Source organism: Nelumbo lutea, chromosome 2 (genome assembly GCF_056320005.1).
Source record: "Nelumbo lutea isolate HS-2025 chromosome 2, American lotus-T2T, whole genome shotgun sequence".
NCBI classification, from domain to species: Eukaryota; Viridiplantae; Streptophyta; class Magnoliopsida; order Proteales; family Nelumbonaceae; genus Nelumbo; species Nelumbo lutea.
This window is the reverse complement of record NC_142685.1, coordinates 24412226-24522503: the sequence shown is the minus strand read 5'-3', so window position 1 is coordinate 24522503 and position 110278 is coordinate 24412226. Positions and strand designations below refer to the sequence as shown.

The 110278-nt window shown below is 35.7% G+C and overlaps 6 protein-coding genes, 2 long non-coding RNA genes and 1 pseudogene across 15 annotated transcripts; 4 read left to right on the top strand and 5 right to left on the bottom strand.

The window, feature by feature from the left end:
- Positions 1-8356: 8356 nt before the first annotated feature.
- On the bottom strand, positions 8357-10203 carry LOC148869261 (uncharacterized). Its single transcript, XR_016106527.1, has 2 exons — positions 9724-10203; positions 8357-9077 (listed from the first exon to the last, which is right to left on the bottom strand). It is a non-coding gene; the product is annotated as an uncharacterized LOC148869261 (long non-coding RNA).
- Positions 10204-14646: 4443 nt separating this feature from the next.
- LOC148869260 (cyclin-A2-4-like) lies at positions 14647-23389 on the top strand. 4 transcript variants are annotated; one of them, XM_088973626.1, is made up of 12 exons: positions 14647-14949; positions 17421-17769; positions 18061-18358; positions 18808-18941; positions 19601-19693; positions 20241-20374; positions 20521-20596; positions 21101-21177; positions 21274-21307; positions 21418-21567; positions 21648-21782; positions 22920-23389. In XM_088973626.1, the coding sequence occupies exons 2-12, from the start codon at positions 17479-17481 to the stop codon at positions 22974-22976; spliced, it is 1479 nt and encodes a 492-aa protein (XP_088829752.1). In that variant the 5' UTR covers positions 14647-14949; positions 17421-17478; the 3' UTR covers positions 22977-23389. The 4 variants fall into 4 exon arrangements, with proteins under 4 accessions (XP_088829752.1, XP_088829751.1, XP_088829754.1 ...); XM_088973625.1 differs by having other exon boundaries at positions 14647-14954; XM_088973628.1 differs by lacking the exon at positions 14647-14949 and adding an exon at positions 16427-16579.
- Positions 23390-39713: 16324 nt separating this feature from the next.
- Positions 39714-44324, top strand: LOC148869259 (P-loop containing nucleoside triphosphate hydrolases superfamily protein). 2 transcript variants are annotated; one of them, XM_088970300.1, is made up of 12 exons: positions 39714-40002; positions 41298-41698; positions 41883-41962; positions 42074-42131; positions 42222-42263; positions 42349-42427; positions 43110-43141; positions 43218-43286; positions 43381-43455; positions 43578-43694; positions 43794-43844; positions 43997-44324. In XM_088970300.1, the coding sequence occupies exons 1-12, from the start codon at positions 39849-39851 to the stop codon at positions 44138-44140; spliced, it is 1302 nt and encodes a 433-aa protein (XP_088826426.1). In that variant the 5' UTR covers positions 39714-39848; the 3' UTR covers positions 44141-44324. The 2 variants fall into 2 exon arrangements, with proteins under 2 accessions (XP_088826426.1, XP_088826425.1); XM_088970299.1 differs by having other exon boundaries at positions 39767-40086.
- Positions 44325-44809: 485 nt separating this feature from the next.
- LOC148869258 (protein PGR-like) lies at positions 44810-53261 on the top strand (annotated as a pseudogene).
- Positions 53262-53818: 557 nt separating this feature from the next.
- LOC148869257 (uncharacterized) lies at positions 53819-54845 on the bottom strand. The gene is made up of 2 exons (XR_016106875.1): positions 54591-54845; positions 53819-54177 (listed from the first exon to the last, which is right to left on the bottom strand). It is a non-coding gene; the product is annotated as an uncharacterized LOC148869257 (long non-coding RNA).
- A 17716-nt stretch (positions 54846-72561) lies between these two features.
- Positions 72562-83039, top strand: LOC148869256 (CASP-like protein 2A1). 3 transcript variants are annotated; one of them, XM_088970296.1, is made up of 5 exons: positions 72562-73362; positions 75485-75605; positions 75723-76028; positions 82594-82642; positions 82771-83039. In XM_088970296.1, exons 1-3 carry the CDS (start codon positions 73139-73141, stop codon positions 75993-75995), a joined length of 618 nt encoding a protein of 205 aa, XP_088826422.1. In that variant the 5' UTR covers positions 72562-73138; the 3' UTR covers positions 75996-76028; positions 82594-82642; positions 82771-83039. The 3 variants fall into 3 exon arrangements, with proteins under 3 accessions (XP_088826422.1, XP_088826424.1, XP_088826423.1); XM_088970298.1 differs by having other exon boundaries at positions 82761-83039; XM_088970297.1 differs by having other exon boundaries at positions 82731-83039.
- A 482-nt stretch (positions 83040-83521) lies between these two features.
- On the bottom strand, positions 83522-88894 carry LOC148869255 (serine/threonine protein phosphatase 2A 57 kDa regulatory subunit B' kappa isoform-like). Of its 2 annotated transcripts, XM_088970295.1 has the most exons (4): positions 88861-88894; positions 88361-88662; positions 86755-88032; positions 83522-84248 (listed from the first exon to the last, which is right to left on the bottom strand). In XM_088970295.1, exons 3-4 carry the CDS (start codon positions 87919-87921, stop codon positions 83892-83894), a joined length of 1524 nt encoding a protein of 507 aa, XP_088826421.1. In that variant the 5' UTR covers positions 87922-88032; positions 88361-88662; positions 88861-88894; the 3' UTR covers positions 83522-83891. The 2 variants fall into 2 exon arrangements, with proteins under 2 accessions (XP_088826421.1, XP_088826420.1); XM_088970294.1 differs by lacking the exon at positions 88861-88894 and having other exon boundaries at positions 88361-88713.
- Positions 88895-96983: 8089 nt separating this feature from the next.
- LOC148869254 (auxin-responsive protein IAA1-like) lies at positions 96984-98374 on the bottom strand. Its single transcript, XM_088970293.1, has 5 exons — positions 98032-98374; positions 97757-97938; positions 97548-97659; positions 97400-97461; positions 96984-97306 (listed from the first exon to the last, which is right to left on the bottom strand). Exons 1-5 carry the CDS (start codon positions 98277-98279, stop codon positions 97272-97274), a joined length of 639 nt encoding a protein of 212 aa, XP_088826419.1. The 5' UTR covers positions 98280-98374; the 3' UTR covers positions 96984-97271.
- A 9138-nt stretch (positions 98375-107512) lies between these two features.
- On the bottom strand, positions 107513-109676 carry LOC148869253 (auxin-induced protein AUX22-like). Its single transcript, XM_088970292.1, has 3 exons — positions 109002-109676; positions 108566-108659; positions 107513-107861 (listed from the first exon to the last, which is right to left on the bottom strand). The coding sequence occupies exons 1-3, from the start codon at positions 109345-109347 to the stop codon at positions 107759-107761; spliced, it is 543 nt and encodes a 180-aa protein (XP_088826418.1). The 5' UTR covers positions 109348-109676; the 3' UTR covers positions 107513-107758.
- Between the last annotated feature and the right edge of the window lie 602 nt (positions 109677-110278).

Sequence of the window (110278 nt, the reverse complement as noted above, 5' to 3'; positions counted from 1 at the left end):
ATATGATAGATCATGCATAGATCTAAAGCATATTAAGTCTTTATAGGCAGATAAAAAATACATTTTCTTTTTTTTGTTATTTTTTATTTTTCCGAAATCTCTTTATAAAATTTGTATAGCACTACTCATAACATCAAACATTTGTGATTTTCAATACAAAATATGTAGATCAAGATAGATTTAAAGATTTTCAAACATTAAAGTGAAAAAATCACAAGACATTATGAAAAAATTAAAAAAAAAATGTACCTATTTTTGCAATATTTTTCAAAACTTAAAATTTCTTCAAAAATCTTAATTATTTATGATTGTTCTTTTTTTTCTTTTGAAATAATGCTTATTTCATCGGAAAGAAGCCTTCTTTCTCCCTTTATTTTTTATTTTTTCGTTTTTGTTTATATCTTTTTCATAACATATCAACCAGTATGCTATTGATACACCCAATATTCCGATGATACACCACCCGTACACCCCAATACAATAGAAAAAAGATGATACCACTTATTTCCCATCCCGAATCGAGTTTCATCAAACATATTGTGTCAACATTTTTAACCTTGGGGTGTTCCTCAAAAACCCTACCCTTTCATCCTTTGGGTAAGGAGATCATCAAAAAATCAAATTAATTGAATCAAGAAAAATGAATGAAAAAGTCTGGTCAATCAAATTGATAGTTTATTTAGGGCAACAAATGGGTGGTCAGGTTAACGTCCATGTGTCCAAAGCTAGCTGCTTCAATGGGCTTATTACACATGCACACATTGCTCTAAGGGAATCAACATGATGACATTTTCGGAAAAGGAGATTGAGTTAGTACCGGTTAATATAATTAATATATTATCTATAAATAATATACAAATATATTAGGGAAGCAAACAAATTAAATCGGATTTGAGAAGAATTCATTGAATTTTCAAGAGTATGGTTTGAATTTAAAATATCTTATCAGATATTCGATTTGAATTGTAAAAAAAAAAATTGATGATATAGATATAAATAATACATTATATTAGTTTTATAATTTAATAATATAGTATAATATGGTATACTTATATAAAGAGTTAAATACTTAAACACCCCACGGTTTAGTAAATGAATAGAAACTTACCCTACTATTTAAGATCTTGGATATTTTTGATAATTAACAACCCCGTTAAATATGAGCATAAAAGGTAAAGATATTTTACTATCCTTCCGTTAAGTTAACATTTTACTTTTTGATGGTGCACAATTTGGTTGTTCCTAGCTACATTACAGTTTGGATATCGGTTTATTCAGGGAGCCAGTCAAACTGCAAGAGATCAAGATTAGAGGACTTGGGGTGGCTTATCTGGCGTGGGCACTCTATGCTTAAATTAGTAATTATTGTTTACAAGTTGAAGAGCTTTGTAAGCAAGAAAGCTTGTGAACAATAATTGCGCGTATCTTTTAATGTTGAGGTTGAAGTCCTTATATAGGTGAGTTGTCGTAGGTCTTACAAAATACCTCCGAGATCTTCGGCCCGCATTATCAGAAGTCTGTTTCGCACTCGGAGATAGACTTCGTGTGAGTTGATAAGCCTTATCAAGTTCGTCTGATCCAGACAGGATGAGGATGAGGCTTTGCAGACTCGCGTCGTGATCCCGGAAAGGTCGGAGACAGCTAACTAGCTTCTAAAAGTGGGCTACATGTCACCTCGGCAGGTTAGGCCATCACAAGCTGCTCAGACCTCGGTCTTAGCCAATATGCCGGAGATACCCGAGCTGACCTAGTTGGCTATAGTGACAAAAAATGCCGAATCATCGTCCCATCAACAAATCGTTCCACATGTCTACGTGCTAACAGGTCGGGCCAAATTACCCTTCATCACTTTTCACCACCAAATAGTAAACTATAAAAAAAGACAATGCCCGCTGCAAATCCCAACAAAAGGGTAAGTGGGTGAGTTCATTGTAGTTGGGCTAATACTGTTATTCTTGGGGTGAAGTATCGATTTCATGATCCATGAATATAAAGTTCCACATGTCTACGTGCTAACAGGTCGGGCCAAATTACCCTTCATCACTTTTCACCACCAAATAGTAAACTATAAAAAAAGACACTGCCCGCTGCAAATCCCAACAAAACAACAGGGTAAGTGGGTGAGTTCATTTGGGCTAATACTGTCATTCTTGGGGTGGAGTATCGATTTCATGATCCGTGAGTATAAATTTCTACAACTGGAGCTCTAAGCATCTCTATGGTGGAACTTGTAGTGAATTTTCAGAGGAGAACGGAGGAACCCTTGGGCCTTTGATTACAGCTACAATTAATGATGTCTCTGATGACTCATCCAGTTCGAGCTCTTCCGCATCCGATCTGCTGTTTCCACACCACAGCCCTTCGGGCTGATCGTAACTGCAGGCTCCATCTCTGTTCTCATCCCTAATCCCCATTTAACATGCCAATGTTCAACAAGATTTTGCTTATATCAGAGGGTTGCCCTGTGTATTGTGGGAATGCTAGAGAATCTGTGGAGGAGGTTTGTACCTTAGAAAGCTATGAATCCTGTAGAGTCCTTGCTAGACTTGGCAACTGGGCAAGTTAACCACACAGGTGTCCGAAAACACTTGGGGACGCTTCAAGGAACCCCTGAATTTGAGAGAGATGTGGTTAAAGTAAGTTCAGTTTCTATAGTATTTGGTTTTTCAATTCATTTCCATTTTTTGAGTTACAAAAGCAGCGAATAAAGGACATTTAAGTTGCTTATCTTGTGATGAGAATATTAATATATCAGTATGTACAATTGAAGTACAAAATCTAGATGAAACCTAAAGAAAAGGAAGAGAACCATGGCACTGCGAAAATACCATGGCACCTTCAAAAGATATCGGAGGCTACAATTGCCTTGAAAGATGAGGCAACGAAAGCTGTTGGGTTTTGTTTTGAAAATTTAAAGATCAATAAAGGGCAAAATCGATCGAAAGGGTAGTTTTGGATTTTTGAAAAAAGATATAAATCACGTGACATCACATGTGAACATATTGTAACGGTGTACTAAGGGTAGGGGAATATTTTGTTCATTGTCATAAATGTTAGGGATACTTTAACTACTTTCTTAAACAGTAGGGTAAGTTTGTGTCCATTTGTTAAACCATAGAGTGTTTAATTATTTAACCCTTATATAAACAATATATATAGAGAACATACATATATAATATATAATATTTGGATGACTTATTAAAAAACAGTCCTATAGTTTCACGTGTTTATTAAAACCTATCCTATAGTTTATGTTTTATTAAAGTTCCCTATAGTTTGCAACTGATCACTTCTATCAAGAAGCTTACGTTTAAAATGGTATATTGACTTATATGGAGTGGAGAATGTTTAAAGGCATGGGCCTATGGTATTTTATTTCGAAAGCACTCCTAGCATTTCTATTGAGCTTTTAAAATGAACCAATGTTTGATTTCAGTATCTACCATATAATGTTTGGTTTCAGAACAATGAAGAATAAGAGAGAACAGTGCATTCGAGGTTATTAGTTTGCAACAACATGTCATCTTTGTTCAAATAGAGAATAAAATTGATTGAAAAAGAGTTGTTGCCCATGTTTTATTAGAGGCAAGAATGACATTCATTTCTATTTTATATTTTATATAGATTAAATTCGTCCCAAAAGACACTAAGATCAAAATTGTTATTTATCACTTCAATCTAATGAAAGGTCAATTAAATAAATTGGTTGTGAATCATATGGAGTGTTTTAGTAAAATACAAAATATATGATAAATTTTAATAAATCCATTAAACTATAAGAAGTGTTTTAGTAAATAAGCCATAATATTTCATAACTGATCGAATCAGGTCATGGCAAATCAGATTGAGGAATTCAAATTCAATACATTAACTAGATGGATTGATTTTGCCAATTTGTTTGGATCCAACCGAATTTGACTCTTACCAGATTGAATTCAGATTTAAATCAGATGTCTTCCGACTTATTTGCAGCCCTAATATATATGCATTATATATATAGTATTTATAATACATATTGTAATATACTATTTATTATTTATAATATAGTATATTATATTTATTTAATATATTTGTATATAAATATAAAAAACTAAATAACCCAACTCATAACAAACTAAACCAGTAAACCAGTAAACTAGTTAACCAATTAATTCATCCTGTTTCGGTTTAGTTGGGTGAGTGGGAGGTCCTCAAAACGATACCTTACAAATGGAAAGTGTTTTTGGACGGTGAAAAGAAGTAATACTTCTAACAATGCAGATGACTCTTGAAGAAGCGCACTCAGAGAATTGTTTAACGGTTTGAACTCTAAAGGTTGCTCGTTTGATAGGCTTCAAGCCTAATGGCTAGAAAGATCCAGGAGTTGCAGAGATTTTTTCCATCGAAAGGTGTGCCAGGCCATTTCTTATGTTCGGGTCCCAATTGAGTCATTGACTGATCTACCGAAGATAAGGTGGTGTAGAGGTATACAACACATGGGCAGTGAGTGGAGGTCATCAACAAAGCCCATGCTCTGCATCTCATGGCGGAGTTGGACTGGTAATAAAAATTCGTTTTGGGGATGTAGTTTTTGCTAGGGTAATCAATTTTTTTCTGTTATTTTAGGGTTATCAATGGGTTGGGCCCGACCTGACGGGCACAGATTGATTAGGGCTGTCAATAGGTTGGGTCTGATTTCAGAAGCACAAAAATTTCAAATGAAGCTTTGGAATTTTGGGTTTCGGCTTTTGAAAACCCATCTAACTTGAGCCTATATCTGGGGTCTTCAGATATATAGGTGATATTGGGTACCGTGGCTGTTTTTATTTCAAATGCTTGCATTAATTGACCCGTAAAGCCTGAATTCTCCAACCTGGGCTCAGGACTCGGGTTGTATTGAAATTTGATGAATTGGGCTTGAGTTTGGGCCTGCGTCGGACTTGGGTTGGTCAGTCAGTCTATATTAAAATTTGATATAAATGTATGTATGCATATAATCATATCAATATGAGGTTATATATGTATATATATAACTTAGTTTGGAAGGAGTATAGATATAAATTTGTAACATGCAAAATACATTATTTTGTATATATTTGTATTATATATATATATTTATATTTGTACTACTTCCAAACTGAACTTATATATTTCTTTAAAGGGCATGTGTATATATATAATTAAAATCAGGCCAGATTTGAATTGGGATACAATAAGATTAGGCCGGGTTCAGGCTATTTAAGGTCTAGCCCAGGCCCAGCCCCCCCCAAAAAAAAACAGCCAAACTTTCGAGCTTATATCCTGTTTGCAGACCGAAAATCCAAATCTAACCCTTCTAAGATTGCAGACTGAGTTGATTAAGTATGTCAAATACACTTGCGTTGGCATTTTGACATGTATAATTGTTTTATGCAAAAACAGGAAGAATCTATTAATGCAGTTGCATTGGAAATATCAAAGGCAAAATTTCCCATCCAAATTAGCAGTATGCCAGTATACTTTTTCATTTTCCTAAAAATGGTGTTATTTAATTTATATTGCCTACCTTTCTTTTCTTTAAAATATCAACTGCCCCCTTTCTCTACATCTTTAATAGCGGATGGCCAATTTTATTCATTAGTGTATAAATTTTCAAAAAAAAAAAAAAGATACATACAAATTTGGATTTGTATAATCATATTTGGATTTTGCAATTTACATCTGATTAATAATAAAAAATATAAAAATAAAAAAGATACATACAAATTTATTGAAAATTTTGGATATATTATTAATATCATCATCATCATCTATAATTGCCACGTGCAAAGCACGTGCATGCTTACTAGTATATATAAAAGTGTGAATGTAATGTGAAACTTTTTTTGGACTAAAATTATTCTCTATTTATTTGTTTGAGAATGGGTATAAAAGTCATTTTATTATAACTTTAATGTCAAATTTAATGGCTGTTAAAATGCTCATATTTATGTATTTAGCTATTTAGACCATCTCTAATTGTAATGTTTGAAAATGTAACTTCAATTATTACTTTCCACCTTATTTAATCCCCTCTCATTAAGTCTTACACTTAAGATATTAAATCCCATTTTCTCTTATTAAATATTATATTTATGTTATTTTTCACTAATAAATGCTATTAATTAGATCTATCTTAATATTTTTAACAATATAAACTTATATATTTTAAAATTAACTAAAAAACAAAACCATTTTTTATCCAATTGGTGGCTAAGCAATTCAACAGTCTAAGTCAAATTGATCAACCTATGAAGTCATGGTTATGTAATATTTTTTTTAAATATAAATAAATATAGAAAACTTCAAAAATATAGAAAAAATAAGACATATATATATAATATCCCTCACCACATTCTAAATAATAACATTTAATTTTTTATTAATGTTTTAAAATATTAACGTTTAAGTTAAAACCTTTTAAAAAAGTAGTTTATGTTAAACTTTCAATATTGAAATAAGATGGATAAAAATATCTAAAATAATAATAGGAGAAAAAAGATAATATAATAAGAGAAATAATAAAAGCAAACCAATAAAATTAATAATTAATTTAAATTTTGATTATAATTATAAATAATATTCTAATGTTTATCATTATAACATCTATTTACCTCTCAATGGAATGTTTTAGGCCTCACACATCATTATTTGTATTGATGTTGAAATTTGGCAAACACGAAGATGGGTCAAGAAATATAAATGTTTTGTTACCAATTTGAATAAATCTTGATTGATTTAGTTGGTCTGCCAAATCAACTATATATATTTTTAAAAATATGTCTTGAAATAAATATTAGAACCACTACTGATTTCATTATGAACTAACATGTTTTGTTTAAATACGAATTTCACTATTAATTAAATTTTGAATAAAATATTTTTCTATTAGATTTTTAGTAAAAAGAAAATTATTAATTCATTAATTTTTTTCTATAGGTTATGTGAAAATTTCATCTATAATTTTCTAAAAATATTTGTGTGGACATGAATTGTCTGTCTTATGGACCCACTGTGGCAAACTTAAGTTTTGGAAGCCATTAAGTGGTAGATCAAATGAATTAAGTTGTTTCCCCAACTTAACAAATTTTCGGGTAGATGAAGAAAGTAGGAATAGAAGGAACCGAGTGCCCAAAAATCGCTACACATAAAAAAAAGATAGAGTTCATGTGTCAAGTTATTAGAATTCTTAAAAACCAGCTGACCTGCTAATTTCAATAACGGTTCATACTAATCTGGATCAATCTGGTTTAATAAGTTCGACCCAATTACACAAATTTGGACATAAAAAGAGCAAATAAGAGAAATTTCCATTAACAAATAATTTTACCAATTAGAAAATTAAAATATAAAATAAGGAAAGTTTTTTTGAAAAATCAAAATATAACAAAGAAATTAGAAATTAATTTTTCTAGTAAGTGGAGACTCATTAGTATATATATAACAAGAATTGATTAAGGTCATTTTTGAAACTGATGCTATTTTTCTAGAAAATAATGCAACATTTGTGCCACATGGGAGATTTGGTGTTAGGGAAAGCAACATGTAAACCTCTTAAACTATTCTTATTGTTTACTAAATTGACAAACTGTACTTTTATGTCTTGCCGTACCTTTAAGTTTTTTAAAAATTGACATGTTTTATCAAGATATTCTTCATTATTTATCAAGTTTTTAAAATAAAACCCAACCCATGAAAAACCCTGGTTTCCAATATTGTCGAACCTTTGCTTGACCCAATTTTGCCCTTCGTCCCTCTCTCTTTTTCACAATCCCTCTCCCCAGCGGCGGTCGGTGGTTGATCAATAATTGTTTTGCCCCCCTCCCATCAGTTGTCGACACCATCAACACAGCAGAAATCAGGGGTGGGTGTGACCTTTATCCCTCAATTCCAATCCAATTCACGCAGTAACAGCAAAGCTTCTCTCCTTCAAACCGGTTTTTAATCAAACAGGGGCTTTCACATTCCTGCTCTCTCACCCTCTCTCTCTCTCTCTCTCTCTCTCTCAACTAACGACGGCTTCGGAGTTGAGTGGTAGCGGGAGTGCCGAACACCCAACCCTCTACATCTAGAACAAGAATAAGAAATCGGAGAAACCTTCAAAGTAGTAGAAGAGGACGAAGTGGAACAAAACCCTAAGCCTCGGAAAAGTTCCACAAACAGAAGGCACGACCGAAAAACTCAACGAGCCCAACAAGAATGAAAAGAACAAGCCTTGAACACTCCGTAGTTCCTATCAGTAAAGCCACTCCTGTAATTGGGAACAAATAGTGCAGTCGATTGATAAAGAGCAAGAATTGGCTTCTTAACAACAAGAATAGTAACAAAAATGAAAACAGAAATCCTAATCCTTCGGAAGTCATTCGAAATCCAGATATGGCTTTATTGGAACTGATAAATTCCACTAACTTGGAGCAGGAATATTACCCACAGTACGATGATTTCAAAGTTCTCCCCTTCCTCGCAATCAACATAATCAACCCACACAATCATTTAACGAGCTAAATACACATATAAAATCTGTGCCAAATTAATCAAGAAAATTTGAGACCTGAGTTGCACACAGAAAAGCAAGACAGCGGCTCACATCTTTCTCAATAAGCTTCAAGAAGAAACGCAAGGGAGGTTCAAGGAGATCGGAGATGAAAAGAGGGAGGGCATCATGGCATCGTCGGCGATGAAAAGAGGGAGACGGAGAGGAGGGATCTCTGCAACAAAACATGCAACCCCTGCGTGAACAAACCTCTTCACCCCTGCAACCCCTGAACCCATGGCATGGTTCCGGTAGTGTGCCTGAGAGCCGAGGTCTGAACCTCAAATTCTCAATCAAAGCTGTGGCGGTGGGAGAGGATGGGTACTTTGCACAAAGCTGAGAGCTGAGGTCTGCACAAATTTTTGTACTCAATAACTGGTGTAGTGGTGTGGAAGAGCAGCAACGTCTCCTTCCTCCGTCTTCATATCTGTTAATCGTCTTCTAGAGGGTGAAAAAAAACTACCACCAGCGAAGGGTTTACTCATATGAACTGAATGCGCGGAGACTGAGAACTATCATTGTGGCAGGCAACCGCGGTCCGCGGCAACTGCAACTTCCGAACAATAAGGGTATTTTAATAATTCTAAAATAATTATCATTCACGTGTTTTAGACAATTATCAAAAAAAATTAGAGATATCATAAAATAATATAGTAAGGATACCGTTTGTCAACTTCACAAACATTAGTGTAATTTAAGATTTACCCTATTAGAAAATAACAATGGTTTTATGATGTAAAGGAAAAGGCATGGTTTGAAAAAACCTTCTTTTTTATAAACATTTTTCGTTTTTATATCATTTCCGATAACGGTTTCGTGATGTAGCATTGAAAATGACTAAGGGGCAGCAATGTTTCCCCACAAAAAAGATAACTATGGTAGGTTAAGCTATTAAGCCAAAACTAGTAATTAAAATCAGGGCAAATTTTGAAAAATATTCTTAAAGTTTAAAAAATTGATTAATTCTATCTTTACTATTTTAATATTATCTTAAAGTTATCCTTATGTCACCCTTCCCAATTCCCATTAACTCCCCATCTCCAACTGTTTAGATATGACTTCATGTTACCAAAAAATAAAGGTCACCAGAATAGGACCTCCCATTTACGTAAGGATTAAAATGCTATAAATTAGTGTTGCCACGAGCAAAATTAAACTGACCCATTGAATAGTGTCAAGGCACCGATCTTCACCTTCTTGTATTCTTCCGGAATGTCTTCCTGCAAAAAAGGGTCATCCTTGTCCTCGTTATCTGTTACCGTCTTCCCACCAACCCAATTTCAACTACCCAGCTGATTTCGCCACTCGCCTTATTTCCAATTTTGTTCCTCTGGTGGATCCAGTTGGTCCTTGTTGGCAACAGGCTCGAGTTGTGCCGAAACGATGCACTGGAAGTGCTTCTCAAAATCTCTCCTCTGCCATCAGCACTACTCAAATCCGCTAGATGACTGTATGTCTGTATTATTGTTGTTGTTTCTGTTCCTCTGTGTCGGACGAATCCTCGTAACGTCGTCGAATGGAATCAGGGGCAATCTCAACGCAAGGCTCTTGGAAGGACACCTTGTGATCCCTAAACGAAGCCTCCTGTTTACTCAGCCATTTCCAAGTCCATATCCCATAACATCTCTCCCGATTGCTTTTGTCTACTTGATCAGCTTTGACGGTGGATCGCCGACCCTTTGCAGTTGTTTCTAAAAGAAAAAAGCTATCAGCGCCGATGCCTGATGCACATAAGCTAACATTGCCCATGTTCTCGGCCACCATGCTTCCATCATTCCAGAACCCGTATCTCGATTCCCGCCATATCTTACTGATGACATTGGGCTCCACCACCTGTTGAATATTTCTGTTGTCGTTATTTCGAGAGTTTGTTTGTTTCCCGTTACCATTATTGTTGATCTTGATGACAACCTCTCTACGATTGGCCGAAGAGCCATATTTGGATATTTGGTCATCAATATCTACTAAGGGGATATGCTGCTCTTCGATCGTGATTCGGCTCTTTTCCATCGACCGAGATTTTGCGAATGTGCCTTGAGGAACCATGCACTTTCAAGGACCTTGTAAACGATTAAAAAAACAGAGGTTGTGGCTGATGCGCTTGCACCTTACAGGATGTCTGAGAGGTCGAAGAAGGAGGGTGGTCTCGTGAGTTTCAACCACTTGAACAGAGCCCTCGACATAGATTTATCTTGCTTCGTTTCTTTGATTCCGCACCTGAGAAAGAAAGAATGCAGACAGGAGAGAGAGGAGAAGAAGAAGAAAATACAAGAAGCACTCTTTGGATGCCGCGACCATGGTTTTCAAAACCGGACTGGACTGTCCGGTCGGGCCGAAAATTCGGGGTCCGGTGACCGGTTTCATTTTACCGCAGAATCGTTATTTTGACAAAAATCGTTAATTTGGTTAATAAATTATTAATTCGGGCGGTTGAACCGTTTAAACCATACAATAGTTTTGGTTGTTTTTTTTATTTGTTTTTACTTTTTTGTTAAAACGGTATATCTATTTGGTTCGAACAGTCAGACAGGAGGATGATAAATCTAATCCGTGCATTTCTCCCAAATACTTGAAGTCATGTCAAAACGGCATGTGAGAGAATTAATAGGAACGGAGCCGTGTGACAATTGTTAGATATAGCAAGGGTACGGGAAATCCATACAAATTTAAGGCTATTTTTTCCTTCAAACCAAAACCAGCCTAAGAAAATGAGGAAATAGTAAGGGTAAAATTAGTTAATTTTTTAAATATTAGAAATAGTTTAAAAAATGGAAAGTTGTTGATTAGTACCTTGTACTTTGGGCTTAAGTTCCACTTTCATCATTGAACTTTAAAATGTGACAATTTAGTATTGGAACTTTCAAAACATGTCAATTCTATACTTGTTGTTAATCAAATGTTAATCAGCAATTAAGTGGTATTTTAAAGAGACGCAAGTACCCTTCATGTATCATCTATTTTTCTTTATCAACCATCCAAAAATTGATAAAAATTTAATAAACCCCAACTTTCTTGAATAGAAGAAGTAAAGATTTGGGACTATTAATTTTTTATCAATATTTAGATGATTGATCAAGAAAATTAGATGACAGTTAAAAAATATTTATGTTTTTTTCAATTGTTACTTAAAGACTGATTAACAATGGATACTGAATTAACACATTTTTAAAAGTAATTATTGCATTTTAAAATTCAGAGACCAATGGAATGGATTTTTCCCTTTAAAAAATTGCCCTTAATAATAAATATCATTCAAAACAAATTGGGTATCACATTCTCGATTCATATTAGGGGGGGACCAAGGAGCGGGAGTTTCGATAAACCCAAAAAAGGTAATGCTGTATCAAAAGCGAGATGACAGGTCAGATTAAGATCCCAATCACAAAACCAGTAAATGGGCCCTACTTCCACTTCAATAAACTCATCGGCGCGTCAACTACTGAACGGTGAACCCCTTTAAAAATTTCTCCCAATTTCAAAACCCAATATCTTTTATTTATCTGCCAACGAAGACTGTAGGAACTCTTGAGTTTCGGAACCGTTCGATCACATTATAATTTGATTGATCACATTTTCAAGCTAGCTCCCATGGGCCCTACTAGCTACTACTTGCGTATAGAATGCCTGGCCCACATGCCCTAAACACGGCATTGAAAGCCACCTGCCCATTTCTACTTTACCGACACCTTAGTAGATCGACTTCGGTCAGTGCAAGCCCCGTGTTCGAACAGCCTTGCATCGGAAATATCTCGTACTTCTATGCTTTATGGAGATATTTCCTATGCTATAATGGCTGTTGGAACCGGTTCTGCACTGACTGAATTTTGTTTTTTACCGTAGGTAAGGATCTGTTCTCAAGACTCTCCCAACTCGTCACTGTAGTCACGTGGGTGTAGGGGTGAGCAAAAAATCGGAAAACCGAACGAACTGAAAAAGAAACCGACAGAAATTGAATCGAAGAAACGATTAATCGAACTGTTCGGTTCGATATCCTTAAAAAACCAAAAATTTCGGTTAAACTTGGTAAAAAACCGATGGTTAACGGTATAGGGCGAAGTGATAAAAAAGAACTCTGTTCGATATATTTTTTTAAATCGAATAAACTTGGTGCGCACCTGTCTGCCTTTTCTCCTTTCCTAGTTCCCCTTCTTCGAAACCTAAACTAGTAAACCCAATAGACTAACCTTTGGTTTCCTCACTCTCTCAGTATCTCTTGTCTCTTCGTTTTTCCCGATCCCCAATTTTTCCTCCGGCACCAATCATCCTTCGACCAACGACCTCTCACCCAGTCGTCAGTTTTCCCCTTGCGTCGGTGCTTCCCCGTGTCTCTTTCTCTCTCTGTTGCCTATTATCTCTATCTCTGTCTCTCCAACTATTAAGCAGACAAGCATGCAACAACACTGGTAGATGCCTCACTGGCAAGCACTAAGCTAGCTTAGCCAACCCTAGCTACAACAACCAACCAAGACATCAGTTGCCACCTCGACTCCACTAGGACTGCCACCTCCCAGGCTATGTCTTTGTCTCTCTCATCTCTCATCTCCGCGGCTTTGCCACCTCTCAGGCCTTCACTTCAGACAAAAAAACCACCAACCAATCCGGCATCGACAAATCATCAGCCACCACTTTGCCCTCATCAGCTTGCCCCTTTGCCATGCTTGTTTAGGTACTTTTTCCCTTTTTTTCTTAATTTTGAGTGCAAACAAAAAAAGAAATGCGGTAACCAGTCACATCGATTCCGATTCAACTCATATTATAAAAAAAATGATCAAGTTGATTAGGTTCAAACCCCCCCCCCCCGGTTTGGTTAACCGAAATGTGAGCACCTCTAGGGATGGGGAACATTTTATACTTGTTTGGCATCGATGTTGTTTTCCGAGAAAGTAGTGCCACATTATAAAAAGCGGTGCTTTAGAAACAGCCTCTTACTTGGTAATGTTTTTTCTAGGAAAAAAGAAAAAAACGTTGCTTCATACCACACTTTGGGAATTGAGAAAGTGTGGTCTTACTATATATTTGGCATCGATGCTACGGATTGCTGATGTGTGGGTTGGATGCACTATTTTCTTTTTTGAGAAAAATTGTGTTTTTTTTTATTTGAAAATGTTGTTGCCGGGTAGGATGTTTCCTAGAGCAACAACAACACTTTTTGTTTGGTACCAATGCTCCATGTATGTTTTCAGCACTGATACTCATTATAAGAAGTCCACATCATGCATTCATTGGTAGCAATGAGCTGTAATATGAGAAAACTCCAAAATTGGCATTGCTCCAAATCATGCCTTCTTGATTTTTAAGGCGTGGCTTGGAGTACATTTTTTTTTAATGAAAAAACAATTCAAAATAAATGGGCATTTCCTGGAGCACCATTTTTTCCGATGTGGTGCCAATGTGTCACCATTTTAAAGAGCAACGCCATCAATGCCAAATAGACACTTAAGCAACACCAAATTTGATGTTTTCTCATAAAACATTTTTGCTGCTGCCAACACCAACAGTGCAAATGATGTAGTATCAATGTGGCATCATTATAAACATTGAATAATATGACCAATGCTGAAAACAGTTATATAACACTGATATCAAACAAAACTACTGATGTTTTCCCAAACTGCTTCCAAAAAAAAAAAATTACAACTCACACATGCCCAACGCCATTTTTAAGAGAAAAATGGTGCAATACCAAACACCTACTCACTTGTTGGGAGCAGATCTCAGCTATTACCTACGGCTCAATCTCCTGCTCCAAATTTGCAGGTCACGTTTACTCCATCATTTCGACCTCCTCGACCACAAAAATCTGGTCATCATTCACCAATTGAAATTATATGGATTTTATTTTGTTTTATTTTTCAAATAAAACTCAAAAAACAGAAAAAGTTATTTATTGCTTAAGACAGAAGCATGTGGCGTAAAGTTGTTCGATCACATGCATTTATCCAAATGCCCGAAATCATTTCAAAAATTTCAAACCGGGGCTACACTCGTAATTTCGCCTGATACACGATGACTAAAATACCCTAATTCCGAGTTTTACGAAGCCATGCGAAAGGTAATTAAGGAAAAAACGAAGGCTAATTTTGGATTATAAATGTCATCAACTGCAATAGTCAATTGGATCGAATGTCAAGGACTCAGGGCCGTTGTTGTAAATTAATCCAAATTTTCGCTGGAAAATTTTCAACTGTTCCTGTTATTTTATTTTTATATCTATTTTATTTTAATTTTCATTTTAGAAGTTTGAACTGTAGGACGTCCCGCTCTCGCAGGACGCTCCACTTATTTTAAGGACAGTCCTTCTCTGTGTTTCCCTTTGCTCACTCTCGCTTGCTCTCTGCTCCACTCGCATGTTCGTCTGTACGAAAACCCTACTCTGTTCTCCGGGCTGCCATTGAAGGTCTGGGAGCTTGGATGGCAGAGTAAGGTCAGCTTTCATGGATTTTTTGTTGCTTTCTTTTCTTTTGATTTTCTGTTTTTCTTTTCTGGAGCTGTAGAGTGGCTTACTTTTCTTGGTTTCCTATCGGTTTGGGCTTTTGGTTCTGTTTGCTAAACTCAAAGAGTTTTGCAGGTTTAGAATAAAATCTGATAAACATATGTTTTTGCTATACACATTGTGTTAATTTGTAATGACTCTTTGACTCCATTTATTGGCCTATTTTTCTCTCTCTTCTCTATTTTTCTTTCTTTGATTTTCTCGACTTTTCGTGGGTTAGTTTTACAATTTGTGGTTGTGAGGTGGAGGCCTTCTTTTGGTTGTCTGTGAGAAGGGATTTTTGCTATATGCTTGAAAAGAGAGTTCGGTTCGGATTTCTTTTCTTAAGTGCGCTTAATTTGCCTTGGTTGATTTCTTTTTCTTTTTCTTTTTTTAATACTTTGGTTTTGTGCCATTAGTTTCTTTTATCGGGTTTCTATTTTTTTATTTAAATTCGTAGGTGTTGGATTTTTGTTCTTTTATTTTAATTTTTTTTTCTGGTTTGTTCTAATTTTGGTGATGGCATTTTAGTTTTTGACGATTAAGTCCTTTTGATTGATCTATACGTGTTACTATACATTCATTGCTAAAGATTCATTTGTGGATGTAATTTGACATTTTTAAATCTTTGGCCCATAGATTGTTGCTCTAATTTTATTGAAGAAACTTTGTTATGGTTGTTTCTGTGAAAATTTGGTTTACATTCAATGCGTGTTATTTCTTTGATGTGTTGATATGTCGTGATCAATCTTCAGGGTTTAAGAACTATGATTAGAATGTCTCTGCTGTTGCTGCCCTCCTTTTTCTTGCATAATTGTTGCCTCCTTTGGTGCTCCTTTGCTATTATGCTGGTGGCTACATATAGAAGAAATTTTGAGGCTTTCAATTTGATTTGGAAAAGCATAGCTATTTTAGCAGTTTTGATTTTTAAGTTAATATGCGTCTTATCATCTTAGGGCAATAGCTCTTCCATTACTCCATGAACCAATGGAAAGCAGGGTATGAGTGGAAGGCTAGGCTTCTAAAATCCAAGTAGGTACCTATCTATTTCCAAATTTTTGCTAAAAAGGAGACTTTCTCCCAATCTGATACCTTAGACCCAAACTAATCTACCACTTAGAGAAAAAGAGCAAGAAAGTAGACATGAAAAGAGACATTCAACTATGACCTGGCAATGAGAAAGCCGGTGTTGAAATTTGATTCAATGCTGGTGATTATGAAATTGAATCAGTTTGTGTATTATCAACAAACAGCCAATTGTCCACTCATGAAGTTTCATGCTTAAACTTTAAAGTGCAGTTACGTGGTTCTCTTGTAATCTTGATGTCCTCTTATGCTTTGGGGTAGGCTGAAATTGGGATCAACTAGATGAGTGCACCCTGTGTGGCCTTGTTTTAAAGCGAAAGAGATGATGTATGATTATATTTCAACATTTAAGTTACTAGGTTTAACCTCAGCATGGCAAAGCCAAAGAAGTCCTAACATCAGAGAGCCCTTCATGTCAAAGCAAGAACTAGAACCTGACTAATAAGCATTGCATTAGGTGGCATGAGAGGAGAGTTGCAAGATGTTAGCAGGTCAATGCTTAATAATGTTTGTGAAACAGTGAAGAACTAGAAAGTATGCATATGTTTTTTTAAATGTGATATTAGAAAATTTTAACAGCTAAATGTTCTTGTTAGGTATTTCTTTAGTGAGCCATGTAATTCCATTGCAATTTTCATTGTTTCATGCACTTTCTGTGTGGTTTATGAATGAGCAGTTCACAATTGAAGTGTGATGATGGATATGTTCGAGAAATCAATGTTTATTTTCCCCTTAGTCTTTTTCTCTCAATCTATGTATTCATCACCATTCTCCACTTCAACTGTTTTGATTTTCTTGAATTTTAGTGGAATCAAATATTTTTACTTTATAAGATTTGATTCTTGTTTTGCTTCTACTACATGCAGCCATGTGAGCTGAAACATCAACTGTAATTATAACAAAACATTCCCCTGATATCAAAAAATGGCTGCTTTTCATCTAAAACAAAACTGGTAAACATTTTCAGATTTATGGGTTATGTAACTATATGTTGACTTTTTTTGCCTACTTGCCACATTATAGAGGGCTTTTATTGTTAATAAAGGGAAAATGGCAACATTTAGTTTCAGACTGTGCAGAAAGACATTGCCATGCTTGGGGTCTCATGGCTTTTGCTGTCTAGCAAGTATTGGACTCTCATAAATTGAGGCCCTATCTGGTTTTCCTTTTCTTCCATGAAACTTGTGTTTCTATTCACATTTTCATGCTTATTCTACCTGTATTTTATATAGTTGTGCAAGCTTATCTTGTTATAGTATGATGAAACTATATCATTCTAGTAGTCAGCCTAGCTCCTCCTTGCTTCAAATTAACTTCATCATGGATTTGCAGGTTTTAGTAAACTGCCTTTAAGTTTAAAGACACTATTGCTTCAACAAAGTTTGTGAATATGAAGAAAGGGAATATTGCTGGTTTTGGTGATCATACTATTCGTATGACACGAGCTCGTGCCGCAGCCTATTGTGCATCTAATGGAGTGCTTCCCTTGAAACCCTCCAAGAAAGAGGATCAGAAACGGGTTCTACGAGCAAATTCAAAAAGGGCAGCCTTGGATGAGAACAAGACTACTGCTCTTGTCACTGTATGCCTTCAGCATAAAAGGAGGGCAGTGCTTAAGGATGTTACTAATACCTGTTCTGAAAATTCATATATGAACTGCATAAATGCAGTTAATACTCAGGTCAATACCATTCTTGTAGTCTATCATACATGATTTGATCACTCTTTTGGATTTTTGATGCCATTGTGCATTGGGTGCTCAGAACAGAAAATTGGGGATATTTTCTAATTGCATGAGCATAAACAGCAATGTGACATTGCTGGTTTTGATGATTGGAAATTCAGCTATTATTTATTAATTTTTGAAAGTTCTTCTAATTTATTGGCAAATTTTTCTTTACTTCAACACAGAAACTCTCCCTTTCCCTTTTTAATTTTGAATTTGTTTTGTTTCAATTCTTCTTATCTTCAGAATAAGAATTCCAAGCAGGGTAAAAGAGGTCCTGTCAGGAAAGATTCAAAGGTGCACCCTGCTTTTGCTATAGAAAACTCTGCGGTTTTAGAGGATGTAAAGACAGGGATGGCTGAGGTGGAAGAGAAAATAGGGGCTATTGAATCACAGGAAGTAATGCTTTCGGTAGAATTGGAAGAAAATGTGTTAATTCAACCAAGTATGGAGAGTGTTGTAATGAGAAGTGGTGTATATGATCATGAGATTGAGAAACAGTTCTCTAGAAAGCCTTCACAACTCCAAAGTCCTTCAGGCAAAGGTTTTCTTTCTCATTCCTTTTTGTCTCATTGCAAATGTGCCAAACCTATCATGAAGTTATTGTATGATTTACTACCAACTCCAGTAAAATATCCAGTTTAAGGAGAACTTACACAACTATGTGGACCATATATTAGAAGAAAAAGGAAAAATAGCAATTATGTGGTGAAATATTGACCCAGCTGGATTGTTGAAAACTGGGGGTTGCTGAAACTTAGACGGTTTTCAATGGTTCTCACAGGTTGTAGATGGGTTAGCCTTTTTTTATATAAATCTGAACACTGCTGATCTAAAAAAACCTAATGGCAACTGCTTTCTGGTTCTGATTGCCTGATTGTCTGCTCTGGTCCAAGTCTGACAACATTGCTTTTAAGTAATGGTTCTCTCTTCTTTCCTAATTATATTGCTATTCTATAGAAAATGAGTAACAAATTTGATATTGCTTTGCAGACAAGCATAATCTTTGCAAGCATCTAGGAACTTCAAATTGTGTAGACATTATGGACATTGATTGTGACTTTAAAGATCCTCAATTGTGCAGCCTCTATGCCCCTGATATCTATAGTAATTTACTTGTTGCAGAGGTTTGTGGTGAAACAATAACCATTTCTTGTATTCTTTTGTTTCTAATTGTACTCTGTTGTTCACATTTCATTGCCCAGCATATTGTAGTTTGGTAATACATGTATGCTATCAATAGTGGAATCAATTTTTTTCTTTTTTTTTTTAATAAGCTTTCAGTGCCATCTGCTTCATGGTTTTGAACTGCCCTGCAACATCCTTGTTTTAAGGTTCTCTTTTAATGATGAAAAAAAATCAAAATAGCCTCACTTCTTAAGTTATTTTTAATATGAAAATGGATATTATTTACGATAGCTTAAGTAGGGAGGGCAGTTACTTGGTTTTTTCAATTTGAAAACTTAAAAATGAGGCATTGACAACTCATGCCCAAACTCTGAAGCAGTAGGATGCCAAAAACTTTGCTATAGTCCAGTGCTTCTTGTTTTTTGTTTTCTGAAACATTCTTTGATTCTAAATTTGTCATATGGCGTACTTTTAGTAGCAAAGGATTCACATTTAATCTGCCATGCACTTGGAAGTTCCCTATTAAGTTTGGACACCAAAGATATTTTTTAGGCCCCTTCAATTATGAAAAATTTATTGTTTTAAGATCAACTATTTCTTTTTTTCTTTTTGTATCAATGAAAGTCTTCACTTATGGTAAAAGCTCTTTTTTCCTCAGCTCATCCGACAACCTTGCTCTGATTTTATGGAAACAGTACAACGAGATATCACCCAGAGCATGCGAGGGATTCTGGTTGATTGGCTTGTGGAGGTCAGTGTAGTTAAGACAAGCAAATAAAGTTCTGTGCTAAACTTTAGGGCCTTGTGCTCCAACATAGAATAAAATGCCAACATTCTAGACTGGCCGTCCAACATTTCAAAATGTTATGTTATGTCAAAGGCACTCTGCATTGTGGTTTGTGGAAAATATTTTGCTACGAATGTAAATTCTTTTTTATTTTGATTTATAACTTGAAGTTTCATTAAATGAGGTGCACAAGTATTTATCTATGATTCTAAATACTTCATTGAATGATTTGCCTTTGGGAGTGCTCTAGTATCTTTCAGTATTTCTAATCAGGCTCTGGAAAAAAAGTAAGCAAATAGCAAAATCTTCATTGAAGTTTCACTTTTTTTAATTTCTTCTTGTTATGCTTCCAATCTGGCTATGGAAATAAGAATAAAAAATGTAGGTAATTGGTTTTGAAAAAAAAAGCATCTGAATTCTATAGTTATATGGGCAATTCAAAAGTTTAAATCTTCATGTTGCATGGAGCTTGTAGATTGTTAAAGGGTTTGTTACTATGTGTGTTTTTCAGGTTTCTGAGGAATATAAACTGGTTTCAGATACACTTTACCTTACTGTGTATCTCATTGATCGGTTTCTTTCTCAAAATTACATTGAAAGACAAAGACTTCAATTGCTTGGCATTACCTGCATGCTAATTGCCTCGTAAGTTCTCTCCTTCATTCATGTACACACACAAGCACACACACACACACACACACATACACACACTCCATCATAAAGAATGCATTTCATGCCTATTTTCTATGGCTGATGGAGGCTTCATTTTATTATTTTTTATGACTTTGAAGGAAGTATGAAGAAATATGTGCACCTCGTGTAGAAGAATTCTGCTTAATCACAGACAACACTTACACAAAAACTGAGGTATATTTATTCCTCCCATTTGAACTTTCCTTGTTTATCAACTTTACTGGTTTCATCTCCAACCTCCCAGCTTCTCTAGGGGTTCTAGCTCTTCCCCACTCCACTAGATGGTATTTTTTTTCTTCTCATTAGGTCCATTCCACAAAAAAGCTAGTTTAATGAAATATATTAGAATCAGCTAATACTATTTTTAAAATGACAATTAATGTAATATTATGGTTAGTAGTAATACAAGACATGTGATCCTTTTGTTTTTCCAAGCATAACACACATTTTCCAAGTGGGTGCTTCCAACCTTTATATATCCTTAATATTATGTATGTAAGCATTGTTTAAAGTTGCTTATTAGCTGACCCTATAGGACAAGGTTTTGGTGATGATAATTTAAAGCTGGTTATTATAAAAATGCCCGATTCTCTTGAAATCTTTTGGTTTTACCTGGAGAGTACTGCTTATTTATTTATTTGGGTATATAAAAGCCTCTGACTAAAAGTAAATTAACAGGTGCTGAAAATGGAGAGTCAAGTATTGAACTACTTGGGCTTCCAATTATCAACACCTACCATACAAACATTTCTTAGGTGAGCTCAGCTATCTATGTTCTAGTATCTCTTGTGACGTTCTATCCATCCAAGTTTCTAAGACATTCTTTTCTTCCAAACTTTTTCCTTTGACAGGAGATTCCTTCGAGCAGCACAAGCTGCTAACAAGGTAAGTGCCTGTCTTAGTTGCACCCCCAAGTTTGGAGAAAACAAAATTCATATTCTAATTTATTTTCAGACAAAAAGTAGTTCTGAAAACTTATCTATTTTTCTTTACAGGAACCTAGCCTTGAACTGGAGTTCTTGGCCAATTATCTGGCAGAACTAACTCTGGTTGAGTATGCATTCTTGAAGTTCCGTCCTTCCCTCATAGCAGCATCTGCTGTATTTCTTGCCAGATGGGCACTGGATCAGTCATGCCACCCATGGGTCTGCATTCTTTCCAGTCTTTTCTACGTTCTCCCTTCTACCTGTATTTATTCTGTACATTTATATTCTAATTCTTGCAGAGCCCGACACTAGAGTACTATACTACTTACAAGGCATCAGACCTGAAAGATACAGTTCTGGAACTACAAGATTTGCAAATGAACACCAAAGATTGCCCACTGCATGCTATACGAGAAAAGTATAGGCAAAATAAGGTAGGAACTAGATATTTTTTGTTTTCTTTATTCTTAAACCACCCAGTCATCAATATTTCATAACATTTCAAGCATAACTGTGAAGCTGTCTAGGTGATTCTGGGCGATAGTGGGGTGCCTAGTTGCCTAAGCAATAAGAATTTTATAAATTAAATAACAATATTTTTGCTAGCTCCCTACTTTTATTCATTCAGCATGCATATTAATTGAAAGAATAGTAATTCTTTTTATTAAGAAAGTTAAACTTCCTTAACATGGCAAATCATCGTATCTAAACGATAAAAATATTTTAAATATATTAATTTCAATACTTTCAAAAAATAATATTGATATAATAAGAATTTAATAGAGCAATTTTGTATCAATTAACAACGAAGGCTATAATATTATATAGGATAGATGATAAGGGCTTAGTTTGGAAGGGGTTGGAATACAAATATGTAGAGTGCAAAGCCTTATATTTTGTATTATTTTGTATGTATTTGTACTCTTCCCAAACTGAGCCAAAAGAGAAAAAGAACTAGGGTGGAGCTATTTTTCTCTTTATACTTCTATTCAGTGTTTTAAGAATCAGACTGGAGCAAAGAACTGAATGCTCTTTGGGTCCCAGTTTTACTGATTAACTGGGTGGTTTGCCCGTCCAACCCACCAAAACCGTCATTTAACCGGGGCCTGGAAAAGCCACTGGTTCCCAGTTTTCAAGATCTGACCGTCCGGCCTGGTCTGAGTCTTAAAACATTGCTTCTATTCTTTGTTTTTTTCTTCTCAAAACCCTTTGATCTTTTAAATTTCAATAGTAAAACTTTAATCCAATATAATATAAGATAACATGACGTAAAATAATGTAACAATTAGTAAATATACATTAGTAAGATGTAGCAATTAGAATGATATTATAATAAGAGGCCTGCCTTGTCATTTTTGTTCCCTAGATAGGTGTTTTATTGCTACAAGTCAAGGTGTTTAGGGGAGTCACCTAGGTGATGCCTTGGAAAATATAATTTCAAGCTTATACTAGGAAGTATGACCATGTAACTATCTTCCCATAAATAAGGCTCCTACAATTAGTATGATACAAAATTTTGTTTCTTATAATAATTGTTTCCTTTCATAATGTGGTGGTTACAATTCTGGCAGTTTAAGTGCGTGGCAGCTATGTCATCTCCAAAACAACCACTCGAAAGTCTCTTCTAAAGATCAAAGATAACAGTGCTAACTCCTCATTTCTCCAGACTGTTAACATACGGTTATCAACTGGAAGTCTCCTCTGGATATCAATATTTCTCCATTGAGGGTGTGAAACCTGAGATCTAATGTTAATTTCTTTTTGCCATTTAGGGTGTGAAGTCTCCTCTTTCTTTTCTGTTTATTGTTGCCGTAGCCTGTCATTGTATTGTTGAATTTTGGGGAGCAAGGGATACCCGAGATCACAAGTTGAGAAAGCCCAGAGACTAATTTATTTCAAACATCTCTCCCATGTAAAGTCACATGACAGCTGCTGAGATCAATTTTTTGGTTGTAACAATGAATGTAACATGTTGATGATAACTTCTTGTATCCAAAACCTGATTTAATTTTCTATAAAGATTTTTGTTTTTGTTTTTGTACTTTTCCTCTTTTTTTTTTTGGTTGTGGAAGGCTGAAAGTTGCAGTTGTTTCTTGAGAAGGTTATTTTTCAAGCAACTTCTCAAGAGAAAAAGAGAGAAAAAGGGCAGCGAATAGGTAATGAAGCAAAATCATGAATGACTTGCAATAGAGAGAAGTTGGAAATTGAGAAAAAAAGCAGATGGACTGAGTACTTTTTCTTTTTCTGTTTTTTTTTTTCTCTCTAAGCTAAAGTTCCTAAAACTGGGATTAACCAAAGGGTTCATGCTAGAGGTGAGGAAATAAGAGAAGAAAGCATATCAACCAAAATGTCTCAATTTCTAGTACTTAGAAAGCTTTATGACTTGATCATGGCCATCCCTAGATGATATATTGATGAAAAAAATGTGGAAGCAATTCCATGTTTTTTGGATTAAAACGTTAAGATGGTTGGCCTTGGTTTTGTTAAGTCAAGTGGGCAGAAATTTCTTTGAAGCATTTGCACCATGTTGCTTTGTATAGAAATGATTAACCAAATGTGGCTTGGATCAATCTTCTTTATTTTTTGACAAGTGAAGCTATATACATGCACAGCAAAGTAACATACCTTCAGCCAATATTCAGCAAGAGTTAAACCACCTGAAGTCTCAAGAGACCTAACCTTCTGAATGATAGAAACGAGACCAAAAAGATGGTCCAACCAACAAAGCACCAATGCTACTTGTTAGTTGTTACAATAAGAGAATCTGTGGTTTTTTGCAAGGTTTTTAAAACCAGACCGAACAGGGAGCTGTTCTGGGTCCGGTTCCTGGGTTGAATGGTCCAATTGTCCAGTCTGAACAGACAGCCTGCTTTGATAGAAAAAATTAAAAAATATAAAAAACAAAAAATGGCCAAAAAAATTGTCCGGGTTGACAGTTTGACCACCTGGGTCAGCAGTTTGCTGACCAAATCATGAAATCAACAGTTTTTGGCCAAAAAGAGGTTTTAGGGTAAAACAGAATCGGTCAGGTGACCGGTTTCCGGTTTTCTGGTTTGACCGTCTGGTTTTGAAAACCATAGTTTTTTTAGCATCTCCACTAATTGAGAAAACTTTTATTAATCAGATAATTTTTTTAAAATATTTTTCTGGAATGTCCTTTAAGGCTGTGTTTGGTTTGAAAGAAAAGGCAAACCAAGCACAACCTAAACATCTCCAAAGGAAAGCCTGAAACTTCTGAGGCACTTCCCCAAATCACAAGATGCTTCCCAAGAATGCATCATTTGATTTTGAAAATTGAATAAAGAAGAAATGAAGGGTAAAAGGCTTAAACACACCCTGTTTTTCTTAAATTGACTTAAAACATGCATTGAGTTTTTCAAAAAGACTTAAAATATACCTCGTGACTTTTTTCTTATCACTTTTTTTCTTTCAAATTCTTTCAAAATTTTAAAATATATCCTTAATTTTTCACTGATGTTGGGTGGTGGGTATATCAGTAAAAAATACTACAGCACAACAGGTTTCCAACTCCAAAATAGGATAAATAAAACACATAAATAAAGAAAGAAATGCGGCAGTGCCGGCTGAAGTTTTGATCATTTCAATTTGCGACTCTACTTTATCTCTAGCTGCAGCTTACATTGGAGAGAGAGAGAGAGAGAGAGAGAGAGGTGCTAATGTTAATATTTTACATTGTAAAATGCATTTCTTTTAGGCAAGTGGGACTGAATTTGAAATTTGAAATAATCTCCTTTCTCTCTTTCAAGTTTCGACCCATCAAATCCAGAATATAAAATGGAATAAATTCAATTTTCAATTTCCCTCTCTCTTCTCTCCTATTTTTCTTTTCACTAGTATTTAGTGTTTTTTTTTCCGTTTCTCCTCCATGTTTTTTCTTTCTTTCTTTATTTCCTTCTTCTTCTTCTTCTTCTTCTTCTTCTTTCATTTCACTTCACACCTGTTTCCTACCTAAAAAGGCAAAATAGGATTTTAGGAATTTTAAATAAGTTCACATGTGATGTTTCATTGATAGAGGGTCTCGTGGGGCCATTCCACAATCATTAGGTATATTTGAGTCTAGATGTTTTAAGTTAATTTATGAAAACTCAGGAGATGTCTAAGTTTTTTACCCCTTTCTTAAAAAACAAGTAAATAGTAAATCTATCACCTATGTGTTTGGATAAAACTCATAGTGAAACCAAACGATTCAAGGGGGGATATTCTGGACCACACCATCATCAGCCAACCTACCCATTTTATCATCTACTCTGGGTTCTGGGTTCGCTTATTTCCAGATGGGTTGGATTCAGACTCTGGGTGGGCTAATCAGTTTGGAACCTAACCTTTATTGACTCAACATGGACCAAACCCATTTCCTCATGCTAAAACAGAAGGCCGTCTAAATTGAATCTTCAAATCCATGGCTGACCACCTGGGCACCATGGATGGAAATGGAACCATGTAGGCCTAAGTTCTTCCATTCAATCTAAATCTATCCCTACTTGTCTCTAGAAATCTACACTTTCAATTCCAGGGATTGAGCTCGTTTTTGATTAAAAATTTAATAATATTATATTCCTAAAACCCCATTGGTTTTATTACCATAAATTAATGTAGCCTACATCAACACTCAACAGCCTTGTGCCATCAAGAAAAAAAAACACTCAACAGCCTTGGGATTCCTTTCAGCTTCTGGTAAACCCAGCTGCTCATCCACCCACTTTTTTGGTAAACCACCAACCCACTTGCAAATTTGCACCAGTAAAAGGAGTTCTGCTGCTGTAGTAGTATTTCTTTTTTCTATATATTAATTTTAAAATGTTTTCTTCTGTATCTTCTGAATGTTGGATAGGGTGGGGTTCCGGTTTCAACATCGTCTGAAAATGTCGGGCCAAGAAAATGGGCTAAAGGGCCCACAATGAAAGCTATATGCCACGGCAGAACCAGCACGACATTAAGCTGAGGTCAACGACATTTTAGTAGTTTTGAGAAGGACACAAGTGGTTTTTGGACATTTTGTTTCTATGTCCGGCTTCATCGTTATCTGCCCACGTTACACGTGTACCTGACTACCTGTGATTACTCCGTTGACCGTGGGCCAGTCCTCCCAACCTCCAACGTCGTACCAAGCTTCAACCTGCCCTATCTCTAAACCACATGTGTTTGGAAATTAGCCCCAATGACTAAATTACCCCTACCGTTGAAATTTTGAGACTAATTTAGACTTTTGGTTTGGATAGACATTTCTTGATGTTGAATAATTTTATGACATCTTCTGACTAATGCTTATTATGATGCTGAATCATGAATGGCCATTTGAGTGGCTTTCAGGTGGAGGACCTTATATTAAACCGTGGTTTTGAAAATCGGATCGGACCGGACAGTTGGACAGGTTGATCCAGGGAATCGGTCATGAATCTGAGTCTGATTTTGGACCCCGAAGCCATTTGACCCGGGTTTGGATAAGAGATCGGACCGTTTGACTCAGGATTTGGTGGTTAAAATGGTTCTATTTCTACTCTCACTTTTGAAAATCATAGATTAAATAGATTCATGGAAACAAAAATATAAACAACAATTCTCCCTCTCTCTCTCCATTTCTTTTCTCCCCATTTAGCAATTATAGTATCAATGCATTTACTGACATCTAGGGGTGAGCATTCGATTTGTTCAGTTCAAAACCAAATGGAAAAATTTGAAATTTTACAATTGATCTATCATAGGCTAAATTAAAATCCAACCAAAACCGAACTAAAATTTTATTCGATTATTTTGGTTAAAAACTAAAATAGAAATCCACCCCAACTAAAACAAGAAGAAGAAGAAGAAGAAGAATGGTTGCAGGTTGCAACCTCGCAATCTCTATCATCTGGTTGCAGCTCGAGGAATTTGAGGAAGAGAGGAAGATGAGAGGATTAGAGTTTAGAGAATAGAGACTGACGTTCTCAGGAATAAAAGGACTCTATAGACCAGATTCTAGAGAGTAGAGACTGATGTGCTTAAGAAGAAAATGAAGACTTTGGAAATGTATTTTTCTCACTCATTTTAGTTTTCCCTTTTCATTTAAACTTTTTGTAGTCTTGACATTTAAGTTTCGTTGTATTGGACTAGACAGCTTCTACTTTCTATTAAATCCTATGCAAGTATGCCTCTACGTATCAACTATCAATAATATTAAAGAAATTTATATAACTTTAAAAATAAATCAGTTTTTTCGGTTAACAGATTTGTGAACCATGACAACTGAAACTAAAAACCGAAATATAAGAGCACAGATTTTGGCAATCGAAACCGAGCCAAAAATTGATTAAATCAAAATCAAAATTTTAATTCGGTTTTAACTGAATTATGCTCACCCCTAGTGACATCTACAGTTTTTAAATCTACCTACAGCTAGATATTCCAAAGAGGGTTATAAAGAAATCAAGATATCTATTATCATATAGTAGCAAAAAAATAGAAGGAAATTTAGGGTCCTTTTGATTCGTAGTTGAACCTGAATCGGAATCCGAACCAAAATATTTGAGAATTGGAATTGGAATGGTCCACTCCCATAGTCTGTTTGATTCAGACATGAATGAAAATGAGAATTGGAATCAATAGGAATGACATTTCATTCCCAAAGAAGGGATAGGGAATGGCCATTTCTTCAAATGGGGGAATGCCACCCTAGCAAGAATGGGAATGGGATTCCAATTCCACCCAACCAAATAGTTGGAACTGGAAAAACCCATTCCCGTAAACCAAACAGGGCCTTAAAGTTCAATCCACTTTAGATATTTTTATTAGGTTTTTAGGTTTCATTTACCAACAACTCTAGATTCACCATCCCTTAAATTTTGATTCATTCACCCACGTGTTACTCTTCCAATTGTGCTAATGTTTATGATTGGGTCCCAATCTGTCCCAATCCAGTTCACTTTTTAGGGCAGATCAAGGAAAGAAAGGTTTGTGGCTTGTGAGGCGACTCATTTCTACTCTAGATAATTTGAACCAGTGCATTAATGGAAAATGGACTTGTTTTTATTGAAAGGCGACAGTAAAGCGAATCTATTGACTTATTAGTGACCAAAATTAATGGTTAGTTTTAGGGGGTGTTTGATCTGAAGTCTGAAAAAATTTGTTTCCTAAGATGTCAATCTCTTTTGAGAAATAATATGACCACTGTAAGGTGCTAAACCAGCTAGTTGGTAAGGTCTCTTAGTGGTTGTAGTGGAGACTTAGGATCGAATCCTACCTGCACCTGGGTTGGGGGATGGGTTACCCCCTTTGTGTAGCCCATCTGACCACAACTTGTAAACTTGCAAATAAGATTTGTTTCTTTCAGACATGGCCAAGTGCATGTGATTAGATGTATTTCAAACATTAGCAAATGTATGAAATAGCCCTACAAAAATAAAAATGATTTGTGGTGCCCCCTTTCTAAAGGGTCCGGATCTGTGTATTGGAACATCTCCCTATGGATGAAAAGGGAGATATTTTCGTACATGGTGCCAATCAACGGGTTGGAAAGGTCTTCTGCTGCTGGTCGTAGTGGAGTGCTTTGGGAATTTCTTTGGGAGGTGTGTCAGTTACCATTCTCGCCTGATAAATTTGTTTTTGTTTTTGTTTTGATTCATTTTTCTTGATAAAAATTTGTTGTATGTGCTTGGTTTACCATTAATGAGATATGTTCACTAGTCCTAAGCCTGGATAAAGGACAAGGGTTGTGTCAGGTTAATAGAAAATAAAGTTTTTTTTTTTAATTTTTTATGATTAATTGTGGATCTTGATGTGTCTTTTTTATTATTAGGTTAGGTTATTCCTCAAAAAACATGTTACACCTTAACCTGAGTGATGTGTCTAAAGTGCTAAAGAGAAATGGTAAAACAAGATTCATGTACTCCATACAATTGAGACTAGGCTTAGATGATGATAAGGCACATAAAGAATGCAACAACTAGGTACTGGAAATAAGTAGTTACCATCTACTTTGAACACATAAGTTCACCACCAAAAGGGAATTCAGCACTTGAGAATGAGCTCAAGTAATAACTTAAAATTGTTTTTGAACCCATTACTATCTTTACCGGCTGCATTCTTTCCAAGGTTTTTAAAATCGAGTTGGACAACGAACCGGTTTGAGGACCCGACTTCCCCAACCCGATGGGGCTGGGGATGGTGATTTTTTTGGCGAGGTGGGGACGGGGACGGGGATTAATAGGAATCCTTGGTCGGGGTTGAGGATGGGGATTGAGGTCCCTACCCCGCCTCGACCCCGATTATATATATATTATATTAAATATACTATTATATTATTTATATTATATTAGATATATAACAAAACATATTTAAAATATTATTTATTATTTTAAAATTTTATTTATTTTAAGTAAAATTATTTAAAAAAATATTGTTATTTAAAAACATTTTGGGGATTCAGTTCCCAAGGGGACCCCGTCCTCGTCGGGGATCGGGGATGGAGGACAAATTTTATCCCTGGCGGGGATCAAGGACAGTGGTGGGGGTTAATTTCAGAATCGGGGTTGGGAATATGATCCCTGCTCCGAACCCACCTCGTTGCCATTCTTAGGTCTGACTGCTCGGGTCAGTGGTCTACTGACCTAATCAACAATTTTTGGCGAAATAATGATTCTAGGTAAAACGGATCGGTTCCCGATTTTTTTGGTCTGGCCATCCAATTTTGAAAACCATGATTCTTTCACTGAGTTCATTTTTAAGTAGTCAAATAAGCATGACCTACTAAAATGTAACAATCTCATTTCAAAATGGTAGGGAACATAGGCGGTGTTTGGCATCGATGCCATTTTCTGAGAAAATGACGCTACATTTGTGCCACGTCAAAAAAAGCAATGCTTTAGAAAACAACCTCTTATTTGACATCATTTTTTTTTTAGAAAAAATGTTGCTCCAAACCATGCTTTGAAAATCGGGAAAGTGTGGTATGAAGAAACACCAAGTTCAACGTTTTCTCACAAAACAACCTGTTGCTGCTAGCAACGTAATAACGTGGCATCATCTTGGGTGTTGAATAATGTAGACCAATGTTGAAAACGGTTATACAACATTGGTACCAAACAAAACCAGTGTTGTTTTCCCAGAAAACAGGCTATGTGGTAGCACTGGTGCCAAACAAAAAAAGGATATGCTTTTTGAGAAAACGGTGCAACAAACCCTCATGCATACAACACCATTTTCTCAAAAAACATATTTGGAGCAACGACGTCGATGCCAAACACCTACATATAAAAAATAACTGCTTGAAACTCTTGAGTTTAATATATTCTTGTGGGTTGATGATGGGGGAGGAGTAATTGAGTTTTATACAACCAATCACTATCTTATGTGATAGGTTTTCCCTTGTACATGTACACTAACCAATCACCAAGTGATAAGTGTTCCATTGTACATGTACTATCAGCCTATGTGCATGTGAGTAATTGATTTTTGTCTAGTCCTGAACCGTATTGTGATTGGTACTCATTTTGTTTTTTTGAAAGATGATTGGTACTCATTTTGTTTGGCTAGTGGTGTCCATGAGAAACTGAAAAACTGAAAAGCCAAACCGGACCGAGAAAACCGAACCGCAAAATGCAGTTAATCAAACCGATAAGTTCGGTTTTGGTTTAGAATTTTTGAAAAACCAAAGGATTGGTTCGGTTTTTGGTTAGCCTATAAAAAAATCGATGGTTAATCGAACCGACCGGTATATATATTTATATGTATATTTTATAAATATTTTTAATATATGTCACATATTTTCTATGCATTTTATATAAATATATATTCATTATATTTATAATGATCTATTTACAAATATATTATATATATTTTTAAATATTTAAATATATTATAGATAATTTATTATTTACAATATAACATTATATATATATTTATATAATATATATTATAAATATAAAAAGCCGAAGAACCAAACTGGTAGACCGGTTAACCGGTGGTACCAGTTCGGTTTCGGTTTGGCAAAATGAAAAAACCAGTACTTCCAGTTCGATTTACAAAAAGGGGCCATGGTTCGGTTAATCGAACCTTGGACACCCCTATGTTTGGCTTTAGAATGCATAACAACAAACGTGTGTTTAAAACTTGTTAGAATTTGATTTTGCAACTCAAAATATGAGATCGGCTTCAGTGTTCACAAGACCCTGTTAACACCATTCTTACAGTCTTTTATAGCTGTGTATAGGGAATATTTCCGTACTTGTATGTTTTTTTTTTCGTAAGGAGATATTCCTAATACAAGACTACAAGAGTGATTGTGCGAACTGTGAGCACGGTCTTGTGAGTGCCAAATCTGATTTCACAAAATATCTTAGATTTTGGAACACCCAAATATCTTGTGTTTTAAAATACATCACACATTACGACATTTAATAAATACTAGTAAACATGTATGTGCATTTGCATGTGACAATATCTCCAAAAAATTATTCACAATTCATGGATAGTTTTTGAATGGTTATATATAAGTGGGTAGTTTCTTAACTGTTATAAGTGGACAGTTTTTGAACAGTAATAAGTGGGCAGTTTTTGGAGTGACAGTAAATGACATATATGCACTTTTTTATGTCCATTGTATGTTGCTTAGATAAGGGGTAAAAATGTCTAATGAAAAGTCTAGAAAATGAGGTTATTCACTCTTTTATTAGTAGTATAGATTGATTTAATATATTTTGACAAAAATATTTAAATTTCAAATCCCAATAATTTAGAATGCACCATAACCACCATGGTATAAAACATTAAGGTGTGGTGAATTCCGAAACCTATCATTGCAAACACACCCCATAATGAGAATGGAGCCTTATAGCTCGGAAAACGAGACTCCAAAGTCTAGATTGAAAGGGTTGCAAATATATCATCCTTTCTAAACTTGAATTTAAATTTGGTCTTTTTATAATTGAGATCAAATATTATATCCATACAAAACTTAATTTATATATATTTGTAAAGGAGAAAATTTTAGATTCTCTCATCTCACAAAATTTTATCTGTTTATATATTTGAGATTTGAAAATAGTGATAGATGGGGAATTTGACACAGTACAAGAAAGGTAATACTATACCATAAGTGGGGGCTTTAGAAAATAAAATAAAAACAAAAAATAAAAAAAATGTAAGGTGGGGTAAAGTAAAGTTTCTGTGTATAATTGGTTTAAATGTCATTATATTTATCATGACCATTATCATCTTAATCTTCTGCCTTGTCCCATTTATATCAGGGTTGGTTACATTGTCAATCCCAAGCCCAAATAGAGGATGAGGGTTATGTTAGGTTGGTAGTGGTCATTATCCATAGATCTATAAAGTCCAAATTGAATGTATTATAACTATTTGATGCACATTAAAAATATGTCACTATTCACATTTCATAAGATGTACTTATCATCAAAGCTTACTACTTTTTAAAATATCAGGTGTGACATTGTTGTTTTCTTATTGATTTGCATTCTTTGTTTTATGGTTCATGAGATGAGATCAGTTTTGTCCTCACATTTTCTTAGTATTAATCAACGTCCAGAGCCTCTCATAGGGGGCCACTATTTTTTTTTTCTAATGAACGGTACAACATCACATCAATAACCACATCAGTATTTATACAAATTTTTTCTTTCAAAGATTATCTTAGCCGGGCTTGAAATCGCATCTTGGCTCGGACAAATAACCCTACTTACCGGCTAGGTTATGAGACCGGATTTGCTCTTCACATAGGGCGTCTCACATTGACCTCACATGCACATCCTACCATGCATTGGGAACATCTACCATACTTATAAGTTATTATTCACGGGAGATGTTTCAATGCATGACAAATGTGCCTGAGGTGCCCTTGTGTGAGGAGCAGATCCCGTTTCCTTGGCTACTCATCAATTTTGTCATCACAAAATCGGTCTTCCTAACACTTGCGAGTTGTAGTTGTGCATAAAAAAAACATCTCCATATGTTTTCATTCATGGAGTTTGGATATGCTTTTCACAAAATCACTCCTCACATTGACCTCACAACATATCCTGGCCGCACATCGAGAATATCTCCCATACTTGTATTTATTATTCCTGGGGAGATGTGAGACGTTCCTAATGCACAATGAGATGTGGCTGTGAGGTCGGTTTAAGTAGTGCTCTGTGAGTAGCACATCCCAACTCTCATTAATGAGAGATGTTCTCAATGTACGGCTCAAGTGTTGTGATGACATGGTAAGGGCAAAATCTAGATTTTGAAATGAAAAATAATATCAAAGTCATTTTTATTTTATTTTATTAAAGTCATTTTAATAATATATTCTAATATTTTATTAGTTATTTATTAATTTATTTTATTAAATAAGATATAATAATATGTTCTAATATTTTTTAGTTTAATTTATTAATGGCATGTAATATCTATCTGAACCCGATCCGAGTACAATGGATAAAACTTGATTTTTTTTTGAAAGATTCATTATATTAAATAAAAGCAAAAGAAACAAAGTCTTCCACTTTAGGTATCCCTTCTTGGAAATTTGTTAGATAGAAAGAAGATTGACAATGGTTTTTTGCTATTTGGGATACCTTGTGGGCTGGAAAGTTATATTTTCTATTTACGTAACTTATATTAACATGACTGTAATAAGAAATTAGAGAACTAATCCTCGACAAAAGCCAATGGCAAGACCAGGCTATGGGCGTTTCTGATTGATTGCATTGATGACCTGTTGAGCGTCGGAATATATACAAACGTCATTGACTCTCCAATGAGAGATTTCTAATAGTTCCTGCAAGATAGCATATAACTCAGCTTGTAACACAAATGTGAGATCGTTTATTCTTCCTCCTATTATTCTGATACAGGATAAGTTTTTTGATACAAAAAAGCACCATTAGAATATAAAGTATATGATATTTTACCAGCATCAGTAAAGATAATAATATATATGGAATAAGATATTCATGGAGATTTTATCCAATAAATATATATCACTATGGTATCTTGTGCTAATTTAGTACTGAAAAGTATCGTAAGAACTATTAATTTTGAGTAGGAGATTTGTAGGAGAAATGGTTCTTTTGTTAAAGGTTTTTTCATTGTGAGCATACTAGATGTAATAGCAAGCTGTAGCTATTCAGCTGAGGATGTTCATGAATTGTGAGTCATTTTGAATTTGGGTATATAAGGTTTTTAGGCAAGTACTCCATGACTCTTGAAAAAGAAGATGGAATTGAATATTCCAAGGATTTGCAAATAAGACTGCTTGCGTGAAAGTGCAATTCATAAATAGATGATTTATGTCTTCAGTTTGTATATTACACAGATTGGTTATCCTAGAATATTTTGTCTTTCACAGAAATGAAGATATTTACTTTCCAAAGTTTTTTTAAAACAGAAGGATAGGTTGGGGCCCACGTGGTTATTTAAAACAATGAGAGCTTTTTTATAGTCTTCCTTTACATTGAATTTACCTGAACTATGGCCAATCCAAATCCAATTATTAGAGTAAGACTCTGGGAACTTGTGATTTTTGTCATTTCTTCAGAGTCAAAGAGAAGTTGAATAGGGTTTCGATCCCATTGACCTTGGTGGATGAACTGATTAATATTGATATTTCTAAGTTGAGGAACTATCGACAAAGTTATCCAAGAAAAGATGTTTTGGTTTTGTATCCAAGGTCTTTTAGTAATTGGAATGTTTGAATTTTCTTTCACTATGGCTCTACATTTTGACATGAGTTCCATTAGACTTGGAGCCATTGATTTCCAGAAGAAAGAGCTTGTAGAAGTAATGGAGTAGGGGAACATATTTGGATATTTCAAGTATTTTGATCTCCAAAGCTGAGCCCATAATTTATCTTGCTCATTTAAAAATCTCCAAGCTGTTTTCTTAAGGAAAGATTTTTTGGTTATTTGGAGATTCTTGAATCCTAAACCTCCCTGGGTTTTAGGTAACATTGAGTTGTCCCAGTGGCACCACAGTAAGGGTGAGGTTTAGACTAAGAGGTACCCCACCATAATTTTTTTTATAATTTTTCCCATTTAATCTATGGTTTTTTGAGGGAATTTTACTAGTCATGGCATGAACTGAGATGGCTTGTAAGACAGATTGAATTAATACTTGCTTACCTGCCTGACTTATAGCAGAAGCCCTCCAGGAGTTTAATTTTGATTTTAAATTATCTAGGACAAAAGTTAATTTGGAAGGTTTATTTCTATTCTAGAAAATGGGTAGTCCTAGATACTTGGAATCTTTGTGAAGAGACTTTATTTTAAGTTGTCAGGATATTAATCTTTGTAGCCTAGGATGGATGTTTTTACTGCGATAGATTCTAGATTTTTCTATATTAATTAATTGGCCTGAGAGGGATTGAAACTTGTTGATGATTTGAATGAGATTATCTATTTATGCTCTATATGCTCTAATGAGAATCATAATATCATCTACAAAGAAAATATGAGAAATTTTTGGAGTAGATCGAGAAATGGGAATGCCTTGGATTATTCCTTCTTGTTCAGCTTGGTGTAGAAGTCTTAATAGACATTCCATTGCTAAGATAAAGAGGTATGGGGATAAGGCATCCCCTTGTCTTAAACCCTGGGAAGGATGGAAATGGCCTTTAGAAGTACCGTTAATAAGGATTGAGTAGGACACAGTTGAGACAGAAGTCAGGAGTGAAACCCAAGAGAGATAGGATTTGAAGGAGGAAAGGTCATTCTAGCATATCATAGGTTTTTGACATGTCTAATTTTATTCCTAAGTAGCATGTTCCTCGTTTTTTGTGTTTAAGAAAGTGAAACATCTCATGGGTTATGGCTGAATTGTCAGACATTTGTCTGCTAGGAATAAAATCAGCTTGATTAGGGGAGACACACTTATCTAAGACTTTCTTGAGCCTACTAACTATAACTTTAGCAATTATTTTGTATGCTACAGTGCAAAGACTGATAGGTCTATAGTCCTAGACTTTGGAACGATCCACTTTTTAAGGAATAAGACAGATAAAAGTGTGGTTTAGTCTTTTAAGCATTCTTTTATTTTAAAAGAATTCTTGTACTAACAACATTAGGTCCGGTCCCATCAAGTCCCAGTATTCCTTAAACAGAATGGCAGGCATACCATCAGGACCTAGGGATTTTAGACTCCCAATACTAGAAAGTGTTGTTTTAATTTCAACAACCGAAGGAATAGCTATGAGCATGCTATTTTCTTCCTCCGAAATTATTGGAGTAAATAAATTAGATAAATCTTCGAATTGGTCATTGGGCTGGGAGGAGTACAGATCTGAGAAATAATTAAGGAAAATTCTAGTGATATCGGCATGCTTAGTTTTCCAATCATTTCGGTCATCTTTGATTCCTTCTATAGTATTCCTTTTCCTTCTAAAAAGAGTGCTTTTGTGAAAAAAATTGTATTCTTGTCTCCCGATTGCAACCAGATTTGTCGGGAGGTTTGTCTCCAATCGCTTTCCAGCTGGTTGGTTGCATGATTTAATTCCTTATATAAGAGATTCTCTCAATCTATGACTCCTGATTGCTCCATAAGAAAAAAAAATTGATCTTCTAATTTTTGTATTTTGATTTTTTGATCAATTAATTTTGATTTTCTCCAACTGGTTAAGAGTTTTTTCAGGATGTCTATTTATTTTGTAATACGATAGGCTGCATATCCTTTGATAGATGTATGCCAACTGTCTTCAAAATTTGTTTGCAAGAAGATTCTGTCATCCACATTTTGAAGAATCTAAAAGGTTTGGGGAGATTGAGTAATTTTGGGTTCAGATTTAGAAGGAGAGGGTGATGATCTGAACCCCATTTGGAGCCTAGGGAGAGGGTGGCATGAGGAAATAAAGGTAACCAGTCTGTGCTCTATTCGAGGTTCTTTGAATGTGTCCTATAGTTCTTTTGTTTGTCTAGGAAATACCTCCTCCTTGTATGTTTAACTCTAGTAAGTTGTGGTTGAGAATGAGATTTTTATATTGTCTGGATGCTAATCTTGAGGAATTATAGGATGTTGAGGGTTCTAAAGAATTTATAGAGGCGTCCTCATTGAAATCCCCTATAAGTAGATAAGGTTTATCTAGATTTCGAATTTTTGAATTTAATTCTATCCAGAAATTATTTTTATAATGTTTTACAACAGGTCCATATATGAAAATCAGAAACCAATCACAATTCGAGGAATGAAGTTTGAGAAAGACATACCTTGGGGTTGAAAGCTCAACAGTAACCAAAAAGTCAACTTTCCAAACTACGGCTAAACCTCCGACTCTTCCTTCAGGATTAACAGTAACAACATTAGGATAACATAACTTAGTGCTTAAGGCATTTATTTTTATATCTGGTATTTTTGTTTTGCACAAAAATATAAAGTCAGGGCTTAATCGATGGACAAAGTCCTGGAGTCCTTGGACTGCCTTGGGTCGCCCAGCCCCACGGCAGTTCCAACTCATGATGATCATTGATACGGGTGGGGCTGATAAGGGTCAGCCACCTCTGCCCATGGGTAGTAAAACAAGAAAGAAACCGAGGAGAAAAAAGAATTTATCATTCCCTGGTTCTCTGAATTAGTGGTCGTTAAGATAAAACCACTTGGGTAGTAGAAATAACTTTCTTCTGCTCTGCTGTACCTGATGGTTCAGGTCGATTATAAGTGGGTAAATCAGGAGTCAGTTGTTCAGATTTTAGATTTGCCAGAAAGTCAATACGAGGTTGTCTACCTCTTGAAGAAGAGAGACCAGGTTCATCTTCGAAAAGGTGGTTCACAATCTCTTGAGTAGAAGTTGCCAACAGAAAAGTTTCTTCTGAAACACGGAGAGGAGGGAGGATAGAGCTTGAGGGGACCACCTGGTTTATGGAAACTAGGGGAATAGGTGGTTAGTTTTCATTGTTATGGGCTAACTGATTTGGTGGGGGAAGCGTTTGCTTCATCCTGAGGGTTTTCAGCTGGGGCAGGGGGGGGATAGGAGGGTTGAGATTAACGATGCCATTGAAAATGGGTCGGCGCCATGAGCCCCGTAACGTTTGCTTGGCTCTCAACCAAGGTCCTAGATGATTCATGGAATGCCTATTAAAAAATTGATCAAAAGAACTTCCTGAGTTGTTTGGGATGGGTTGAGAACATTGACGGAATAAATGACCAACTCTTTCGCAGACATAACAGGTTCTAGGAAGATCCTCATACTTGTAAGTGATCCAATTATGGACACTCACGAAGGACCAAGTTTGGAGAGGATGGTTAATATAAATTGTATCTTTTGCCCGAATATAGTTGTGAACAACTGAGACTAGATGGGTAGGACCAATACGTTCGAAAAGGGGTCTTCCAACTTTGACAGATAGGGTTTCGAAAGGAGGGTCATGAATTTGAACCCAGACTTGTATTTCATGAATGTTCCAAGCGTATTGGGGTCGACTAAGGACCCAGGGTTGCATGAGAATCCATTGGTCATTAAGAATCCAAGGACCATTTGTTCTAACTGTATCGAAATCCTTAGCATATCTGAAGTTCAAGCGGAAGTGACCTCTATTAAACGATGCTAAGAATAGGCTACTGGAATCCATATTCCAGAGCTCATATAGACCTTGAACGATATCACCAAATTGGTCAGTTAACCGGGGAAAAAGTCGACAAATGAGAGAAAGAAAGCTGCTAGTTTTCTCCAATGCCTGAAGGGATGAGATGTTGGATGTTCACCACGTCTACTCCAGCGTTTTCATTGCCTTGAAACATTTGTTGGAATGCTTTATTAAGCGCTTCCAAATTGTCATTGGGGAAGGAGGTAGTGTAGGAAAGGGAGGAAGGATCAAAGAGAAAGGGAGAAGGGAGAAAGGCTGAAGTTCAGAAAAGGGAGAAGAAGAAAGCAACAAAAGAGAAGGGATGGAAAAACTAAAAGGGATATAAATCCCAAGTCTATTTCAGATGTCTATTAATTATGCTGGAGCAAGAGACCAGAAAAACAAACTACAAAGCCGAGAGTCGTTGAGATGCCAAATAGTAAACAACTATTAGAACAAGTAACGGAGTCGTAATAATAGCTACGTACTACAAAGACAGGTGTTATATAGCAAATGAAGGAAATTAGGACAGATCAATTAAGAGTGTGGGGGTCCCTGTAATTAGATTAAAATGCGGGCAGCGAGAAATCACGCTGATTTGCGAAGAGGCGGTTATGTGTAATTATGAACTTGGGTTTTCGAAACCCGTCGTTGCGCAGTTACCGAGTTGCAGTTGAATGGAAAAGAGGCCAACCATTGGCACTCGTCGTTACAGTTTCCTTGTAGTTGAGGAGGCATCAGGACAATAGAAATCCCCCTCAGCGTAAACCTTCCAAATGGATCGTTTTAAATTTACGATAATGCCAGTGGGGACGGAGGAGGGTAATTTGGTAATTTGATTCCAACGAACTTGGAGGGGATTTCGTAGCAACTAGCAACCTCAAACCAACGCTCAAGGGTTCGTATCGCTGTTCTGCGTCTCGTGGAGGGAGAGAGAGATAGAGAGAGAGAGAGGGGATGACGACGGCAACATCGAGCATCGTGTCACAGCCGACGCCATGGCTGACCACTTCACTCACTTCTCCCTATAAAACCCAGTCTTGTTCGCAAAGCTTCACCGTCGTCTCCTCTTCTCTCTTTACGACATCGCCAACCGCAGCTAACCTCTCTAGTAAGTTCTGTTCTTCTATTCTTTTCAGTAGTTCCCTCTCATTCCGTAAGCTCTCTGTAATGCCGACCGAAGCTGCAATATCAGGTACGACGCTTTCAAATTTGTTGAAGGGGGGTCAGCTTTAATCTCTCGTTTGATTTAAGTCCTTGGAGTTTTAAATCTTTTATTTCTTTGGTATGCTTAAGCTGTTCAGCTTTGCTCATTCATCATCAACTCCTTTTAGAATCATCTAATATTTTCGTATTTTCTGTTCTTCTTCTTTCTGTATAGCTTGTGGAAATGGGTTTTCTTGAATCTGCTGTAAGCCTGGTAACTTCAATAAATTCGTTTTAGTTCATCATCATCCAAGCCTTTTCCCAACTATATGGGGTCGGCTACGTCAATCCCGTTTCACCAGTCCGTTCTATTTGATGCCATTAACATAAATGTTTAAGTTTGAACCACTGCAAGCTTAATCTGTGTGCATATGTCTATCAGTGTGTAGAATTTATTATTTATTCCCACTTGAGGATTCATTATGTAGCGTCTGAAGGATCTTATTTTGTTCAAAATCTTGGAACTTTTGGTTGAGGTTTGCTAGGCTTTCGTTCTTCTTCTTCTTCTTTGATTTAGTAATGCTCACCAATAAAGTAGTGGAAACTAGAAACTGTCCGAGTCCTAAACGGTTTCCCTTATGCTGCTTTAGATTTGTTATATTATTTTATTTCATATTAGGAAACTTGATTACAATTGTAAATTCTAATGTGTTTTTGCTTGGGGTTTGAGGAAGAAGTTCTGGTGCTTATATTTGGTATTTTTGGTTGAGGCCAGAGCGTTCAGTTTCTCTCCCATCATCTCCTTTCTGTCAAAAAATATTTCTTTAATTATTGTATTGTAGAGAAGAGGGTTGGATTGAACTTTGCCTTACTCTTCTGGTGCATTAACACATTAATAATACAAACACTGAGTATTTATTTAGTTTCTGTTCCATAGATACCCCACGAAGAGGCGGGGGGGGACAGGACACAGAAGTGCTTGTTGGAGATGAGATAGAATATGGTTTTAAACGGTCAAATTTAAAGTTGTATTTTTCATTTTCCAACTGAAAAATGGGTTTCTTAGACAGTATTAATACTGTATAACATAGAACAGTAGAACCATATTTAAAAGTTCAAAGCAGTCTGATCGTTATTTCTGTTACACATTCTGATTTTATATTGTGGTGTTAATGCTGTTTTTGCATTTTTCCTGTCATAATGCTGGTGGAGTTTTTAGAGCTGAAGATTATCTTTCTTATCTTGTTTCCCAATTTTCAGGGTCTCTTACACTAGCTCGGGGATGCTCATGGATACAGGGCAATTCCATGGGCTATGACACCACCAGCAACTGCAAATTGAGACAAGGCCCTTTACATTCGGTGTTTTCCACTACACCCGCAGTGGTTTCCTCAGTGCAAGACCTTTACGAATTTATATGCTCAGGTCCTCTCATAGAAAAAACGGGTTTGACACCAGAAATGGTTGCAGAGAGTATTGACAGGTGGTTAGAATGTGGGCTTTACCTGTGTAGATTATTCCAACTCAATGAGCTTAACTTAACAGTCCCTCAGAAAGCTAGGATCTATCACTACTATATACCTGTATTTTTCTGGTGTGAAGATCAGATTTCACATCACAGGTCGATGTTCAAAGATGGGGAAGACATCCCTCCATTAGTGGTATATATACCTTGTCAGAGCCTATCCTTAATGATTTTAGTAGCTTTTTTCCTGTTACTTTCCATTGATTTCAGGCTGTGTTACAACCAGAGTTCTAAATTTACTATTTTCTATGCATTAGAATTTGTTCAATCTGATAAACTCCATGAGCAGCTTACATGGATAAGATCTTTTTGTGGTGCAGATTGGTTTTAGTGCTCCACAGGGATGCGGAAAGACTACACTTGTTTTTGCCTTAGATTATCTTTTTAGACGAACTGGAAGGTTGGTTGATGAATTGTTAAACTTGTTAAATACTAAACTGTTAGTCTTGTTATTTGTTATGAACTCTAAGCGAACAGTATGGTTGTGCTGACACTTATATTGAAATCTTAGGAAGTCTGCATCTGCAACAATTTCTATAGATGATTTTTATTTGACAGCTGAGGATCAGGTAATATACTGAGGGTCGGATTTAACCATTTGTCCTCTTCTGTTGTTTATTCAAAATTTTCATTTCTGATTCACTTTACATATGCTGAAGGCTAAATTGAGAGAAGCAAATCCCAGCAATGCGCTTTTAGAGGTAGCTATTGGAATGTCCTTGACCCAATCTTGAGAATAGATACAAATGATGTGTTTTTTAAATGCTTATCAATGCCTGATTTCAGTTTCGGGGGAATGCTGGAAGCCATGATCTTCAATTTTCCATTGAAACATTGACAGATCTAATGAAATTGACAAAAGAAGGTAACACTCTATTGTATTGACTTACATCTTCCCATTTTTTACTCAGTTCTCTACTTCTTTTGATTAGGAAGACTAATTCAACTATGCTGCATTTATGAATATTTATTGCACGTTAAATCAAGATTTCAACTGATCACGTTAAAGACATCAGCTGGTCTATTTACTTTTCATTGGTTCACATTTCACAGGATGTACCTACCATCAAGACTTTAACAATGCCAAAGATGTCAGCTGTCATGTGTTGTTTTGTCTTTGGTTCACATTTTTTGCTTCACAGTGCAGTACATGCACCATAGATTTTGCCTTGAGAGATTGGGGTTAATTATTTTTTTACCAGTAATCATGTTAAAGATGTCACATGGTCTATTTACTTTTCATTGGTTCACATTTCACAAGATTTACTTGCCATCAAGATTTTAAGAACGTCAAAGATGCCAGCTGTGATGTGTCATTTTGTCACTGGTTCACATTTTTTGTTTCATGGTGCAGTTTTGCACCAAGATTTTGCCTAGGGAGATTGAGGCTCCGTATTTTTTACGTGTAATCTAGACTTCACTGAATACACAGAAGGGGAGTTGGTGACCAATAAACTTGTATATACATGCTTCATCTTTCTGTTTATATTCTTTGTAAACATGGTTTCTCTTCAAGTATTAATGAAGTTATTCTTTACACTACTTAGGCTTGAAGATGAAGCTGCCACGATATGACAAAGTAAGCAAAAGTCACCATCAACTCTGTTTACTTTATGAGTTTATAAGACATAGTGATGGAAAATTCTCTTATGCAGTCTGCATATGGTGGGAGAGGTGACAGAGCTGACCCTTCAACATGGCCAGAGGTTGAAGGGCCATTGACGGTAAAACAGTGATATTTTTCCTTTCTTTAATATGTACTAAACCAATATTTTTCTTCATCTCTCATTATGCTTCTGTTCTTGGATGGCCAATTAGGTCATACTGTTTGAGGGTTGGATGCTTGGTTTCAAACCCCTTCCGGTGGAAGTTGTTAAAGCTGTTGACCCACAGGTTTGTAGTAACGATTTGATGCTTTTTCCACACTTAGGTTTACAAGGTCTTGCTGTTATGGCTGTTTCATTTTATTATGTTAATGAGATCCTTATGATCTAAAATAATGCCTGCTTTCCTAGCTGGTGGCTGTGAACAAAAACCTTCAAGCTTATTATGATGCATGGGACAAGTTCATAAAGGCATGGGTTGTAATCAAAATTAAGGACCCAAGTTGTGTCTATGAGTGGCGATTGCAGGTTTGACACCACGAAACTTCCACATGTTCCATTTGTGCTTGAATATACTCATCCTTGTTAACTGACTAACCCAATCCTTCTTGCATTTTTTTTTTTCAGGCAGAGGTTGCCATGAGAGAGGAAGGCAAACCTGGGATGTCTGATGAGGAGGTGCTTCTCTATATGCATTAAGGATCATTTCATCCATTTAACTGTTTGCATTTACCTAGCAGATAAATTCAGCAATACTTGCAGTTACAGTAATGTTTTTAATTGTTGGAGTGAGATTGTTTTGTTGATTTATGAAACTGAAAACTCTGCAGGTTATGGATTTTGTTTCACGTTACCTACCAGCATACCATGCTTATCTTCCAACACTATATTCAGAAGGACCAAATGGATCTGATCCCGAACATCTCCTTGTTGTTGAAATTGATGAAAAGAGGAATCCCATCTTGGGTAACTAGTTGGCAGCATTTAGGCTACAATATTAGGAGTCTAGAGGCCATTTTTTGATTGTCTTGGACAAGGTGTAATGGTTTCAGCCAATGACTGACAATAGACACCCACTGGTGAAGCCATCCCTGAATTCAATGTATAAATGCATTAATGTGAATAAGAAATGGTTGTATGGAAGGGTTTTTTCTTCAATTCCTTCTTTCTCAAGACATCCAAAGTTGAGATCAATCCCTCCCCCCCCCCCCCCCCCCCCCCCCTCTCTCTCTCAATCTATACACGTTCGCATTGAATTGCTCTTGCCATGTTCCTGACACGAGAAACACGGGAGACCAAAACAGTCTGGGATGTTTTGGATCAAACATCTGAGCTCTCATTCAAGCATTTAATAATGGTTAAAACATCAAATATCTACCATTCTTAGAAGTTGATTCCCTATAACTAAGTATAAACAGAACAGGTATTAAAAGCAAGAGCTGAAAATGCCTAAAGAAAATGTGAATTATATAATTTGTTGGTAGACAAATTGGAAGAAAATAAAATTGGAAAAGTTGTTAATGCAGCACGAGCACGGTCCACGGAATTGTGTGAGAGAGAAAGAGAGAGCTCATTGGCAACTCATGTAGTGACTCGACTCGCTTGTCACATGGGAGAGTTCTCATCTGAGCAGCTCTAAGGACATGTATCAGCGGATTAAAGTGAATAATCTACTGAAGACATCGACCAGCGGAGTAAAAGCTAGAATGGGTTTCCGCCTCCGGAGGGGGGAAAAACAATAGAGACATCTGTCATTCAACCATTGATTACTCCGTTGGTCTCATTTGTAGTCGCCGGGAGAGCTTTCAAGCGGAAATCTCTCGGTCGATGGGGGTTTTAGTGGGAATGAGGTGGGTTTTCTTACATTCTCTTTTCTTCTCCTTTTTTGCATATTTGGTGGTCCAAGTTGCCATACGCTTACATGCTTGTTGGTTTGATAATGTGTATCTGCAACTTCTATTTATAATTGGATTTGTTGAAGATTCGGTGCTCTACTGCTAGTTTTCTTTTTCATTTCGTCCGGAGAGGAGAAGAAACGAAGCAGTGACGCTGATTTCAATGAGGGTGGACAACGGAATTTTTTACGGTTTGTTTTCTTTATTATTATTGGTCAACTTTTGAAGTTTCATTGCCGAAGATGACTTTAATATTGTTGCAGTCTGAAAACTACGCAACAGATAAAAGAGGAGGAAAGGGGTGAATCGACGTGAGCTTTGAAGGCCTATGAGAAAAGCAGGGAGTTCTGATTTCTGAGGCATCCTGGGGTGAGCTTTCCGATGTTTAAATCAGTAGTTAGGCAATGGACTGTCAAATCGAGCAGATGAGCTGATCGGCGAGGAAGGCAAAATGGCAGAATGGGCAAGAGAGGACCGTATTGCGCGTACCTCAGCTATCGGACCTGAGGTTCTCGATGGCTTATCCTTATTTGGGCATGCCCTGTGAGATCGAGTGAGACTGATTGATTGGCCCAGTGCCTGAGCGGTTGGGCCGGTTTGGGTCATCGATAAGTTTTCCGGTCCGACTTGGGACATATGGCGGCTTGAAGTTGGACCGCACATATGGGCCCAATGTTTTTGAACCGCTGCTGACCTGGATGGTCAAACAGTTCAGACCGAAAACCATTCAAGCAACCGGTTCCGTTTTACCCCAAATCCGGTCCCTAGCCAAAAGCCATTGAATTGGTTAACAACCTATTGACCCATTCAATGGTTTTTGACTGTTTATTTTATATATTTTTTTTGTCAAAATGGGTCATCCGTTCAAACCGTTGACTTAGAAACTGGTGGACAGAACGGTTCCGGTTCTGAATCAGTTTTTAAAACATTGTATGAGCCCCATCAAATACTAATTTTAACAAGTATTATTTTATCTAGAAAACTAACTAATGGTTGTGGAACGGGGAAAGGATAACAAGATGGATATTGAACGCTTACTTGGTTCAACTAGTAAAAGTCTACGCGTATTGCACGTGGCAATATCAAATGATGATGATGATGATAATAGTTAGCAAACAAATGACCCTACTAGTTGAACCATTAACCTATTTAACTAGGAAAATGGATTATGATTAAAACATTAATTCATTTTTTCTTTGTATTTTAGATATTTCTATCTTTATTAACAATAATTCTTATTTTTCAAATATATATATTTTTTAATGTGAAGAATATATAGTATTAACGCATGCTCAAAATTTTCTATAAAATTTATAAAAAGTTCTATGTTTTAATATTTTAATTTTTATTTATGAGATAATACAAATTACGTATTTACCAAGAGGAAATGCAATTCCAATACATTGTTTATTGTGGTCAAATCAATTATTTATATATTTATATATCATTTATATATAATACATATGTTATTTATTATTTACATTGTTTTTTTGTAAACTTCTTATATGATGAAAAGAGTTGAAGAAATACTTATTGATGATGGGTGATTTGGCCTGACCTAGTAAACTACACACATGTGGACACAGTCTAGTGACCAGACACATGATTCAGCATCTTTGGCCATCTTGGCATGACGGGTCACCTTGGGTATCTCGATCACCTTGAATAGCACCGAAACCCAGGTATCTCGGGACAGCCAGCTTACCGAAGTGACACGTAGCAGATTCTAGAAGCTTGCCAGCTATCTCCGAGCCTTTTGGGATCACACCGCACAACTGTGGGCCTCATCCTCATCTCGCTCGAATCGAATGGACATGATAAGCCTTATCAACTAGCACGTTATCCACCTTCCAAAGTGGAATGGACTCCTACAGCTCAGGTCGAAGATCTCGGGAATGTTTCATGAGACCCACGACAACCCAACTATATAAGGGCATCAGTCCCAGAGACTTAGGTATGCGCGCTATGATGCATTCTAGCTCTCAAGTTATTTACTTTCAACTCGCTACTCATATCTGGTACTAACTTAAGCATCGGAGTGACCTCACCGGGTTAGCCACCCCTGGTTCTCTGATCCATCTGTCTTGAAGTTCGACTTGTCTACTTCATAACCAACGCCCAAGCTGCCTTCCAGTTAGGAGCATCCAAATCGCTCACTATCACTTATATTTTTGTTTTTCTTGATTTCAACTATTATATTTTCTTATCCTTTTAATAATTTATTATTATTTTTTATAATTAAATCGAGTCGTATCAGATTCAGATATCCAACATATTGATTGGATTTAGATTTGAATCAATATTTATGAGATCCAATTAGATCTTCGGATCGAATCAAATTCAAATATACCATGATTCAAATCCGATACGATCTATTTGCATACCTACCAAACCACTTGCCTTCAATGACCTAGCTAATTAAACGATTGAACCATTTGACATGGTTAGTGGGTTCATGTGTTAGACATTAATTCTCTTTAATTTTTATCCTAATTTTTATCTCATTTCTATCATCAATGAAAATAATTCTCATTAATCACACTTTTTTATATGATGAATATATAATATTATAGAATGTACCAAAAATTATTTACCAATTTTTACACTTTCTAGAATTTTATGTATTTTATTATTTAATAATAACATCATGTGTTGATCCATTTGACATGGATAGTTGAACCACTAACACACCACTTGGATGGAAAAACCATTTTTTCTTGTTTTGGTTGATTTTAAATCATGTTTTACATTTTCATCATCAATAAAAGTAATTCTTATTTCCACATTTATTTTTGTGCATTGTAGTGCCAAATGATGATGATGATAATAATCAGTAACTAAATGACCTTACTGAGTGGACCATTAACCTATTTAACCAGGAAAATGGACTATGATTAAGACATTAATTCATTTTTTCTTTGTATTTCAGCCATTTCTATCTTCACTAACAATAATTCTCATTTTTTCAAACATATTTTTGTTTAATATGAAGAATATATAATATTGTATGTTCAATTTTTTTTATAAAATTTATAATTTTTTTATTATTTAATTTATGAGATATTAAAAATTACTGATTTACCAAGAGGAAATGCAATTCCAATATATTGTTTGAACATTAGTTTTTAATATTGTGATCAAATCAATTATTTATATTATAGTATATATATTATTTATATATAATATATATGTTATTTATTATTTATTTATAAATATATTATTTATATTGCATTTTTGTAAAATTTTTATATAATGGAAATCATTGAAAAAATAATTATATATATATATATATTTTAATTGTTATATTTTTCTTTTTCTTTTAATAATTTATTACTTTTTAAAAATTAAATAGTATCATATCATATTCGAATATCTGACATCTTGATCAGATTTAGATTCGAATCAATATTTATGATATCTGGTCGAATCTTTGGATTAGATCAGATTTGAATAATTCAGATCTAATATGATCTAGTCTGTTTTCATCCCTACCAAACCACTTGCCTACGATGAACTAACTAATTAAATTAATGCTCTTTATTTTTTATCCTAATTTTTATCCCATTTCTATCATTAATGAAAATAATTCTCATTAATCACACGTTTTTATATGATGAATATATAATATTATAAAAATTACCCAAAATTATCAACGAATTTCTACATTTTTTATAATTTTATGTATTTTATTATTTAATAATACCATCCATTTGACATTGATAGTTTAACAACTAACCCATCACTTGGATGGAAAAAAACCATTTTGTTTTTTTAGTTGATTTTAAATCATGTTTTACATTTTCATCATCAATAAAAGTAATTCTTATTTTCACATTTATTTTTGTTTAATATGGTGTATGTATGTATGTTAGACCTGTTCATGGGTTGGGTTAGGCCGGGCTTTGCCTTTACATTAATAGAAAATGTTCAGGCTCGAGCCTGAGCCCGACTCGACTATAAAGCCCGAAGTCCGGACTCGAGCCCGAGGCCGACTATAAATTTGGAAAAAAAAATATTTTTCCTTTTTTAATTCAATTAAAAGTTATTTTATTTATACTAAGAACCTCAAAACTAATTAGAAGTCTCATTATTACTTGAAAAAAGAGAAGAAAAATGTATTATATATATACTTTTTTATTATACAAAATATATTTTTATTAATACAATACATTATCAAGTTGGGCTCTGGCTTGGGCTCGGGCTCGGGCTGGGATTTTTTGGGAAAGCCCGAGCCCGACCCAGAAAAAGCTAGGCTCGATATTTTAGGCCTGAGCCCGAGCCCGCGGGCTTGAAATCTTGTTCAAGCCCGACTTAGATCGGGCCAGGTCGGGCTGGCTCGACCCATGAACTGGTCTAATTTATGTATGTACCAACCCGACCCATGAACAAGTCTAATTTATGTATGTATTTTACTTAGTTATGACATCGTAGATTGACCCATTTGACCCGGAATGTTAGATCATTGACCTACCTACCATATAGAATGGTTTCATTTTCAAACTGGTTTTAAATTTTGTATTTCATTCATATCATTGATAAAATAATTATTATTTATCATACTCATTTTTGTTTATACTATTAGTATATAATATTATAAATGCGCCCAAAATTGTTTCATATTTTTTATACTATTTTATTTTAAAAAATTTATTTTTATTTATACATCATGGGTTAACATATTTGACCTGAAAGGTTGAACCACTCCCACCCCCTAAATAGGAAGATGATTTAATTTCTTTTTTTTTTCTATAGTTTTGTATTTCTTATATTTCTAAATTTGTATTATTGATTTATGACATCATGAAATTATCCATTTGACCCAAATGGTTGAAGTACTTACCCACCAACTAGATGGAAAATATGATGTCATTTCTTGGTTTATTTTAAAATATAAAATTTTATTCTACTAATAATTATTGTATATGAATTAATTAGTGGAATTTAATGATGATAAACAAAAGTATAAATGTTGGATTCAATGGGAGAGAATGTGATTTATTTAATGACTTAAATGTGAGACTTAATGATAGGAAATTGAATGTACTTAATAGTATTTTTTTTTAATTACATTTTCTACCCTTTCAATGGAGATGAACTAGATTCAAGAGGTGGGGTATTTCAGTAAAGAAAAATTCTAAAAGACAGTACCTCATCATTCACACTTTTATGAGTAGTATAGATAGATTTGAGTTATTTTGAATAGTGAACCAACTTTTAAAATTCAAAATTAGAATGGGTTAAAAAAGATAATAAAAACAGTCAATCTCAAGGTTTCACTCTTTTGTTGATTCATTTCGTTTGCTAACTCAATTTTGGACTGGTTGAATTTCTATTATAGAAAACTAAGATCCTCTTATTGGTTTTGTTCATAATAATTCATAAATACTCCACGGTTGGTTGATATTTAACCATTGATCTGGTTTGAGCTTCTCAGCAAATTAAGGAGAAATTCAAATTGTGTAATTGTGCTCAGGGTTCAGCTTTCTTTTTTATACATTGCTAATAACCTCATTCTTCTAAAAGTAGGGAAAGAAAGACATTATATTGAAAGAGTTTTGACCCCTTCAAATCACTGCAGCATATTATCTGTTTTTCGTTCTTTAGCAATGCTAAGGCTGATTAGAATCTTTTATGCTCTATTTTGAAGGAATCAATCTATTTTCCTCTACAGGATGCAGGTGCTGGCAAATAGTGGCATATTCTTGGTTATCATTATTGGGAAATTGATCGGCTGGCAAGATAAGTGCTTAGAGTCGAAACTCGAAAGAGTCAGCAATAACAACATGCCTTATTTGTAGTATTATTGGACACTATGCCTGCTGCAATGGAGACACTTGATCATCAGAGATTGGACTACTTAGTAGTGAACAGCTATGACTAGTTTCAACCTTTAGATAGGGGTGTCAATGGTATTCGAAAATTCTATTTCAAATTGGAGATTTCATATAACTGAATTGGATTCAGATAATTTAAGTGTCTAATTGATTGAATTCTAATATTCTATTCATACTGAATGGTTAATTAAATCCTAATTTGGATATGACCTGATTCGATTCGATAAATATCTGAATTCGACCAATTATTTAATTATTATATATAATATATAAAATATTTAAATGTTTTATATAATATATATATAATAATTAAATTACATAAATAATTTATATACTTTATATAAATAAAATATATATTATTTACCTAAAATAATTAATTGCTCGAATTTGAATCAAATCAAATATTCAAACATTTAATTGAAATCGAGTTTGATTATTAATTCTCAATATCCATTGGACATTGAATCAAATTTTCTAATCGAATTTGATTTACACCCCTACCTTTAAGTAGAGTTGGGCTATCAATGGATTGGCTTTGGGTGTGGAACCGACCAGACAAGAAATACTAAGGGCCCGAAACTAAACCAGACCCATTAGGGTCTGTACTTTTAGACTCAGAATCCAATCAATCAGTTTCCGAGATAATCGGGTTTGATCCAATGCACCCGATTATAAAAAACTTACTATATATGGGTTGGGTCTGAATTAGTTTAGGAATAGGTGGAACCGGTTTTAAATCGACAAAAATCAAGACAATATATCAAAGACCAAAACCAACCCCTAAAACCAGACCGACTCAATCGGTTCGGGTCCAACTCTACCCATTGACAGGCCTAAGATATCATTTTTTTTAATTTATTTAGGATTTGGAAAAGGAAGGTCTACATATAGTTGAGATAAGCTTCATTTATTGATTAATACTGTTCCTTTGCCCACTTACCTCCCCATCTATGTTCTTAGGACCCGGGGGGGAGGGGTAGCCACTTAATATGACGAACTGATGCTACAGCCTGAGAGCTGTATCAGATTCTGCCATTCTGGTCATCCTCCCTATATAGTTTCTTTTCTCTTTGTTACTGCTATCAATACTTACTGTAGTTTCTTACATATATCAATGGATGTATTATTTGGATTACATTGAATTTGTTCACTACTTGCAGAACTTGTTCTCCAATATATTCCTACCTGTGAGCAAAATGCAATTTAACCTCAGCCATTATAAGCAGGCTTTCAATTGTTTAGTCTCTGCCACTAAATTGATGCTTGAAAATAATGGAAGCTGATATTTTGTTCTAAATTATGTTTATCAGCCAGTACTGAGGGGCACAAATGGCGCTGTGACGTCAACAGGACTTTTACCAACTGCAGCAGCAGGCGGTGTCATTGGATTGACTCATTGACATTGACATCTGCTTTTATTCGTTAGACTATTTTCAACAAAATGTGCTTCCGGTTTAGCTCCGGAGCTGCTAGTAGTGATACCTATTGCTGCAGTTGCTGGACTTCTTGGAAGCATGATAGATTCTTTGTTGGGGGCAACAGTGCAGTTCAGTGGATTTTGCACCATAAGGTCAGAATGGTTAAAATACTCCACATTAACTATTAATCTGTGCGACGTTGTGGGTGCTGATTTGAACTCTAATCTACGGTTCTCCCATGCTTCCAAGTTCCAACCAATTAGCAGCCCCTTTGACAGTCAAACCATGAAAGCTCTTAACATTTATCAAAACTCAAAGTTTTCACAAGCTCTAGGTTTTCCAAGGAACAAAGGAAACAAATATTCAAGCTTCTGGGGGAACTGAGAAGTTAGATATCATGGGAGAAAATGCTCTGTCATGTAATTAGTTCTATATTTTTATGTAAAAGACCACCTTAATGAAAGACTTTTGCTCAGAAAAATACAACATATCAACCATAAGGCCATGTTTGGTTTGAAGGAAAAGGTAGGGAAAGGAAAGGAGAGGTAAGGAAATCTATACAAGGTTTGTAAATGTTTCCCTCCCTTTCCTTTCTTTTCCCTACTTTTTCCTTCAAACCAAACATAGCATAAGAGGCTCTGTGAAGACAATGCCACACAAAAATAATTTTTCAATGAAAACCATCTGAATCTGCAAAGGCATATGCCAGTGAAATTCCCTTGGACATGCTTGGGTGCCTTAACAACTTCCCTGGAACTTGGGGTAGCATGTTTTGTTTTCTCTTGCTTAAAATACAATTCTCCATTGTCTTTGAAGGTGGTTGAAAAGCCTGGGTCAACCGTGAAGAAGATCTCAGGTCTGAACATCCTTGACAACAATGTAGTAAACTTTGTATCAGTGCTGCTAAACACGCTATTAACAGCCATTGCCTGCTTGTACATTTTCTGATAAAACAATTTGCTTATCCTACGATCATATCAAATAAAAGCTCGAAAAAGTGTTGATGCTACAATTGATAAGGTATGTATTTCCACCAGAATCTTGATCATCATCATCTAAGCCTTGTGCTACATGACTTTTGTTTCGCCATATCCATTCATTAAATAATTTCCACCCAAGTTCTTTTCGGCCTGCCTTAGTTATTGTAGCCCTTTCAACTTGTAACTGGCCATTTCTTCTAACAAGCCCAGTGGATGGTCTTTTTATGCATCTGATCAAACCATTTCAGTCTACTTTCATTTTATCAATCTATTCTAACTACTCCTAAGTTCATTCCATCCAGATTAGTCCAGAATCTAGACAAGCCAATCAGTTGGGGGGTGGTCATGGCTAACTACTGACAAATTTTTTACTGGTTCAGAAATAGATTGATAGACAGATATATATCTATATCTATATATATATATATATATATATATATATATGTATATATATATATATATAGAGAGAGAGAGAGAGAGAGAGAGAGGCATCCATCGGTAATTGGCAAATTTATAGTTCTGATGTTGATGATAAGGAATCCGCAATTTTATTTGTGAGATAGGTTTTTTAGGTGGATCAGTACACAAAAGGGTTCCTGCAACACGACTCACACCATATCTCAAATTTCTTTTCCTCTTCTGATTGATTTTTACAGTCTTAATACCCCTAAAGAATAAAACACGAAAAGAATAAAAAAAGAGGTGTAAAAAAGGAAAATGTTAGGATGCTGCAGGGATGAGGATGGAGGTATGAACCCCCATTTCAAACTAATGTTCCAGGAGGTTGGAAGGGGCTTAAGCCCTAAGGACAGCAGCAACAGAGAATGTCCAAGCAGCACTCGCAAGTCTCAAAGCAGCAGAAGCAGCAACACAGTGCGAACAAACTGCAACAAAAAACACCAAAATCCATCACAAGAAAGCCTTTTTTGTTTCTTTCATTCTTGTTAGTGGGGGATCTGATCTCCCATCCCAATTACGGGGTGGTGGCTTGATCTCCAGGCATTCCATTAGAAGAGCAGAACATGTTTCAGATTTTTGGTTTGACTTGAGCATGGCGATGCATCTGTATGACATGGTTATCATTATCATACCATATTCGTATATAATTTCTCAATGTTGTAATAGAACAAATGAGAAGGAATCGAGATAACATGACAAACAAAGACGAAAAATCAATTCATGAAGGAAACAAGAATATAAAACTACAATCAGATATATATATATATATATATATATAGAGAGAGAGAGAGAGAGAGAGAGAGAGAGAGAGAGAGAGATGGCGAAGAACATAAGAAACCTAGCGTAGAGACAGCCCTTCTCCTCATGGCGTCTTTGGACGTGGTCGAAATATGACATCTCTTGATACCCAATTGGTGCATACATTCTGCCTCTCTCTTTCTCTCCTCTCTCTCGTTGCAGTCTTGCAGAGCGGATGGATAAGCGTCACAGATCGATCGATTAAGCCGAAATTGGGACCTGAGTGGTGATTTTATAGCTGAGATGAATGGGGATTGCTAGAGTTTGCTAGAGTTCAGAGTACTGCATTTTCCTTGGACACTTGTCGGTTACTCTGACTAATATATTCCTTTTTATTCTCATTTATTTGCAATTTATTAAATTTTTTAAGATTAAAAATTTATTAAAAATAAATAAATAAATAAAGATGAGACGGAAAACCGGAAACAGCTACTGCCTACCGGGGGTTGAAGATGTTGAAGGCTTAATTGGGGGTTAGTGAGGAAGTGATGCACGCAAGGGCAAGGCGCCAGGGCCCACTCCATTGGATTTGGAGTGGTTTCCCTTCTTTCTATTGTATTGACTTCGTCGGATTCTCTTGCGCATGGAATGCGCCACGAAATTTACCCCGATCAAGGAAACAAGCGTGGAGTTAGCAATCCCGTTGCGAGGTAGGTCTTAGCCTCGTAGGTCCCATGGTACAGCTAGACCGGATCTGCTGTGCATAACGGACTGGATTGGCCCGACACCAGTATGGGTCGGGTAGCCTAACGGGCCAAGCTGATTAGATTTATTCATGGGCCGGGTAGTTCAACAGGCTGGCTCAGTCGTTATTTTTTGGGTTTGGACAAAATTTTAGACCTGTGGGTTAGGACTGACTTTAAATACCAGGCCCAATCATTTTTTGGGCTGAGTCAAGCTTTTTTAAATAAGCCTAACCCGGTACTATTATATATAATAAAAAAAATACTTATGTTATATATAATAAATATATATGATATATTAAATTATTATTAAAGTTTGACCCAAACCAGGCCCAGCCCATGAATTGATTTACTGGAGACAAAATTATACACACCGGGTTGGGCAATTATCATGAAGTGAACATGTTGGTATTCTGTATGCTTATGGTGTGGGTCTCATGTGTATTGATGTATTCACTCTTGTTTAGCTTGCCCAGCCTGCCATACATGATTTTGTCACCAGCCCTCCTAGTTACCATAACCAATTATGAGTGAACACTCCACTGTTCCATACACATCGGTTCAGGGAGATGTTGAGTACCTAAAGTCTGGATCTGCTGCTTGCCACGTTGTGTATAATAGGAATGCCACTTTGGACTGGATTTGGTTCAATCTGATCTGGTCCAATATGAGTCCATTATACTACAGATCATTTTGGACCTGTCCAATTTAATGTATGGACCGCTCAATCTGTTCAAATTAGTTTTAATGTAGATTTGTTCCAATCCAAACTTGATCCATTAAAACTTGTAATCTGATCTTCTAACCCAATCTAATATAAATCCATTATATATGGACCAGGTCCAATCCAATCTAATAAAATACTTTGGACCAATAAGTATGGACTGGTCCAATTCTATGTCTTATTGACACTCCTGATATATAACCAATTACTAGAGCTGTACATGTTCATTCGTGTTTGATTATACATATTATAAATTCATTTGTTAATGACTATTGTATACATTTGGATTTCATACTCACGGAACCATCTCACAGTCCCTTGCAGTCATGCACTGAAAATATCTTAACATTTATATATTTTATTAATGAAGAGATGTATCTGAATTCATATTATATACCTTAGGAGTGGAGTCCTTTAAAACATCTTTGTATTTATATGTTTTTATTTATGGAGAGATGTATCGGAATTCATATTATTTACTTTAGGCTCAATTTGGAAAGAATATAAATACAAATATATACAACATAAATACATATAAAATAATATAAAATATAAGGTCTTGCATTCTATTTGCATTTATACGCCTTCGGAATGAAGTCCTTCCATCTTTTGTTTTTTCTTGGCTAAGTTTCTTCTCTCTTTTTCTTTCAGAGTTCGAGACTTCTCAAATGGGCCCAGCGAAACAACCCATAGTTGTCTTGAAGCAGTTTGATCATGTTCATGGCGTTCACAAGCTATTGCTACTTGCCAACTGAATACGCGTCTGCTCCATCTACAACGCAAACTCCATTTTCTATCGTGCAAAGCAATATCGGTTGATTGGATATCTACAACGGTTCCGTTTCGTACCTATCATTCCCTTTCATTATCGATCTATGATACCGGAAAAACAATCAAACCGGTATCGGGTATCATAAAAGAGGTAATCAATCACTGAATTCAGATTACCTGTCAATAAAAACACGTTCCAACATAAATCTCACTATAAATTTGGGGCCATCATAAAAGTTGGATCCATCATATATGAGATGCATAATGTCTGATGATGTTAATTGGGTGTTAGAACATGTTTTGTTGACAGGTGACAGTACTTCAAATCACGTGGTATCTGACAAAATTTACGGGATGTTTGATTTAAGGTTTTTAGCCATTAATAGCAACTTTTTGCCTTTAATATAAAAAATAATAATATATATCTTTTTCTAAAAAATATCAAATAAAGGCATTTGTCTTCGTCGTCTGTATTTGGCCGGCGTATACCCTCCGGTTAAGCCCAATCATTCGTCTTCCTCCTCTGTATTTGGTCGGCGAATACCCTCCGGTTAAGCCCAATATTGCATTATTTTTGAGAAGTGAGCAAGTGAATTTTGTTCATATGGATTTGAAGTCGAAGAAGCGGAGCTGATCGAGGTGAGCAAGTGAATCTTGACGTTGGTGCAACGGACGTCAAGCCATGAGGTAGAGCAGGCGTCGCTAGTGGTTGCTGTGCGCGTCATTTTAGGAGCGGAACTCTCACGTAAATTGATGCACCATCTCTCTTCGCTCAGGTCTCCAAAAGGTAGATGTCGCACCGAAGCTTTGCGACAAGTTCACTGGAATCAATCCCCTGCATCGTCGAAAGCTCCGCCTCGTGGTCGAGCTGTACGCGAAGCCGCGGATCAATTCCTGGCTGTCACGGCCAAAGGGCGAACTCGATGGAGCAGGACTGATGAATCAATTTTTTCGTGAATTATCAATTTTTTGTGCTAAGTACCTCATTATTTGGTCTGCTTTCAAGTGGCCAATGACTCAGAGGCCAAAGTTAACTTCTACTGGATGAGGACCTGGATGTTGAACTGACCAGGCCGAGCTGGGGGCAAATTAGGTGCCAACCTAACTGGGCCGAGTTGGGCAAGTTAGGTGCCGAATTGATTGGGCCGAGCTAGGCAGGTTAGGTGACGAGCTGACCAGAGGGCTGAGCTGCCTAGTGGCGAGCTGGATTGATTGTTGAGCTTCGTAGTTTTTTAGAGACTTGCAAGGAATCAATGTTAGAGGACCCGGGGTGGCTAACCCGGCGAGGTCGCTTCGATGCATAAGTTAGTACTCTCATAGTAGACAGCGAGCTAAAAATCACAAAGTATGAGAGCTAGAATATGCTTACTTGCCCCCCTGCGTCATTGGGGTTGGTGCCTTTATATAGGCCTTGTTTGATGTGGGTCTCACGTACCGCCTCCGAGATTTCCTGGAGTTCATGCCTAACTGGTTCGAGATCCTCGGAGGTAACCGCCATGCACGTTGACCATCCTCTGAAATGTTCAGTACGTGGGCCAACTTCCAAGGATCGTGGGAGTGTTGGGATATGCATGCCGAATTTGTCGGCAAGCACGCCTCGCAGGTCGCCAGGTCGGACACCATCATCTTGGCCGAGGCAAGTTGTTGCCTAAGTGGTTCCGGGTGTCACCTATTTGTTCCGAGGTGCCATGTGTCACAATATCATTGGAGGGCCAAATCCACCCTCATCATTTGCCCCCCACTCCCAAGCTGAAAGTAACTCGGCAAATGGAGTAGATTGCTCCTTTTGGCCTGAAATGACTAATTCAATGAGCTTGTAAGCATTGATTCAATTCTTTAGGCTCTGGGAGCAACTCACAGTCCACTCTCCTTACCCTTGATTTTGCCCATGTTGAAGAGGTGATTGGGTCTTATGTGGTGCCGAAGTCTTTGCCGGCTCGGCACTTTAGCCCTTTGGCTCTAGGATCGACTCATAGTCCACTCTCTTTAATCTTTGATTTTGCCCATGTCGAAGAGGTGACTGGGTCTTATGTGGTGTCGAGGTCTTTTATCAGCTTGACACCTTAGATCTACGACTGCGCTGCATCAGCCTCGTTAGTGACATCGGTTACCCTACACGAGGCTACTAGGAGATCGACCTACGGGGGCAGCACTATTGACTTTAGGTCACCAGCCTGCATGGGAGCCTTGGAAGGTTCGACCGGCAGGGGCGTCCTGCGGAAGATACGAAGAGCTCATCTTTGTAGAGGGTACCTCACGAAGAGAACTGATGAGACTTTACCCGAGTTGAAATAAAGTTGGTAGAGTTGCTTAGTCTGTAGGCCATCAACTTCTTGTATAGTCTTTGAGTTCATAAAAAAATGGAAACTAGAAGGTGAGAACTTAGCTTTCTGGAAGAAGAGGACTTAGCCTTTCGGAGGATGAAAACTTAGCTTTTTGTAGCGTTTCCCACAGACGACGCTAATTGGTGGATCATGTTTTGGTGAAGTATCAATTTTTTGTGTTAAGTACCTCGTCATTTGGTTTGCTTCTAAGTGGCCGATGACTCGAAGGCTAAAGTTAACTTCTGCTAGATGAGGATCTGGATGCTGAGCTGACCAGGCCGAGTTGGGGGTAGATTAGGGGCAGAGCTAACTGGGCCGAGCTAGGCAGGTTAGGTGTAGAACTGACTGGGCCTAGCTAGACAGGTTAGGTGATGAGCTGATTGGGTCAAGCAGGCAGGTTAGGTGCTGTGCTGACCAGAGGGCCGAGTTGCCTGGTAGCGAGTTGGATTGATTGTTGGGCTTCGTAGTTCTTTAGAGACCTACAAAGAATCAATGTTAGAGGACCCGGGGTGGCTAACCCGGTGAGGTCGCTCCGATGCTTAGGTCAGTACTCTCATAGTAGATTATGAGCTAAAAGTCACAAAGTATGAGAGCTAGAATATGCTTACTTGTCCCCTTGCGTCATTAGGGTTGGTGCCTTTATATAAGCATTGTTTGATGTGGGCCTCACGTACCGCCTCCGAGATTTCCTGGAGGTCATGCCTAACTGGTTCGAAATCCTTGGAGGTAACCGCCATGCACGTTGACCATCTTTCGGAATGTTCGGTATGTGGGCCAACTTCCAAGGATCGTGGGAGTGTTGGGATATGCATGCCGAATTTGTTGGCAAGCACGCCTCGTAGGTCGCCAGGTTGCTAGGTTGGACACATCATCTTGGCTAAGGCAAATTGTTGCCTAAGTGGTTTAGGGTGTTACCCAGTTGTTCTGAGGTGCCATGTGTCACAATATCATTGGAGGGCCAAATCCACTCTCATCAAGGGCCATTATTACCGGCCAACTGAATTTAAAATTCAAGAAGAAACCAAGGTGATAGTCACAGAAACTGTTGGTCGAAGAAGCTAGAGCAAGCATCCTCCGCTTGAAAGAGAAGCTGTTATCGACGTTAAGCTACCGAAGAATGCTGTTAAGATGATTGGACTTAACCGGGTATCTCATTTCCGTTAAAAATAAGGGCATTCGTCGGCCAAATACAGAGGAGGAAGACGAATGCCCTTATTTGATAATATATATATATATATATATATATATATATATATATATATATATATTTCTGTTATTATATAAAATATATTATTTTTATTGATATTTAAGACAAAAAGTTACTCTTAAGAAACTTTTTGATTTATCAAAATTTTTTCCATACCATTTCTTTTAGATATCATAAATTTCATTTCAGTCTCAGAGTTCGCATTTTCTGTCCCAAACCAATAGCAATCATCCACATCATATAAAAATTTAATTTTAAAATAAGAAAAAAGGCTGATGTGGTAAATTGCTATTGGTTTGGGACAGAAATTTCCGTACAGGGGACAGATCATGTGAATTCTCAGTGTCATATAACTTATGTTTTACTGACTCTCTTGTCAGTTCTGTGGTGTTATTGAGGAGTCAGGATCTGCTTTTCATAGAGCGCGCCTCACCCTGACCTCATGGTCTGTTTAAGTTATACATCCCCTACATCTCCCGTATTTATATTTATTATTATTCATCAGGAACAAATGAATGGTATGAAATGCGCTGTATGGGGAGCAAATCCTAATTCGTTATTGAGATGGCATGTCACAAACTCACAATGCGATGGGATGGAGTATTGTTGAGTATTGTTTGGGTAGAGACTGATTTCCCTCCGCATCGCCCTTTTATTCTAACACCTGTGTAACTGTTATTCATTCATCCTCCACGTGTTAACTGTCATCCATTCATTTGTGCTGGTGTAACTGTCCCATTGTATCCAAATCAACATAGAAGTGGGGGGTGGGGGTTAGGATAGAAATCAGATTTGCTTCTCGCATAGGGTGCTTCACATCAATCTCACAGCACATCACAGTCATACATTGAGAACATCTTCTCATAAATGACTAATATGGGAAATGTTGTCAATGCATGGCCTAAAATACTGTAAAGTTGGTCTGAAGGCGTGTTTTGTGAGGAGCAAATCCAAATTCCTTGCGATATAGCCACATGATTGTCTTGTTCCTCCATTACCTTCTTTCCTTTGATGTTTCATGTAGAAACAGCTATACGAAACAATCAATTTAAAATGTTTCAGGTAGAAAAAAATGTCTCTTACGCATTTATATTGGTCAGTTTATAACATTTCAGTAAAAACAACAATGATATCAAATACAACCATAATCTGCATCTGTTTTATATTGGGGTCACTCGGAATTGCTACAGATTGTGGTAGCAGTAGAGATCATATCTACTGTGATTTTTTTTTTTTTTTGTGATTCCCAGCAAAATAAGGACACGCCATCAATCAATCGACGAACCATCCATGTGTTATTGGGAGTAGCAAGACAGAGGTGCCAACTGGCTAATTGATAAGGTCTCTAACTTATTGTACTGATTTCTTGGGATTGAATCCTGTCTGCGCAAGGTTAGGAGAGTTATGAGTTTGGGGGATGGGTTATCCCCAGTGTATGACCCCATGGAAATAAATAAATAAATAAATTCAGATGATCCCAACAGATGTGAACTTAGGCTGAATTTGGTTTGAAGGAACTAATAGGGAAGGGAAAGGAAGCAACCAGGTTAGAGCCTGAGAAGGAAGCAATTGGCGGAAGAATGTATGTCTGCAAGTACAATACTTTTAAAGTATCACCCACGCAATTGATCATGGGCTGGGTTTAATGTTAGCACAATGGACTAAATTGCCAGTCCTGGTGTGGGACAGGTTGAGGTATAGGCCCAGTTTTAAGCTTTTGGATGTGCAAGTATATAGGAGCCAAATCCAGCCCAAGATTTCCAGGCTTTAGATAGGGGTTAGATCCGGTTCTAACCTTGGCATAGGCCCTAAGCCCAGGCTTAGGAAATTGATAGAAGACTCGGACTACAAATAATCACCACAATACAACATCTATATTGGGAATATCTCTCGTATATGTATCTTAAATGGAGATTGTCCCTATATGGTTACATGCCCACATAAGAGCTTTACATCAGACCATCTATTATATGCATGACTGATCTAAAAATATATTCTACAAAAATCTAACGATATGTATGATTAATGAAAATGTACAGGACCCATAAATCAAAGAGGCCAAGGCACAAATCAAAAGGCAGGGAAATTGTCAAAAATTCACTATGAAGCATTTCTCTTAAACTCACCATATCACTAATTTGACGTTAAAGAGATTAATGGCTGTTAATATATTACCATTTTAACCTTCATAAAAAAATATAAAATATATACATATATTTTAATATTTAGACATGAAAAATGAAAAAAAAAAGTTTAAAAAATATTTTCAAATATAAAATAAATAAAAATACAGAAATTAAAAATGTAAAAAATTATAGAAAATGCATACAAAATAAAAAAAAATGTTTTTAAATTATAGAAACTATAGAAATTGAAAAAAAAAATTCAGAAAAAAAATCTTAGAAAAAACATCAAAACTTATAGAAAAAACACAAAAATTGCAAATAAATGACAAAATATACAGGAAATTTTATAGATGGTAGAAAATAGAAAAATTAAAAAAAAAACAGAAATTATAAAAAAATATTAGAAATTATAAAAAAACACTAAAAATGTAAAAAAATGAAAATTGAAAAATGAAAAAGACCCTTTTCCTCTAACTCGCCATTCAAGGGTGATTTGGTCATAAAATTTGTTATTTTATGCTGACGTGGATACCTCTGTTAAGAAACATTAACGGTGCACTAACAGAAGGTGAGTTTTGGAAAATAAAAACTTACTAACATGGTGAGTTTTAGACGTTTTGAAAAGTTGTGATGAGTTTAAGAGAAATGCAGAAAACTCATGGTGAATTTTAGACAATTTCCCTATTTTAATCGCTTCATCACTTCTCTATTTTTTTTTATCTTTTTTTTTATTTTATAAACTAGAAAAAAAAGTCAATGGGTTTAACTTCCTAAAAATTACTTTGTATATCAAATTACTGAATTCAAGTAAATCTTATCTGTATAGATTACATGAATCATGAACCTCCAGCCTCTATGGAGATCACATCATTAATAAGGAACTTAAAAAATAAAAGAGAAAGGAGAAAAAATGATGCTGATGTGTCGCTAAGAAGAGGGTCTGAAAGGAAAAAAAGAGGAAAGTGAAAAAATTAAGAAGAATACATGAAAGGGGCAAGGAAGTAAGGAGAGGTGGGTGATATTAGGGGTGAGCAAAAAAAAAAAATGAAAAAATTGATCAAAACCGAACCAAAAAATCAGTTAATCGAATCAGTCGGTTCGGTGTTTTAAAAAATCGAAAGTATTGGTTTGGTTTTAGTTAATCAATTTAAAAAATTGACGGTTGACCGAATCGATCGGTATACATATTTTTCTATATATTTTCTATATATTTATATATATATATTATATATATATTAAAAATTAATAAATACACATTACATATATAAATAATATTATTTAAAATATAATATTTTATATATATTTATAATTTTTATATATTTTTAATAAGTATTATAAAATTATAAAAACCGAAAAACCAACAATCCGAACCATCAGTTAACTGAACCGGTCAATCGGTTAACTGACTGATTTTGGTTTGGTTCCGATTACCGGTTTTTTAAAAACCGGCACTACCGGTTCTGTTCACAAAAAAGGCCAGCACCCGAAAAGAAGGTGCCAGATTCCATTTTTTCTCAATGCGGGGATTTGTCCATACACCATTTTTAAGTATATATATGGTTGCCAGTTCAGCCAAGAGATCGGCTTTAGTGCCAAGCTATTGCTAGTTCAGCCAAGAAATTGAGACTTTGCTCCCTAAAGTAGTAAAGGTGAACTTGACATTTCTTCAAAAAATCCTCCCAGGATTTTCATGGTGTATACTGTCTTACTAATGTTTACTCAAAGTGGATCATCATGGTTTTTGAACCGTCATTGATCCGGACAGTTGTACTGTTTGGCTAGGGAATTGTTTAGGCAACCGGTTCTATTTTTCTCTAAAACGAATTTCTGGCCAAAAATCATTAAAAAAGTCAATAATTCGTTGGTTCAGGTAGTCAAACCGTTGTGGCCCGTCGACTCATTCAACGGTTTTTGGCCATTTTTTATTTTTAACTATTTTTGTTAGAACATGCCATCCATTCAAACTAGACGATCGAACAGTCAACCTAAAAACTAGTGGTCAGAACAATTCCATTTCTAAGTCATTTTTTAAAACCATAAAGTGGACTACTGCAAGTCAGAGTATACGACATCTGGCTTACATGTGCGAGATTATTAAATGGCCATTTTGTCTAGTTAATTTCTCACATTTTACTTTTTAAATTAAAAAAAAAAGCGAAAAAAGAAACTTTCACCACCCAATTCAAAAGATAGGATAGGACAAACAAAACAGTTGCAAACCAAACCCTAACATGTGGCGGATGCCATTAACAAGCAGAGGCAATTTGATTCTAGTTTTTACCACCAATGGAATTGTTGTTACAATAATAATCGTGGGAAGAGGAGATGATAGAGCCTTTTGATTACTATCTTCCCCCTCTTTCTTAGGGGTGCACGTCCGGAGGGTTGGGCTGGGTTTATGGTCAACCCAGGCAAAATATCTACAAAAGTTATATATACAAATATGTATGTATATATATGTAAATATATATATATATATATATATATATATAACATTTATATATATACACGTATATGTACAAATGTATATAATTGGGACAGGTTTGAACTGCTTAAGGGCTAGGCCCGAGCTCAACCCAAAAAATAAAAAACCCGACTTCTTAGGCCCGAACCCAACCCGAAGACCGAAAATCCAAACCCAGCCTGTATAAAATTGTAGGTTGGGCCAGTTCGGGCTCAGGCCGAGCCTGCCCAAGTTACATTCCCACTCTTTGTTCCTCTAACACCACACAATTTTCTTCCTTTCAATTGGGATTGGATTGAGATAAGCAAAGCAAAGCTTTATTTTCATTCCAGGCTCACCACGTCCACTAGTTCTTCCTGTTGCACTCTCTTCAGATCCTCTGTACTTTTCATCATCTCCGCCATAGCCCACCACCAAAGATTTAGTCCCTGAACTGCAAGCCTAGCTCTCCGATCAAGATTCCGTCCTCCAAGACAAAATGCAATAAGGCGCTACAAGTCATTGAAGCAGCTCTAATATCGATGGGATGTCCATATCCTCTCCAAGCTAACCAAATTAATTCGATCGAGACCTTGACTTAACTACGGAGGGATTTATCCTGTGCATTGTGAGTCGTGTCATACCAATGCAAACTAAGATTAGGTGCGAGGAGCAACCCACCATTCAGTTACTTTAGAAGGAATTGTGTCTTGCAGAAAATTCAATTAAAATGTTGCATGCCAATTTGAAGGAACAGATCTATGAAGAAGGATAAATCTTCTGAATGCAATGCAGCATTGACATTGAGAGAATTCAGAATTGATAAAGAAGGTGGTGTAAGTATGGTGCAGATCGAAAATGATTTCACAGTTGAAGACATCGAAGGATTTGGAAAAGGCAAGCGTACGTCGGATTTCCCTTCCTGTTGCGAGCAGAAACATTCTGATTTGCAAGTTGAGGTTACTGATGAAGTAGAGACAAAGTTTTTTTTTTTTTTTTTGTGACAAAAGCAATGACGACCTCCTTGGTGCCATTGATCACTTTATGTAACTCATTCGAAAAAACTGAATTTAGCAAATATTGAACTTGCAACCAGCAAACTGAGGACAACTTTAGTGCTAAAGAGGCAGCTGCTTGATGATGGGCCATCTCAAACAAAACTAATCCGGTATGAGCGCCGGTTCTCAGAATTATATGTTCAGATCCAAGAAAAATTTCATCAAACTCGTAAATACTATGCTACCTGATGTAGGCGTAAATGGCAGGCCTAAGATGGCACCACGTGGCAGGGTCAGGAAGTAATCTTGACCGTCGGCTGTTAACAACCTCCAGGCAAGCTCAAGTATTAAATAAGATGCATCACTTATTATGTAAGTTGACAGTCTGACCTCTTTATTACGCACTTAGTAAGTTAATCGTCAGAGTTTCCGCCCTTGCGAAAACACCCAAGGCCTCTGACGTACTTCCTCCTTCACAGGTTGGACATTGAAACCCTCGGAGTCGATTAACCCCCTCGTCTATGAAAGCATAATTACATTATTGCCAGTGGCCCATCTTTAATAGCATCTCTACCTATAATGCTCTCTGGGAGAAAAAATGAATTAATGCTAAAGAAAACATCTTAATTTATTGAATTCAATAAGTTCACAGTTTCAAGATGCCATTAATATAGCACAGTTGGTATCGCAGAGCAAAGGAGTTGTTACAACCGAAATTCAAAATTCAAAAAAAAAAGGAGGAAGATAACATTAGAGTTCTAATCCATTTAATCGAATGGGATGTTACCAGATCGGTTGCATGCAAGTTGTGCATTTATCCATTGTGATACGTGGCTGATCTTCAATAGATTCTCAATGATTTTCGGAATTGCTGTTTTGGTCACCGGGTTTGTGTCGAGAAGACAGGAGACGAACTCCGGGGTGAACCAACAAAGACGTCGGAACTCGCTCTTATAAATCTTACTTGTATATGGACATCATGTTTTGATTATGGAAGTGAAAATAACAAGCCATCAAAACAAACGAAATCACTTCCTAACACCAAATATGTAATCATAGAGGTATTTTTGGTTAAATAGGTTTTAAGAGAAAAAGGGCAAGAAAAAGAAAATAAAAAATGTTTAATTAGGTATTTTGATATTTCCTTCATCTGACTTAACGGCTAAAGTTCAAGAGGGTCTTAGTAGTAAAAAATGTACAAGGGGACTTTGTAATTTACCCTAATTTTTATTAACTTTTGTGTTTACGTGCAATTAAAATGTGTTTATAATCAACAAATACAATTAAAAATAAAAAAATAAAATTCAAAATTGGTATTTTATAAATTAATGGAATAAATAATCTATCAAATCCATATTTATATTAAAAATGTTTTTTGTTCTCAAGAAATTTATACAAAAAATATTAATAATAGAATAATTATTTTAGTACTTAAAGTTTACAAATTTGCACATAATAATTATCTTAAAATTTTTATATAATAATAAATTGTTATTTTAATTTAAATTAAATAACATATTTATTATTTATGAAAATAAAAATATTGTTTACAAAATATTTAAGAATACAATATTAACTTAAATCTATCAAATCCATTAACCTACATTTATATCAGAAAATGAGTTTTATTTCAGAAAAATGTAGAAATAAAATATTCATAATGGGATTTTTATTTTAGTAATTGAAAATTACGAATTTACTTATGATATGTATCTTAGAAATTTTAATAGATTTTATAACATATTTATTGTTTATAAAAATAAAAAATATTATTTATCAAACATTTGAGAATATAATATTTTGTTGAATTTTTGTTAATGTTAAAAAGTAAAAATAGTAAAATAAAAATAATTGATATAGTAATTAAAATATAATGGTTTCATATGTTTTGTGATTCCAACTTAAAGAGAAGATAACAAAATATGTGTCTTAGATTCTTTATTGATATATACATCCCGCAATATTAATTGTAATATATTTCTTAATATGTATAATTAAAATATACATTTCTTATGTATTTATGGAATTTGTATGTATTTTCCTAGCATATCTATATTTTTTGTTCTATGCATTTCCAAAATGTATCCATATCCGTACTTGAGTTATCCTATACCAAGGTTTTAAAAACCGAACCATAAACGGAACCGTTCTAGGCACCATTTTCTAGTTTAGCGGTGTTCAATTGTCTGGGTCAAACGGTTTGACCCGTGATGTCATAAATAAATTTAAAACAATATATATATATATATATATATATATATAATAAAAAATACCATAAAATTAGATAAAATATAGAAACTACACAGGAAAAGAACAACATATGAAAAAAAATAAAAATAATAAAATACAAAAAATACAGAAAATTACAAAAAAAAAATACAGATATTTTTCTCCAATTTGTACGAGGAAATATTCAGTTATACAAGTTCAAAAGATATCCTCATGCAAGTTGTAGCTCAAAATCTGTCCCTTGATTGGACATTAGTGAAAAATGTTTCTATTTGACTCCTACTTGATTCTTACTTATCAAGATACTAGAATATGTTATGTTTTGTTCAAGAATCAGGCAGTTTAAGCTTCAAATACAAGATTAATCGAGTCAGGCATACCAACAACCATAATGCATGATATAAATCCAAATTTTAAGACTTTAAGCTTCAAATAAGACAAAAATATACCAATTTAAGCTTCAAATCAAAATTGAAAAACAAGGGATGTGATTCTCAAATTTTGCGTGGCTTTCGGCTCTGATGGAGTCATCACCGGTGCAAATGGTGGTTTGGTACCTTGACAAGAAAATGAGAAATCATAGTATTGCAAAAATAAATAAACAAATGAGTTAATGGCTTAATGTGCAGATCAAATCATTCAAATAAGAGATCAAAGAAAAACGAAAAAAAAACAAACTTATTTACATGAACAGTCATCATTGTAGTCCTTCTAGACTGGTGGTTGAAGTTGGATGTTCATAGTGGTCGTCGCCGTCCCCTTCAAGAGATGCTGTTGAGCCATTCTTTTCAAGAGATCAGAGTTCAGTTAAGACTTCAGAGATGTCTGAATTTTGGTCACCAAACGGGTGCTTGTTTGGATTTCGGGAAAGAAGGGCCGATGTATCGCCACTGTCTTCTTCAGTGAAGGCCTCAAGCTTTGTCAAGGACAAGAGTTTTTGGCTTTTTGGTTTGGCCAAAAAAACCCTAGAGGAAAGTCATCGAATGTAGTCAAGAAATAGGATATATTTGTCATTTTTTTGTTTTACTTTTATTTTAAAATAGAATAAAAATAAAATGAAAATTGCCAAACTGCTAACCCGGGTTGAACGGGTCGACACCGTTCTAGTGACCGATTTCAGTCCCGAACAGTCCAACCATTCGAGTCAACGAAGGTTCAAACACGTTTTCCTATGCGATATCAATATCAATACTTTAATGTACTGGGACACATATGAAAATGAATGGAAAAAAAATCCAGGCCTCATCAAAAGATCATTTATTATTGAAATCACAACGCTTGCGTGGCTTCAATAATCAAGACATATACATTCCGCTTCCGCCTTGATTACTTGAAAGTTGAAACGGCAATGGTACCAAAATCCCAGCCGGTCCATGTGAATGAAGTACTAAGTCCATCTAATGATTCAGGCATTAAATTGGGTTCTTAACTAATCTCAACCTCCAAGTTCCAATTGATGAATTTCAATTAATTTGGGCTGCTCAATTATATACTCCTTAACAAAAAAATTCTTATATTTTACAAAAGGCTAACCCTTAAATATTTATTATTTACTTGCATCTTTTAAATTTAGAGGTATAAATCGGGCCGTGATATAAAATTGGATCAATTCGGCACGATAATACGTTGGTTGTACTGGGCTTGGGTTTCTATGCCCATTGGCTAGAATGATTGAGCGGGCCACCCGCATCTTAACACGATCCAACACGGTGCTAAGTATCCTGGGCTTGGGTTTCTACCACTGTTGCTCAACCTTTAACCCCACTACCTCAATCATTGCCCACACATCGCCACTAGTTCTTTCATATTCCCTTTCGCCTCCATCATTTCCTCTTCACTCTCACTAGGCATGAACCCCGAACTAAGTATGGGTCCATGAGCTGAATTATTTTAATTTTTTTAAATCATCTATATTAAAAATTTAAGTTATGTTTTTTATGTTATTTTTATGAATTTTTATTTGATTTAAGAGACTTATCATGTTTTATTTAAAAGAATGATCCACATCATTTATTATTTCATTTGAGATTCATAACTTATGCCTATATGATAAATTTGATTTTGGTTTTTTATTTAATTTAGAAAATTAAATGAGGTTTAATTTGCAATTAACAATTTATGTTTTTTCTTCTTTTTAACTTATGTAGTAGGCATGGCAAAATCTTAAGTACAGGGCAACTATCATTTTGTTTGTGATTGAGTACTTGTATGAAAAGTTTGACTTGAGTATTTTAAGAAGGTGGATATATTTTAAGAAGCAATAGTTAATTGAGTATTTTTTAGAGTATATAATTATAGATAATGTTAAAAAAAATATAAACTGTAAGATTAGACAAATAGCGTAGAAGGACTGAGAGGAGATGCTAACATAGACAATTACATTTTATACATATAATAACATAACCAATTAATTTTTATTTAAATAGTTGGTTTAATTTTTTTTATCACGTTTTAATTAACTTAAATTAAATTATTAGCTTTATTTGGTTAATAAATCTAAGGTAACTTAATGGAGCTAATTAATCCAATTATTTAACCATCTTACTAATTATTGAATCATTTTATTTTTTGGAATAATCATTTTTAATTATTTAATACTTTTTAGTAATTGCTGGATCATTTTGTGTTTCTTTTTATAAACTTAATAATGTATATGTTATATATTAATTATGTACATGAATTAAAGAATTGAATAATTAATTTTACATACTAAATTATTAGTTTAATTAGATAAGTTATTAATTGAATTTAATTATTAAGTTAAAGTAATTAACTTTAATCGAATTAAGGGGCCAATTTAAATTCAATGACTTATATGGTGTACAGAGTAAACATAAATGAGTCAACTTATGTGTACCTATAAGTTGTTAAATTAAAGTAATGAATTTTCATTAGATTAAGGAGTCAAGTTGGTTGATTAGCTTGCTAATTGTGGAGCAGGGTTACACTTTCCAGGAAGGGAACCGAGTTGCTGATTGGCTTGTTAATTATACTCACTCTAACCTTGCTTTTGTCTCTTTTTTGCCTGGGCTACCCCCCACGATGTATAGCCCCTTTTTGTATATATATAAAAAAAAAGGAGTCAAGTTGGCTTATCAAAAAAATTAATGACCCGTATAGTTAACGGGTTAAAAAATACCTGTTATTGTATTGGTGTCTTAAAAAATACCTGTTTTTGCCTATAAAAATAAACATGTTTAATTTGTCTTCAGTGACTTATGCCAATTATTTTCAATTAACTACAATTTTCAATAATTGCAATTTTGAATAATTATCATCTATTTTCAATTAGCAGCAATTTTCCATAATTGCAGTTTTGAATGATTGTCAACTATTTTCAATTAACCGCCATGTTTAATAATTGCATTTTTCAATAATATTTTCTGCAATATTCAACTTACATCAATTTATTATGAGTTTTGAATAATTATTATCAGTATTTTTCAACTATCACCTTTTTGCAATAATATGCATTTTTCAAATTATTCCCTATTTCCTATTCGTAAGTGGGCAGAGGTGTGTGTACACAGGTCTCCGTGTACGTACTACCCAAACCTAAACACAGTGGGAGATGATGAGACTTGGGAACGTGAGATGGAGATGGAGAGATTCTAGGGGGTGAGAAAGTGAGACAATTCGGCTGAGTCTGAGTTTGTGGTAGTTTTACTCTTCTCACTCAATCTTTTGCCCTAAAAAACACAGAAATTATTTATGAGAAATTTCATAATTTTTCGTACCCTAGACAAATATGGGACTAAGTCACACCCCTCAAAAGTAGAGAGAAGGTGTCTGTAGTTTACCCTAAAATAATTCATGTGAACTGTTAGAAATATGGAATTTGGGCTCCTAAATTCCTAATTCTTGTTGTTCCGAAAAAGACAAACAAATATAAGATGAAAAGGATACATTGAGCCCCAGTCCTCTAATCTAAAAGCAAGTCCTGAAGAGGGCAAGACTGGATTGGACCGGATGGTCGGATCAGAAAAACCGGAAATCGGTCAGGTGATCGGTTCTGTTTTCTTAAAAATCGGATTTTCCTTCAAAATTATTGATTTTGGTCAACAAACTGCTGAACCAGGTGGTTAATCGTTTGAATGATTTTGTTCATTTTCTTTATTCTTTTGTCAGAACAGGCCGAGCATTCGAATCGAACTGTCAGACCGTTCGAACCAGTAACCGGACCCCTGATCCGTTCGGTTTTAATAACCTTGCAGAACAGAGAAAAATGCTCAGCGGCACCTGCAACCCTCATTACAGCAGAAGCAAAAAACACTGTGTGAACACACTACAAAAGGTCAAAAGCACAGATCAAAACTCATTAAAGAGTCATGCTAAAGTGGTAAGGAGAAAACCCTTAATTCATGATGGGCTGATTCCAACAAATTCCAATTAAAGAACAACTGGGCTTTCTACCAGTGTTGCTAAGGTCTACTGGTAAGTCACAGACCAATCATAGAGGTTTAGATCTTTCATTTCTTCTCCTCCTATTCTTCTTGGGCATATTGGTGCTACGACATATCCCTTGATTCCACTCTGCTGGATGACTGAATCCATCTTCTCTCTTCCTCTCTTAAACAAAACACTTTGCCAATTCTCTTAGATATCATGAAAAAAAAAACGACTTGGGTTTGTCGCAGCGGAAGTGGGAAGTTTATTGCTTTGACTCTCATGTGGAAATCTCGTATCTTGTTGATTACCTACCGAATAGAGGACTGAATTTAATCTCAAATCTTGTTGATTAACAAATCAAAAGACAATAGCGCTCCCACTGAATTTAATCTCATCTCTTTTTATTCTTTCTGGTAAGACATTTATTGTATTTAATCGAACAATAAATGCATGACTGTAAGCTCATCCATATCCATGCACACAACTTGGAGAGAAGCGGCTTTCTTTGTTTCATTCATTCATTGAATGCTCTCCATCTCGCACTCCAACGCCCAAGGTAGACCCAGACTTTATCAATAAATGCGAAAGCACTGTAAACCCACCATCCCCATCCCTGTTAAATGAATTAGAGCTGAAGCGGCCGGACAAGAAGAAAGAATAGAGAGAGAGAGAGAGAGAGAGAGAGAGAGAGAGGATGAAGACAACAGAGAAGGAGATGGGTGGTGTTGGAGGTGTGTCTCCTCCAGAGGTAGCGCTAGGTGACGGGGAGGAGAAGGGAAACTCAGGTGTGCGTACAGCTGAGACCTTGCTCCGCCTCCTTCCCATAGCCCTCTGCGTCACTGCACTGGTGGTCATGGTGAAGAACTCTGAGGAAAATGACTTTGGCTCCGCCATTTACAGCCATTTCGGAGGCTTCAGGTAATGAAAATCTATTACAACACCCATGTGGGGATTGGATTAAACTGTGTTTTTAGTGCACATGTCAAGTTGAACTGGATTCAATATTAACTTGCACTGGACATGGTGGTAATTAATATTGGCCAAAGGCTCTGATGCTCTTATACTTTCATGTTTGATTGAGATTTGCATGGAGGATGCAAAAGGATTCTTTATTTTGCACCATTGGATTTTTTTTTTTTTGCTTTTTCTTTCCTCTATAGGCTGCTGCATGCCGTTATTTCCATGTACATCCCCACTGAAAATACAAACATTATAATTTTTTTATCAAAAAAAGAAAAAAAAAGTTTTAGCTTTTATTTTGCTTAATTTGGTCCCTTGAATTTGGATTTAGAAAAATTCATGGCATGCATAAAAAAATAACATCTCAAAAAGAACCTTCCTCATTCAATATTACTTTATTTTAAAGAGAACAAAGCCATAAATTATTATGGTATAGTAAACATATTATTATAGTATTAAACACAATAATAAAAATTTATTCTAAAGTTATATAGTAAACATATTTTTCTATAAATATATTATTTAGACTATCCGGATTAATTGTATTTTTTACAGGCCTCACATGGAGTCTCCTCCTCTCTCCTTTATGCATGTGAAATATTAAAAGAAAAGAATTTATCAAAATAAAACTAGATTTTTTAAATTAAATAATATCTTAATCTCCTATCCTAAAGTTCTATAAATTTTGGTGCACAAACATGTCTCTTCATTAAAACCCTTTTATGTCTTAATTTTCTCTATTTAAATCTATCATTACTCTTCTCTAATAAAATCATTCTTAGTTCTCTTTCCCTTATCTCTCTTCAATAGTCAATGTTTGCGACGGGTGAGCACTGGGTTTATTCTGTTAAAAACCAAACTGGATAAATCAAAATTTTAGAAAACTGAACTTATAAAAATAACTGAACTGAAACTGAAATTACTGAAAATTTCAGTTATTTTGTTTTAAACCAAAATTTATTAGTATTATATTATACATGTTACAATATATATGTTATATATTGAAAATATTATATATATTATATATAATAAAATTTGGTTTTTTATTTTTAACCAAACAATGCTCTCCACTATTTGTGATACCTCTTTTGACTCTCTATAATAAAACATTGGGTGGGGTTAAGAGCCAACCCTAGACCAACCAAGAATATGGACTTAGGCCTTGAACTAAACTGATGCCAAAACCTAAATTTATCAATCCAAACCTAACCAAGTTTCTATTCAACCCCATTCATGCATTTGCACGGGTTTGGTTGCTAGCTGTTCTAAAATGGTAGGCATTCCTTATGTGTTATTTAAAATTGTTCCTTGATTAATCTTCTTTCCCCCAACCTTTGAAGAAATGCAAAAAGGGGGAGAGTCAAGAGTGTAATGGTTAGAACAGTAGAGCACGTTAGCAAAATAAAAGAGTAGAAATGTTTATAAATAATTCATTTTTCTTGGTCAGGATTGAAGGGAAAAAATATTATGATCAATTTCAAATCGAGTAAAGAAAGTCAGAAAACCTGGCCTCCAAAGAAAATCTTGAATGGAGCTTTAAACAAAGTTAAAATCAGCATTTTTCCTTTTAAACAAAGTTCTGATAATGATGGCTGGTGAAACTATATTTCTTTTGACAAATTGGCCCATTTGATTCTAGGTAGCCTTTGAAATTCTTTCTCTTGATAAATTCTTGTACCCAAAAGATTTTACTAATTAACATGCACAGTGTAAAATTACATAATTGAAAAATGTTAAACCTGTAATTTATATCAGATAATTATCATAATTAAAAAGAAGGGTTTCCTGGATATAGGTAACAACCCTTTCTGCCTGATATTTACTCCATGATTAGAGAAGCCTTTTTAATTAGGCGTATATGAATGGGTTCTCTAAGCAGGTTCAGGAATGGAGACCCAGGTAGTGAATGCCTGAATGACTCTGGTTGTTCCTAAGGCTCAGTTTGGAAAGAGTACAGATTTAAATATGTACTGTACAAAGACATACAAGATATAAGGTTTTGCACTCTACATATTTGCATTTGTACTCCTTCCAAACTGAGCCTAAATTCTCAACCTCTGTTGACAATGTGATGCTGCAGGTATCTGGTCTATGCAAATGGAATTTGTGCAGGCTATTCGTTTCTTTCAGCTTTCTATGCAACTGTGCCTCCTGCCTCCAACACCAGGTCTCGGGCCTGGACTGTTTTCGTCTTGGATCAAGTGAGTTTTCAAAGAACAAAGCATATATGTATATATATATATGCAGTTGATGTTAATTAGAGTACATCAATCTGGTTAATTTCTGGTTTTGCTGGTGGTGTTGATATGCTGCTGCAGGTGATGACATATGCGATACTAGCAGCCGGAACAGTGTCTGCAGAGGTGCTCTACTTGGCCTATAAGGGAGATGACGAGATCACTTGGAGTCAAGCTTGTGGAACCTTTGGTGGGTTCTGTCGGAAAGCCACAGCTTCTGTCGCCACCACCTTCGTTGCTGTGGCCTGCTATGCTGGGCTTTCCCTCATCTCCTCTTATCGACTCTTCAGCAGCTATGATGCTCCCATCGGCTACCCCAGCAAGGGGGTCCAGAATGCAGCTTTCCTCCGCTGATCATCTTCCCCCAATTACTCTTCTTATTTGCATGTACGAAACTGATCCTTTTCACTTTTTCAGTACCTTTAAAGTTGTTTTCTCAACTGATCAGTATAGCTTAATGGTCATCTTAGAGATCTTTTCGGATGGAATAATGAGATCCATCACAAGGGCTGCATTCTAATTAGTTGTTATACACATCTTGAAGGGCAGAGGGACGTGTAAATAGAATCTGGATTTTCTCCTCACACCGACCTCACAACACTACCACTACCGGCCATGCATTGGGAATATCTTCCCATTAATTAAAACATACAACTGCCTAGATGTTCTCAATGTATAGTGGGAATGTTGTGAGGTCGGTGTGTGGAGCAAATCCCAACTCGTGTGAATAATGGGACTTAATTATACTTTTGCATATGTTTGGGTTTTCTATTTAATTCTAGACTGATTAATTAGGAAATAATTCGTTTTATATCCACAATCTAGGTTGTGTTTTACACCTTTGCTGTTTCTATCCAAAACATTTTAGGCTGATCAATACAAGTCGGCTTACAAGTGTGAGGTTGTATATTTATATCTATTCTCCTACTAAAACTGTAAATCAGGGTGTGTAACTTTTGTTTGATTATCCTATTTTTATTATTTAATTGCTATCTAAATATAAGATATAACTGTAAATTGAATAACTACTTTTCTTCTCATTGAAATCCCTCTTATTAAGTCTTATATCAAAGTAACTCTTATTGGTGTTCATTGAATCCTATTCTTGACTAAAATACCCCTTTTTGTGAATTTGGTCCCTCTCTAATTGTGACGACACAAAATGTAATTTGAACTACTACATTTCTTTTCATTTAATTTTGATGGAGCGCGATCCGGCCGGTCTTAGCTGTCTGCGGCCTTGCTTCCGAACGGGTAGCAGGGAACCTGAAACGGAGGAGATGGGGAAGCTCTGGGGGGAACCCGGTGTAGAGGCTCCGAAGCTCAAGTTAGAATCCTTCAAAAGCAAGGTAATACCAGATAGCGCAAAGTTTTGCATACCTCTGTTGTCGGGGGGCAGGGGCTCTTATAATCACTTCGTGCACTCGTCCCGAGGCCCTTGTCAGGTTAGGTATGATTACCCTTGTGCTTGTCAATTCGACCGTCGTCCTTTCTGCTGAGACAACCGTCACTGCCTAACCGTCTATCTAACTGGAGATGGCGGTGTCAGTGGCGGTGGCAGGTGGCCGTTTAGAGTGCTGCCGCCAAACGTCAGATCCCAAGTCAGTCGGGCGTGGCGCCCTCGGGCACGAACTTCCTTAGTGTCAGGCATGGTACGACTTGTTTGGTTTTGGTGCCAGGTGATGCGAAGTGCTGAGCGAGGCGCTCTTAAGCTCGGAAGTATCTATAGGGCAGGTCAGTTCGGCGAGGTGTATCCCGAGCTGTTACAAAGTGGGTCAGTTCGGCGAAGTGTATCCCGAGCTGTTACAAAGTGGGTCAGTTCGGTGAAGTGTATCCCGAGCTGTTACAAAGTGGATCAGTTTGGCGAAGTGTATCCCGAGCTGTTACAAAGGGTGAGTTCAGGCCCCTGGTAGGGAGTTCAGTCCGCTCGTGTTCCCTTGTTCCTGCCTAGGCTTGACCCCTTTTGCCGAGCTGTTGTTTCTGCCACGTGTCACGTAATAGAGAGGTCGGGCCAAATCTTCCTTCACCAAATTCCTATCATTATGTTTTATATTTAGGGCATTAACTCTCATTTTTTCATTAAATCCTATATATATCATATTAAAGAAAAATAAATATGACAAATAATATATATATATATTAAAATTGGATGGTCCATGTCAGCGTGTCTCTCCTTTGAGATAAGCTATTTATCTATTTTCTCAATTTTTTGCATTTTTTCTTATTTTCTTTTGTTTTAAAACTATAAAATAGTAATCATTGCTTATCTTGGTTAGATTAATAAAATTGCACACTATTAGAGAGAGACCTTTGGTTTTTCCAAGGCTTATTATTTTAATGTATGTTATTATTATTTAAGAAAGACATTTAAGAGAGAGACAGACCTTTGAGTTTTCCAAGACCTCTTATTTTAATGCATGTTATAATTACATTTAAAATCGAACTGAACAGATGGCCTGTTCTCAAGTCAAATGGTCCATCCATTCGAACTGAACGAATTCCCCATTTTGACAAAAAAATAAAAATAAAATAAAAAATAAAAAATGGCCAAAACCGTTGGATTTTTCAAATGGTTTGATCGCCTGGGTTAGTGATTTGCTGACCAAATCAATAGTTTTTAGCGAAATAACGGTTCTAGGGTAAAATGGAACCGGTCACCTAACCAGTTCCTAGTTTTTCCTGTCTGGTTCGGTTTTGAAAACCATGATATAAATCAAATAATATAAATAGGTTGAGGTTAAACAATCAAAAAATTATTAATTTTAAAATCCACTAAACTTTCACTAAGAATAAATATTAACAAAATATTAATTGATAATTTTAATAATATTATTAGATAACTTATGAGTTGAGACCTTAACAAATGCTACTAAAAAATATTAATTGATAGTTTTAAAATTCCAACAATTAATTAAAAATCCAAAAATTCTGAAAAAAACTAAACATAATTAAAACACTAAAAATAATTAAAAATATTGAAAATTAAGAATATTTTGTATTAATAAGGGTATTTACTAAAAATAATTAAAAAGTACAATTAATAGTATTTTATTATTAAAAAATAACAAAAATTATGAAAAAAATACCCAAGTCAGAAATTATTGAAAATTAGTTGTATTTTTTATTAACTATGGTGTTTATTTAGTTATTTAATTTATTTTTACTAAAAGCAAATGCAAATTAATTTTGTAGTGACTAATATGCAAAAATAAATGATGAAAATACTAAAAATTATTAAAAATACTCATATGCAAAAATTACTAAATAAAAATAAAAAAACCAAAAATTAATTAAAAACCCAAAAATTCTAAAAAACCTAAAGCTTAATTAAAATACTAAAATTAATTAAAATTTTAAATTAATTGTATTTTATTGCAAAAAATACTGAATAATAATGAAAAATTAATTTATTTAAATTATTAATCGTAAAATAATTAATAACAATTATTTTTAAATTTTAATTAATAGTAATTATAATTTAAGCTATAAATAGTAGAAAGTTACTTATAATTACCAAAAAATTATATTTAATTACTAAAAAGTTACATTTAATTAGTTTTAGCCAAGATATTAGCAATATTTCTGAAAATATGATAATTTCCAAAAGTTATTGTATTTTAAATAAATACAGTAATTTAATAATTATAATATTTTAATAAGTAAAAATATTTTAATAATTAATAATAAAAAGTAACAAATAATTTATAACTTAACCTAACCCGATTAGATCTATAAATTTGCAGGCTCAAGCAATATTTTCTTGAGTTAGGTCTAGTTGAGATATGCACCATGACCACACATTATGAGGGATAATTAGATTCGAAGTCTAATTGGGTATCAAACTTTTAGAGTCCAATGATGGTTTTAGTGGATAGGGCCCAAACAACCCCTAATAAACTCAACTTTGAAGTTATATGCATATATGGTAAATATTATTATATAATATTTAAATAACAAATTATATATATATATATATATATATATATATATATATATATATATATATATATATATGTTATATATATTTTTATACTAGACTAAAATTAAATAAAAACTTAATTTTTAAAAAATCATAGTTTTATAATTAACACGAGCCTCTTTATCAACAGAAAATGTGCAAGATCGAGCCTGAGCTCGACCTAACCATTGGGCCTAGATCTTGAGCCCAAGCCCAATCCTTATATAAAACCCGAAGCTCGAGTCCGAGCCTGAAGCCTGATCTGTACACAAAATGTCTTGTTTTCAATATAATTTTATATTCTAATATTATATTAATTTAGTAATAATTTAATAAATTAACAAACTAATTTATATTTCCTAATAGTAAATTGATATTTATTAATAATTTCATAAGCATATATATATATATATATAACATAAGTATATGTAATAGTATCGGGTTGGGCTTATTTAAGAAAGTCCGAGCTCGAGCCCATGAGCCTTAAATTTTGTCCAAGGCTGAAAAATAACAAGTCAGGTCGGGCCGGATCATTGGGCTACCTGGCCCGTGAATAGGTCTAATTGTATATATATAAACAATTCTATACATAAAATCTCATATGATTATGGGGCAAGGATAGGGATGGGGTGCCCCACCCTGAACCCACCCTGTTGTCATTCCTATATAATTGTTAATTATTAGTGAAATAAATAAAAATGTTAGCTTTTGTAATTATTTTTATTTATTTAAAGTTAATCAAAAATTCATTTAAAATAATAAAAACAACGACAATTATTAAAATTACTATAAATTGTTAATAAAACTAAATTTATTAAGAAATATTTATTCATATTAAATTAACAATAATTATTTTCTATAAATCAACATTAAATGAAAGTACAATTATTAAAATTTTAGATATTAACAATAACTTTGAATACTTTTAGTTAATTAACAATAAATTTTAATTATTGATTTAATATTAATTAATAGTAAATAAAATTTTTAAATCTTTCAGATTTTCCCATGCATCATATGGGTCCCTGCTAGTTATTTTTATTGATGATAGAAACAACTTACAAATTTAAAATTAACACGAAAAGGGGTGTTGCTTTCCTATTTGGTGGTGAGTCAACAATTCAATCTTTTCAGGTCAAATGAGTAAACTCTTGATGTCATACATAATTAAATACAAATGAAATTAAAAGAATAAAAACCCAAATTATAAAAAAATACAAAATATTATAGAAATGTATTCATCATATTAAATAAAAATAAGTATAACAAATAAGGATAATTTTTATAGATATAAAAATATAAAAAAATGGAAACATAGTATTTACTATCATCCTCATCATACTCACCAGTAGTTGAAACTTCATGTATGTGTTGACTAGTTCATTGACATTTGTAGTTGAAACGTGAAATTGATGTTTCTTGGTCAAGGAATGTGGAAGTGATTCTTCGTATGTGATGCGATCATGCATACATACACATTAATAAAAAATGTTTAAATATAAACTAACTATGGTACCAAATATAACCCTAATCCCTCCACTTGTATCACCAAGTTGACTATCCATATGTGACGGGGCAAAACATATCTCTTATCAATTTGAATTGATTAATGCAAAACTGTTTTTAGTAGAAAGTAATATTTTAAAAATTGGTTAGGAGGTTAGAGGTGTAAAACGGGCTGTACTGGGCTGGCATGGCATGGCCCGCATAAAGTGTAGGTCGGGCCGTGCCTCCCTCCCTTAAGATATTTTGGGGGATTGGCCCGAGATGGCCCATGGCCCGAGCCCATGGTGGGCCAGGTCGGGCCGTGAACTGGGTCAAAATTATTTATTTAAAAAATAAAAAAAAAACTTAAAATTTTAATTTTATGTGAATTTGATGTATATAATTGCTTATATATACAATAATTAAATAAAGTGGTATAATAAAATTGAAAAAAATGTTTATTTTATTAATATATTATATACTATATATATAAAATATATACATATGGGCCATGCCGGCCCGGCCCACTGACCTGAAACCCCAAGCCCAATATGTCCCATTGACCATCGGGCCAGGCCAGCTCAAAATGGTGCCGTGTCATGCTAGGCCACGGGCGGCACGACCCGATTCACACCTCTATAGGAGGCTGAACTATTTGTCTCTGGGTTGTGGGTCATTGATTCGATTTTCTGGGTTGAATGGGTCAGTTTTATCAATAAAATAATGTATAGTTCTATTATACATATAATTTATATATTATTTTATAATTTTCAATTCAGTTTTAATTTTTTTGTTAGAATAGTTGCTAAAAATTTGGTCTTGAAGCCGAGACTTGTAAAGATCAGGTCGTGTGCCATAGGTAAGTGGCTGAAGCTCCATGTTAGTTGATTCAACATTTTTTTATGTAGGTCACATCGTACACCAACTTTTTTTTTCCACAGTTTATTTTTAGTTTTTATACATTGTTTGTGTTTAACTCAAATTTTATAGTTGTGCAGTCTGAATATTAGATTCAAATATTTTAGTTTCGAAGTTCATGTTCTCTCTATGTTTTATTCCTTCTTTTTTTTTTTTGTATCTCATCTCATGTTTTAATTTTTATATAGTTCTCACTTCTGGTGAAGAAGATGACAATAAGAACTGGACCCATTATTAAATTACAATATACGAGGTTAACGTGTCATTTTTAGCTAAAATATATATTCAATAAAAAGGAACTCAAAAAGGGAAACAAGGACAATGAGGAAATCAATTATTATTATTATTATTATTATTATTATTATTATTATTATTATTATTATTATTATTATTATTATTATATTAAAGAAAAATTCCCAAAAAAAGGTAAAAGAAAATGAACAAACTGTGCTAATACGGTAAGTTATTATTATTATTATTAAAGAAAAAATCCCAAAACAAGGAAAAAGAAAATGAACAAACTGTGCTAATACAGTAAGTTATACTCAAATATTAAATCAAATCAACAACCATCTCATCTGTTGATTTCAGGCAAAAGTATATAAGAGGTTCGTGACTTTGATTTGCTGATGATAAAAAGGTAAAAATGTATTCATAGACTCAGTTCTTTTATTTGATTCTATTTTAATTTTCATTTTTGTTTAAATCAAAGACTACAAACCAAACCGATCCTAAGATTCTTTCCGGTGCACCTTGAGATGTTTGCAGTGGCGTATCCATCTTCTTCTCTCACGTTGCAGAGTTGATTAACAACTTTGCAATGTAACAATGCATTTTATGGGTTAGCTGAGATGAAGGGTTTACTTATTTATGGTTCCAGTTCCCTTCCCCCTTCCTCGTGTTCCTGTTACTCATGCCTGAGTTAGAAGTTCTCTCCCATTTTTTTCATATTTTATTTTACATTATATGTAATTCACTGGTTTGTTGTTTCCGTTTGACTGAATTAGATTATTTTATTGATAATTTTCTATTCACAAGTGAATTTCTTTTTAGGTTCAACCGTTTACATATAGCTGCGAGGATCATTAATAAAAAAAAAAACAACAAAATTTATAGTCAAATAGAGCTTAGATTGGAGTTAAGGTTGCCTAATATTTTATATTTGATGTTTTGTATTTTTCAAAACTTCAAACAAACTACAAAACTTAAAAGAGTCAACAGTCATTGATTCTGAATAGACACCAACAACCGGAAGTGGCTTTTTACCTTTGGCGCAGATTACCCAACTTGATGTAATGTACATAACCAGTTTAGCTACCCAGGTCCTCTTAATTCCTATTGACCCAATAACAAATACTCTCATAGCCGTTTGGTAACAAGCTAAAATGGCTGAACTGAATAGCTTATTGCTTTCTTTTCGATGAAAGACAAAGCAACAAGTCATTCAGTTCAACCACCTCAAACCTTATGAAATGGCCGAATCATTTCAGACCACCTGCTCTCCAATGGACCTGACTGCTGACATTTGAATAGCGATATCCCTCATTAAGCACTTGGCGTGCATATAATTCACATCTATGCAAGGTATAAAAGATACAACTCTTATAGTTCCACCTGAGAAGGTAAGACCATTTTCTACTGGAGACTTGCAACTTACAACCAACCCATCCTCAAGGAGTAAGAAAAAAACTTTGATACAGATGATTTGACTGCGTTCTAGTTGCCGGTTGCCTATTCTATCCTCCTGGGTCATCCCAGCGCCTTGGCAGATTTCATTCAAGGACTAACCCCACAATCCTGTCAACCACGCTGCACCAATACCAAAACCAAAAGCAAGGGAGGAGAACTACGATTTAAGATGGGGAAGGAAAACACTGCATATCTAAAAATTAGCAGGTGATAGTGGCTGTTTCATGTGTGACCAGAACTGCTGTATTCCCTGTCACTGGTTGGACGCTGGCCATGTTCTCTAGACGCTCCCATGTCAGCCTCCTCTTTTCTGCTGCTGCGTTTTGTTTTGTTTCTTCCTCCTCAAATTTGCTCTGGCATGTCAAGACCAACTCATCATCCAATTCTGAAAACATTTTCCTTACATTTACTGTCAAGTTCAGAACCGACTGATTCCAGTGGTTCCTAGTGTTCTTCTCCAGAGCTGGGAAGATGCAAGGCAGGATCACCTGTCGGTTGTGTGCAATTAAGCTGACAATGTGCTCATTGTTCCATAAGAAGAGGGCTCTCTCAGCCACCTGAAATGATCATAACACATTAGAAGGATTTCATTCCTTCACTGCCTGAAAATTTGTTTCAGGTGTCCAACACCTAATACAACTCCAACAACTTAGGTACGGATTCAAAACAAGAAATACAAGCTTCCTGCCAAATCGACAGGAAAGTCTAATCATCCTACAAAATTTCTAAATGTCTACATCCATGAAGGTGGACAAACAATCTAGACAACACACCAAAAATGCTATGTGATGCCAAAAATAAGCCAATTTGAGGATCCAACTTCCAGTTAAATCTTCTTTTGGGCAATGAGCAAAGCTTATCATCAATAAGCAGAATTTGTTTGCTTTTGCATGCATATAATTACCATATTACATTGATCTTGGAACCAATTGGTAGGTTTGGCTCCAGAACCTTGCATATACAATGCCAGGCAAAACAACAGTTCCTTTTCAAATGACATTAATTCATGGTAAATAAAAACATGAAGTTTTGTACTCTGTCATTTGATCAGTAACACAACCAAAACTAAAAGAGATGTTATTTGATATTCCTATTTCAACAAGATCATTGTCAATTATTCTGATTGTTGGCAAGAAAACCTTTGAATTACATCAGGTAGGTGCTCATATGGAGAACCTCGTTTTGGAGATAAATGTCTGTAAATACAAGAATGCAAGCATCCCATGACCCTGAAGTGCTGAGATACAGTAAGCATTGGATGTCTAACAGAAAGAGAGGAGGAAAGGTGTCATAATCACCCTTGTTCATGCCTAAAATTCAGACACCATAAATTGATTAGACTCCTCCAATCAAACCCTTAGACCCTATTCAGAAAGCCAGATAATTAATCTCTAACCATTTCTCTTGTCACCCTATAATAGTTCTTATTAAGAGATAACAAAAAGGATACAAAGCATTAACATACGAACAGACTATAATAAGCCCTCAAGTTATAAACTATATAATAGAGGACAGCTCACTAGGACTCATCAGAACCTACAATGGCATCTACAAATGTATAACACCAAAACAGCAAAAGAGAATGGGGGTAGGGGAGAGGATCCACAGGTTGGCTAGCCTCTATAATAAAAAAAAAGCAAGTCATCTGTTCAGAAATATCTTTACAAAATCAAATTCAGTAAGCAAGTATAGGAATTGCTTTCAATGACATTCATAAGCATAGTTGATAAAATTGACTGTGTTTGAACCACTAACCACCTTGGGAAGAAGCCCCCTATTGTAAGCCTCTGCAAATCCCACCTCAGATCCTTATAGTTCAAGTAATATAACCAAAGATGGAAGAGGTCACACTGAGATAGCTCTCATAATACCTTTTTACCAATGATTATGTCGATGATTCATATCTAAATCCAAACTTACCAAATGTTCAAACCCTGAATTTTGTGGGCTAGTAAGTGTGCTGCCATATATTAACAACTTTATTTTAAAACTCCCTTTAGATACAAATCCACCCAAGTCTCAATCATGATGCTCCATTGATGAAACCTAAATCCTCTCTTAAAAAGTTGGTCTTTCTGCCTGGTGATGTCACCTTACATCCTACATCACGTAATTTGGGTCTAACTGCAATTGCTAAAAAGTACAACAAGAAGTCTGGGTTCAAAGCATATTGGTTGTACAATCAATTAAGTTTACCATGTCAAACGAAAACATTGAGAACAGCAAGGAGCATTAGGTCAGCTGTCAATGAGAGCCATAATCAAGATATCACAAATAAGTTTGCAAGTTAATTACTGAAAAAAAAATCAAGATTACCACTACCAAGATTTGCTATAATAAAGATTTCTAATCAGCAGTGGATTGCCAGGGCCAACAAGATGCATTAAAGAGGTTTCTGTGGAAAAGGGTGAAATAATTGAGGGATTAACCATAATCCAGATTGTCACATCTGTCCAGGAAAAGGAAAATCAAATAAAAAAGATAGTAGTAGTAAACTTGAGCTATTATAGCATCTCCAGGAAGGGACGAAGGGTATGAACCACCAAACCCTACGGAATAAGCATTCCCATCATGAGAACTGTCTATTTTTTTTGCAACAGCTTGAAAATTTTCAAACCAATTAACTGTGGGTAGGCGAACATGATAAATGGGTGAAGAGTTATTGCATATCATAGAAAGCCAGCATTTCCAAGTAGACTTTTTGGAAAGCTGGAGTGTGATGGAACCTGGCATAACATTTTAAATGCATTTATTTCTTCAACTTAATAGGATTCATTATTCACAATGACTTGTTATGCAAACAACAAACAATGTCTTGCAGAAAGCTCCTTGGAAACCAAAAGAACAGAAAATTTGTAAAAAAGAGGGGAAGGAAATTCGACGGTAACTTGCTAAGCACTGTATAAAGTATAAATCTGAGAAACAAATGCACCTCCAAGCACACAGAATAATGAATGGTTACGAATACAAGAATGGAAACAAAAGAAAACATTTACTAAAAGGAACAACACTACAAAAGCAGTAGCAAGAACAGAACAAAACAAGAAAAGAAGGGACAATCACCTGGAAATGGGAGCTGTTAAGACAGCACCCAATCCTATGGAACAAAGGGATCATGATCTTCTGGAACTCCACCATTTTTGTTACTTCCAAAACTTCTTCCAACTCCCCCAAAAACAGCACTTCCTTCTGGCTATTTGTTACTGGCCAATATCTCAACAACCCCTTTATGACCGAGCTTGCCAACTTTGGCTCCTTCTCTATGAATTGTGTAATGCAATAGGATAATTGCTGAAGGTAAACACCCATACACTTTGGCTTGTGCAGAGGAATCAGAGCCTTCCACAAAAACACTTTATGCTCCTCCTTCAGTGGTAGCGCAAACCCACTAATTACACTGCCAAGAATTTCCAAGAGCTCAGCAATTCCATTATGCCGTTCTGTTTCAAAGACAAAGCGGAAAAATATGTTGCTGACAGCCTTCCGGATAAAGGGCCTGTGAACCATGAACTTCCCATAAATTCTATGCAGGATTGTCTTCAAGCAATCTCTTTCTCTTGGATCTTCAGAATCAAACAGGTCAAGCAATCTCAAAATAAACGAATGATCTATGTACTTCTTTGCTATCTTTGATTCGAGTGAAGAAGAAGTGATGAACCTAAGCAGCAAATCATACACAACTTGTAAATGAGACCAGGCAGGATCAAACATCGGTTCTTCGTCTTCGTTTTCTCCACCAGTCGAATTAGACCGGTAGTTAGGAGGGAAAACCCTAAAAAGATTAGCTACAACCATTTTACAAACCGCTGCAATTGCAGGTTCGTTAAGCCTGGCAGAACCGGAACCAACAAATTCGACCAACTCTAACAAAGTTTGACGTTTCAGATCTTTCTCGGCAGAATCCTGAATTGGATTGTTGAAGTCAAAAACCACACAACAAAGATTCAACTTACTAATAAGCAAGTTCTGCTTTTCTTGATTCGGAACATCTTTAAAAGATAGAAGGGGCTCTATTCCAGCAACGACACTTGCAGGAAAAACGGCTGAAGACATCTTCTTGACAGCATTCGATCTGCCTGAGGCAGCGTTTCCACTATTTGTACGTTGGATCCCACTGCTAGCTCCATTGCCAGCAGCGGTGGTATTGTTGCCAGAATTGCTCCCAGCAGTATCAGCAGCGTCAGATTTGAAGGACTTCCGAGGAAGTCTACTAAGAAATTGCTTAAGCATGTTGGCGACGTTGATCAAACAAAGAGCCTACCACAAGCTCATTTTGATTAATATTATAACTATAGCACCCACAGCTCGGCGCGGCAACAGGCTTGCATTAGAAACCTAAGACTACGGCCACCAAAAAGCAAACGGAAACTTTAGATTCTCTCTAAAGGAGCTAATTTTGTGGATAAAATCATAGATCTAGACCGCCATTAACAGATACATGAAAGAAAATAAAGGCAATTAGCACAAACATCAGATCATTGCAATGGTCATCAAGCCAATGAGAAAAGATCGTAACTTGCAAATCTGGAAAACATTCCAGTCCGTAAAATTCGTAAACAGGCAAAGAAAAAAAAGGTTAAATGTTGATGCACACTCAATGTTACATACGGAGATCAGATTAACGCTAAAAGAGAAAAAGGAAGAAAAGAAAGAAAGGATGAATGGAAACCTGGTTTTTACTGTTTGAGGTGAGGAAGCACTGGCGAGGAACCGGATCTCGAGCAAAGGAAATAAATTGAGTAAGAAACCCTAGGCATTGATCTCAGGGATGAAGAAGGAGCTCATCATCACAAAAATCAAGGATTTAGGAATAAGACAGCGGAAGCAATGAGAAGCAGAGCAACACCGGGGAAGGCCTGGAACATCTCCGCAGGGATTTGAAGCTTCTTGAGGGTTTCGAGCTTCTGAGCTGTTCCATCTCCATGAAAGATCAATAAGTGTTTCTCGATTGAAGAGAAGCGATGGCATTTTCTGAGAAAAATTAGGTACGACTCAGAAAAATATAAGAAAAAATAATAAAAAAAAAGGAGTTATCTTTTGGTGGTAGGTCTGAAATTAGAAAAAATAAATTAAAACCAAATCACTAATAGAAAAAATAACTTTTTATTTGAATTTGAAAAAAAATAATAAATAAAAGATAAAAGAAATGGACAAAAAAAGCTAAAATACGCCGATGGTTCAATGCCGGACGATTTGCAGGGTGGCAACAGAGAAGTTCTTACAGGAGGGTTGTGATTTTGACGGATGACGGTGGTGATTGAAAAATTGAATCTGCGCAAGTTAGCATGCTATTATTAGAAGCTAAAAAGGTTGTCGACCAGCAAACCCGGACCCGTAGTTAGCTAACGTAAGCGGTAAGCCCAAGGAGCATTGATTTGTTTGATTATGATGATTTATGATACTTAAATGATTACGAACAGAAAAGATGGCCCATGGGATCTTGGCTACAGCTAACGAAAGACAAGAATATGGGCCATGGACTCATGTGTGTGCTCATCACAAGAGCCCAAACGGCATTCAGTAGTTTGATTTACATACGAAAAGATGGGCCATGGGCTTATGGGCTGCTTCAAAAAGGAGCCCAAGGAGGATTTATTTGTTTGATACTGACATGAAGAGGCAATTATGAATCATAATGGATGCTTGAGTCCTAATACTTAAAAATAAAAAGGTTGTTCGTCCGTCCGTGTCAAAGCCGGCATAGTCCAGTACTCCAGTTGAATTGGAGAGAGAATTTCGTAATTCTATAATTGAGGGATGGCGACGGGGTCGGTTTCGAAAGGATTTTCTAAATTCTCATCCTTCTTATCTTTCAAAACCTCTCACCTCGTACTCTTCTCACAGCGTTATGGAATCCAAATCCTTCCTATCCGTAGATTGTTTCATGGTATATATAAGTAATAAATTAGATTGTTTTGGACTATGATATCGGAAAGATATGATATCTGAATCCAATCAAGTGGAATATAAATATGGTAGACAATCAGGTGTTATTTATCAAAATTTATGAGTGGGTTTTGATTGGTCAAAATTCTTTGGATACCATATATTTTCTATATCATAGATTTTCCCTTAATAAATATAAAAAATTCTAATTATTTGATTGAAATATATAAGAAAATACATGAATTATAAACTATCTTTCGCATTCAAAGAATTATTAACTTCAACACATAATACATAAATTCAAATTGATAATTTTGTTGCAGGCACTAGATGTATTTTAATAAGGCTTTTTGTGTTTTTCAGGACCAAGGTAAATGCACTTATCTAGGTAACTATTTTCCCATGTTCTTTTATTTCCCAAGTAAATAACACAATGATTGTTTTAGCCATAAAAATCTTTTATTAGAAGTGGCAATTTTGCCTCATCCAGGTGTTGGCACCTTTCCCCCTAGGTGGGAAAGTTACTTACCAACCTTGGAGATGGGTAGTGATACCCTAGGAAAATGATTTTTTTTGTAAACCCTACATAAATCTGGAAAAAAAAATATGGATATCTTGGTCATTGGGAACAAAAATCCCATTGACCAACTTTTCCCTTTCAAAATCCAAAAAACAAATAGGCCCTAAAATCAATGTAAAGGTCAGGGAGATTTGAATTAACCCAAAACCATACCTATCCATATGTGTACATTTTGTAAGATATCAAAAATCTGTCCCTACCCCAAAATCCATTTTTTCAAAAAAAAAAAAAAAAAAAAAAACTACCACATCAAATTGGATAGGAGTGAGGCTAGAGTGGAAATTGCCTCCCTAATTCCATGTGGAAGGAGTTGTATTGTTTGATCTACGAATTATCAGGATTCAATTCTATTTGATCTGTTCACATTATAGCTAACCTTCTTGTTTTAGGCCATTTGTGGGAGTGCTTAAAAATAAGTGCTTATGTGGGTCATTAACCATTTAATGGTATTTGGGAAATAAGGTCGAAATAAGTGCTTATTTTAAAAATAAGCACTTATTCAGTTTTTTTCTTTCAAAATTATCCTTAGTTGCATTTTAAAATACTACTTGTAAAATTAATCATAGTTGAATTTTATAAAAGTACTTTTATGAAAGAACTTTTATAAAAGTACTTTTATGAAAGCATTTTTACAAACACTTTTGTGAAAGTAGTTTTACAAAAGCTTGTAAAGGTGCTTTCACAAAAGTGCTTTTATAAAAATGATTTCATAAAAATAATTTCTTAGAAGTGCTTTCAAATGGTATATTTTGAAATTTTGAAAGAAAATAAAGGACAAAATAGTCACAAATGCTTATTAGAGAAAAAGACTACCAAACACCTAGTATAAAAACTTGGGTGCAAAATACAAATAAGTGCTTATTTGAATAAACAATTATTTTTAAACACTTATTTTTAACTTAAGTACACCCAAACATGACCTTAGTGGAAGTTAATTCGATGGATCAGATAATTCACCGATTAACTATATTATGAATTGGGAAAGAAGGGTGGAGTATCCATGTATTCGATATTTCTTAACATGGATTATACAAAAAGTTGCAAGAGTCTTCTAACTCACATGGATGGTTCCTCAATTTCTCTCCTAGATTAGGCAACCAAGTAGCATATCATCTTGCTAAATTTGCCATCTCCTAAAAATCCGTACAAACCTGGTCATTAGCACGACATTTTTTCTTTGACAAACACATACACACACACACACACACACACACACAAATTTGGCATCAAATAAACCCTGCCTGATTCGACAGTATAGGGTTGTTTTAAGGTCAAGCTTACACAAGTATAGGGTCGGGTTAGGGTTTTCATTCTTCAACTTGAGCCTAGATCAGGTTTTGATGTCATGAATCATGATACCTCACACATGAAGATATTCTTACAATTTGGTATGACCTAAAGTCATTATGTCTAGCTTACCTTTTTATGTTCGTTTGGTTTTTTATGAGTTGAAATTAGCCCCCCACAAGATAATTTCCCACAACGTCTCACAGTACATACCCACCATGTACTGGGAACATCTCTCGATGATGCCTAATCATTTTTGGTACTATCATCAAGAGATGTTCCCAATACATGACGGGGATGTGCTGTGGGGGGCTGATTTGAATCATTTTTTATTTTTCCTTATTGGTGTGTGATACTTTTGAAACCCAAAGTCCAAATTATAACTTATATTAATTATTAGGGAAAATTCCCGATTAGTACCTTGTACTTTGGGCCTAGTGTCACTTTAATCCCCGAACTTTAAAACATGACAATTCAGTACTCAAATATTTAAAATGTGTCAAATTAGTACCAATCGTTAACTAATTCATTAACCAGCTGTTAAGTGACATTTGAAAACACACAAATGCCCTTTGTGTGTCATCTAATTTTCTTTATCAACCGTCCACATGTTGATAAAAATTATCAGTCTCAAATCCTTGCCTCTTCTATTCAAGAAAATTGGGGTTACATCTGACCCCATCTTTCTTGAGCAGAAGAGGCAAGGATTTGAGACTGTTCATTTTTTGTCAATGTTTGGATGGTTGATAAATACAATTAGATGATATTCAAAGGTATTTTTGTCTTTTCAAATGACACTTATGGATTGGTTAACGAGCCTTAATGACAGGTATTAGATTGACACATTTTGAAAGTTTAGGCACTAAATTGTTACATTTTAAAATTAGGATATCAAAGTTGCATTAAACCTAACTATAGGATACTAATCTGAAATTTCCCTACTTATTAAATATAATCGAAAACTGAGAGTCAGGTTGGATTGGTATCGAGTTGAAACCCGTAATGCTGGATTGGGTTCGAAAAATGCATGTTATTCAGTTGGATTGGGGTGGGAGCAAAACCATACCGAAGCCGAGCCCTTGACATCCATGTTTCCGGTTGAAACTTAAATTTGGGCCTGAACATTAACCGAACTGGATCCGATTTAAGTAAACTTTATGTCATAATTCTCTCGGTCAATGTTAATTCAATGAAAGGGTACTAAACCCTACAATTGTTGTAAAAATGATGTTTTATTGGATTTTAACCTCATTTTTTTAGCAAGCATTTGGAATCGATGTTGTTTTTAAGGTTTAAAAAATCGTTATATATCATTCTGTATCAGTCGATATGTATCGTTTCGGGCCCTTTTCAATACGCCCCTGTAAGGAATTGTATCAAGTTAGGATTTGGTTTAGAGGGTAGCTGGGACTTAAACCAGCCCCTCTAAAACAAAGTCGAAAAAAAAAAAAGTAAAAATTAAAAAATGGACCGATGCCAGTATCGATAGTTTGAACCTTGGTTGCTTTCTTGAAAAGCAGTACCACATCTCAAAAAACAACTCTCGATTAACAGTAATGACTCCAAACATAATCTTAACAAATTCCACTTTTTTTTCAAAAAACACTTTTTATGACCTACATAATTGCCACGTATCACAACTCAACATTTTCCTAACAATCTGCTACACGTGCTTAACATGTTATGGGCCTGTCTAGTTTTGTCGAAAGCACAAGAGCTTAGCCGGGTCTGTCTGTAGATTATTGACACGTCACATTATACAAAGAAAATGAGCAATCAGCAAATGGACACACGCAAAGGATTGTCTCTCCAAAGGATCAATAGAATCACATATTGCCTAATCTCCTCCTTTTCTTTTGAAGCCCCTTTCGGTACCTCATGTCTATGTTGTTCCAAAACGGGATAAAGGCCAAAAAGATGGATTGGGACACCCATATCTCTATACTCGTTACATGTTAGGCCTGTGGGATAGTTTTCACCTTTTTTTTTTCTTTCTTTTCCATTTTTTTTCACGTGGCAAAGTGGTTTTGGTGTCTAAAATCGTGACACTAGGGGTGGATTCTAACCGAGTCAAGCCGAATAGTATTAAGCTCAAACTCGACTCAAAATTATTTTACAAGGCTTGAGCTTGATTCGAGCCAGAACTTTGAGTTCGAGTTCGACTTGAGTCAAAAGTTGATAAGTTCGAGCTCGACTCGGTTCGACTCGTTTTATACTTTATAAAAATATTTATTATATAATTTATAAAAATAAAAATTATATATACAAAATTTTATTTTATATTTAAAAATTAAGAATTATAGTAATTAATAATTATAATATTTTTATTATATATATTATTTTCTATAATTTTATTATATATATTATATATATTCGAGCCAAATTCGTGAGCCTCACGAGTCGAGCTCTAATAGGCTCGAGCTCGGCTCATTTATTAATCGAGCCACTAAATTGGGCTCGAGCTCAAGCTCAGCTAAAACCGAGTCGAGTTGAGCTCAAGCAGCTCATGAAAAACTCTACTCATTACCACCCCTACGTAACACCAATGATATACAATAATTGTGTATCGCAAGGTGCCAAGTGGCTAGTTGTTAAGGCTTTTGGCCAATTGCCGCAAAGACTCGGGATCTGATCTTACCTGCACCAATATTGGCCATTGGGGTTATGGGTTTTGGCCTTTTGAGGATGTATTACCCCCTTTTCCGTGGATTCAAAAACTGATACGTATCATATAATACATACAAAATAATAGAAAATGTAAGATTTTGTGCTATACCATTATGTATTTTTACTCCTTCCTCATCTCAATTTGCAAAGAATACAAATATAAATATATACAATTGACGCCTCTTTATTATTTAATTACTTCCTTTTTGCATTTCTCGTTATGCTTGAATGAGTTTTTTCTCCTCCAAGCAGATAAAACTGTTCATGGAAGCTAAAACTCATCATTGACCAAGTTCTATACTATTCAGTGAATTCATCTGTGCTCTTTCATGGAAGGAGAGGAAGACAATAGGCTCTCACGTAATAATTCATGTGATTACATGAAGTCCAAGATTCTTTAGGTTATGTTTGGTTTGAAGGAAAATGTAGAAGGAAGAAAAAGTAGGAAAATCTTTACAAACTTATTAGTTTTCCTGTCTTTCACTTTCTTTCCTTACTTTTTTCTTCAAACCAAACATATCCTTAAAACATTAAGGAGACATGGCTTTTGGTTATCCACCGTCAGAGAGAAAGTATTGTTTTCCTTGTTGCAGGAAGGAGCAAAAGGTTTTTCAAATTCAACTAGCTGCAGGTAAAGCCAAACAGATCGTTCCAGATCTTTTATGCTTAATGCCTCACATTAAGGTATGCACCAACCAATGAAAATCCATCAAAATTCATGGAGATACACGATGTTCCCAATAAGTCACTGAGGGAGTACACCTGTTCATGGGCTGGGATGAGGCTTCTCTTTTTTTAAAATTTGAATGAGCCCAAAGCCCAGTTCATGATCAGATCTAGTAGGAAGTATTTCCCTAATATGATCTACGATTATTTTAAATTCAAAACACTAGGTGTGATCTGCTTTTTGATTGGATTGCGAGCCGATAAGAACTTTTCAAAGACAATATCAACATCATTAAAGCAGAAGGATGAAAATGAAAAGCATGACAGCAGTAGTATTAGTATGATTATGTACCTTCAATGCTGTCCAGATGGATCAGAACTTAACCACATTACAACCTACTGTGGTTTTGGTGGTAATGTGGTTTGGCAAAAAAGAAGAGAATGTTCTTGGCAATGCTGGTAGGGTCAACGGGCCGGGTTCAATACAGTTATTTAATACAACCTGAACCCGATCTGCTCCGTCCAGTCCAATAAGTATTGCACATGCACTCACTCAAACTTAGTAGTTCAATGTTGCAATGTCAATGGCTCGGGTTTAGCACGGGCCCACCTTAAGCAGACCTGATTATTGCTGACCCGACCCCAACCCAATAGGGTTGGGCCAGTGTGAGTTTACCACTTAATCCGATCCACTGACATCCCTAAATCCAACCATGTGAATGGTGAAAGTGAAGCAAGTTCCAAATCTGAAGGATGTCATGGATTCAATTTGAGAATTAGACCATTCGACAGTACTCACAATAGACTAATAGCAGTAAAGAGGGTAAGTATTAGAAGACAAATAAAATGTTCAACTTTAAAGAGGATAAGTATGGTTCTATATAATGGGTTTTTTATTTTTTATTTTTTATTTTTTATTATTTTATGTTTTGATGGATAGCTACTATGGTGGTTGCATAGGATCCATGGCAGTGTGGGCCAGTTCTTCTTTAAAATAAAAGCTCTGTAATTAGTAAATACAAAACAGTGGGCTGGTTTGATGGGCCAATGCTGTGGCGTCTCTTTCTTAAGGGAACAAAGCATACTTGTCCATACCAACTTTGTCTGAAACAACATGCATAATAATACCGCAACTCTTCAGTCTCCAATAATACGCCTTGTCCTTATCACATTCTCGGTCCAGGGATTCAATTTACCCCTACATACTCCAGCTTAGTAAGTAATGTTCATTGATTGGGTGCTAATAGCATTGCTCTTGGATCAATTCTGCCTTCCTCCCCTTATCTGTACTGTACTTCTCTACACTGTATGTCTGTATTCTCTAGGCTGTAGCCTGTAACCATCATCTGCCTTATTGAAAAACGAATAAATGAGTTGGTCGTGCTTATCCTTATCCGTAACTCGAACTAGAAGAGCTACTTTTTCGGCCACAAAACCCCATGGGCTTGTTAACGGGTCGGGTAGATCCGAAAGTTCCAACCTGAATTTAATCAGAGGAGTGCCAAGACCGATCCATATTGTAGAAAGGCACAAAGGCAAATTAATTTTCTCTGTTACTACAAATCCGGATTGAATTTGGTTTGAAGCCTTGAATATATAATATTTGCACACTCTTACAGAGTTGCATATAGGTTCTTGGGTCCCCAGTTCTGGGTTTGGTTTTACACAATTTGACAACCATTCCTGTCAAGTGTCCGACCCAGATATCAGTCAATATACATAGAAAATGAACGAGACAGTTTAACTTGATGTTATTGATGCTAGAACATTTCGAGTCCAGGATTGATCCTAACAGGCTGTGATTGAATCATTGAATCGGAATAATGTAAAGGCAAATGCTAGGCGTCATGGGTTTACCCAGTCAAGGTGCGATTTAAAAGGGCTCGTGATGCTTAGAATTCCCGCTCTGGGCGTTCTCTAAGCCCTACAGCTTCGTTTATTTGCAGAGCGAATTCATTTGCACTGTATTGGCTAACTTCTGTTTCACGTTTTACTTCAACTTATTTGCGTGCAGTGCAAACGAAGTAAAATGAAATCTGAAGCTAAGTAAAAGACCACAAGCAAAAGTATGCCAGAATTTGCACCCCTCATTTACAGAATTCCTCACATCTCTCGGGCGAAAATCACCAATTTCTACAGAACTCTGCCAACCCAATAATCCCAACAGTAAAAAATTTCAGATCTGGAATCATAAGTCAGAAAAAAATTGAATCAATAGGACTATTTTTTTCCTTTTTATTTGTGGGGTGATCTGAAGTTAGTAACTAGAATACTTAATAACAGTTAATAATTACAGGCAGGGGTCTCTTCACCCTTTATTTCTCTCTCTCTCTCTCTCTCTCTGCTATTCTCCTAATTCCTCTAAGTCCTAGCTAATCCAAAACTCCCCCAACAAAAAACAAAGCAAAAACAAGGAATAATATCTGTACAAGTTGTTATCATATAAAAGCAATCAAGTCCGCCACTTCCATACGGCTCCTTAATTTCACCCTCTTCATGTGCTCGTTGATTGTGTAGGGGTCCTTGGAGCTGCACCAAACAATAAAGAAATAAATAAACAAAAATTGTTCGTAAATCAAATATCCTCGAGACATACAGAACAGAGAGAGACTATGAATTTACCTAAACCCACAGCCTCTGAACTCTTCATCAACCGAATACGCTTGCATGATGCGACGAACATTCTACACTCGACCAGGGAAAGAAATGTTATTCTAGGGATACTTTGGTCAATTTACAAAGCTAAGTGAGGGTGTTTTCGGGAACCTACTTCCAAGGAACGTCTCCCACCAACATCCAGTCTCCGTCCTTGTCTTCGTAGGTGGGAACGTACTCCGTTCCGTTCACGGGATCCATGAGCTTGCTCTCGTTTAGAACATTACCTGCAGAACAAGGAACGACCAGGATCAAATCAGGCCTGTTTCCTTAAATCAACGGTGCATATGTAAAAGATACAAGTACTGCACACAATATACGTACGGATGGTAAAGCAGGTGAACATTTCCTCCAAAGCGCTCAACAGCTGCTGGTAGCTCCCGTACGTTTCCAAGTCTACCTTCCGCAGGTACGGTGCTCCGTCTACGGCCACCTTCACGTACGTGCAGCTCTTCAGCACGTTCTTCCTGAACGATCTCACCGGCGGCCATCCCACTACTTGCGCCCTGAAAATACAAAATCATAAGAAGAAGAAGAAGAAGAAGGAGAAGAAGAATTGAGGAAAAAAACATCTCGTCATCACCAGATCCAGATCTTACTTTGACGATGGAGGTTTGCTGGCGCCGGACACTTCACTTTCCCCTTGATCTTCAATCCGGTTTTTGCTACAGCTGCCGAGGTTTAGATCAACGGTCTCCGAGAAGCCACGCTTACAATTGTTCTTCGCAATGGTCTCCGTCTGGCTCCGAGCTTCGCCGGGTAAGCCCAACGTCAGCTCTGTTTCCTTGAAATTCAGGCCGGTGGCGTCAGATTCCGGAGGGTTCAGAGCCGTCTCCGTTAACATCATGAGCTTCTCTCTGAGGTACCTGGCCGTGCTGTGTATCCGCAACTTTTGGCCTCTTCAAAAATCGAAATTGGAGAATTTGAGCTTAGATGATGAGCTTTCGGGCCATCCGTGTGGCTCTCTTTATACTGATGGAGAATCTTGCCGGATAAATTGGGATCAACCATTTTTCAATTGACACGTGTCCATGAAAGGAACGGCTGCGATTAGTTCGTGTAGCTGACAAGTCCGACGACGGAAGCGCGTCTCCTTCAGTTGCGTGCGTCGGAGTTTGGGCCTTCTGTCGGTTCTCGCACAACCATACCTTCATTATCATATTTATTAATTATTAATTGGCGCAAACTAACATGTAGTATCGTACATACTACGCAGTTCATTTGATAGTCTCTTCCAAGATCTGTACCGTCAATTTCCGATCGGATGGTTCATTCGGCCAACTGTTGTTCTAGACGCCCACAACAATGGGCTCGTGGGTGGAACATGAGGAAAAGCAGGGGGAGGCCCACATGTTTGGCCTTTTAAACAAGGAGTCAACTTTTAATACGAGTCCATGTGCGGGAAACTCCAATAGCGGTCGATCCAGCGACATCCATGTGACCATGTTGGCGTGTCGGCAACGTGTCTCTTGTTTAGCATTTCTCTTCTTAATGGATCAATTGAATTAGGTTTCAAGTTGACACGTGTACAAAACGTAGTCCGATCGCGAAATTAACCCGTGGAAAAATGATGGCCTCATGAGCAAGTGGCCTGGATTTTGGGGTGGTCTTCGGGGTAGACGGGTGGAAACTTTCCTACGTCGATATTGGACGGTCTTCAAGGCTCTTTAATCAAAAGCCCTTTTAAAGCAGGGTTTGTCTTACGAGTCACGATAGCACTACGAACCACGAAGCTCACCGTTATCCTCATTAATCAAGCATTCAGTGCCTGGGTCGGGTCCAATTAGTAAAGTCCGAATTTGTATGGAGAATTACCCGACCAAATTTTAAAAAATCCGATTGTAGCTGGTTCTAAAAAAAAATGGAGATATTTAGTGGAAACCGGGAGCAGCCACTGGATGGGACCTACCATGGAGATTAATGGAGCAGAGAAAGAAAGAAAATGAGACCATTTGGTTGCTTGAACTTTGGGTGGTGAGAGAAAATTTGTATACGGAGGCTTAGAAAGCTTGGGACTTATGCATGAATTAGCTGGCAAAAGTCAGATGTGGGTCCAGAGTGAAGGGTTCGGACTTAGAAGGGCCCAGATCAAAGTTGTACATGCTGGACCCTAAACTCAGACATTTTCTAGAAGCAAGGAATATTGCCTACACACAATGAATAGAATCTTTTCATGTAAATAATCAACAGAGCCAAGAAAATATATTGACCAAGGTGCAATTGGATTAGAAAAAAACTAACTGCAATGGTTCCATCTCTTTCATCCAACTAAATAGGTGGAAACTTTATGTTTGAGTTATATTTTGTTGTTTTCTTTGCCATATGCATCAAAACAAATTAAAAGGATTTAAAAACAAAGTTTTGAATATAAAGGAATAGTCATGATAGAATAATTGAAATATTTTTTGTTAAAAATGTTCTATTTTCATTATAAGGAAAGTAGCAATATCAAATGATATGCAAAAATTGTGTATCGCCCAACTCTTCGATATTTCTCTTCATTCTCTTTAACGAAACATCAAGCTTTGAGCCAGGGAAAAAATAGGGGAGTCATGCCCCCATATGCCTTAAATCCCCATAATTCCTATTTATATTTCATTTATATTTTGGACCCCATCCACGTTTATTAACTTTTTCCCCCATCCACCCCCCCACCTAATCCATTGTTCATTAATTTTTGGCCCCACATAAATACTTTATCATTATTATAGTACCATTAATTTGTATTGTTATAATAATTGAATAGTTGTTTTTTTTTTTTGTTATTATATCAAATAATCAGAATGAAAAATAACAAAAACAATTTGTCAATGGATACTATATGATAAGTGGGGTTTTGAAAAATAATACCAAAGAACAAATAAAACTTTATAAAATAGACTTACCTTGCGAATTAATCAATCAATGCCCATTTTTTCATGGCTAGGATGCATTTGTTTGCATCAAGGAGGGGTTAAGAAGTGTGCCCTAGATATTCCTTTTAAGGCCCTATTCCAACAATAGGAATTCGAAATTAGAATCAAGGACGGCCAAGAGTTTGGTTTCACGTTATTTTGATGTGCAAATTCGGGCCCCAAACAATAGTCTTTGTAGACGGTTACCGGAAAAAACAACCTCAGTAGCCCTCCAAAGAAACCACGGCCTTTAAAACAAGTCATAGTCAAAGAAGGAAAACCAAGATTTTAAGCTTTCAACCTCCATCAAACACTTGCCCAAGTAAACCTCTCTTACTCATAGGGCTTTGTTTGTTTGCATGCAGAATTCGATTCACTCTTGCTTCGGGTATCACTTTAATTTGCACTCCCTTGCTTTTGAATCAGTGCAAATTAAAGTTACAATGCAAATAAACCAGATTTGGTGAAACAGTGATGCAAACAGATTTGCTGCGTGCATTTGATTTGCTGCGCATGCCATATGTGTTGTTACTGTCGGTTTGGCAAGCAAATCGCTATCACCAATTTGTGCAGACAAGATATTTTGCGTCTATTTGTTTCAGCTCATCTGGTTCTTCGTGGCAAGAGCATCTCCCTCACCACAAATGACAAACTCGAGTAGGCCCGGGAGTCATGTGGGTACTAAGATTGATTCCATGAAACGACTCCCACAGTGGAACGTCCATCGTTGGCTGTGATTGTCTAATCAGACTGATTGGATGGGCTTGGCCATTTCTCTTTTGTCCCAAATTTGATTGATATATTCCACGTCCTTACTCGTCCGATCGCATCAAGTTTTCCTCGTGGGAGTTGTCCTTGGTGGGACCAGTGCTCCTATTCCAATCCGTACAAGATGACTTTTCATATACAGTGTTATCGGTCTATAAAGGCAGGGTACTTTCACTATTTTGTCCTGGTCCACTAACCTTGCAATGTTCACCAGTCGGGCCGGGTCGGACTTTGCCTCTTTTCAGGTCTGAATCCGATCCTGGCCCTCATGACTCGAACTTGAAGCCTATCCTCTAAATTGGGCAAAAAGATTATCTCTGTTTTTTATTCAACAAAAAAAGCTGATTTATTTATACTAAAACACCCTAGAATTCAAAGTTTTTTAGAACAAAAAAATATATATTATATATTATATATTTTTATTATAAAAATATTATTGGGCATGGGCTCGGCCTAGGGCTTGGGTTCAAACTTTCTTGAGAAATCCTGAGCCCAGTCTATGCTTGAGCACGATCTTGCAAGTCTAAAATAATATCAAAGCCTGACAAAAAATGGGATGGGCCAGGCTAACCTGTTGGGCTACCCGGCCCTAGAACACATCTAGGGATCAAATCAAATCTACTTTGTGACTATTAATTGAATGAACGTGTTCTTATTGGTTGGGGGTAAAAGTTGGACTGTATTCTAACCCAATCCTAATACTTTGTGTTAAGATAAGGTTGAGTTCAGGTTGGGTTTGGATTGATTTTATTTATTTATTTATTCTCAAATGTATTTATTTCTTAGATTATAAGATTTAATATGGAAAGAGTACAAATACAAATATATAGAGTGCAAAACCTTGAATTTTGTATGTATTTATACTTTTTTTAAATTAAGCTTAAAATTCATGTTAATTTAGTTTTGTTATTATTATATATAAAAGTACATATTTATCATGTTTTATGCTTTAGTTAAATCAGGCTTGGGTTGGATAATTGGGTTGAATTGGTCAAGACCTCAACCCTAACCGGACTTAAAATTAATTCATATCTTTCAATCATAAGTCATAACCCTAGAAATTCAATCCAACCCTAGTTTTTTAAGTGGGGTTTAGCTAACCCAGCCCAATTTGCAGCCCTGTTCATTATTCATTGAATAACTCCCTCGTATTTATTGTTTATCGGGGCATTCGCGGTGAGATCATATCCAATAGAGCAAGTCCTGATCTGCTCTTCATAGAATACACCTCACATCAACTTCATATCATGTCTTGACCGCACATCAAGAACATTTCCGGTATTTATATTATTTATGAGGAGATATTCTCTATAAAGTGTGGGATGTGGATGTAAGGCATACTCTATAAGGAGCAAATTCCAATAGATATGTTCATGGGCCAAGCCGGGTCAGGCTCGGGCTGGGCTTTTATTTATCACTAATGGAAATATGTTAGGCCTGAGCCCGAGCCTGGTCCGACCAACGGGCCTATAACTTGGGCCCGAGCTTGGCTCTGATAAAAAGCCTGAAGCCCGACCTAATAAAAAATTACAATTTTTCCTATTCAAATTAGAATTAAAAATTCAGATGGTTTTTTTTTTTCCCATTTAAATGAACAATGGACCTATAAGATGGTTTTTTTCCTTTTCTTTTATGTTTTAAAACACAAATTTACATTCTTAAATCAAAAAATTTATTCAAATGAAATCACATAAGTCATTTTAGCTCTAATTTTAAATCGGGCCGAACTATTTTGACAAAACCTGAACCCAATTCAAATATATTGCAAGTAGGGCTTTTTAGCCCGAATTTAATCCCGCGGGCCTATAAAAATCTTCCCATTACTCGGGGTGTCTCATTACTAACACAATTGGAGCGCCCTCGTTGAATCATTACACCAATCTTACCGAGAAATAACGAATCCTCGGAGACATACAAAACCACATATTCTTCTGGTTGGGTCGTCCAGGCGACATGTTCTGCCTGGATCATTCTTCTTTTGCCATGTTTCTCAATGTTAGTGGGCCAAAAGAGTATCAACAATCATTAAGCACGTGTAAACCATCCCCGACTAAAATTCCGCAATAGACATTTGTGGGTAGTAACGAATAACGATAGTTGAAATTCCAACACGGTCCGTCCGGCAAACAAGTTCCGAGCTAACTAAGCAAATCCCTATCTATTTTTTTGAACCGTCGTAATAACAAAGAAATATAAAATTATTACGATTCTAAAGTAAAAAAAAAAAAATCTTAAAAGAGGTTACATCTCGATGGCCGAAATAAGTCAAAATCTATTTTACCTATTATTAAAATCGACAATTTTAAACTTTAATTTTTTACTAAAAGAAATTAATTTGTGGCGGACAAACCGTCAACCATATCTAAGGCCGCTTAGCGACCTAGAGACAGGGGATTCTGTTGGCATTGGAGAGTTAACAATAATACTTCAAAGGACCAAACTGTCCCTTACTCTGTACCCATAGTACAAACTACCCTAGCTAGTAGATTTAGTGTAGCCATTGAAACGGAATCTTCGCTCCACAATTGTGATCTGTTAGTGTTGAAATGGAGGTATACAATGTAAGGCTAAATGCAGATCAGATTCTGTATTTGGAATTAAGCTAGGGTTTAGCTTTGAAGAAGAAGAAGAAGAATCGTGTGGATGCATCCTTCTGTTCATTGGCTCATGTGCATGCACACAACAAATAAACAAATTTACTTACCAACATTCATGAATATTGCGCATTCACAGTTTTTTTTGGATATTGTAGGTGTAGATACTTTGAACCATGAGCTAGAGATGTTATGGTCTCTGCCTACATTAATTATGATTTTGACCTCAGATTAGGTATACCATTAATACATTGATATTCGATTTGTGATTTTTAATTATTGTAAATCTAGGGATTAAAGCCCCAATTAATACTCTTAGGATTCATTTGTTTTTACTTATTTGGTTAAAGCATTCATGGCCCCAATAGGTTATGCAAATAAGCAACTTATCCACCCTCCAAGAGGGCATATGTCACTTGGATATATTTCATTCGAATACTCTCCAAAAAGTTGGTTTACAGTAAAGTTCAATATAGCAACATATGAATGTAGGGATAATGGTCAATTACCTGATTAATCAACTTACTCTTTATTCCTCTACGATAATCGAATTGTATTGATTAAGCTACTTCTAAGAAATAACCTATGATAACATCATCTGAAAGTCAATTTTTTGGCTCATGATGATTTCACAACTTTCTAAGTTTCTTGGCTCATACAATGCCAAAAGCCATGGACCTAATTATAATAATATCTAATGCTTTTATTGTGCATTATCTACAATCAAGGTCTAGAGATGAGATGTTGCAAATACCAAGCATCCGTTTTGCTTAATTACTTAATTTTCCTTTTGTAGGATGGTTAGTCAGGATTCATTGAATGAAAGGAGCATGCATTTCAATTGCTTGATTATTTTTAGATGCAATTTTGTGTGCCCAAGATGATGACACATTCCTTGCAGTTGTGCAATGTATTTGAATGAAGCGCCTTGTGATATGTTGGACGCCTAGGGCACATAGCTTGATACTTTATGACATTGAGGGTAATAATTTATAGGGCACTTATGTTAATGATATCTTACTTCCTTTCGAAAAGAACCCTTCCTTCTTGAAGCTTAAAATGTTTGTAACTATGATTTATACACTATGCTAGGGTTATGCTTTGGTCTCGAAGTCAAACAGTGTTGGAGTAACTTGGCCACTCATTTGGTTACGTTTGGTTTGAAGGAAAAGGTAGGGAAAAATAGTAAAACATATCAAAACTTATATAAGGTTTGTAAGTGTTTTTTTATTTTTTCTTTCTTTTTCTTATTTTTTCCTTCAAACCAAACATAGCCTGTAGGAGAGCTGAGGTCATAAATTTGGGATCCGAGGTTATAAAAGTAGCACGCATGCAAATAAAGGGGGTTTGTGTGGCCACAACTTTGCACCTTACACACAAGTCCCACAAGTTGTAAAGGTTACTCCGCACTATAGATTTGTCTAATAGCTTCATAGAAAATGTGCATCACCCTATTTGTACATTCATTGGTACAAATAGTCTTTTCTCTTTGGGCTATTTGTGTCATTTTACATCCTATTTTACTCCAATACAAAGAGTTAGGAAGAGTGCGATTACAATTTTTTTTTTTGTGCAAATACGAATACGTGTGGTTCATTAAAAATGTAATATTGGTTTAGTTTTGCAGACTGCTTTTGGAATCAATGTAAAACGTCATCAGTGCAAAAGTACACTGATAACGTTTTGCACTGAACTGTGAAAGTGGCCTTTGCTTTTTGAAAAATGCGATGGGTGGAAGTGCAAAGTTTTGCATCGATAAAATGAATATAGTTTTTACATTGATTATCGATGTAAAACTTTATACTTGATGAGGTTTTACATCGATTATCAATGTAAAACCACACTCCATTCAAACACAGGCAAAACTGAACCAAAGTGGAGTTTTATGTCGATCAAAATTATATGCTCCTTCCAAACGCCTACAAAACCGAACCAATGTAAATTTCACATTGGTTCTTAATTTACATCGCTACCAAATGCAATCGCAATTGATAATTTTATATTCTTGCCAAATGATTTTTAGTCTTGATGGGTGTAAATTCGAATTTTAAGACTAAAATCCTTTTTTTTTTTTTTTACATTAAACAACTTTGAGAGCAAAAGTTTGGATGCAAACTCTGCTCTCATTTTAAATGCAAATATGCCTTGGAATTCATGACTATTGTCATTTTATATGAACAACTTTCTTATCAAACACTTGCAAAACTGAACTAGAATGCATAATTGCATCGAATTTGCACGGAGGCTTCGTTTCATTTTCTCTGTTGTATAGTGGGAACCATATCATTTTACTCCAAAATACTATTTACTATTCATATTTTCTTATGTCTGCACTTTTATTTCTTATGTATAATTTTTTAGGGTTGCATGTATATAGAAAATCTACAAATTCACCCTTGGTATATTGAGAATGCGTCAAGTTTGATAATTTTAAAAGCAGCGAAATGGAAGATATGATATCAAGTTTTATAGTTCAAACAAAGATATTTAAGTAAATTTTTATTTAATTATCTTATTGCAAACCCAAAATAAAAGTAATATATCAGCGAAAATTGAAGAAATATATGATATCTCAGTGAAATAGTTATGTAGTCAGATGGAAGACCAGCAAGGGATAGTGCTTTATGGTTAACGGTGCAACTTGGGCTGACTTGTGGGTTGAAAATAGACATGTTCATGGGCCGGGTAGTCCGATGGCCTGGCCCGGCCCGGCCCGCACCCCAATCGGGCTTGGTCATGTAATTAGGCCCGCGGGCCTAACCTCAGGCCTAACACAGTAAGCCCGACTGTGTATTGCGTTGGGCTCGGGATTTATCAAATAAGCCCGACTTGGCCCGACTCAGCATTATATATTTTATAAAATATATAATATGTATTATATATATATATATATATATATATATATATATATATATATATATATATATATATATATATAATATAAATAATATAATATTTATTAAAATATATATTTATAATTTAATATATACATTTTGTATTCTTTTCTTTATAATCTCTCTCTCTCTCCTTCTATTCGGTCGCTAACCGTATGGGCTAAATTTTGGGTTCGGGCCTAGGCCCAAGCTTTGCGATTTTTATGAGGGTCAGGCTCGGGTCTTAGAAAATTCTGTTAATCCAGAGTGAAAGCTCGGCCCGAGCCTGGCCTGGCCCAACCCATGAACAGGTCTAGTTGGAAAGTTTTTAAAGTTTGAATGGACTGAAGCAGTCCAAAAGCCGAAGCTTGATGCATTGTAAATTCTTCAAATTGGGTATCCGATTTAGGGTTTAATCCTGATCTAAAAATGGTCAAATAACTTTAATGCTCACCAAAATATCTCTTCAAATTGCAAAAAGTTTTTATGCCCGGACCACACCAATAAGCATTTGGGAAATAAGCCCAAATAAGCATTTTTTTTAAGAAATAAGCCCGTATTGAATAAGCTCAATTTCTTTTCAAGAACTTATTGCGTTTGTAATCCATGTTGACCCACCATGTAATTTTCAAAATACCCATACCACCATTCGAAAGAAGCACTTTTTCATCAAACACTCGTATAAGCGCTTATTAGGATAAACACTTATTTATCCAATAAGCACTCTCAAACTGGGCTAAAGACTCCAAATTAAGTCCTAATTCAATTTTAAGGGCACTTATTTAATTAAAGATAACATGGCAATCACATGCAAATTTGAATCTAAGAACACTTTGAACATGTCTCTCCTTTCTTTTTTCCCTTTTTCTTTTTCTTTTTCTTTTTCTTTTTTCAGTCTGTTATCATTCTTAACATTTATTGATCTCATAATAAAAAAAAAAAAGAAAAGTATAACCAACTATCTATCTATTTACTCTATCACATAACATTAAAATGTATAGAGAGAGGAGGGGCAAATCACCTTCCTCACTGAGTTGTGCCCAGATCTACAGTATTCAAAAGCTTAAACAAAAAGAAAGTCTGATTAAACACAATTGATGACACCAATTTTGTTCTGAACAAACTGGAATAATGTCTAAAGCAACTAATTAGAGAATTATCATCAAAATTTCAGTTCAACTCGTTTTTCTCCACACATCAGTGCCTGAAATTCCCCTCAGAGCCTCTTGACTGCAACCCAAAACCCTTTGCATCTGACCTCTTCATTATCCTCAGCCTCTTGCATGATTCAGTAAACATCCTGCAAGATAATTAGCAAAATATAAGTAAATGCCCACCGCTTGATGGCATGGGTTGACTCAATCAGATTTCTTCTTTTGGATCTATGAGAGGGGATATCAGGAGATCAAGACCATCTGATGAGATGAAGGGGACGATGGAAGTGGGACCCATGAAAAGCACAGTAAAGACTCGTGGGTGTGAATGGGGCTGAGTACAAGCACAGTACGTAAAAGCTTTATCCTCTTGGGAAATTGTGGTGGAGACGTCTCTGTAGTCATACTAATATATATGCTTTCTTGAACAGGTCAATTCTTCAAGGACAAATTTGTCATGTACTCGAAAATCTGACATTATAATGGGAAAATTGTTTATAATGTCGGGTTGGTGAGGCACACAGGGAAGCAGCAGTCTGAAGTGAGAAAAGGGTAGAATTACCAAATCAACCCCTCCTTCTACCGAAAACTGCAAGTAATAATTAGATTCATTTTACTTCATTTTCTAGACATGTCTACAAAGTCAACTGTCTTATCAGACCTAAGAGATCAAACGACGGTGATAAAACTATGGTTCAACCCCAATTGATAGATGTAATATTTGTTGCCTAAATAATCAGATCAGAACCATCCAATCAATGGATCTGAGGCGTGGCCTTTGATTCGATGGTCTAGATGGATTCTGCATTGAATAAAACTGTGGCTTGTTTGGTTGAGAGAAGAGACTTACTCCCAGGGTGTGTCTCCCACCATCATCCAGTCTCCGTCCTTATCCTCGTAAATTGGAATACATTCCGAGCTGTCCGAATCCTCCCAAACACCACCTGCAATGAACGGAGGAGTTTGTAAGACCATTTTACACAATTAATCTATATTACCAACTACAACCCAATAAGGATTTGACGCCTGCCTTTACAATGGTGTTTCACCGTTAGAAGGACAAGTGTCGCGTTATGATTAGCTTATCGGAAGTCAACATGAACTGTGGTGTTATATACAATTATGTTAAACTGTTGCTTAAGTTAGTAATCAGTCTAAGGATATGAGGATTCTACGTGAAAATGACTGAAATTTTGCTTTGCATGGCTGGGTCTCTTTCTTCTACGAGTTAGAAGTTAATGAGCAAATGAAGAAGGAAAGAGCACAGAGAGAGAGAGATGGGTTACCGATGCCAAAACAACCGAAGAGCTTCTCGAAGGAGACGGCGAGATCCGAGTAGCCTTTGTGGGTGTTGAGGTCGATCTTACGCAGGAATGGAGCACCGTCCATGCTGACTTTCACGTACATTTTGGCGCTTTCTTTCTCATGAACGTTGTTCTTCTTGCGATAGGAACAGACCGGCGGCCACCCAACAACTTGGGCTTTGGTTTTGGTTTTCCGGTCTCCGCCGCTCGAGCTGTGCTCGTCGTCGGCAATCTCTGAAAACGCCCTCTTCTTCTCATTTTTCTCCTTTGCCGGATTGCCTCCTGGAAGACCCAACCTCAGCTCTGTAATTTCAAGGCCTAGAGTCATGTCTGAATCTTTTTCTCTGATCTTCTTCTTCTTCTACCTCTACTTCTTCCTTCTTCCTGTTTCCTTCTTCCTTCTTCTTCTTCTTCTTCTTCTTCTTCTTCTTCTTCTTCTTCTTCTTGGATTGTATGAGAGTTTCTGGGTTTGAGGAACAAATGGGTAGCTAGGTTATATACAAGGGAAGAGGAGGAGACATGGTGGAAGCAGTGACAGGTCAACTGGGTGAAAGTGGTCGGTCACATGAGTGGCAAAGGTGGGCAATTGTTTGCCTCCTCCAACAGGATTTCTACGGGAGCACCCTAAGTTGGATACGGGACAGATCGTAGGGTTACAGATGCTTGACGCGTTGGTAGGGTTTAATCTGGTCCCTTTGATGAATTGAGTTAGGAACACTCCATGTGGCCTACGGCCTGGCTGGTCCAGTGGTCGTCTTCCCACTAATTATAGAAACAACCAACACCACCATACATTGTTAATGTACGCATGAAAAGCTGTGCATGGCCATTAATGGTTCTTCATTCATGCACCCATCATCTCTGTAATCATCCCGATTCCTATAGTACTATATATATATACACCCATCATCTCTGTAATCATCCCGATTCCTATAGTACTATATATATATATTAATATCAGTCAGAATATGCAGGTATGCATCTATGTATGTATCCATGCATGCATGGATATATCCATGCATGCCTTATTAGCTAGGCTTAAAAAAAGAGTTTCTTTAAACCCCTTTCTTCAATTATTACGATATATTTCTTTGTTCTCAGAATTAAACTTTACCCACAAAAACAATCATGAGTTTTTGTCATTCAATTGATAACCAAACTACCTATTTGAGAGTCTATATTGATTGATTTTTCACACACACAGAGAAGAGGGGTGTCTAGATATTGATTAGTACAAAGCTCTTTAATTGAAAAAAAAA

What these genes read in the sequence shown, in the direction of transcription:
- LOC148869256 (XM_088970296.1), top strand. Translation starts at nt 73,139, where the DNA reads ATGAAGACAACAGAGAAGGAGATGGGTGGTGTTGGAGGTGTGTCTCCT. An exon ending in AGCCATTTCGGAGGCTTCAG is followed by an intron (nt 73,363 to 75,484) that starts GTAATGAAAATC and finishes GTGATGCTGCAG; the next exon opens with GTATCTGGTCTATGCAAATG. An exon ending in CTGTTTTCGTCTTGGATCAA is followed by an intron (nt 75,606 to 75,722) that starts GTGAGTTTTCAA and finishes ATGCTGCTGCAG; the next exon opens with GTGATGACATATGCGATACT.
- LOC148869253 (XM_088970292.1), bottom strand. Translation starts at nt 109,347, where the DNA reads ATGACTCTAGGCCTTGAAATTACAGAGCTGAGGTTGGGTCTTCCAGGA. An exon ending in CTTCGGTTGTTTTGGCATCG is followed by an intron (nt 108,660 to 109,001) that starts GTAACCCATCTC and finishes CGTTCATTGCAG; the next exon opens with GTGGTGTTTGGGAGGATTCG. An exon ending in GTGGGAGACACACCCTGGGA is followed by an intron (nt 107,862 to 108,565) that starts GTAAGTCTCTTC and finishes ATTATCTTGCAG; the next exon opens with GATGTTTACTGAATCATGCA.
- LOC148869254 (XM_088970293.1), bottom strand. Translation starts at nt 98,279, where the DNA reads ATGATGTTAACGGAGACGGCTCTGAACCCTCCGGAATCTGACGCCACC. An exon ending in AGCAAACCTCCATCGTCAAA is followed by an intron (nt 97,939 to 98,031) that starts GTAAGATCTGGA and finishes TTGTATTTTCAG; the next exon opens with GGCGCAAGTAGTGGGATGGC. An exon ending in TTCAGAGGCTGTGGGTTTAG is followed by an intron (nt 97,307 to 97,399) that starts GTAAATTCATAG and finishes TGTTTGGTGCAG; the next exon opens with CTCCAAGGACCCCTACACAA.
- LOC148869259 (XM_088970299.1), top strand. Translation starts at nt 39,849, where the DNA reads ATGACGACGGCAACATCGAGCATCGTGTCACAGCCGACGCCATGGCTG. An exon ending in CCAGCAATGCGCTTTTAGAG is followed by an intron (nt 42,264 to 42,348) that starts GTAGCTATTGGA and finishes GCCTGATTTCAG; the next exon opens with TTTCGGGGGAATGCTGGAAG. An exon ending in AGGTTGAAGGGCCATTGACG is followed by an intron (nt 43,287 to 43,380) that starts GTAAAACAGTGA and finishes ATGGCCAATTAG; the next exon opens with GTCATACTGTTTGAGGGTTG.
- LOC148869255 (XM_088970295.1), bottom strand. Translation starts at nt 87,921, where the DNA reads ATGCTTAAGCAATTTCTTAGTAGACTTCCTCGGAAGTCCTTCAAATCT. An exon ending in TTAACAGCTCCCATTTCCAG is followed by an intron (nt 84,249 to 86,754) that starts GTGATTGTCCCT and finishes TGATCATTTCAG; the next exon opens with GTGGCTGAGAGAGCCCTCTT.
- LOC148869260 (XM_088973626.1), top strand. Translation starts at nt 17,479, where the DNA reads ATGAAGAAAGGGAATATTGCTGGTTTTGGTGATCATACTATTCGTATG. An exon ending in ACACTTACACAAAAACTGAG is followed by an intron (nt 20,597 to 21,100) that starts GTATATTTATTC and finishes GTAAATTAACAG; the next exon opens with GTGCTGAAAATGGAGAGTCA. An exon ending in CAGCACAAGCTGCTAACAAG is followed by an intron (nt 21,308 to 21,417) that starts GTAAGTGCCTGT and finishes TTTTCTTTACAG; the next exon opens with GAACCTAGCCTTGAACTGGA.